This window comes from Medicago truncatula, chromosome 4 (genome assembly GCF_003473485.1).
Source record: "Medicago truncatula cultivar Jemalong A17 chromosome 4, MtrunA17r5.0-ANR, whole genome shotgun sequence".
NCBI lineage: Eukaryota > Viridiplantae > Streptophyta > Magnoliopsida > Fabales > Fabaceae > Medicago > Medicago truncatula.
Genome location: NC_053045.1, coordinates 29,201,854 through 29,326,169, shown reverse-complemented (window position 1 = coordinate 29,326,169; position 124,316 = coordinate 29,201,854). Strand labels below are relative to the sequence as shown.

Genomic DNA, 124,316 nt, shown 5'->3' with positions numbered 1-124,316 from the left:
GGCCTAAATAAATACTTACATATCACTCGTCAAATAAATACTCGTGTCGATAGCAACTGAAACAACTTACACTAACATAAATTATATTTTTCAAGCATATAATATTAGCCCAACAAATTATTAACTTTTCAAAGGATTTAGTATTAGTGAGAGAAACTTCATCTTCTCTCTAAGTTATTTTCTCTTTAACTTATTTAGAATGAAAGAAAGGGGAAAAAAGATGGAGAGATGTGATTTTAGATTAAAAAATGACTTAAAATCATCCATCTTCGATTAGTATTAGTGAGAGAAAATGGATGGGTCTCTCACTAATACTAATTGAAGATGGATGGTTTTAGGTCATTTTTTGATCTAAAATCACCTCTCTCCATCTTTTTTTCTCTTTCTTTCATTCTAAATAAGTGAAAGAGAAGATGAAGTTTCTCTCACTAATACTAAATCCTTTGAAAAGTTAATAATTTGTTGGGCTAATATTATATGCTTGAAAAATATTAATTTATGTTAATGTAAGTTGTTTCAGTTGCTATCGACACGAGTATTTATTTGATGAGTGATATGTAAGTATTTGTTTGGGCCTTGACCCTGACGGACCTCCAAAACTCAATTTACCTAAACCTTTTTATCATAGAAAATGAATAATTTATATAAGAAACATGCTAATTTGCACCCTTAAGTTACAAGATAAGACATCAAAAGTAAAAATAAAATCTTAAAAATTATGTATCCTTAATTTTAAAAGTTTTAAATATTATCTTTTTAACTTATGTATTTATTGATTAATTCATTTTTTAACTTCTTAACTTGTGTCTTCAGGGTACAAGTTAGCATGACTCTTTATATAATTTTCTATTACACTTAAAAAAAATTATATATTTTTATATAAAACTTGAAGCTACACTAATGCATTTAATGATATACTTTGAGCGGGAATTTGAAATTCAAATTTCGACGTTACATCTCTTTGAAACAAAATTTAGTCAAAACAAAACTCTTAAAATATTGCTTATATAAGTACCTTAAACAATATTCTCCTTCTCTTATTTGCAATTTTCTCACCCTCCCTTGTTTCTCTATGAAGTATCTCTCTTTGATTCCCCGCTTCTTAGATTTGATTCCTTCTTCTTCTTATTCTTCTTCTCCTTCTTATTTTTCATTTTCTTCTCGACACCAACACAACTTTTTGCAACTGTTTCAACAACGATTATTTCCAATTCATGATCATTGAGCTGCATAACAATATACATGCAAGACAAAATTACTTACTTTTATTTTTAAAATTAAGACTACATTTTTTTTAATTAAACAAAAAAAATTATTTTATTTTTCTTTAAAATTAACCATCTATATATAAATTACAAGAAAATTCCCTTTTCACTACAATTATAAGGAAGAAAAATGAAGGTCTCTACTAACATCTTTTACACCAACTGTGTGATGCAACAATATCTCGGACACTAAATGTTGATTATCCTCCTCTTGAAATATTTATTTGTTTTTACACTCTAACACTCAACAACAAGCTCAAGTTCATAAACCAATAGAAGAAAAAAAAAACATGAAATCAACGATTTAGAATACTAACTGGAAATATAGATAAAGAAATGATCTCATACTCAATTTCTTACAATCTCGCGCTCTTAGGGTTCTGGTGTTCATAAATTGCAAATTGTATAATTGTGTGATGCAGCAATATCTCGGACCTCAAAAGTTTAATTTCCTTCTCTTGTAATTTTTTTTTCATGATCTAGCACTCAACAATAATCTCAAGTTCATAAACCAATAGAAAAAAAAATATTAAATTGACGATTTAAAACACTGACTTGAAATATAGATAGACTTATCTCATACCTAATTTTGTGCCATTGCAGTGTTCCTAGGGTTTAAGTGTTAATAAATTACAAATTGTATGATGACGTGAGATCCTAGACCCCCAAAGGTTTATTTCCCTTCTCTTGGAATAATTCTTTGCTTTGACGCCCTAGCACACAACAACAACCTCAAGTTCATAAACCAATATAAAAAAAATGTAATCGGCAATTTAAAACATTGACTTGAAATATAGATGAAGAAATTATCTCATACCTAGTTTCTTTCCATCGCCGCCTCCTAGGGTATCAATGTTAAGAAATTGCAAATTGTATAATTGTATGATGCAACGAGATTTCGGACACCAAAGATTAATTTTCGTTCTCTTGAAGTATTTTGTAACTTTCACGCGCTAGAAATCGACAACAAGATAAAGTTAATATACCAGTGAAAAGAACAAGTAATCGGCGATTTAAAATGCTTACTTGTAATATAGATGAAGAAATTATCTCATACATAATTTCTACTGTCACCACGCTTCTAGAATTTTGGTGTTAATAAATTAAAAAATTTATAATTTAAATTCCTATAGGTTTCATAAAAATCGATGGACTCTAAGTTAATTTTCAATTTCAAGGACAAGAAGAATTATGTTTGTAAGAATATGCTAATAGAAAAATTAAAATGAAAATGAAGTTAAAGGATTTAGGAAATGATTCACCCCCTTTCTCTCATCCATATTGTTGGATTGGATGCTTATCTAACACTCTCTTCGGTCCTGTCTATAAGATAAAGATCATTTTTTAGATACATTGAATAATGTATGTATTTAGTCAAGAACCTAAACCAAATACATAAATTATTTAATGTATTTAAATGATAAATTGTTTCTTGTAAATAAGACTGGAGGGAGTATTTATTTTTCAAAAAAAAAAAAAAAAACTTAGAGTCTGTTTGAAACACTTCTCAAAAACTCTTTCAGTTTTTAAAAACTTGAAAATTAAAAACTTTTTTGCTAAACTATTTTTTAAAATTACAGTTTTGGAAACGTTGCAGAAGAACCGTTGCTATTGAAGGTTAGCCAATTGGGAGAGTTGTCACCCGGGAGTAAACCAGATCCAATGGGAGGAATTTTCTGTACAATCCACATATGTCAAGAAAAATATTATTTAACCATTATGTAATCTATAAACAAGGTCAAGATAGTATACTTTACAAAATATATAAAACTTCCCCTAAAAAAACTATATTTAAAACTTAATAGCACAATAATATTAACCACTGCATGGTTAAATAGCACAACAATATGACCCAGCTAATTGACTCTTGAGACAAACTTTTACATTACACCACTGAATAATATTTTGTAGAATGCAAAACTAAACAATCCATCCATCCATTTTGAAAGTTCTTATAAGGTGTTTCAAGTTTACAATATTCCATTCAAATCAATTACTATATAATACTTTATCAGATTACTTGATTTTAACTATAGATGTTTGATATATAAACAAACAAACATAGTGAGGTTTGTGTTTGGACAAGTAAGGGAAGGAGAAAAAGAGAACCTGCAAAATATTTTCTGTAAGAATGTTGGTGACATCGCAGCTCATTCCCATTTGAATCAAAAGGGATGTCAAGGAACTTTTTGAGCTTGAAATACAAACTTGACTGTGACAATCAATTGATGTCCAAGTCCCGATATTTGAGAATCCCTCACAAATACTTGCTACAGTTTGATTCAATTGAGCTTTCTGAATCACATTTTAACCAAATACATTGAAGATTCTAAAGGTCCTCTCTATTGATTGGATCTTAGACACTAGAGGAACTAACCATGTACGTCATTCTTTAAAACATTTTCATTCTTTCCATAACTGTTAAACTACCGTATGGCACATGCATTATTACTTGTTATTCTGGCACAATTATGCTTTCTACAACTTTTGTTCTTCAAGACGTCCTTTACATACCGCATTTTCATTTTAATTTGGTTTCAGTCTTTAAACTTGCTAATTCTTTACATTAAAAAATAATATTTGAACACGACTCCTGTGTTATGCATCAGGATCAATTGCAAAATTAAGGCTACTTGTTCAGACAATGGACTGATATTATCCACTAAAGAACTTGTGCGAAAACTCCTCAACAAAATGCCGTAGCCGGAAGAAAACATAAACACATCTTAAATGTGACTCGATGTCTAATGTTTCAAAGTAAAAGTCCATTCCAAACACAAACACAAACAATTTTGGTCTTATGCTGCCAGTCATGCCATATATATTATCAACAGGCTCCATTCCCTTGTCCTTCAAAATAAAAGTACTTTCCAAATGCCTTACTTTTGGATCATTTGAAAGTTTTTCGGCATCTTGCTTTTGCTTCTACTTTACAGCAATTCAGATAAAAAAAACTTGATGCAAAAGCCATAAAATGCATCTTTTTGGGATTCAAGCAAGGAACTAAGGGATACATTCTTATGAATATTCTTTAATCATGAGAAATTTTTCTGCCAAGAAATGTCCTTTTTTATGAGGATTCTTTTTCCATATATGGAACCTGCCAACCCCATCATGATACCTCTTTCTAACCTAGCACTTATGCACAAGATTCTAAATATGATCATTGGCTAGGCCATAGACACTGAACTACAAGCTCTTCAATTAAACACCATTTGAGTGCTTACTTAAGTCAATCTATGTCTGCTCTGCTGCACATTGAGTTCTTCGTTACATAAAAAATGCACCAGGACAAGGTTTATTCCTTCCTACTAAATGTATCAAAGGTAGTAGTACATATCAAATAATGGAGTTGTTTACAAATATACTTTTACGAAAATGGATCATGAACACCTATTCGTAAAAATAGAAATTCTAGACTGTCCGATTGCTTGCAAGAGTGAGCCTGAGATCTGATCTCCTCGTTCTATCCCATCGTCGTCTTTGAAAACATAAATCCCAGCATTTCGAAGAGAGGAATTGAGATGTGAAATGAATTTCACATGACTTTCTTCCCCTCTGAAACTCAAGAACACATCGTGCATCTTTATCTGAAATAAAAACCAAATTACCAAAGCTTATATATATATGATAACTATAAACTTTTTATGCGATTGATATCAACTATGAGTTGAGACCTGAACTTTGATACTAATTCTTGTCAAAAATTATGAAACCAAAATGTTATAAACTAACTCATTAATGTTCACTCGACTTCCTTCCTTTGGCATATTTAATTTATAAACAAAATATGTACATTAATGATAAATCGAGTAGAGCGCATATCATAGTGGACATACATCACTAACCTCGGCCTCGGCCTCAGCCTCAGCCATACCCATCATCGACTGTTGCCTTATGATCTCTCTTCCCATTTCTCATATCAAAGAATGCATTCCAATCTTGTTCTTGCTATCTACGGTTACAAGGCTTTTCTCTTCAAGGACTGTTATTCAATATTCCCGGAAATGCCTAAAATAATTGAGTGAATAGGCAAAAAAAACCCCTCAAATTGTAACTTTAGTCAAAAACCTCCTGACTTTTAAGAAATTTCAAAAACCCTCTGAAATTGTTAAACATTAGTCAATTACCCCCTCCGTTTGTTTTGGCTATTAAATGATTTTTTTTTTCTTTCTTCATCTTCTTCCTTCCACTTTTTTCATCATCTTAATCAATATTCATAAAAAATCCAGAAAAAAAAATTAAGAAACAACAACCATTAACAACATCATCATCTCATTACTACACCTCCACCACCATCAACAACAATAACACCACCTAAGTTAAAGCTATAAATTTAAAGTTGTTTTCTAATAGGAAGCTTGTTTTCTCAAAGGTATTAAAGCTGAATGCAAGGGACATGTTCACTCATAAGAAATTCAATTTTCATGGAAAGCCTATTATTTGAAGTTACCATATATCAAATTAGGAGTATTTTTAAATTAGAGTTGGAATATGACCCTAATCCAGTGTTGTTAGATATAGAAGCAGATTCAATTTTTTTTGCATAAATAGCATAATCAGTTCTTTAAATTAGCACATTTATAATTAGTTCTGGATATATAGTAATGAGTTGATGATGATGTTTTTAATGGTTGTTGTTTCTTAAAAAAAAATCTGGATTTTTTTTATGAATATTGTAAAGATGATGAAAAAAGTGGAAGGAAGAAGATGAAGAAAGCAAAAGAAAAAAATTAAAAAATAGTCATTTAACAGCCAAAACAAACGGAGAGGGTAATTGACTAAGGTTTGACAATTTCAAAGGTGTTTTTAAAGTTTCTTAAAAATCAAGAAGATTTTTGACGAAAGTTACAATTTCAGGTGGGTTTTGCCTATTCACTCAAAGTAATTTAATATTTGAATTCCATCATCTTTCTCCATCCCAATAAATAAAGTAGCTACATCAAGGAATGTGTTTTTCTCATAACCATCTAAATTATCAAATTATGTTCTGAGCTCTTTCATTATCACATCATGGGGAATGATTTTGAGTTTCTCCCGTACAAACTTCCACACCGCTACAAATTTATCAAACAAAAAAGATCCTATAACTTCAAGAGCTAGCGGCAATCTCCAGAGTACTGAACAATATCTCTACAAAGGTCAGCGTAACTTTCTATATAAATTATTCATTTTCTTTGATAAAAAAATTTAGGTCATTTTCTATATAAATTATTCATTTTCTATATAAATTATCTCTCACTGATACTAATCGAAGATTGATGGTTTTAGGTCATTTTTTGATCTAAAATCACCTCTCTCCATCTTTTTTCCCCTTTCTTTCATTCTAAATAAGTTAAAGAGAAAAGAACTTAGAGAGAATATGATGTTTCTCTCACTAATACTAAATCCTTTGAGAAATTAATAATTTGTTGGGCTAATATTATATGCTTGAAAGATATAATTTATGTTAGTGTAAGTTGTTTCAGTTGCTATCGACACGAGTATTTATTTGACGAGTGATATGTAAGTACTTGTTTGGACCTTGACCCTGACAGACCTTCAAAATTCAATTTACCTAAACCTTTTTATCTTCTTCCTTCCACTTTTTTCATCATTTTAATCAATAATCATAAAAAAAACCAGAAAAAAATTAAGAAACAACAACCATTAACAACATCATCATCTCGTTATTACACCTCCACCACCATCAATAACAATAACACCACCTAAGTTAAAGCTATAAATCTAAAGATGTTTTCTCATAGGAAGCTTGTTTTCTCAAAGGTATTAAAGCTTAATGCAAGGGACATGTTCACTCATAAGAACTTCAATTTTTATGGAAAGCCTATTTTTTGAAGTTATCATATACACCCTCCGGTCACTATTATAAACAAAAAAACTACATTTTAGATTCATTCATTAAATGATGTACGTGGTTTATAATAAAGATCACCTACATCATTTAATGAATGAATCTAAATTTTAGTTTTTGCTTATAATAGTGACCGGAGGATGTATCAAATTAGAAGTATTTTTAAATTAGAGTTGGAATGTGACCCTAATCCAGTGTTGTTAGATATAGAAGCAGATTCAATTTTTTTTTTTTTTTTGTTGCATAAATAGCACAATAAGTTCTTTAAATTAGCACATTTATATTTAGTTTTGGATGTATAGTAATGAGATGATGATGATGTTGTTAATGGTTGTTGTTTCTTAAATAAAAAATTCTAGATTTTTTTTATGAATATTGTTAAGATGATGAAAAAAGTGGAAGGAAGAATATGAAGAAAACAAAAGAAAAAATTAAAAAAATAGTCATTTAACAGCCAAAATAAACGGAGAGGGGAATTGACTAAGGTTTGACAATTTCATAGGTGTTTTTGAAATTTTTTAAAAATCAGAAAGATTTTTTACGAAAGTTACAATTTCAGGCGAGTTTTGCCTATTCACTCAAAGTAATTTAATATTTGAATTGCATCATCTTTGTCCATCCCAATAAATAAAGTAGCTACATCAAGGAATGTGTTTTTCTCATAACCATCTAAATCATCAAATTATGTTCTTAGCTCTTTCATTATCACATCATGGGGAATGATTTTGAGTTTCTCCGGTACAAACTTCCACACCGCTACAGATTTATCAAACAAAAAAATCCTATAACTTCAAGAGCTAGGGGCAATCCCCAGAGTACTAACAGTATCTCTACAAAGGTCAGCGTAACTTTCTATATAAATTATTCATTTTCTTTGATAATTTTTTTTGAGGTAAATTGAATTTTGGAGTCTCGTTAAGGTCAAGGCCTATCAAGGTACAAACAAGTATTTATATATCACTCGTTAAATAAATACTCGTGTAGATAGCAACTGAAACAACTTACATTAACATAAATTAATATTTTTCAAGCATATAATATTATCCAAACAAATTATTAACTTTGTAAAGGATTTAGTATTAGTGAGAGAAACTTCATCTTCTCTCTAAGTTCTTTTCTCTTTAACTTATTTAGAATGAAAGAAAGGGGAAAAAGATGGAGAGATGTGATTTTAGATCAAAAACTGACCTAAAATCATCCATCTTCGATTCCTTCAAAAAAAATAAAATCATCCATCTTCGATTAGTATTAATGAGAGAAAATGGATGGTTGATTTTCTCACTAATACTAATTGAAGATGGATGACTTTAGGTCATTTTTTAATCTAAAATCACATCTCTGCATCTTTTTTCCCCTTTCTTTCATTCTAAATAAGTGAAAGAGAAAAGAACTTAGAGAGAAGAAGAAGTTTCTCTCACTAATACTAAATCCTTTGAAAAGTTAATAATTTGTTGGGTTAATATTATATGCTTGAAAAATATTAATTTATGTTAATGTAAGTTGTTTCAGTTGCTATCGAAACGAGTATTTATTTGATGAGTAATGTGTAAGTACTTGTTTGGACCTTGACCCTGACAGACCTCCAAAATTCAATTTACCTAAACCTTTTTATCATAGAAAATGAATAATTTATTTATATAAGAAATATGCTAACTTCCGCCCTTAAGGTACAAGATAAGATATCAAAAGTAAAAATAAAATCTTAAAAATTATGTATCCTCGATTTTAAATGTTTTAAATATTATCTTTTTAACTTATGTATTTATTGATTAATTCATTTTTTAACTTCTTAACTTGTGTCCTCAGGGCACAAGTTAGCATGACTCTTTATATAATTTTCTATTACACTTAAAATTTTTTATATATTTTTATATAAAACTTGAAGCTACGCTAATGCATTTAATGATATACTTTGAGCGGGAATTTGAAATTCAAATTTCGATGTCATCCCTTTGAAACAAAATTTAGTCAAAACAAAACTCTTAAAATATTGCTTATATAAGTACCTTAAACAATATTCTCCTTCTCTTATTTGCAATTTTCTCACCCTCCCTTCTTTCTCTATGAAGTATCTCTCTTTGATTCCCCGCTTCTTAGATTTGATTCCTTCTTCTTCTTATTCTTCTTCTCCTTCTTATTTTTCATTTTCTTCTCGACACCAACACAACTTTTTGCAACTGTTTCAACAACAATTATTTCCAATTCATGATCATTGAGCTGCATAACAATATACATGCAAGAGAAAATTACTTACTTTTATTTTTAAAATTAAGACTACATTTTTTTTAATTAAACAACAAATTTTATTTTATTTTTCTTTAAAATTAACCATCTATATATAAATTACAAGAAAATTCCCTTTTCACTACAATTATAAAAGAAAAATGAAGGTCTCTACTAACATCTTTTAAACCAATTGTGTGATGCAACAATTTCTCGGACACTAAATGTTGATTATCCTCCTCTTGAAACATTTATTTGTTTTTACACTCTAACACTCAACAACAAGCTCAAGTTCATAAACCAATAGAAGAAAAAAAAAACATGAAATCAACGATTTAGAATACTAACTGGAAATATAGATAAAGAAATGATCTCATACCCAATTTCTTACAATCTCGCGCTCTTAGGGTTCTGGTGTTCATAAATTGCAAATTGTATAATTGTGTGATGCAGCAATATCTCGGACCTCAAAAGTTTAATTTCCTTCTCTTGTAATTTTTTTTTCATGATCTAGCACTCAACAATAATCTCAAGTTCATAAACAAATAGAAAAAAAAATGAAATTGACGATTTAAAACGCTGACTTGAAATATAGATAGACTTATCTCATACCTAATTTTGTACCATTGCAGTGTTCCTAGGGTTTAAGTGTTAATAAATTACAAATTGTATGATGACGTGAGATCCTAGACCCCCAAAGGTTGATTTCCCTTCTCTTGGAATAATTCTTTGCTTTGACGCCCTAGCACACAACAACAACCTCAAGTTCGTAAACCAATATAAAAAAAATGTAATCGGCAATTTAAAACATTGACTTGAAATATAGATGAAGAAATTATCTCATACCTAGTTTCTTTCCATCGCCGCATTCCTAGGGTATCAATGTTAAGAAATTGCAAATTGTATAATTGTATGATGCAACGAGATTTCGGACACCAAAGATTAATTTTCGCTCTCTTGAAGTATTTTGTAACTTTCACGCACTAGAAATCGACAACAAGATAAAGTTAATATACCAGTGAAAAGAACAAGTAATCGGCGATTTAAAATGCTTACTTGTAATATAGATGAAGAAATTATCGCATACATAATTTCTATTGTCACCACGCTTCTAGAATTTTCGTGTTAATAAATTGAAAATTTTATAATTTAAATTCCTATAGGTTTCATAAAAATCGATGGACTCTAATAGTTAATTTTCAATTTCAAGGAGAAGAAGAATTATGTTTGTAAGGATATGCTAATAGAAAAATTAAAATGAAAATGAAGTTAAAGGATTTAGGAAATGATTCACCCCCTTTCTCTCATCCATTGTTGGATTGGATGCTTATCTAATATTCCCTCGGGTCCTGTTTATAAGAGAAAGATCACTTTTTAGATACATTGAATAATATATGTATCTAGTCAATAACCTAAACCAAATACATAAATTATTTAATGTATCTAAAAAGTAAATTGTTTTTGTAAATAGGACAGGAGAGAGTATTTATTTTCAAAAAAAAAAAAAAAAAAAAACTTAGTCCCCTACCGACCTCTTTGGTGCTTTGTGTATCAATATTTTTATTTGTGAACAATCATTTTTTTAAAACCATCAGTTTTACTCTAATTTAGTTATTGGGCTATAAAAGTAAAAGAAGTAGTCTCTAAGTTATTTTTAATCCATCAAGATAGTCAATGAGTTATTACTCTTATTTGTAAAGGAATCGACGGACTAACTTGATGAATTAATAGTAAGGTTAAATAACTTTTTCGTCCAAAATATTATAGGAAATTTGATTTTAGTGCATAAATGATGGACTAACTTGATGGATTAATAGTAAGATTAAATAACCTTTTCGTCCAAAATATTATACGAATTTTGATTTTAGTCCATAAATAAACGGATAGTTTTCGTCCTTCCAATTTTTTTTATTTGGTTGTTGGTCCTTAACGGCCAAATTATGTTCTTTTTAATGTCAATATTACGACCTTACATGTTCAAGATGTGAAATATAGGGGAGCACTTATGTGCCTTTAAGGCGGGAAAGGCATGTGCCCTTTGTAACACCCACGACTAACGAGAGCATGGGAGTGGTCACTGGTGCACAAGGCACGACAATGAGCGGCTCCCGGCAGCTTCTAGAGGAACCGAATCACATCAGAATGAGAGGGATCATGAGGCCATGTAGGTATGAAACTATATGGTTGAAGGAATGCTTATAAGAATTGTTTGGTACTACCTATATCAACAAGATGCATCTTCTTTTTGGTAACTCATTCTATAAGAACTACACAGTTAAGCGTGTTTGACTTGGAGCAATTTTGGGACGGGTGACCTACTGGAAGTTTCCCTGTGATGCTGAAAAGACTTGTGCTGATTTCTGGGGTCAGTCGGCAATCTTGAAAGCAGTTTGAGGTGTTACACCTTTGCCCCAATCAGCAGCTGACACGTGACGGTGCCTTATTTAAAAAATAAAATTAATAAAAAATGGGAACAGGAACATGAAGAAAGAGAGAAAACGCAAGGCTTTGATGTAAAGGTTTCAATGGTTCCTTTTCAATCAATGGCTCAACAATTCTAATCAAATCTTTCTTATACCCAGCATAACAATTTCCATTCGAATTCGAATAATAATCACTATCAAATTTTTCATAATCAACACACTCATTCTTCAACACAGTTTCATGTATATAAGGCACTGAAGAATCAAACACTTCTTACACATGCAATTTCACTACTTTGAAACAACGAAACAAATCAAGAAATAAATTGAAACTATAATTGTGATTACACTACCAGAAAACAAATCAACAAAACAAATCAAGAAATGAATTTCACTACCAGAAAACACAAAATCAAACTTATGGTCACCAAACGGAATCCGTTCCCCACTTCCCTATTTCACCATCAGTAGCAGCGGATCCGGACATTATATTTTGGTGTGATAAAAATATGAAAGAATCTATAAATTAAATTATACTAAAAATAATAAATAACATTGTAATTGATTCAATATATTTACAATAAAAGTCGTCTATAGACAAAACAATAACTAGAATACAATACAATAAAAGAAACAATCATAATTAGTGAAACCCAAAATTCTGTAAAAATTGAACCTACAACAATTATGTAAAAATCTCCTTGTTCTTACCACTAGGTCACACGAGCAAAGTAATTTAATGTTGCACAATATAATATTTATTATATATCTTTAAACTATAATAGGGGTATATACTTATAAAAAAAAAGGGTAATAATCTGGTGTGACAGCTGTCACACCATGCCTAATGATGGATCCGCCCATGTGATTTCGACGTCGTTTTTGACTCCGGTATCTCTTAGAGCAAAAACATCTAGTCCTCGCATTTTTGTCGATAGATATAAGGTGAATTGCCGGCGATGGTGCAGCGGAGGACGACATCGGAGAGAGGCGACGGCGGTGCACCGGTTGATGGCTGGGTTATGTTTTGTTCCCGTTCCTTCTTGCATTTTCTCTCTTTGTTCATGTTCCTGTCCCCATTTTGTATTAATTTTATTTTTTAAATAAGGCACTACCACGTCAATTAATAAATATCAAAATTATTTTACACATGCATTTAATAGTGTGTTGTCACGTCAATTAATAAATATCAAAATACACGAGTTGATAGATCATACTAATTAAACTCTAAAGAGAAAGTTTGGCTAACAAAATTTGATTTAAGATCAAAACTTAGGAAAGAGTTTTAAATCGAGAGATCGTGATCTTTATCTTTATATATCTAAATGTTAAATTGTAAGCAACTCTAATTAACATTAATCCCGCACTTTTTGATTAGCTTAAAAAAGCTTTATGAATTTTTTTTGTCATAAAGCGAATCCCGCCCTTTTTTTATTAGCTTAAAAAAACTTTATGAAAAAAATTTCTTGGTGGGGAGTTGAACCAGGTTACAAATAGGCATCCTTCATAGTTTTTGGCAATAAGCCACACAAGTTTTTGTTGAATTAATTCCGCTTTCAAATGGTCATCTTTCATAGTTCTTTCCAATAAGCCACACAAGTTTTTGTTGAATTAATTTCGCTTTCAAATTCTAAAACCGTCTCCTACTTCTTATCCCACCTTTTCCGCTTTCCATAAACTGTTATTTTCTCTCCCTTCTATCACGCGCATCATTTTTTGTTCTCAAATAATTATTTTGGTGTATTAATTGTTGTTAGAACTCTGGTTACACCCCCCATTTCTTATCCCACCTTTTTCACTTCTCATTAATCATTTCTTATCCCACCTTTTCCACTTCTTATAAACTATCATTTTCTTACCCTTTAGTTACGCGTATCGTTTTTGGTTCTTAAATATTTTGTTCAAACTATTATTTTGATGAATTGAAATTAAATAGTTATTTTGGGGCTAAATTGCATTTTTGATCCCTTAACTATTTAGGTAGTATCGCTTTGGTCCCTTAATTAAAATTCGATTTATTTTGGTCCCTTAACTTCTCTCTGTTACACATTTTGGTCATTTCAGTTAGTTTTAATTCAAAAACGTTAGATATTTTTCATCTTCTTCTCCTCTTTTTCATCTTCATATCATCTCCATCAACCTTCAACCACAAGAATCCCAAAAAAATTCTAGAAGAAAATGAAGAAAACCTAACGCTTTTGAATTAAAACTAACGAAAAGAACCAAAATGTGTAACGGAAAGAAGTTAAGGGACCAAAATAAATCGAATTTTAATTAAGGGACCAAAGCGATACTACCTAAATAGTTAAGGGACCAAAAATGCAATTTAGCCTTATTTTGGTGTATTAATTGTTGTTAGAACTTTGGTTCGACGAGTTGAATGACTTATACTGAAATACAGAATTTGAAGTGATTTGAACATTCGTCATGATTTTTAGACTCTTTTCCTACTCCCTAAATTATGTGAATTGATCTTTTTTTTTTCTCCTTTTCTTTTATTGAATTAACAAAAAACCTAGTGCATCACACGAGTTAGAGTCTAGTTGATCAAAACTATTAGGTTAATCCGTCGTAAAACTAGGTTAACATTGAGAGAGAAGAAAATCAAATTATTCACAGTGCGCAATAGAGGATTTGAAGGATTGATTATCTGTTTTAATCTAATTTTCAAACCAATTTATTTACATTGTTATAAGTGTTATCGAACCAAACCAACTGCCTAGGGCAACTCCAATACATTCTTTAAGTTAACAAAATTATTGAGTAGAAATTAATAACGGTCCTCGTGAATACGAATTTTATTATTACTTTGATAGTTTTAGTACACTTATTAAAAATCTATTATAAAACTATTTTATTACAATTTTTTAAGCATCTCTCTCATAATTAATTTATATGGTTAGATACATATAGTAGCTACTTAGACTTAATGTACATGACAATGTGATTTCTCTTTGGTCTAGTAGCCGAGTGGCCTAGAGCTCATGTAATTTAACTGTGGAGAAGTGGAGTATTCGAGGTTCGAACATCCGCCTCTGCATATAAAATGGTAAAATCTAAGGGCGCAGATAAATGAGTAATGTGGGAAAAGACATTCTAATATTGAACTCCGTCCTTCTTCTCCACTCACTAGCGGTTTGGCACTCACCCTCACCTTCTTCAAAATCACAAGGTAACAATCTCTCTCTCTCATAAATAAGAATGATGTCTATAGCTACATCAAACTTCCTTTCTCGTTTCCGATTCATCGCCAAACACCAATCTCTCCCTATTCGATCACCAGTTTCAATCCCTTTCCATTTCTCCCTCAAGGTTCCAATTAATCGCTTTTCATCGATCATCTTCATGTTCTAAGCTTATTTTCTCATAATTCATTTTCATTTTGCAGAAACAACCGATTCGTAGATTTCGATTTTTCTCAATGGCTGCTTCGGAATCAAAGGAGTCACCGGCTAACAACCCTGGTCTCCATGCAACTGTGGATGAAGCTACTAAGGGTTACTTCATGCAACAAACTGTAAGCCTTTTTTTTTTCATTTGTATATTTATAATTCCACTTAGTGCATGTTTGGATTAATTAATTACAACTTAATTAACTGCTTATAGCGTAAATGTTTATCACATAACATAAGTGCTTTATGTATTAGCTATTTCTATAATAAAAAATAAATGACCCATTTGGATTGACTTATTTTTTAGCTTATGTTTTATGTATTATTCATAAGCTTGTATTTATATAATAAAAATATAAATGACCCGTTTGGATTGACTTATTTTTTAGCTTATGTTTTATGTATTATTCATAAGCTTGTCAAGGTAGTTTATGAAAAAGTAGGTTATGAAGCTACAATTTTCAGTATGCTTGTTACAGTTTTTTATGTGAAAAAAACAATTTTAATACAAACTAATCACTTTTAGAAGTTTCCATCCGTTTGTTATAGATTTTCAGAAAGACGACGGTCTGAAAATAATCTAAAAATTGCTTCAATTAAGAAGCTGTGTTGAGTACCTTCTCTAAAAAATCATTTTTTTATTACTGTTTTTTTAAGTGATTTTCATTATAGTAAACAAATACAAAACAACTTTTGCTTTTTTTATTTATTTTTAATAATCTCTAAATTATTAAATATAAAATTACTTTTTTAAAATTCGTAATATACACTCTCTTAAGTTGTTTCTATTAACTCGACCAAATAGTCAAACAAGTGGTTATGTTAGTAAATAAGTGCTTATATCAGTAAATAAACTAAGCTCTAATAAGCCCCTTATGATTGTTATTGTTTGCGTAGTGTTGAATTTCTAAAGCTTTGTTTCTATTGCAGATGTTCAGAATCAAAGACCCCAAAGTTAGCCTTGATTTTTATTCTCGTGTTTTGGGCATGTCGTAAGTATTATTTTTTTTCAGAACTAATATATTGTGTCTACTGTAACAATTATATTCCGTTGGGTAAATTAACCTGATTTTATACATTCATGAATGGTGTATGACTAGCTAGGAATGTGATTTAGTTTGAATTTTCTCTGTGTTGACACTTGACAATGCTACCACTTTGAGAAAGCTAACGACAGTTTTGTGGTTTGTTTAGTTTGCTTAAGAGATTGGATTTTCCTGAGATGAAGTTCAGCTTGTACTTTATGGGGTATGAGGTATGGCTTATATTGTTACTTGCTAGTGATTATTTAGTTTCTTTTGCTACATAGTGATAATTTAGTTTTATGAAGTGGATTACTTGATTTGAATTATGCATGTTGGCCATATCCGCTGTGTTGGCAATATTAAAGCAATGCTGAAATTTAAACCACGTTTTAATTTCATGGATATGCTCTTAAAACTTTTTGTTGCATCTTTTTCTTGTTCAGGATACATCTGAAGCTCCAAGTAACTCGGTTGATAGAACAGTTTGGACCTTTGCTCAAAAGGCTACGATTGAATTGACACAGTAAGGAATATGAATATAAATTTTTTAGATTTCTTTATCTTATTGTCTCTTGTCTGACAATAAAGTAATATACAGTAACTGGGGTACTGAAAGTGATCCAGAGTTTAAAGGGTACCACAATGGTAATTCCGATCCTCGTGGTTTTGGTAAGTGATATCTCATTTGGCTTGATATAAATTTTGTTAGTAAACATGACATCCATGGAAGGAATGAGAGAAAAGCTATGGAAGTGTTGTATTGATAGTAAAATATGATATTACAAAGTGATTGAATTAGCCCACGACTGGGGTGGTTACAACTATATATACTACTATAGGACTAGTACTACTTGAAGCTAAACTATATCTCTAATAAATTTCAGTCTCAAAGCCCTAGTTATTTTTATTTTTGTATTTAATAGAATGTAGAGACTCTGCTTAGGTGGTTTGGGCATGTAGAGAGAAGACTTGTTAATTCTGTAGTAAGGAGAGTATATTAAAGGATTGAGAGTAGTCAAACCACTTGAGGCATTAGAAAAACTATAAGAGAAACTATTAAGAAAGGTCTATAGAGTAATGAGTTGGAGAGAAATATGATGTATGATAGAGCATTATGACGTTGTTTGATTTATATAGCTGACCCCACTCAGCGGTACAAGACTTGATTATTGTTTTTGTTGCTGTAATGGCATTGTTAATTAGGATTTTTCGTATCATGATTCAGATCTCACGGTTTTATGCAAGTTAACAGGCCATTGATTTGTATCATATGATGAATCACAAATGACTTTTAAATAATCATGCAATTCGTGCACGAATCAATTTGATTTGTATCACCATATATGAATTGCACAATTCCGTGGTGTGTTCTGTCTTTTCTTTTACCAATCTCATCAAAGATATTTAAAAATAAAAGAAAATTACTATGGGAAATAAAGCTGTTGGGGCAGTATTGATTATTGAATACACCCTATTTCATTATATTTATATCACTGCTCTGTTTTCATTTAGTTGAAATATGTGCTTTATATAAACAATCAGTCATTTCCTCATATATGGGTTTCATACAATTGCCAACACTACACTTTATTTGGCTCTACCTTTACTTTGTTTTCATTTTTTTCATTTATGATATATAATCTCTTTAGGCTTATGGTTAAGTTTGGTTTATTCCTAAATTTAAAATTATTATATCAAGCATTACCTTCATTTCAAGCAATTTTTAATTTGTGCTTGAATCTCATAATTCGATAAAACTTGATTCACTATTCAGAAGTTAGTTTGGCGATTCATGATTTGCATTGTGAATTTGTGACTTAGTATGTTTGCCGGTTACACTTCGAGTTTGTTATTTTGAAAAAAAAAACTGCTGTTTATTATTCTTGCATTCATATGTAGTTGGAGTCTTGGTGCTTATCTGATGATTTGGAAGCTCACCGTTCATAAAATCTGTTTAGTTGTGAATACCTCATATTAACCTATTTTTCTCATACACCGTGACACAATGGTAGTGTGTGTTTGATTCCTTTAAACAGAAACCGTCAAATTGGTTTTGTAAGTGGTGAATTTAGCAGGCCATATATATCTTTTGAAATGTTTGTAGTAAAAAGTACCGTCAAAAGTGTAAATGGGAAACATTTCCTTAGTTGGTTTTGGTATGATATGCATTATTCTAAGTTCGGTTTCTAGGTGTTATTAAATTGCTGTTCAAATAGTGAATTGCCAATCTAATTTTTGAACCATGAATTGTAAATCATACTGAATTGTGTATAGTGCTCTCAATGTAATAGTTGTATACGAGGAATTGCAAATTATATACCATTAGTTATAAGTCATAACTGATCTGTTAAACTTGGTTACATTTAAACCATTACTTTAAAAAATGACCTGCTTGCTGTTTAATTTATTGTTCATATGAGATCCTCATCACTATAATTAATCAGTTATCATTCTTTTCAAGTTTCTTACACATTACCCCAAAAATGTTGATAGGCATAAATTATGATTTTTCAATTTTACTCCGGTGACCTAGTTTTCATTTCATAATGAACACGTCTGAAACTAAATTTTATTTATATTTACTTTCTACATTTCTACTATTAGTTTCATGTCCTTCACGTGGATGTAATTTTTTCTCTTTTCCAATGTTATTTATTGGATATATATGTGCTGTTCCTTACCTTATTGGGATAACTAGGAGACTGAATTCTAATAGGAAGTCATCCTTCTGTTTACAGGACACATTGGCATTACTGTTGATGACACCTACAAAGCATGTGAAAGATTTCAGAATCTAGGAGTTGAGTTTGTTAAGAAACCAGAGGATGGTAACTTTTTTTAACTTCATTCTAGAAATTCAAATTGACTATACTATGAATATATCATTTTTATTTATAAATGCTATGGATGCTTTGTGTGTGAGGTCTGTTATACTGCAGTAGATAACTATCTGAATTGTTTGCCTACTTGGCCATTCTGTTATGTTTTTTTTAGTGTTGTATCCCTCCTCCACATCATGAAATCCATTTTTATAGATATTTCAAGGGATAACTCGACTCTTAAAATATATATAATTTTTAAGTAGCATGAAACTGGAGGATGTAATCTAATTCTAGAAACATGGTTTAGAGTTAGGAGGTATGTTTTTTGGTAAACAACTTAAGCGAGCGCTTATGGGTCAGCTACTGTATATGATGAGTAAGTGCTCATCATATAAAGGCTTATGTATCAGCTACTGTTGGCCGATATGACGAGAGCAATGATAAGCTAGAGGGGGATGAATAGATTATCCCCTTTATATAAAACTTTTTCGAAATCGTGGTTTATAAAACTTCTTTTGAAATCAAATGACTTTATAGGATTATGCAATAGCTTCAATGATAATAGAATAAGCAATGGCACAATAGCAATTCAAATTGGAATGAGGAATTCACTCTTAAACTGTAATTTATCAATCAATTATTAATACACATTAACTTCCACAAAACCAATAACTATTTTAAACCAAACCTAATTTTAAACAAGAAATCACTATCGCAATAAACTAAACAACTTTAATATATGCGATGAGATTATCAACAAGTTAATCTCTAATATGAAAGGTGATTGAATTGATAGATCAACAGTGTTCTTGACGATTAGGTTTTAAAAATTATCCAATCACAAAGCATATGACAATTAACCTAATCCATCAACATCATATATCAAAGTAAATTTGCAGAAATTAAAGAGTAAGGAAAAGAGAACACTGGATTTATAGAGGTTCCCCTATCGTCCTCGCTGAGGGCCAATCCTCTCTTCGTAGAAGAAAATGCCTCCTCTACGGACCAACACTAGAATGTTGAAAATGTTTACAAGAGTTAATTAAGGTTCCTTCAATTTACGAATCACCACCATCCTAAACCTTCTACACTGTGTAACCACTCCAATGCCTCCAATCTTCAAGCTCCTTGAAATTGGATGAATCCCATGGTCTTCGGATCAAGCTAGCATACAATCCTTCAATCTTCTTGCCCAAGAAATCTTCTTTGCTATGCCCTCACTTCGATCCCCTTCAACCTCAATTGTTTGATAAACAATCCCCACAATTACCTTTGGAGGTGAAAAGTGCCTCCGTTTGCTCTGTTCTATTAGGGATGTCATTTTGGTTACATATAGAAATTGAATTTGATGGGATGTCTTTTGATTACTTTTAGAACTTCATTTTGATGGAAAATGACAAAGTTAATTATAATTATTGAGTATATCGTCCCTTAATTTTCTGTATTTTTCTATTTTTAGAATGCAGTATATAAGTTGTAAGTTTCCATAAGCAATCATGGGAAGCTTATTAAACTAAGTTGGAAACATCTAATAGATATGTCATAAGCTATTTTCATAAGCACTCGGAACTACTCACAATTGGGTACAGCTAGTGGTGCCACTGTTCAAAAACAAAGAAATTGAGCATAATACAATTGCACGACTTCTGGTGTACAAATGTTAAATGCTAATGGAAAATGTTAAAATTATGCTGATGCCATCAGGCCGCACCACCTGTGCTTCAAACTCAAGTCTTCAATTTATTTGTTTTTGCAGGGAAAATGAAAGGGATAGCATTTATTAAGGATCCTGATGGATACTGGATTGAAATTTTTGACCGGAAAACAATTGGAAATGTAACAGGAAGTGCTGCTTAAGATAAACCCCTTCAGGTAGAGACCGTAGTTTCCAATTCCCTTACCTTATTTACTTATCAATGTGTTTGTGCCCTGAGTGTAATGTTTTCCTTACATTATATTCTCTGACATAAAGACCCAGGTTACTTGCATGTTAAAATATGTTTCAGTGTGCCGAATTATGTAAAATCGCTCTTTCTCCAAATTAGTTTGTTATATGAATATATACTCCAAATTAGTTTATTATATGCATATCTAGCTCATAAACAAGTCACGTGTTTTTGTATGGTGACTTTTTCTGTGTGTACCTCCACGTAGTAAAACCAAAGATGCAAGTGGAGCAAGCTCCCTAAAGTAAGTTGTCTTTATTGAACAAGTTGTGTTATCCCTTGGATCATTAGTAAGTTGACATTATAATGTACTTTGTTAGATTAAGGATGGAAAAAAATGAGTACTTACGTTTAATTTAAACTTGGAAACCTCACGATTTTCTATTTTGATGGAAACCCAAAACTACTACAATATTTCTCTCAAAAAACAGTAAACTGATGCTATAGAATTTTCGCCATATCATGGGAAGGGTTGTATCCTTTTTTGGTCTATTGCAATCAACTTTATTAGAACTAGGTTTGAACCCACCTTAATCCTACAAAACCATCTTGAAAGGTGAGGACTTCCCCCACTTATATAAGCACATGTTTAGGCCCGTTCTCATCCAATGTGAGACCTCTTAACACACCCTCTCACAACCAGTTTTGAACATCTGGAGCGTGATCCGTTAATGGTAACCTAATAGGAGGTGGCCCACCAGATCTTGAATAGGCTTTGATACTAGATTAAAATTTGAGTTGGGCCTAACTCAAACCTACAAAACCAGCTTGTACGGTGAGGGTCTCCACTTATTAACACCTGTTGAGGTCTTATCTCATTCGATCCAATTTGAGACTCTTGACAAACCTTACCTTGTATGTGCAAGAGAATGTTTTCTGAACTACGAACCTGTGATGTATTTACAGGCCAGAATTCCAACCATTGTGCAAGTTTCTTATAAAATACTATCCTCAACAGAAAAAGTTCATTCTCTGGAAAATAAGATTATATAAACCTGTAGTGATTGTTTTATTGATTTGTGTAAAATATTTTCTGTAACCAAGTAGGAGTGAGTCCATTCTTTCTAGCTGGAATGTCTTTGCCATATGCTATATAATGAGTTAAATGTACTTTGAATCCATATAAAACACTGTTTTAGTTAATCTTCTATCAAAATTTTACTCAGTCGCAAACTTACCGAAATTACGGGTGAGGACTAAAATGAGAAAAAAAATTCTAGGGACTAAACTTCAAAGACCGCGATTTTATAATAACCAAAAACACATTTAACTTTAATACAAGTCACTTGGAGTAAGTTTATGTTACCAGCGTAAACATTTCCTTACATATGCCATGCGCATCATATCATAATGATTTAATTGCTATTTATTCCTTTTCCTCAAATCAATGGCATGTGAAATATGAAGTAAGAAATGTTTCAGAAAGAAATTTAGATTCAATAATCATATTTCCTTCTAGTTCTTTAATACACATTTGTTATAAAATCTTCATGGTTTTGTTTAGACAATTTCATCTCGTTGCAGATATAATCGGGTCACTGCTCCAATGTGCTTGCCTGCTTGCTTTGCAAGTCTTGGTACTTCTCCAACTCCCTCAAGGAAGAATGAATAATTTGTAGCCAACGCAGAATGTTAAGGATTGTGTTGTGAATCTTCGTTTTCATTTCAAAATGCCTTGTAATCAATCAGTATATAGTAGATTTTGACTGTGTCTGCAGTCAATTGGAAAAGATGTTACCTTTTTGTGTGAACTGTGTTTTTAACTTCGTTACGCTTTGATAACTCTTAATTGTGATACACAGTCCGTTTGTTTTGACAATGCATCTGGTTAGTGCATGTTTGGATGCATGGTAAGATTGACATAATCATAGTGAATCACTGTGATTTTGACAAAAGTTGTACTTCAAAGTTTATAGAATCGCGGCTCGCCGTAATTTTGTTAATCTCACTGACGATCCAAACATGCACTCCATATCTTGGTAAGCAAAGAATCGAGAATATTTGTAATAAAGATTGGCATACAGTCCATTTTATTGAGTGGGAACAAACCAAATAACACTAACTAAACATAATAGAACCAAATCAAGCAAACCGTTCCAGGCAATTTACCCAGAGCAATCGAACGCAATTCAACTCAAAAAACCTAAGTAGATGAGTACTTATAATCTAGCAAATGATTTTCTTATCATGCTTTGATCCTTTTAATATCATGTTAACAGTTTACAATTTTTTATTTGATATTAAAACACATTTGAAAGTAATTTCTTACGTACATCCTCCCTTCGGTCACTATTATAAGCAAAAAATTATTTTTTAGGTTCATTGAATAAGTGATGTATATAACCATTAATATAGACAAACCGGGGAGTATGAGATAACAAGATTTTCAATCTGAATAAATTTGATCTAATTTAATTTGACAATCTACTTTATTCATCATCATATCATATCAAAAGTTTCTTTAAACTCTAATGGTTAGGAAAATCTATATTTCTTTGGTGAATGGCAAATCTAAATATTTGATATTATTTTTATTGAATTATTAACATTATTACAATTAACTTATTTTGACGGAATTATTAAAATTAATTGGTAACATTTTTTTGATGAAATTAATTGGTAACATTAAAACTTAATTAATTTGATTTATATTATTCAAAGTAAAAGTATATATAATTTGTAATTCATTTTAAAACTTTTTAATGTTACCAATTAATTGCGTCAAAAAAAATGTTACCAATTATTTGTAATTCATTTTAAAACTAATACATTTCTATCATTATTTGTTCAATATTTTTAGAAAAAACGGTAACTGGTGTGAAAAAATTGAAGTGTGAAAAATTAGAAAATAATTCATATAAAATGAACCACAAGTTAATAATGAAAATAAAACAAAAAATGAACCACAAGTAAAAGTGATATCATAATAAGTGAGACATGTTTAACTTTATATACAAAATATCATAGCTTTAACTTAGCACCTTTTTGTTTATGGTGGCCCTGAATGCTATCCAATTAGTCTTTTTTTTTCCTTCAGATATCATTTCATTACGCTAATGAGATATTTTTGTAAGTTTAAAAAATACTTACGATATAACTTTTCAGAGAATTTTCAGAAGTATTACTCTTTTCTTTCTAAAGAAAAAACTAATTTTAACAGTTTTTATAGTTTTTCATTTCTCAGAGAAACTTGCATATTATTATTTTTCCGAATCTATAATCAGTGATTTTTGGTCACTTAACCTTGCACTATTAGTCAGAGGAGCAGAAATAACATATTTAACACTCTTTATAATAAGACAATTGATAGCGCGAGAAAGTGTCGTATGCTCTATCCAATTATGGATCATGTTAGTTATCGTAATAGTGTTTTTATGTGTTATTTATTATACATTATTTTTGAATTGGATTCTTAACGGTAATTTTATCTATATCAATTCATGACAGTAATATATTTTACATATATCTCGCCCGTACGACGCACAGGTGTGTGATCTAAGGACATAAAATATTGAATCGTTTTGTATTCGATGTAATAAATCATATTGCAATATATCAGCTTTTCCATTGTTAATGTCCCGGGCGGTAGCACGGGTAAAAGTACTAGTTTATTTAGTATGATTTCATATACTTTTACCAACCCTAAACTCCCACATATCTAGTTATTTAGTTACGCTGAAGGATAGCACTTATATTGATACAATCGCAATGATAACTTAGTAAAGAAAACAACTGCATGGAACGTATTAAAATCAAGTAATTCTATGAATAGGATGTTCACTACCAAGGTATGATCGCTCGTTATTCCACTCACTTACTAACTATATCGACTAGACCCTTTCATACATTGACATCCGAGTGTCTTTACAGATACACCCTCTTCGCTTAAAAAATGAGCATACAATTAGAGAAGTAGAATCCAATCAATAGGCGCGAAGATTACATCACCAACTCCAATGATCCACCTCGTGTGTTCATACACACAAACATGTGCATAGGCTAATCCATTTTAAATTGTAACTTCATATATATAGTCACTTGTTAATGTACGTGTATTTGCTTAGAGTGAAAGCAAAAAACATATGTTTCTTTGATGTTTACTTATTCCCATGATCAAACAATGACATTTTGGATATTCCCATGAAGTTTACTAACTAATGAAAGTAAATTAATTTCCAAGCTTGTTACGAAGTCTGACGTAAAAAAAAGCTAGTTCAGAATTCCATAACTAATGCCTTTGGTGCAGCACATGCAAAAGTGTCAAGGGGATGAAGAAAAAGCAAAACTCAGAATAAAGACTAGTAGGCCTTTTATAAAGAGATGAGTTTCATGTGGGATTTCTGGCATACAGCTCCCCATATTTTTTAATTTACTCAATTTTATTCTTATTTAGTTACGCCCAACTACACTCTTTGAGCTTGGTGCAGAATCGATAGGTGACCCTTGAATTCAACAGGCTCTGATACCATAATGAAATATAAAAAGAAAGAGATTGTATAATGTAATTGATAATTACAAATTTTGAATAATAGAAGTAATGCTAACTATAACAAAAACCCACTAACTATTGGTGTAATAAAATACTAATACACATGGCTTTTATTTATATGACCAAGCCTTTGTATATTTCTTCGTATTGTCACAAAGTACATGTTCAATTTTGTCTTTAATTTTAGTTTCAATTTTAAAAACTTTTTACAAGATATAAGTGTTTTGAGCACCACTATTTCTAGCATCATAGGATTCTCATTTAGCGGAAAAAAAATAGGTGGTGGGATGGAAAAAGCGAGACTTTAATACAGTAATACGATACATTTGCGGTTGAATTTTTCGCTATAACAAGCATTACCAAAAAATATTAATTTGGGCTGGATTGTAGATTCTGTTTTTTTAAACTGCAAAAAACCAGATACACTACTCTATAAAAATGGAAGTTTTGTTACAAAACTACCTCAATCTTTGGACACTTATTTTCTCTCTCATCTAAAAAGTTTTTTTTGATAAAAAAGACACAAATGAGTAAAAAACGATGAGGTGTCAAATGATTAAAATAAGATATAATTGTGTTTTTTGCGAATAATTAAGTTTCATAGTACATAGAACTTGAGGAAAAAATTATTATTAATTATGGTGGTATTAATGACCATTTTACAATTATTTCATGTAGACAGAGAACAAATGTTGTTGTTTGAGAGAAATCATAGAAGTAAAAACTATATAATTTCAAATCCAATTATATAGTTTTTACTAAGAAATTATTTTTGATTTTATTTGCTACACGTGCAGACAATCACAAATAAAATTTGTGCATACTAAAGTTAGAAGAGGGAAACACTTGTCTTGAGGACAATCTAGAATAGAACGGCATCGATCTCCTGTGATGTCAATAGAAAATAAATGTTAATAATAGAAATAAAACTTTGTGTATAAGATAAAAGAAAAAAAATTGAAAGAAAGAAAACAGAGAGTATTAACTTACCGCGATTTCTGTCAAAAACAAACTTACCGCCTTTGATTTCAGTGATGAAAAGAAAAATAATCATAATATAAACAAATTTGAGAATTTCAGCCATATTTTTCCTTATTCCCATATAACAATAGAAAATTGTACGATCATTTATAATGTCAAAATCCTCATTTTTAAAATTAGAATTATTGTTTAAAGTTTTGAAGTGTAACAAAGTGTTGTGTTTGTCTTTATAAACCATTGAATTGTTCACGCTACATTAATTAATATCACGCATAAAAATCTTATGGTCATTGGACCCCATTCTTTGTTTTACTAATTCTTTATTATTGTTGTTGTTTCTATTTTATGATTTTGTGATAGACATGAAAAAAATCCTTAAAAATTAATTATAAGGTTGAATGATGCATCAATAAGTTGTAAACACAAATATATTAGTTAAAAGTATCATATGTTCTTTGGTATACATTTGGAATTCTGGAAATAAATAAATAACAGGCTCTTTAAAAGCACTCAATGACTAATTTTCAGATGGTTGATAAAATTAAGTCAATCACTTTCATGTGGTTGAATGCGAAATTTTCTTCACTTCCCTTCAATTATCATGGTTGGTGGCTTAGTTCATTCACAATTTTGGACATAGGCTAATAGTTATTTGTTTTCTTTAGTTAATGCTTTTTGTTGTTACTGTAAATACTGTTGTGACTCTAGTGTTTCTCTCTGACATACCTTGTGCTAGGGAGGATTTTTTGATGTGGTAATATATTTCATTTTAGCATCTTAAAAAAAAAAAGTATCATATGATTAAAGTTGGACATAACAAATATAAAAATTTGCATAAGTTGAACAAATTGTGTTAGGGAATTAGTTATGTGAGATAGTATACTCCGTTGTTTTGACGCATAAAATGAAATTTGAGCTTCATCTCAATGTGATTTATTAAGTTAGGTCATATTCCTCAAAAAAAAAATTAAAGAATTCATATCATAAATCTGTAAGGAATTAAATTTAATTAGTTTATTCTAAATTTTTATACTAATTTTTTTAAGTCTTACTTATAATTTATTTTACCAGTTTAGATGTTATAATCTGAACCGTGTCAACTTATGAATTGTGATTAGTCTTTGAAACGGATCTTTGGAGAGTGAGGGGTGGGTTACCTTTTGGATTATATAATTCAAACTGATATTCGATTTATTTGGATTTTATTTTTCGAATCATGTTTAGCCAATATCTGGATGAACCAAGGCAACTTGCACTTGTTTTTATAAATTTATAGGGAATTCAAATTATATACTCCAAAAATTCTTAAAAATGGTTTAGCTTATAAAATTCGAACGGGTGTAATTTCGTCAAATTGAAGGGTGCATGAGAAGTGTGGAGGATGAAAAAGGAAATTCTTTCTTTGTTTTCCCGTTAAACCACTAAACCAACTTATAACTCAAATTTAACATCTTATTGATTTTGCGGGGAAACTATTTGCTTCGTTAAATCTTTATAGAAGCCACTCTCTTTTTAACTTTGACAATAATTTATGAGGGGTGCTAGCAAAATTTCTAACACACATTTTTTAACTCACTCTTTTTAATTTGTTAAAACTCACACAGTCCCCATCAAATTAAATAAATCTTTCATAAATTATGATCTATGTAAATTTTAATCAATTAAAGAGTGTGTTAAAAAATGCATGTTAAAAAGAAATCATTTTGATTTATGTTGAGACACATTCAAGTACACGACAACTACTCTTACCAAGAGATATTATTAAGTTGTAAAGTTGCATATAACCACAAACAAAAATAGTCTCCAAGACTATAAAACAATACACAATTTTGACAAACTTGTCTTGCATTCTCCGTCATTAATTGTTGGTGCTGTTTACTAATATGCTGTTTACATGTATGTGTTGCTTGGTACTGTAAAAAAGAACCTAGAATATTCCCCTGCTACTTTACTGGTATACAACAGTGTTAAGTTCATTATCAATAAGGAATAAGTTATTAACAGAAAAGCATAAAGATATAACCTAACTAGTATGGTGATTTATAATTTTTTTTCAATAATAGTTGCAATCCAAAATACCAATGTTAACCATTTATCAAGCCCTAAACATGATTCACAAAATATAAAGAGATATTTTTAGTAACTTTTTATTTTGAACTGTGTGCACAACCACCATTATTTTTGTTTTTTTATCCTTCTTTTGTTTGTTTGTAATTTTGGTACCACATATCATAAAGGCTAAAGTCTCTTCTACCAAGCAAAGTAACCTACAAAAATAGAAAACGAGTTGGCATTTACCTCAAACAAATGAACTCGATCAAAACTTGCAATGAAGCAACGAACAAGCAACACTGCACCCTTGAAATAGTGTTAACATTCAGAGAAAATGGAATAGCTGCATGCAATTTATCACTTTTTTCAAACCTATAAAAGTGTTATTCAATTGGGTGTACTGGTGTGTTTCTAGTTTTGAGGGCTCAAAATTGATCATAAATGTGTGATAAATTGATTTTGACAATTAAAAAGTTTTCATTTTCTTTTCCAGGGGCAAAAATCATATAAAACTCATATAACAATTATAATCAAGTTAATATCTCAAGGACAGGACAGAACAACTCTAGTTGTCCAGTGTTTGATTTGTAAAACTGTTTAAGGTACAGGACAAACTGGAGGCAAGAGACAGGACAAAAACTCATAATTTTGTCCCTCACCAAACCACAACACAACTTTTTGTCCCACGTACAAGTTGTCTAAAATATCAAAATAGCATTTTGTCCCCAAAAATCGTATAAAACAAAAAATTACTCATTGCCATAAAAAATTTGTCATGTGCTGTTCTGTTTTGTGTTGTGCTGTTCTGTCTTGTACTGTTTTGTCCAGTACTTACTATTTTGCAAACCAAACACACCCGTGTATAGAAAAAAAACTCGGATTTAAATTGAAAACTGGAATTTGCATGGAACAATCGAACTAAGGGTGACAAAACGGGTTTGATCTGTGAGATCGGTCCGTTTAACTCGTCATTTTGATCGGACTCAGCTGAGGTTTTGAGCCCACACACCAAAGTTGGTCTATCTTATATTGTACGTTGAAAAAGCGGTCAATGGCGGGCTGGCCCATGGACTCGTTAATTTTTTTTTTTTTTTTAAATTTTTATTGTACTAATAAATAATAAGTGACCTAATTTTAAAAAAAGTTTCCCTAAAAATAATTGGTCAATATTCTTTAAGGTATGAAACAATTGAAGAATTCTTTATTTAGACAAATTATTTTTCACTGTGGATGGGATTAGAATGGAAATAAAAATGACTATAAAAAGATAAAAATGACTTTTTATAATGGTAACATACCTTCATCTCTAGAGATTCAAATCATTCTTTTTCATCTCATACCTTCATCCATTTCATTTTCAAAGCATAGTAGTTAGAGTCTTAAAGTTTTAGAGTCATTAGAGTAATTTGTTAAGGGAGGTCTGCAAAGAATCCACCTTCATTTTCAAAGGATTGAATTTCTCTTTTGTAAACTCTAATCTTATCTAATGATTTATGCAATTGTGTTTTTATCTCTTATCTTCTCCATTTCAATTTTTGTGTATATGTTCATTGCACTAACCACTTTTGTGGTTAGGGAATGATTAGATAATAATTATGTTTGTTAGATAATTAATTATGTTTGCAAGTTTAGTTAGTTACAACCTTCAAAGCTTCTTTCAAACAAACCGTTTTAACTCAAAATCTTTGAAAGTAAAACTCGATCTCTTTTGCTTTCAATGTTAAAGTTCCATGAGACTGAGAGGGTATTAGAATGGAACATGTTTGTTTGATATGAGTTAGTCCCTATGCATCGAGAGGTGAAAGGAACAAGAGAGACTAATTTGCACGAGTGCAAGGTCTTAGAGGAGCCTTTTAAGCGCTGAGATCTAATTAAGATTCTTGTCATAGGCCAAAGGCTCGGCAGAATAAGACTTCGGTGGTAAATGTTTATGACCTAACCTAACAATGTTGCATGTTAGGATTATGTGATTGTACTCCGACCAGACATTTTCACGTGCTTAACGTGAAGGTTAAGTGCACAACACTCCTAGTGACCACCAGATTGCCATGAAACTATGTGAAACTATAGCTCTCTACAGGATTCCTCCAAAAGTTGTACGAAGCTATAGCTTCCATCTCAGAATCGTAGCTTTATAAATCTTGCAAACCTTTATCTTTGTGAAGTTAATTCCTTAACCACACTTTTTCATTTGAATCTCTAAAACCTTTTTACATGCTTTATTTACTTCCGCATTTTACGACTTTAGTATTTTATAACCTTGTCTTTGTTATTAGTCTTTTTGAATCCTAAACAACTCAACTTAACATTTGAAAATACATAGAACTTATCTACGGCAATCCTCATGGGATCGATACTCTACTTACTCTTTATTACTTGTTGCGACAATATATACTTGCACTCTGTATGTATTAAGAAATAGATAACTATTTTTCGAGCATCAATATATAGGTCAACTACAACTACTGGAAAACTTGGAAGCCTCTAGTAGTTATCAAAATGTTGTTGATTCCTAACTATTGACTATGTTAAAATGTGTTTCGGCAACCTTAATATCGGGGAACCTTAATGGCGGTGAAGAAATTTCCTTGAGTCACTTTAACCTTAATATCTTTTTTCATCAAGTGAGAGGATGATTACATCGATTAATGTCTTAATGTTTCACAATCTTATTTTGCTGACGAACCTTTAAATTAAGGAATGATATTTACAAATGATTTCTTCATTTTATTTTATTCTCATGTGTAAGAGCATACATCTGACATTCTCATAGGAATAAAAAAAAATTAACTAACTATTGTAACAAAAAAAAAAAAAAAAATTGGTAAGTAGTCTAACGGCTAGAGAAATTCACCTTAAAGTGAATAAGTGGGGTGACCGGAGTTCGAACCCCGACCCCTGCATATAAATTATGCATTATCCCTTCTAAAAAAAAAAAGAGCTAACCTCGCGGAGACAAAAAAAAAAAAAAAAAAATTAAAACGTTACATTCTCATGGGATTGTTACATGTTGTTAGCATTGAAAAAACCTTAAAAATATGGAATAAACTGCCTTCGTCAACTTTCGTTGCTTACCTCTCTTACCATCCAGCAATGAAAATATAAAACCGTTACAGTTCAATCATTTTTCAAAATAGAATCAAACTAATTATCATGCAAATTATACATATATATCCTCACAATTCAATCTAATTGAATGTGCATTTATCACAAAAATAATATGATAACCGATTCATTAAGTAGTTGTTATCTTTGTGTATCAACTCAAAAAAGCAGTTAACATTCTCATTTTTAAACCGCATGTACACTCTCATTCTTTCAAAGTTTCAAAAAAAGAAAAAACATTCCAAAAGACATTGTTAGCAATTTTCGAAGGTGGCTCCATTTGCCTGGTAAGTTCTTAGTCTGTGTACTTCTACCAAAATATTTGATAACTAACTCTCATTTTTCATCAAAATATTTGTTCTTAGTTTGTTTTTCAAATGCTAATGCTTCTAAAGTTTGTTTTTCTACAGTCACATAACACCTTCAAAATCAAGCAATATTGTTTCACTTTCGGTTACATGCGAAGCTTTGATTTTTAGTGGTATGAATTTTACTTTCTCCTCCTTATTATTAACTTTTGTCTATCCTCATTTTTTTCATTTTTGCATTATACATGCGAATACGATTATAACCCTCTTAACGCAAATATAGAGCATGAAATGTTGTCTATAATTGTAAAATCATTGTTTATGAAGTGATTTTAGAATGATAGAATCCTATAGTATATGATTAGGTCTTTTGCAGAACACACCATATATATCTTTGTATTTTCATTTATGCATTTGCTCTTGAAAGTTAGGAGAGAATTGATTGATTATGCTTTATATTCTCAACAAAATAACTCATCTTTTACTCCAGCACATATACGTAGAGATGTGAAAATAGGTTGATAAAATGGATTTGGTTTATTAAATCTAATATGTAAAATGTCGGAATGACATGTCAACAACCTCAATCCTTAACTCTATTATTTTCTATTTAAGAATTTTTTTCACATTCCTCACCTCTCACTATGTGAGTTTGAACTTACTTGTAGACTTTTATTAATATCAACCTATATTTCATATTGTTATCTTCAATTTCATATATTGGGAAGAACTTTACTCCATGAATAATCAGAAGTTATTTATTCTTTTAACGTTTTCACAAACTAAATATTCAAGATATTAGCGCAATGCGCAAGCTTATATCTACATGTCTGTCGCATTTCAATTGTGTATCTATTTAATCGCATTTGTTGTGCACATATTGCCATTACATATTGTTATAGAAATAGATGTCTATGATGATTTGACTTTGCACTTAGGCTTACACTTTGTGTTCACTCTTGTTTTTGTAGAGTAAGCCATGGCAAACCAAAATCACAATCAAAACCAAAGGAAGCAAAAGGAAGATTTTGATTTAAAGGAGACAACACCAAACATCAATGCTGGAAGAGTGATAAGTGGTGATAGGCTTCCAATAACATTTGATCTTGTTGAACAAATGAAGTTTCTTTTTGCAAGGGTAGTGAGAGCCAATGACTTACCAGAAACCGGTAAGTCTGATACTTGCAACCCTTTTGTGGAAGTGAAACTTGGAAGTTTCGTAGGGACAACAAGGGTCTTTGAGAAAACCTCAAACCCTGAGTGGAACCAAGTTTTTGCTTTTTCTAAAGAGAGGATTCAAGAACAAGTTTTGGAGATTGTTGTGAAGGAAAAAGATCCCGTTGCTGATGAACCTAATGTCATTGGTCGAGTAGCATTCACAATTTCTGATATTCCTATGAGGGTTCCTCCTGATAGTCCTTTAGCACCACAATGGTATAAGCTTGAGGGTCAAAATATGGTGAAGCTTGATCAAGGAGAGTTAATGGTGTCTGTTTGGATGGGAACTCAAGCTGATGAAAGTTTTCCCGATGCTTGGCATTCAGACGCAACAACTACTAGTGTTGAAAACATCACTTACACTCGTTCAAAAGTGTATATTTCTCCTAGACTTTGGTATCTTAGAGTTAATGTGATTCAAGCCCAAGATTTGTTGCTCAAAGGCAACAGCGAGATCTTTATCCAAGGTGTTCTAGGGAACTTAGCTTTGAGAAGCCGTCCGATGAAGATTAATCCAAACCCTGTATGGAATGAGGATTTGATGTTTGTTTCAGCAGAACCTTTTGACGAGTCCTTGCTTTTGAGCGTTGAACAGGGGCAAGGGAATTCCAACAAGCATGAAAATTTGGGAAGTTGTGTGATTCATCTTAAAGATGTAGAGAAAAGGATAGATGCTACTCCAACAGCTAGTGTTTGGTACAATCTTCAAAAGCCTAAAGAACTTGAAGGTAAAGAAGAGGTTAAATTTAGTACTAGGTTGCATTTGAGAATCTCTTTGGATGGAGGGTACCATGTTCTTGATGAGGCCACTCACTATAGTAGTGATCTAAGACCGTCATCTAAGTATTTGAACAAACCAAGTATTGGTGTTTTGGAATTGGGAATCTTGAATGCTGTGGGACTCTCCCCGATGAAGAAGGATCGAACCGACGCATATTGTGTAGCTAAGTATGGTTCTAAATGGGTGAGAACAAGGACTATTGTTGATAATCTTTCACCAAGGTGGAATGAGCAATATACTTGGGAAGTTTATGATCCTTGCACAGTTATCACAATTGTGGTGTTTGATAATGGACACTTACATGGAGGAGGTAAGAATAATGTTGGAGGGAAAAATGGTGATGGAGGAGTTGATAAGAGAATTGGCAAGGTAAGGATTAGGCTTTCAACACTCGAAAGTGATAGGATTTATACTCATTCTTATCCACTTATAAACTTGCATACTCAAGGAGCAAAGAAAATGGGAGAAATTCAATTGGCAGTGAGATTCTCTTGTCCTTCACTGTTGAATGTTTTGCAAACTTATGCTCAACCTCTGCTCCCAAAAATGCATTACATATGTCCATTGTCGATGTTTCAGATCGACAGTCTGCGAAACCAAGCCGCTGCAATCACCATATTGAGGTTCAGAAGGGCCGAACCACCTCTGAGTAAAGAGGTTGTTGAGTTCATGTTAGATATGAGGTCAAACGTGTGGAGCATGAGGAGAGGGAGAGCTCAGTTTTACAGGATCGCAAGTCTTCTCAGCGGTTTTGTTTCAATTGTTAAACTAATTGAGGAGATTCACAGTTGGAAGAATTCAGTTACAACGATAGGTGGTTATTCAATCTTTTGCTTTTTCAATTACAAGCCGGGAGCTATTTTGCCGCTAACATTTACCTTCTTACTCCTCAATGGGATTTGGCAATACCGAATAAGGCCAAGATATCCTTCTCATATGGATATTAAATTGTCTCATGCTGATACAGCTACTACTGAAGAACTTGAAGAAGAGTTTGATCCTTTTCCAACTAAATTTAGCGGTGGTAATCTGCAAAAAAGGTATGATAGATTGAGAGGCATTTCAGGGAGAGTGCTTGCTGTGATGGGTGATTTGGCAACTCAAGGAGAGAGGGTGCAGTCTCTTATCAGCTGGAGGGATCCAAGAGCAACGGCTTTGTTCCTAATTTTCTGTTCGATTGCTGCCATTTTGACTTATTTCATTCATTTTCGATATATACTCTTCATTTCGGTCACTTATGTGTTAAGACCTCCAAGGCTTCGCTTCGATATGCCTGCATTTCCACAAAATTTCCTCAGGAGGATGCCTGCAAAATCAGATGGCATGTTATGAGTTAATTTGTCTTCATTTTTTGCTACTGTTTGGTTGTTGTTAATTTTGCTTTGTGCATTTCAGAAATGACATTGTCTTTCAATTTTATTTGTTTTGTTTTATCTAGATTAATCAATGGAATGGAGCACTTTCAAGAGAACTATGATACCAATGTCTTTTTATTGTTTTATTTTTATATGAGTTTGCTAAGTTAGTATCTAGTTCAAATTATGTAACATGTGTAGGACTAAGTTCAGCAGGAAAAAATTAGATCATGCTGCTACATTCCTTCCATGGATCATCATCAATGAGGACAACTTCGAGTAAATGGCTATGAGTTTTGGTCTCTCCTTTTAATTGGGTTTATGCTGAGACATGATTAAGTACAAACTCATAGCAAAAGATTTTATTGAAGTCGTAAAGTGCATGTAATATAACCACAAACAAAACAAAAAATCAAAAATAGTCTCCAAGACTATAAAATATTACACATTTTTGACAAATTAGTCTTACAGAATAATATTCATCCTCCGTCAACACCATCATTAACTGCTAGTGCTGCTGTCTAACATAACATATATCATCATATTCACTACCAACATTTTTAGTAAGAGTAGCCTTTGACGAACAATTCCTTCTTGGCTTCATCGGATTCACCCTCACCAGTGTACTTTCCAAGTTGAGCAATTGAGTTGGACTTGGCGCGGAAAAGAAGCGCTTCTTGAGCTGCCTTCACGTTCTCTACGCGGCCTCCCCATGTCTTCAATGCGGTATTTTGGAGAGCTCTTGCGTATGAGAACGACACGTGCCATGGGTTTGGAGATTGGTTCATGGCATTCAAGTTGAGGGTTGCTTCAACCTCAGATTGTCCACCAGACAAAAACTATACATAGCAGAATACAGCTTTGGTAAGAACGTGAACAAACAAAGAGTGAAATTTGAAATACAAAGAAAGAATAATGTTATGTATTTGGTTAGTGTCACATACCATGATACCAGGGACAGCAGGGGGAATTCTCCTGTGAAGGAGCTTGAGGGTATAGTCAGCAACTGTTGCAGGAGAGGCCTTGTCCTTGGACTCAGCTCCTGGGGTAACCATGCTAGGCTTGAGGAGAATACCCTCAAATTGGACATTGTTCTCAGCAAGGTAGAAGAAAACCTCAGCCCAAACCTTTTGTGCTACTTCATAAGTTCTGTCAATACCATGTTCTCCATCCAGCAAGATCTCTGGTTCCACAATTGGGACCAATCCGTTGTCCTAATAAACCATTAAATGGACATATTTTAGCCAAGGTTTTAAATTACATTCATGTAGTGATTAATGTTACCAAAGAACATTCTAGTCAAATACAATTCGTACATAGGTAAATGCAGCTGCTAAGACAAAAAAAATCTTGATGTTGCATGATAATGAAATAATGATCGGGGTCATAGACCTTTTTCAAAAGTTATTGATGTAATAACTATGAATTAAAATAAATCAATTATATAATTTGAATGGTTTTTTCACCTGACTAATTGCAGCATAGCGGGCCAAACCCCAGGCTGCTTCCTTGACAGCCAGAGCAGAGGGACCGTTAGGGATGCTCACAACAGTACGCCTAATATGCAATTGAAATTTGCGTGGTTAAAAAAATGAGCATGATAAGTAGTATGCAGCTGAAATTATTATTTTGCTTCCACAGAGGGATACTGCAGGGGTACACTCACCATTTGGCGAAACGAGCACCTTGTTGGTAGTATGCAGCTGAACGAGAGGCAAGACCGTCCAGACCTTGGCACCATGATTCATCGTTGGAACCAGCTAGGGGCACCAAACCCTGTTGTTCATGGCACATAAACCATACGTTAAACATCATTTCTGACTGAATGTTCATTTGTGAATGATATAATCTTTCCATATTATTGTTTATGTCAGGCATACATGACACATCTTTCTGTATGGACACACTGACAAGTATATCCGAATGATATCACTCTATTAGAATTAAACATAACTAGACATCATAATCATAATAATATACATCGGCTAGCACTCCTGCTTATTCTTTCCATCAATTATGCAGTATAGCAAAAATTGAAATTTCATTTTAGTAACAACAGAAGGTAATTCCAAATGGCTTACCTTGTCAACTTTGATTCCAGGAACAATGTTTTGCTCGATAAGCACGTCAACAATCTTCCTTCCATCAACTGTAGATTGGTAGAGAGTTTCCTCAAAGAGAATGGCACCAGAGATATAGTCTCCAAGAGATGGAACTGTCACAAGAAGGGTACGCCATGCTTGGCGGTTAGCTTCAGTGTTTTCTAGCCCAATTGAAGCCAAACGCTTTCCACATGTAGCATTGGATTCATCCATGGCTAAAATGCCACGCCCTGGTGAAGCAATTGTTTTCTGCATCCACACACAAGCAACAAAAACAAGACACAAGAAATTAGAACAATGAAACATAAAATATTGAAACAATGATGTAAAAACAGAATTTTATTATTTTGAGCAGAGTTACTTGTCAAAATTTTAAAAACCATTATGTATCACATCACTTTTAAGAGTTTCAACAAATTTACAACTCAGAGTCCTTCTCCCTCTATCTTAGACCTTAGGACTCTTTGAATTCATTTATTTTAGTTTATCTGCTGATTTAAGCACTTATGATTATGAAAACAGTTTCTGACAATGACATGACTACAAGCTATTTTCACTTGTTTTTATAAGCTCTCCAAGATAGTTTATAAAAACGGATGATAGCTTATATGAAATCAGTTTTGACTTTATTTTATCTTTTACTATAAAAATAGCTTATACATAATCACATATAAGATATGCATCAAGCGCTTATCTATAAGTGCTCAACTAAGATATCTATCCAAAAGTATCTTATACTTTTACTACTAGCAACCATTTTTCATACAAGAAAGTGTTCTTACAATGTATCAATTTGATTGTCAAAGCTAGTTTGAAGAATTAAAACAAATTATAAGTGTGAATCAAAATTTCTAGCATGTTAGTTTGAAGAACTAAATTCAGTTATGAGATGCTTCTAGTATTAACTAGTGGTCTTGGTGGCTAAGAAGCGGAATAATAAGAAGTCGAAGGTTCGATATTCAGTTCTAACATAATACTACTAACAATACTAACATGGACAGTTTCAAAAGAGAAGAAAAAAAAGTACCGCGGTCTTGACGAGCTCGTCGGCATAGGAACCAGCTCTAATGGTAAGACCTGATGGAGCAGTAGGGTTGCATCTAACAACAGACATAGAAGAAGGTTGACGTAGGAGTGTTTGTCCCTTCACCCATTCAGACTTGTCAAGAACAAGGGATGACTTGAAACAAGATGCTGAAGCAGAAGCCATAGTTCTTACACTCACTCACTCACTCACTCACTCACTCACTCACTCAAACACTATAATCTTATCTCAAACAACAATCTCTTCACCACACAAAAACATTAACTGCTTTCACTGTATTTATAGTTGTCAAGTGATGTCTCATTTGCGGCTAGTGTGAGCTCACCTATCTTCACGACATGTGGATGATAATTCATGCTTGTTTGGCATTCTACAATATGCATCACCATTACGTGGTTGAAATCATTGGTTTTTTTCTAACCTAAGGAAAATAATATTAGGGAGATATTTTTCTGTACTTGTGTTACTGTTAATAAAAAGTGTACCAATTATAGTGTTTGTGTGAGGTTATAATATGCTTTACTGATTTGATTAATTGATTTGTCTCTTTCTCGATAATTTATATGGTCCTGATTTAATACCAGGATTTGGTGAGATTGGGGTAACCAAGTCATCAAAGCATGCCATGTCTTAACATATACTTTCAAATTCAATGCATCAATTCCCTCTGCTAAATGTTGAAGCAGAATATGCTGATTTGTAGTTCCTGAGACCAAAAAAATTCTACATCTTGTAGAAGAGAATGTGTTGCTTTTAGTGCAAAAGAGAACCTAGAATATCCCCATGTACTTTTTTTTTTGGCTTTCGCACCGGTTTTCGACTCACCAAATGTGGGCGATTAATCCGACTCGTGCGTAGAGGCATGCGCACTGGCCCAACGTTGTTCCTCGGAACTCGAACCCGGTATTTCCCAAATACGTCATTGGAAGGAGCTCAATCTAACAGTCTCGGATGTTGTGATGACATGAATGCGGCAACTATCTTTTATTATTCGAAAAGTAGAAATTGTGATACGATTATTAAACGCACCCTTACTACAAATTGCAAGGTAGCTATTTTATCTTATGAAACTAACAGTGCAATCTACCACATCATATTGAAATATGGTTTTATTCATTAGCAACCACATACACCACACCATATCAACCTAAATTAGATACCAAATTTTCTTCAAACGGCTACCTCTGGTCAAACTTTCTTGATGAAAAAAAAAATGTTGAACATGTTCATTATGATGCATCCATTGAATTTCTTACTCGTTTAAAATTAATCCTAAGCAGACTAAAGTAAGGAAAACAACTATTTGAAACGAGGTTGTGATTGCGTCAAAGGCACTTCATTTTGAATAGGGTAATTTTTCACATACACCCTTTTAATCCATCCACTGTGGCAATTTTTTTTGTCTTATTCAAACAAAATAATATTAAATATAACATAAATATCATTAAAAAAATTAAAAAGAAAAACTGGTTTATCTCTCTTCATCCTCCTCATCTCCCATTACTATCACTTCTTCTTCTTTATCCAGCCTACCTCCGCCTACCTCCGCCGCTGCCGGCGTTGGCCTTTTTGCCTTGCATCTCCGATCGTCCTCTCTTCATCCATATTAGATCTATCACATTTTCTTCTCTGTTTCAATCTATGTTTCTGATGAGGTTGCGCCGCCGTTTTTGGGCGCGATCTCTGAGTTTTCCGACGCGGTTGCCTCTCCATCTGCCGACCTCGATCTATGTGTTTCGACGCGTTTTTATTAGTCGGAGAAGCCGACAACGTCATAGCAGAGGACGTTTCCCGGCATCAGAGGGTGTTTTCCGGTGAAAAGAGGCATTTTTGAGAAAAGAGAGAGTGATTGGTGGTGGCTGTGTTTTGTTGGTGGGGGACTGGTTTTGTTGAAAAAATGAGGGAGGATAGAGAAGAGAGAGAGTGGAAGAGGGTGATGAGAGTTGTAATATTGTAGGACAAATTTATCCCTTATTTTTTGTTGATGGACAAAATTGTCCCTGCCACATGGGGTGTGTAGAATGATGGTATGCCACCTATGGTGGTTTACCTATCACTACTCTTTTGAATATAATCTAAAATAAATTTTTAAAGGACTAGTCCTTTTTACTTAGACAAAGACTTTGTTTGATAAAATACAGTGAATAAATAATACGCTAGTTTATAACAAATGAGATTATAGTGAATAATTTATTTATAAATTATTTTATAATTTGAAAGGAGATAAGTTAGTTGACTGAATTTATATTTTTTTTGATAAAAGATTGAATTTATATTGTTTGGTAAAATTAGAGGTTGAGCTAATTTATAAGTATGGAATAACATAAAAATTATATATTTAATTATTGTTTTTTCCAATTAAGATTGCACAAGTAAAATTAAGATAAACAAATAATAACTTATAAACCTGTTGAATTAGCTTGTCAAAATAATTTAAAAATTGTAAAAATTAGTTGAATTAACTTATAAAAAACTGCTATAAACTATAAAAATAAGTTGGGTCATGCTAACTTGCATCCTTTGGAGATACAAGTTAAGAAGGTAAAAATGAAATTAAAAGACAAACTTAATATTGAAAAGATAACTTTTGAAACTTTTAAGGTATTAGATGCATTAAAAAAAACTTTAATATTTGATTTTTTAACTTGTACGATACAAGATAGCATTTCCCAAAAAGTTATAACCTCGTGAAGAAGTGAATAGTGTAACACCCCGTTATCCCAACAACGTAAATAATAAATATGATCAGAGTTTAAAATCAACTAACGGAATGTCACACTGCTATTTAAAAATTCTTAAATAGAATAAAATGCTATTTATTTAACTTCATCAACATAGCAACTATTAAATTGCAACGGAAAATTCATAATTCATCATTAAACAACTTCCAACAACAAATCTTGGCACATGGCCTCAACAAAATATCTTCAAAGATTAAATTCAACATCAACAGGTTCATAAATGATACATAAAGGATGATAAAATACAACGACATGTTATTCTCATCCCATTACGTATCAGAGCTCTATGACACATGTGAGGAGTCCACTCATAACAGCAATAACTTCAACTACTCTGGATCACCTGCAAGTTACCCATACGAAGGGCAACATTTCCAAGCAGAAGGGTGAGATTCACAAACAATAATAATAGATATATAAATCATCAACTTAATTTAACAACTTAATTAAATAACATAATTAGCAACATATATTCAACAATAAAGTTCACACCTCTTCAACTTAAATAACACTTACTAAATTCAATCAACAACAACGACAACAACTCATCAACAACAATGACAACAACAACGACAACAACAACAACAACTACAATATGTGTGTGATACCAGTTTCAACGTGTTGAATGACCAAGCATTCTAGGGCATGAGCCCTCAACAATTTGAATGACAAGGCATTCCAGGGCATGAGCCCTCAACAGTTGAATGATAAACATTCCAGGGCATGAGCCCTCAATAGTTTGTAAGTATGTAATGGACTCGCGACTTTGTGTATATCAACATACAACTCAATTACAACAACAACATGGACAACGACAACTACTACTCTACAATGCATATTTAAATATGTCTTACACCTCCACATAGTCAACTTGCGACACGACTTTAACTCGACAATACAACTTAGACCAACTTCGGATCTTAATGACATTAATACTTTACAACAACAAGGCAACATTAGTTAATAATAAGCAGCAAGTCACCAACAATAATAATCATCATATACAACAAGTATAACTGATATCAACATCTTTCATAACATATAAATATTTCCACTTTTAATTCGTCAACTTAAATCAACATCATTAGTCATCATATTCATTCTCTCTGAACCTCTGTATAATCATTAATAACTTTACCCCTACCTCAAGGGTCAACTCATGTTGTCACGTGCGACAACAGATCGCAAGAAACCTAACTAGGTAGTCTGCCAAAAGGTTGCTCGCGAGGCGAGCCTCACTACTCGCTATGGCGAGTTCAGGAAATCACTCACTCGCTATGGCGAACTCACAACCCGCCATGGCGAACAGAAAATAGGTGCTCTCGGGAGTTTTGACATTTTTCTCATTAAATCCTCATATTTAAGCTCCCTGATCCTCTCTTTGATCTAAAAACTTGCCCAGTCCTCTCTATACATGTCCAGGCACTCAAAACCATCCAATATACGACCTAAAATAACATTTTAAAAATCAAAGTTTCTTCATCTGGTACTCGCTATGGCGAGCGACCTTGCTCGCGAGGCGAGCGATGAACATGGCTCACTCGCGAGGTGAGACAAGCTACTCGCGGAGGCGAGCGATGAATGTCAGTACGGGCAGATTGCAGTTTTTCTCAAAAATTCACTCAATCACATGGTTCTAACCTTAAAACTGATTCTAAACATCAACCTATGAATCTTCTAAGGCCTGTACACAGTTTCTACACCAATTCAACATGTTTCCATCATCTAACCCTCAATTCTCACTCTTAACCCTAATTTCCAATTCCCCAAAACTATGCAGAACCTTTGCTAAATCAGAATCAGAATTATATAAACTATAATCATTGAAAGTTAACCTCACCCTTACCTTAGATCGATGAACAAAGCTCTACAAAATCTGATTCTCCCCACTTGGCTCTTCTCTTGGTTTTTCTCCCAAAACTCTATTGTATGTGAAAACTGCTTCTGACTTCTATTTTCTAGTTTTCTCAATAAATATAACCTCCCAATATTTAATTAATTCCCACTAAATTCACTTAATTCTCATTTAACCCCAAAACTCCAATTAAATCCTAATTCTCTCTTATTCTATTAAATAATAAAAATAGTCATTTAATAAAATACACCACACCACAAAGTCAACACAAATAATTTAAAATCATATAAAAGACTTTAAATCAACTAAAAATAATTAAATAACAACTAGGGCGTTACAAATAGTATCAAATGAATCTTAAGAACTTCGGGATCAAAAACATTATTCCCAATCTGACCAACAAGCAAAAATTATCCCATTAAAAAACAAAACATAAAGAAAATGATTTCATTCCTTCTCTTTCATAACCCTAACTACCCGACGAAAAACTCTGTTGTGGCTGCCGTCCATCCCACGATAGTACCTTGTTGCGTCGGCGTTCCCTCACCTCTCCTCTTCCCGTTGCTATGGGTGGGCAATAAAGCAAAAAAACCGAACTGAACCGAACCAAACAAAAAAAAAATGAACCATTACTAACAGTTCTGGAATGGAACTGAAACATTTTGGTTCGGTTCAAATCAGTTTGGTTCAATTTTAAAATTTTCTAAAATTCGATTCCATTTGATTTTTTATATTTTTTTCAACGATATCAATAATAACATTTATGTTTGGTTTGGTTTGAAAGAATTTGATTTAGTTCAAAATACAAACAGTTTGATTCGGTTTAATAATTTTAAATTTATCAAACAGTTCCATTCGGTTCGGTTCGATTCAATTTTTATCCCAAACCGAACCATGACCATCCCTACCTTATAGTAGATCAATATATTTTCTTGTGAATATTTTTCTCTTTACAAACATGCGAGTCTAGAATGCGTCACCACGTGGTTACAAACAACAACTTAACGTGTGTTTGGTTACACGGCAGCGAGAATTGATTTTGGTTTGGCTACATCAAATCAAAAGTGATTTGTATGTAAGGTGGATATTTGTGTCAAAATTGATTCAAAGGTGGAAATTACCAATATGGGTTTTATGTAGATCAATTTTCAATTTTTCATTATTACCAAAAAAAAGTCCATTATTTTCCTCGTCCCTAAAACTTTAGATAAAAATCAGCGCAACATGAAAAGGGTTTGCAGCGAAAAACACACGTTTAAGGCATCTCAATTTTCAATTCTTCGTCTTCAATTTTCTACAATGGCTTCCTACAAAGTTGCATTGATGCTTGTGGCTACACTATTGGTTAGTTCTACCTTCGCTCAATCTCCACTCTCTTTCCATTGAAGGTAATAGCAGCTTGTTCATTTTTTTTTATTAGTTTTGTTTATGCCTCCGAATTTGTTCATAAATGTTAATGTTATGACTTCACTGAATAATGCTAGTGTATAAATTAAAATTGAAAGCTTTGAATTTCAGCAATTTTAGGGGACTAGACAACAATTATCAATCAAATTTCTGTGCCCATCTATCTTTTTCTTTTATTTGTTTCTCAACCCTGTATATCCAGGCCCAGAATAATACTGAAATCTAGAAATTTCCAGCAAAGGTTTTGCTCCTGCAATGGCTGATGTCGTTACATTTACTTGTCAAAGCTGTACCTATGAGGGTGAAGCTTTGGAATCGGATGGCTTCTACTACTGCTCTGCCTGTGGAGAAAAGAATCTCGATGTTGTCGACACTGGCGCCGAAGAGGAAGACGCTATCGGTGCCGGTATCTACTTGGCCAGTCACCAACGCAGGACAGCTGCTCCTACTGATGCAGTTTACGTCCAACCCATCTCTCAGTGTAACCCATCCCAATCCAATTTTCTTCGGAAACTTGGGCTAGAAGATGATTCCCAGGTTAAATTAAAAGCCGAGAATGTTGACCAATCCCAGTGTGATCCCTCGAATCCCGCAGATTTTGGAGGCTCGACAGTTGTAAGCATTGAACAGTACTACAAGGAGATACGGTTGCGGTACATAATGGGGTTGCAGATGATGATTGAGCTTCAATGTGAAGCACTGGTGAAGGAGTTTAAGGTTACCCCGTTAATATGTGGCTTGGTTGGACCAATTTGGTTGAGGTTTGTCTCAAAGACTGGTGTTTTCGATGATGACTGGGCTGATAAAGCAATTCATGACTCTGAGATGCAGAACGAAGGTAATAATGTCAAATTTAGTTTCCTCCTTAATATTTCTGCTACATTAGAATAAGTGTATCCCTATTTGTTTCTGTATGAAAAATTCAATTTCTCAACATGAATATTAATGCATATTATTGGTTTTGATTGGAACATAATGTACGAATTAATTATTATTTTTTATTTGCTTGCAACATATGTGGGGATATTACATAGTCTTGTTCATGAAAGGTTTGTATTGATTTGTTTCTTTTTAATTTTTAAGAAACCTGATATTTATCAGAGGAATGCTATTTTACGCGAAGAAAAATTTCACGAGAAATCCCGATAGTGTATTTTTGACACAATTTGCTCCCACTTTAATTCCTTCTTTTGCGGCATACATGCTGGTGCTGGCACATGTATAGGCTAAATACACTTCTCGGGATGATTCGGGACAAAAACTGTCGCTATACTTATCTTTTCCCTTAACTGAAAGTTTTACTCTCACTTGCATCTTTTTTTTTTTTTTGAGGAGAAATTCAAATATATTTGAAGTAATTGCCACAGTCATCATCTTCCCATAATTCTGATTTTTGAATATAGTTACTACAAACATTGATTACATGTCATGACAAGCTTCAAATCTAGTGATCCTCATACTTCAGATGAATTTCACTCATCACTGGTTGGAGTTTCCTGACCTTTACACCAGCTAACGAAAGTAACTTGTGAGAGGCAGTATATGTAACATCTGAATTTTCTAATTTCTTCTCCACAAAATAAATGACTTCAGAATCTCCTGACTGGATTATGATCTTGGCGCACTCATTGCAAGGAAACATGGTCACATACAGTACAGCCGCTGTCCAGCACAGATGCATGGTTTGTGTTAAGAATAGCATTTACTTCAGCATGACAGACATAAGGGTACTTAGTCTCCAAATGATTCCCAGTCCTAGATTTCTTGGCCCATGGTAACTTGTCATCAGAACAACCTCTTGGAAATTCATTATAACCAATGCCGAGAATTATATCATCTTGACTCACTAAGCAAGCACCCACCTGCCTATTAGGGTCTTTGGATCTTTCAGCAGACAAAAACGTAATAGCCATGAAATAATCATCCCAAGACAAGTATCCTTTGCGCTTGGTGGGGTCAAAAGGGTCCCCAGAACTTCTAACGCGAGAAGAAGATATGGTGCCGTTTTGCGAGGATTTGGTTTTGGATGAGTGAGTTTGAGAGCGGTAGAAGAAATGGAGAGCGATTGCAGAGGCCAATGCTCCGAACGCAGTTGCGGTGGCAACTAGAGTAACTTCTCGAGAGTTCATGGAGTTTTCAAATCACAATTATGAATGTTTGGGCAAAAACAGTTTCAATTGTGTTGTGGATTTGTGGAAGGTCACTCTCACTTGCATCTTGTATCTGATTTGGTGCAACTTACCTTAGAATTATTAAAGCTTCAATTTGTGCCCGTAACTATTGAATTTACGGGAAGAACAATATGATAAGAGGATGGACTTGAAATTTGCCTTAATGTTTCATGTTAATCAAGTGTCTATTATAGTTTTTTTCGGCACCCTGAAGATGGTTGACATATTTTCAAGTATATCTTGTAATTCATTATGTTTATTTCTTTTTTGTTTTCAGGAGAACCAGAAGATTATAACATACGTGGCAAATACAAATCAGAACCCCACAATATGTTTGGTCAGCGAGCTGCGTTTATATGGTTTAGGTCTTTAAGGAATAGGATTCCAGTAGTCTGTACTATTGTTGTTTCATATTTGGCATGTCATATTGCCAGGGAAGCCATCATGCCGTCAGACATGATTAAGTGGACATGTGAAGGGAAGCTTCCATATTTTTCTGCTTTTCTCGAACTTGAAAGCCGCATGGGACCACCAGTTGCCTGTCCTATCAGTTCAAGTTTAATGTTCAGGCCTCAGCGAGCTCTTTCGGTACATAAACTAGAGTCATGTGCTTCATCCATTTCTCAGTTTATAGGCTTGGAGTTACCTCCTGTGAACTTCTATGCATTAGCTTATCGTTATCTTGAAAAATTATCTCTTCCTGTTGAAAAGATTCTTCCATACGCATGCCGCATTTATGAATGGTCAATGTCTCCAGATTTGTGGTTATCCTTATCCAAGGATTATTTTAAGCTACCTACTCATGTTTGTGTTGTATCAGTTCTGGTGGTAGCAATAAGGATTTTGTATAACATCAATGGTTATGGAGAATGGGAGAAAAGTTTATCTCAGAATGATAGTGCCAAAGATTCAGCTAAAGATCCAGTTGAACAACAGAAACACGAATTGGATTGTACGGGGCTTCTCCAACACCTTCATGCAATATATAATGAGATTGCAGACACCCATGGTAAAGTTATTTACTTATCATCTTGTTCAACCTATGTTGTGTGAGCTTATATTCTCTTTCCTCCTATTTCTGACAACAGTTTAATGACTATCTAGCTAGCATAACATGCCGTGTTTTTGACAGAGTATTCCAAGGACTTACCTACATATCTCAAATACTGTAAGGATGTTGTGTTTGCTGGATTAGAACCATCTTTAGGGAGTTATGAAGAAACAAATATGATGGAAATCCTATGGAAACATTATCAGAATGAAGAGGTAATTGAAGACTTGAATGAATTATTACATAGGCATGCACAAACATTTGTAATTAGAATATCTTGAAATTACTTTCAACTTCTTTCCAGTCTTTCTTGGGGTGTTTCAATGAAGAAGTTGAATTGCCTTGCTGATCTAGATTTTTAATTCTTACCTTTGAAATTTAAAAAGCTATATTTGTTACAGCACCATTTCTTGAACGACGCCAAACTAGAACAAAAAAGTAATATGGAGAATGAAATATTGTCTATGGGCTAATTTTTTAAAAACATATGAATAAAGGAAGGAATTTTCTTCCTGCAAAAATGAGGAGGCTTCTAATATTTAACAACTTTTGTTTTGATGATGTTTATCAGGAAAACTTACACCACATGTTACCTTTCCTCCTCTGCTTATATAGTATTGGGAAAAACCCAAGTTCCACATGATAAAGGTAGGGCATGAAATAAGTTTATAAAGAGTGACACATCTCACCTTACAAGTCGGTTTTGTAAAGATGAGTTAGACCCATTATAAAAACCTAATATGGTATTGGAGCCTACCCTAGATCTGTTGGACCACCTGTTATCTTACCACTTGGGTCACGCTCCAGATGTCTAATTTTGGGCGTAAGGGTGTATGTCCAGTCTTTGATAATTATGTTGAGCATATTTTATCAAACTAAATTAAATTTTAACTCAAGTCTATCTGTATGTTATGTCTAGTTTATGAGAGTTCCTTTTTTTCGGTCGACTACATTATGAAGATTGCTTGGCATTTGGCAAAATAAATTCTCATTGATGATATCTTTTTTTCAGAATACTAAACCATCAGAATCTGAGAAGCAATACCATTCTTCTTTTAGCGGAACGGGGTCAAGAGATGAAGGATGTGTGGGAAAGACGTCTAAAAGGGAAAAGAAGAAAAGAAAATGTTTGAGTGATGATAATCCCTCAGGAAGTTTGCCAGAAGCTATTAGACAGTTGAAATTAGACATGGAGGAAAACAGATTTTGTTACATTCCACCTAGTGTCAAGCAGGAAAAGCTTGGTTATGTTCACTATGTCAGAAAGAAGGATAAAGGTGCCCTGTCCTATGTTGCTCATGCTGATTATTACATTTTGCTTCGGGCTTTTGCCAGAGCTGCGCATGTTGATGACATTCGGATTTTGCATATTGGTGTTTTGAACCTTGAAAGAAGACTTGCTTGGCTGGAGAAACGGATTGGTCAATGCTTGCATTTGAAGCCTCCCAATATTTCTTGCGAGTTTTGTAGTGTTAGGGCCACTGAAAATGGATCAGATCATATGATGGATGAAGATGAACTATCAAACTTGAATATTGAAAATTAATTTCTACTATTTTTGTAGTTTGATTTGATCACTGAAATAGAATTGTGTATTATATACTTCATTTCTTTTAATATCTAATAATTCACTAGAGTGACATTGGGATAACAACAGATGATGATTAAGCACTAAGAAAAGGAAAATAATTTAACAAGTATACTTCACCTTTGCTTGTTTTTGTAACACTTCCCTATTCTCAACAAATAAAACAGGAGTGCTATTATGCTATCTCACTAAATATGCAAGTCTCACTAAATGTTAGTAACAGATGTATATTTTAGTGAGATTTGCATAAAATTTAACAAATGAAAAGTGTGTATGTATTATAGACTTGGTTACTAACATCTTTCATTTAAAAAATGTCTTAGAAAAAAAGTCATGTAATTGAAATTGAGACTTCCATTTAAATAATAAAAGAAATAATATATTTTACTCAATGAAATCCATACTTTACTTCATAGTAGAGACCGGACATGTTCAATTTGTTATGCTTCGAGAGAGGCAAATTGTTGTGCTCATATGCTTGCCAACGTAGACACTCAGCTCCTATTTACGACCTATTGAAATGTGTGATGCTAGTGATTTTGATAAATACTATTCACAACATAATGATATTTATTAAGAGTCTAAAATGTTCCAACTTATTAAAATTTGAGACCCCAATTATATTATTTTTGGCTGAAAAATCATGAAACAGTCTATAAAACCAACTAGAAAATAAATCAAAGAGGACAATTGAGTCGATAACTAGGTACAGCAACAAGCTGAACAGCTCTAGGAACAGTGAGACCGAACACATCATTCATATCAAGCTCACTTGGTTTCATTCCATTAGGTAACTCCCACTTGAAGCAATGTAGCAAATTTGCCACAGTCATTTCCACAGCATAGAGTCCAAGTTGCATCCCTGGACATGACCTTCTTCCTGACCCAAAAGGAATGAACTCGAAGTTACTTCCTTTGAAATCCGGCATACCCTCGTTCAAGAACCTTGACGGGTTAAATTTCTCTGGCTCGTCCCAAGCGCTTTTGTCGCGTCCAATTGCCCACGCGTTTATCCAAACACGTGTTGATTTTGGGATAAAGTAACCTGATACGGTAGTATCTTCTGCTGTCTCATGGAGAAGCATTGGCGGAGCCATGTACGAGTGAGGGGATGCAGCTGCATCCCCTGGACTTTTAAATTTTGCACATGATGGCACTGTTTTCATGCTACTTGAACCTACTGATATTTTAACATTGCACCACCTGACCCAAAGATTTTGCACTAATAAGTAATAACCCAAGTTTCCCTCACTCTATAAATGTCACAAGTCTCACTTTTATGTTAGCACAATAGCTTTTGGCTCAACGAGAGATAATTGACTTGTTTTTCGATATACTCTATTTGGTTTTTCCTATAACATTTGTTTTCTTTGATTTTGTTATTCTTGGTAATATTTTCTTATTAGTAATTGTAATAATTGAATTCCTTTTAAAGTAATATATATTACTTAATATTTTATATTCTTTCATAGCTTAATACTCCCACCATCCTAATTTTTAACAAGAAAAAGTTCACTATCTTTGTCCCAAATTATAAATAAAAAAGACAAATTTTTATCCTATTTAATTATGTTGGTTTCAAAAGTCATCTTTTCCAAACAAAAAAATAATACTTACTTATTCTCATGAACTTAAATGCTAGGTGTACTCAATTTACTCTCCCTCCCATTTTCTCCTAACCAATAACCTATGCAAATTATGTTTACTTCTTCCCGTGAAACTTATTTCAAGAACACAAAAGTTATACACCAAATTATTATACTTTAGAATTATAAATTTATAATCTACACAAATTATATTCTAACTTTCATTTGATAGATTTTGAAATTTTTAATTTGTACAAAAATATGGAAAATATAAATAAAATTAAAACATTTATGCAAAAAGTTAGATATTTGATTGGAAAAAATGACGAAATTTATAAATTTAGTAGTATAAATAAATGATAATTAAAAGAGAAAATAATTGCACAAAATTTTGGTATCTCTAATGAAGTTGAAAGCTCGAACCCCCTACCCCAGGGTCCTGGCTCCGCCACTGTGGAGAAGTAAGGGAATTGGAGGGTGGAGTCGCAATGTTTCTTTGATAGTAATGTCGGACATGGGCTGTTTTGCTAGTAATGTCGGACATGGGTCTGTTCTTGAAGCGGGACTTTTGGGTTTGATTTTAGCTATGGAGTTTGCTGCTAGTAATCATTGGATTCGTTTGTGGATTGAATGTGATTCTTCTAGTGTTGTGCATGCCTTTAAGAATCCCTCTGTTATTCCTATTTCTCTTCGAAACCGTTGGCATAATTGTTTGCAACACGGTATGACTGTTCTTTGCTCTCATATATTTCGTGAGGGAAATTGTTGTGCTGATAAGCTTGCTTTTATTGGTCATTCTCTGACAAGCACTGTTTGGTTTGATTCCTTGCCTCCTACTTTGGCGGTTGATTTTGCTAGGGATAGAAGTGGTTTGCCCAATTTCCGTTTTCCTTAGGCATTTCTATCTTTGTTTTGTTTTCTTTCTTTTCTTCTTTTGAGGGTTTTGGTCTAGTCCCTCCTCTTTGTATATATTTTTTCCCCTTTTTTTTTATTAATATTACGTATCAGGGCGGCAGTAGAAGATGGGGGTCTCTGTAGGGTGCCAACCTAGTTGGGATGCTTCAGTTTCCCCCTGATGCCTAATCGTTCTCTTGACCTTATCCAAAAAAAAACTGTACGTACTTAACATGATAAGTGCTTTGATATTATCTCTAGTAAGCTTAAGCGCTGATTGTGAAATTTCTGTAGCAGCACCATCACCATTACTCTCATCAAGGAACGCCATTAGTTCATCAACCATGTCTACATCTGCTTCATTCTCAATATCTTTGTTCTCCATGTTGTTCTTCCTCTTTGTCACATGATCATCAATAATCTCATCAATAAACACATCAAGTGCTTTTCTTGCCCATTAAACCAACCCAACCAAGGAATAAATTCGGCAATGTTGATTGTGTTTTTCTTTGTGCAGTTGTAATCTTGCTTTCTCAATATTAAAATATTAACTCTAGCAATGAAGGTATGCAGGTAACAAATGAGAGAGTTTCTTGACTTTTTCTAATGGTAATTAAGTCGCCAGCTATGAAACTTTTGCACTAAGAAACAAATTAAACGTCCAATTAGTCAAATTTTGTTTGGTTTGCTTTTTTACCAATGCGTATGAAATGTAATTTATTTGATTAATCATTCAGTTGTTTTCAGTTTACACTACGCACTGAATGGCTTTTTATTATTTTACATTACTACTATTTCTCCATTCAACGCATTATATATGTGGAAATATTATATTGTATGTAACATTTTCAACTTGTAAAAAAAACGTCCAAAATATTGAAAATAATAAATAAAATATAACGTAGCTCACATGACGTGGTGATTGTTTTATAGGTCTCAGACAATGGTCAATCAGAGTCCCCCAGCTGGATATGGTTAAGACCTAAATTAGTTATTTTCATAGTCAACTTTGTTGACAACTAATAGATCTTAATAATATTTCTTAATTAAGTAAAGTGGAAATTGTTATTGTTAATTAATTAGTACATATCAGGAGTGAATCTATTGCTTACATAGAGAATTTGTGTTTTCTGGCCACAGTAGTTGTTGGCTGTGATCAAATTTAAAGGATATAGAGATCTAATTTAATTTTATATTAAAAAATATATAAGTATGTTGACTTAGGGAGGTAAAATAAAACGGGCAAGTTTGTCCGCTCCCACGTAAATTGTCGAAAATAACGCCAACATAACTTAAATTACGCTCGGCATGACCGTAAATTAAGTCACGTTGCCTCAACTTGAGTTAACTCATGTTCTATACTAGTATAACGTGAGTTTAGCCAGGTGATATACTAGTATATCTGCATAACAATATTTATTACATATAATCAAACTATTAATGACCTGTAATTAGTATACTCTAATAATTGATCCAAATTATACAATTTCAACAAAATAATATACTCATCATAACATAATCATATATAATCAATCCAAATTACACAAATTCGTTGTTAAATACACAATCCATAAATTCGACACAAATTCATTAAATTGCAAGATTACAGACACAAATTTGAACATATTACACGTTAATACATATTACACTTCAATGGAGCGGACACAAAGATTAAAATGTTATTTTTCAACCATTAACTTAAACATGTAATCTATGTCGTCATCATCGTGTATAACTTAAGAAAAATACACGGTCTTCTAACTGTCTTTATCTTTATCCGTCGCAAGCTTTTCACACTTACAAATACATGAGATGTTCTTTGATTTTCACCAAGATGGACAAAATATCTGTTAAGTTGTGCCTTTAACTCATCCAACTTGTCGATAGGGGTCAAAAAGACCTTAATCGTCTTCTTCACGGTGGAGTATCAAACATGAGTTTTAACTTCAACTTGTGTATCTTCAGACATCTTTCACTTGCATTTTTCATTTATTAAATCTAAAAATGATTATATGATTTTTTTAATTTTTTTTTAATTCATTAATTGCACACGTGGCGTGCCACATAGGCATTGACCAGTCAAAATTGGCAAAAATGATCAAAGTTGCAAAAGGGCTAAATTTTAGGGGGTCAAAATTGTAGTTTTTGTTCATAGGGGATCAAAATTGCAACTTTATGAAAGTTAGGGGGGGAAAGTACACTTTAGCCTAAAACCAAATGAAAGATAAAATAAATAGTTGAATAATTAGAGACATATTTTTATAAAATACGAGCAATAATTGCCGTTACATAACCAGCCACCAAAAAATATTTCACTTCATATATTTATATAATCTATATAATGTTAGTTACATATTGGTCACAAATATCGGTGTTACATAATCGGCCACGAAAAAATATGTAGGTGTAATATTGACAAAAAAGGATAAACATCGACAAAAAAATGGCATAGCCTATCTAACTAGCTATTGATAAGGCATCATCTTCATGCTCTTCAGTTACTTCAAATTATCCTTTTGGTTTTTCGGGAGTGTGAGTGTCGCAGTAAATTAGATTGAGATGATTTGTTGATTTTTTCGGCGGTTTCGGCTCCCTAGACATGAGGTTTTTTTTTAACAAAGCTTGTCTATCTATGAATGCAAACTCTCATTGTACAACCTCACCAATCTTGTGATTCTTCCACTCCGTACAAGGTGGTGGTAATGAACAACCGTCTTTCAAATAAACATGAAGAAAATGTCCGAGAATTAAGTCAAGACACCTGGTGTGGGCATGTAGGTTAAATGGTGGAGCACCTCGGATTGGGAAAAAAGTCTCACATAGTCATAGACCTCTTTTAGGCAAAAACCAATTGAACAACAACTCTATTATAACAAGTTGCAACAATGTGACTCATATCCGGTAATGTCAACCACTTATCTATGTATGCAATTCCACCACTATTTATTTATTAGTGTAAATCATTCATGGTATATTCAAAACGCTCCTCCAAACTAAATATGAGCAAATAGTCTCGATCTCGATATAAGATATAGTTTAACCGATACAGCAAAATTGTTATGTTAAATACATTCATTGTGTTTGAAACTAGAACCTCACTTTTATATGGAAATCTTATATAATGTTTGCCACTTTGTCTTGTTAAAAAAACAATTAATTGTGTATCATACTTAGATAAACTATATCGAGAATCTTCCCACGAATAAGCTCAACATGCCCTTAACCAGTTGAACCATATCCATCAGATATTAAATTCATGATTTAAGAGGATATTAGTCTGACTAGAAAGTAAGTATATGCATCAGATTTGAAAAATGAGCAAAATACAAATTCTGACAGAATTTCTGGTGATCATATTAATTTGCGGATTCTTGTAAGATTGGTTTCCCAATGGGGGATTCCACTACCAATTAATATTAAAAACACTTACATCATCTTCCTTCTTTTGTCGCTTTCACTAACTCATTTTCTTCCTGTTTTGTTTCGTTTCGTACACTGTACTCTTAAACAAACTAACCAAGATTGTTACGTTGTCAATCCTCAATAGAAAACATTTACATAATTTATTAATTTAATATGTCATGCTAACCAGTGATTCAAATTAAAAACAGTAAAATTTGTATTGAAAGAAATATATTTTAAACATTTCAAAATTTGTCTTTAAGATATTTTTAATTAATTAAAGGTCAATAAAATTTACGCTAACAAACACAATTTCTTCGTTGTTTTATTCAAAGCCGAGACATTTTTTTTAATTATTATACTCAAACCAACTATTAAAAACCATAGAAATTTAAGTAAAGTAGTTGGACCTTCTAACAAAACCACTTTTTACTTGTATTAGAAACATTCACGTTATCATATGCGATTGGTGTGTGTAAAAGTGAAGTATAGGAGTCTTAATTTGATTTTCTATTTTAAAAAAATAATACTTTTTTGACAAAAAAGGAGAGGTTATTCTAAGAAAATTCTAGAAATTATTAGGGTCTAGTATTTGTCAACAATAATGGCATCTCTTCTCTTTCGTATGAAAACATAAATTTCATGGCTTTTGCCGCCATCTAGTCGTCGCACTAATTTAAAGAGACTAGTTCAAATAAAATGACTAGCAATAGTAAAATTTACCAATTTGGTAATTTAAAAATTAATTTTACAGCTAATCTAGTCCCATACTTCCACACCAGACAACAAAATTTTCACTTGCATCGTAGTCTCTCCTTTGTTGGTCATATATATTAATTAATGTAAAGAAAATTGAGGTTTGTTGTCAACGAGTTTGTATTCTTATATTCACTCAATTTTTGCTACATTGGAAAAGATTCTTCTAAGGAGTGCTTAATTCAAACCCATTTGGAATTATCTGAGTGGTTGATTTTGGATCTTATAGAGATTGTTTCTCTTAAGGTTTTATGTTCGATTGTCTCTGGTGTAAATTTCGTTGAGTAAGTTCATACATAACTTTGTTCTGTTTTTAAATGAGCCCTTCGCAAGTAGGCGGTGGAATTGGTTCCCTTAGATTAAACGATCATTGGATCGGATACCGAGTTATTATTATTTTTTTAAAAAGAAATGCTTAATTAAATAATGTAGTTTCTGAAAAGTAAACAGATCACAAATTCTTATATTAGTTATGTAATTTAATGAGTTCATAGAAGACAAAGATCAATTGCTAACAAATGAGAACTTAATCAACAAACTATTAACTATAATGCATGTGATACCATTGTTTATCATCACTACCAAGTACCAAGAAGATATGCACAAAATATAAATAAAACTTACCATAAGAGAAACATTTCATTAATTAAATAAAAAACACATGAACCAAAAAATCTCTCAAAGTCAATCTCTTATGAATCTTTTTACACCAACATACCCTTTACCCCATTATATCATCAAATTTGATCCTCTACATTCAGCTTTATGGTGCACCTTCACTTTTCTCTGATTTAATAATCAAAGTAGTACATACCAATCTCTTCATTCTTATGAATATCATCAACATGAAAACCTTTGTTACCGCTGCTACTAATCAATTGCTTAATATCTTCAAGACCATAATCTAGTAATGGATTTAATGTTTGACTTTGACCATTATTATAACTATATCCAACTCCACTTGATTTTTCTTCATGTTGGTTAACACTTTCACCAACAAAACTTCCAATGTTACCATTTATCATAAAATTATTATTATTATTGTAGCCATCAAATCCACCACTATTCATGTTATGATGATAAACAATTTCTTCTTGCTTGATTTCTTTGCCATGACTAAGAGTGCAACTTCCATCAGAAGAACTACTTCCTTCACTTCCAAACATAAACATGTTATCTTTAATAGGGTAATTATATTGCATGGGAGGATTAACAACACTAATCATGGACTCTTGGTTTTGGTAAAAGGGGTTGAAACTTGTGTTTGGATAATTATTTGAAGGAAGTGAAATGGTTTGAAGATCTATGAGGGATGTTGGTGTGTGTGTAAAGTAGTCTAAGAATTGATGAGAAGAAGGAGAAGGTGGAAATGAAGGTTTTCTTTGATGATGTAATGTAGGAAACTGCATAGCCATGAGTTTTTTCTTCAACTTTGTGTTCCAATAGTTCTTGATATCATTGTCTGTCCTACCTGGTAATTGAGCTGCTATAATTGACCACCTACAAATCAATATCAAAAATAAAAAATATGATTATATTCATGGAAGGTGATTAGGTTTCCACTACCCAGACAAACAAATTTCATGTCTTAAATTAATTTTTTTATAAAAAAAATTGCTAGTGTATTAGTTGGTATGTTAATATTTTTGTTTTCATTCTAGTCTATTGTTCATGAGATGTCACTTTGGTGAAGGGATCATAGAGTTAGAGAAAAATGTAAAATAATATTTAGTGTCATTTTAATTAATAATAATTTTCATCTCACCCATTTTTCTAAAAAAATCTTATTTTTAACTATTCTTGGTTCAAATAAGTTGAAGCTATAATCTTGAAAAAGGTACAAGATTTTTATAAAATAAAAAGAAAATTGTTTTTTTTTCCCTTATAATTCTCATTTCTTTTCATTTGACTATTTTAGTTAGATAAATAGAGAAATCATTATTGCACCAAAAAAAATAGATACATTATTGGTATTTTAGTACTTGTAGCTTGAAGTTTATAATGATAATGATTAAAAGGGGAAAGAAGAGAAGAATAAAAATATAGATAATATCATATTGAGATTAGATTGGTGAGAAGAGAACAAAAAGGGTTGAAAAAAATTGTACTTTGCATTTTGCACTAAAAAGGTAGTAAAGTGTACCTGCTTCCAATATTAACATAGAGACTGCAAATTATTCTGTCTTCCTCATCTGAAAAATCACCATGCTTAATGTTTGGCCTAAGATAGTTTAGCCATCTCAATCTACAACTTTTTCCACATCTCTTGAGACCTAAACATATATAAAAAAAATAAAAAATAAAGAGTATATATTATAATGTTATAAATTATAATATTATCATATAACACAAATTTAAACATTTTTCATGGAAATAATCATAATCATAATCATCATGATTTATTTTTACCAGCTTTATGAGGAAGAGAAATCCAATTTCCACCAGTGCCATGTTTCTCTATGTAATCTTTAAGCTTTGAATCTTCTTCTGGTGACCATGGACCTCTCTTAACACTTGTTTTGTCACAACATGGAGCTCTTCCCATCTCTCTATATATCTCAAGCAAGAATAAAGTTTCAAGTTTTCTTTGATTTTCCAAACTCTAACTTTCTAGATCATGAAACTTAATTTGGTGGGTAGTGGTAGTGCCTTTATAAATAAGAGACCTTGATTTTGAAAATGTGAAACAATATTATTATTTTATAGTATAGTATAATATTAGTATTATTATTTTAGTGAGTGAGAGAGGGAGGAACATAATTGCATAAGTCAAATGAATGGAAAGATGGAACATTAGATGTACGTACAATTTTATTTTCAACGCAGGGTTAATAATTTATTAATATTATTATGCAAGATGGGTACTTAAGGTCAGAGAGAACTCTCATATCTTCAACGTTGGAGACTTAGCAAAAGCCATATTAGTATATGAAAGGATAAATATTGTTCACATTTCTTTAAGGTGTGTATATTTTAATTTTACTTTTACTTTACAATGTTTTTTTTTTTAGATAGACGAAAATGGAAAAACCATTATAAATTCACACACAAGTGAAGGTACTGGGGTTCGAACCCCGATCATAACTGAAGGTACCGGGGTTCGAACCCCAATCATAACATCCGGTTTAACAATTTCGGCATTTTACCAGTTGAGCCAGGACTTCTGGATCATAGCATCCGGCCTAACAATGTTTTAAAAATGGAATTGAATAAAGCATCATGAAACTTTTAACTCATGGTTTAATTAATTCAATCGACATAATTAAAGTAAAATAATATGTAAATAAACATAAAGTATTAAAAATTTAAAATAAAAAACAATTGAAATTGATTGAACTAAATGTAATTAAATCGAGATTCAACCCAACCATGTTATTTGATTTAACTAGTTTAACCAATTTGTTAAAACGTATCGTGAATGTGAAAAGTAGAAAAAGAATGAAACGAAGTAAAAAAAATACGAGAAATAAAATTTGATGATATCTTTTTATATGGATAAAGTATAAAGTGATGTATAAATAAAAATACATACTGTTCTTCCACGTTTTGAAAAAAAAGAAAAGAAGAAATAGCTACATCCAATGTTGAGTGTTATTTGAACAACTATTTAGTTGATAATTTATGGGATAATCATAATTTACAAAGAAAAAGTAGATATTGATACGAAAACCAAAACAATAAAGAGATAAAGTAAAAAATAACGTAAGTATAAGAGAGAAAATTGTAAAAAAAATTGTCACAAAATGGATATTTAAATATCATTTCTCTACCAAAAGAGAGACAACGCAGAGCAGGACTATGAATTGATGGGTACAGCTACCAGAATTGTGACACTTTCCAAACACTACGACCAAAATGACGATGGCCTAGTATTCTTCCCTTTACTTTATTATTATACTATAGTTATCAAATAACCGGTGGCTAAGTGGAAAATCTCAATTTTGAATGTATTCTTTAGTTATAAAATGATATAGCAATGTTGTTATAACTTATAAGTATCATTTGAGTTTCCTAAAAAAAAAAAAAAAACACTATCATTTGAGTTGTATTTGTGGAACATTTATAGTCTTGTTGAGGACTCCCTCCGTCCCTATATGTAACCACCTATTTGATTTTATTTATGTCTCTAAATGTAAACTTCTTTTCAAATTACTATATACATTTATTATTTTTTTCTAAACATACCCCTAATTAATACTACTAACTTATCTTGAAATATGTAAAGTCAAATTTAATACACATACAAATAAAAGATAATTTGATAATATTAACCCACAAAATAAATCCTGTGAAAAAGACAAAGGCTGTTTATTTGGACGGAGGGAGTATTTCGCTTGCCTCGGCCCAAAGGCTTATTGATCCCCATGAATTATTACTGCAGTGTTAGTGTCTCGATTCATGTCTTTTATGTTGATGATGTTATAATTTTTTGCACGGCTACTCATTTTAATATCTGTTGCTTGATAAAATTTTCTTGAATTGTGGTGAAGTTTCTAGACAGTTGATTAACGCCTCAAAGAGTAAATTATATCCCGGTGTGATGATGACTGCAAGGATGAGTTGTATCGGAAACTCTTGGCTTTGCCGTTGGTGCTATTCTTTTTGAAAATTGTTTTTTGACAATGAATACTTACACAAGTAAATGACGATGTTACCTCTAGCAACAGTTAGCAACCGTTAGGCTATGTACCGGCAGTAAACTGCCGTTGGCTTCCAGCGGTTGTTAATTGTCGTTGCTTTCTGTTATATGAATAGAATAATATAGGAGTTTCCAAAACTCCATTGTTACGGATTGAAGATCAAGAGGTGCCATTTTCCCAATTGTTGCGGATTCAACATCAATTACGCTTACAAAATCAAGTAAGTTGTTACCATCCTATTACATTGTTATTTTGTAATTGATTTATTAGTTTTTTTTTGGTTAAATTGCGATTATAGATGTTTATTGATTTTATGATAGTTTAGATTGTTTGAATTGTTAGGTTTGTTATGAAATTATGGTAGAATTTTTAGGATTAGATGAATTGTTGTATAATCGTTGCGATTAGTTTAGGTTTGTTATGAAATTTTGTTGTTATGAATTTGTGATAGAATTGTTACGATTAGTTACGTTATAATTAGTTTAGGTTTTGATGAATTATTGTTGAATTGTTACGACATGATGTAGGTTTTGATCGCCGATTTGTTTATGTAGATATGTCTCAGAATCAGGGAAACGTTGAGGTGAACAAAAAGAAGGGTGATGACAAGAAGAAAGAAAAATCGCCGATGACATGGCATAGAATCACATGTGATGGGTCCGTCGAAAAGAAGGATTCGAAGGTGCTGGTGTATAATCATTCGAGGTTGAGGAGGAGCGGAAGGACATGCTATTTTGGTCCTCAGCCAAAAGCAGGTGCCCCCGGGACTGTCGAGGACAACCCAATTGACTTGTGTGATGAGGAAGATGATTGAATGTAATGAGTTGTAATATCTAATTGTTTTGGATCTTTTTATATGTTTTTTTTTTATGGTACATTTTGCTTGACATATTGATACTTTGAATAAATTCGCGTTTTGAATAATTTCAATTAAAATCGCATTTGAAATAATTTCGATTAAAGTCGCGTTTTGAATAATTGCGTATTCGAATAAAAACTAATTAAATCTAACGTGAATTCAACTAATTAAAATTGCGTAATGAATAATTAAATTCGAAAAGTGAATAAATAAGATAATTATTGTTCCATTCAAAACAAAATATATTATGCATATTCAACTATATATGTTATCACATTACATTGTATTACATTACATTCCGGAATGTACCTTCCAACTGCAACAATTATCTTACCCTTGAATGGGGCAAATTCAAACTTGCTAAACAGCAGGACTCCAGCATGCGATGAGCATTTTAAATGATGGTATTCAACTGTCAAAAGAATGAGGTGCATTCCTTGACACTTGAATACCATCATTCAAAATGCTCATCGAATGCTGGATTCCTGCCGTTTAAGAAGTTTGAATTACCCATTCAAAGGAAAACAATTGTTGCAGTTGGACGTTTGTACCTTCCAACTACAACAATTGTGTTACCTTTGAATGAGGTAAATTTAAACTTTCCAAGCAGCAGGACTCCAATATACGACCGGCATTCCCAATGTTCCATTCAAAAGATTAAATTCTTGTTAGGCGGGGATTAAATGATGGTATTCAAATGTCAAAAGAATGAGGTTCATTCCTTGACACTTCAATACCTTCATTTAAACCGGCCTAACAAGAATTTAATCTTTTGACATGAACAATGGGAATGCCGGTCGAATATTGGAGTCCTGCCGTTTGGCAAGTTTGAATTACCCCATTCAAAGGAAGACAATTGTTGTAGTTGGAAGGTGCATTCATTCCGTACCTAATGACGATCTTCTGGCGGAATCAAAATTTTGATGATATCTTCAGTTGATCTCAGCAACGTCACCTGCATATCGATCCACTGGTACATGCTGTGCTCCCAAAACATGCTCGTCGCGTATTCATCGTCCGTTAATTCGACCCAAGTGAATGATACTCTCCCCTCGTCGAGCGTTGGATGTTTATATCGAACGTGTTCCACCCTCCTTGTGTCTCTGGGGTTGACTCCGTGGTTGAATTCAGTCAATTCATCCTTGAGACCTCTTAACATTACACCAAGGCACCGAACCTTCAACCTCTGAGGTTCTCCACCGTTGAATTGTGCATGAACGTCGATCCACCCGGCCATTGTTTCAAATCTACACAATTATAAATTAAAAATAATCAATAAAAAACTAATTCAAACACTTGTAGTGAAAATTTAACATAAACCTTAAAAATCCTAAACAAACCCTAAAAAATTTATAAAATTAGAGAAAAAAAAATTAAATTTAAGCAATATAACTTCACTATAACAGGTATTCATAATATATGTTAATAGCATTTCAGATCTACAACATAACTATATTAAAATTGACTCATTAATTGATTATACAAATTAGGGGTGATTTGATAGGATCCGATTTATGTACAAAAAGGAGAACTAGAGTCTAGAAAAAAACTCAAACGTGTACAAAAGAAAGAAAAGGTTATAACATATATATTTTTTATTTAAGTGTGGGGTGGGCATTAGATTTAATTTTTCGTTAGAGGCCCGTATCATTTGGAGATCCGGCCTGGTTGAGCACCTTGCATACCCTCAAGGCCGGGCCTGACCATAACTATACTAAAAACAAAAATTCAAAATTTAATAATTAAACAACAACTAAAATTATAAACATATAAACATATATACTAACTAAAATGTATGACAATATCATAAGTGATAACTTACTTGTGATTTAGTGGAAGAAATTTTGGATGATTTGGTAGAGTTTTTTTAGAGAGAGAGAGAGAGAGAGAGAGAGAGAGAGAGAGAGAGAGAATTTGAGAGAAAGATGGTGATGGTGATGATGGAGTGACAGTCTGGATTATGGCTACTGACTTGAATATATCACGAACACAACAGCAGTTAACAACCGCTGGAAGCCAGCGGCAGTTAACTGCCGACGCATAGCCTAACGGTTGTTAACTACTGTTGGGGGTAAAAGCGTCATTTACTTGTGTCAATAGGAAGTATTCTATGTCAGAAAAGCAATTTTCATTCCTTTTAATTATCATGATGAATAAAGAAATTAATTTAATCCAACAAATAAATAGAGGTTCATCTTAGAACCTTAATCTCAGAGGTTTAGTTACTCGTGGTAACCACCATAACAAAAAATAACTCTAGAGAACAAGTAGAGGAAGAAACCCTTCCTTGAAGCTCTGGATGTTTCACATTTGTTATGTACCACCAACTTTATGAAAGAATAAAAGAGTCTCCAATGGTCAATATTTATAGTGTATCATTACATGAGGGTTAAGAGAAGAAAATTTAGCTTTTTTCCACTAAGACAACTTGGAAAACAAGCAGACAACATTTTCTGCCCGTTACCATGCGCGGGGTGCATGGGTCAGTGTTTATTTTGTTAATTTTACATTTTTTGCCCCTTTTTCGAGCGTTATTCCGTTTTGAAATGCCTTGAAAAATGCCTTGAAACTTGGGATGAATTTTCCCCAACTTGTCTTGTATTTAAAAATATTCTAAGAAGCATTGATTTTCATTCTTCACATCCTCGCTACTTCACGTTATGTCTTGTTTTTTCCGATTTACATGATTTCTCACTAAAAAGTCTCAAAACACCTATGAAGTTACATATTTTAGGATAAAAGTAAATTACAACAACTCGAATGAAAACAATACAAAATGTTCCTTAAAACATGGACAACTCCTCTAAATGACGTCTTATTTTCCTTCAAATGCAAAACAAATAACTAAAAACATGACATAAACTATCATATGATGTTTTGTCATCAGTAGTCAATCCTACTCAGAGCTAGAGTTGGGTCTTAATCTCTCAAAGGTAATTGAAAACATAACGGAATTGAGATTCCTTAATTTTCATCTAAAGACTCCAACTTCATTTATGAAACTTAGATGTTCATCACATAATCTTACCTTAGTAGTTCTACAAACATGCATCGTTATATCGTCTACCTTACCAAGGGGAAAGAATAAAATTCAATATGAAACTTTCAGAAAAGAGTGTTTGCTCTATTTCTATGTTCAGACATCAGCCCTAGGTATGTCACAATCCATAGGCCTGATGAAAGCATTAAGACTTTAGCATAAGATAATTAAATATAAATTATAAAATAACTGAATAAAAGACTTAAATTAAAAAGATCCGACAAATAAATAGAGGTTCATCTTAGAATCGTACCCAATTAGAGTTTAGTTACTCATGAAAACTAATGACAAAATTAAAAAAGAATAAAACATACTCTAGAGACTGAGGTTGAGGAGAGACTCCCCCCGTGAAGCTCACGGGGCTTCCCATCCTCATGAACCGCTTCAACTCGTTCTGTATGAATAATTGTGAATGAGATGATTTGTATTTATAGGCTGATTTTCAAAAGGGTTTGCTCTGAAAAGTTGGGCTTTTCCTCAAACCTGTAGGATAAAAAACAACAAAAATTTGTTTTTTCTCGGAGGCGCACGTGCCTTGCGTTTGGGAAGGCGCATCTCACACGTCAATGCAAAAATAGTGCTTTTCAGTACTATTTTGCACACCAGAACGCACAACGACACACCTGGGGCGCACACTACTATTTTTCAGTGCGTTTTTGTCTCGATTTTTTGTTGTTGGTCTTTTTAAGTGTTTTCTTCCTTAAAACTTGTCTTGAGACTTGGGATAGAATTTCACTACTTTGTAATGTCTTCGGAGGCCTCTTGAATCTTCATCCATTGTCTTTCAAAATCCTCAAGAGATGATTTGCTTTGCCGATTTACACGATTTTGCATTGAATTACATCAAAAACACCTAAATCTGTTTGGTTTCAGAAAAACTAGAATTACATTACTCGAAATGAAAATATTACAAAATGTCATGTAAATCATATGCAATTTTTCTAAAACTCCTCTAATTTGGATTAGAACATAACTAAAATGATTGAAAAATATGTTGAAAATAATATAAGATGACATGTCATCAGGTGCTTTACAAGCTACGCTAAGGCACGGAAACAAAAACAATATGGATCAAACTATCAAGGTGCCATTTAATTTGAGAAAGGAGAGTTCTTTCCCATCATGGGAAAGTTGATCATGTCCATTAGATTAAATGAGGAACATATTCCTATCATACTCTCTCAACCACTAGATTATTTTTTTATACTATCTTTCACACTCTCTCTTTCATGTCCCCACACACCCATACCACCACTACTAAATCACAAATTCAACAACCACTTTGACCACCACTACACCGCCACACACCACCACTGCACCACCATGGTTGCTGCCGGAAAGAACTCTCCTTTCCCAAATTAAATGGCACCATCATTTTAATCAAAACTCAAGGGTACCTGCAAATTTTCCTATAAAGAATCTAAATTAACCTAACGATGCAATATTATATTTTTTTAGAGGGATGCAATATTATTTTGTTCATAGTTTATTTTAGAGGGATGCATAATTATCTTGTTGTTCGAATTTCAACCACCATCGCATAAACTATACCTATTTGTGATCATATATTTTTTTTATCCAATTAATCAGTTTCTCTCCAGGTAAAATGATTGTATTATATAATTTTAAATTATATTATTTTTCTTCTGTTTTTTTTATAAAAAAAACAAATGGGTTCCTGGAAGCATAAAAAAGAAAAGAAAAGAAAAGAAAAAATGTTAAAAAAGTAAGGTTTAAATGCATTTTTGGTCTTTCTATTTAAAAAGAAAATGATGTTTTGGTCTTTCTATTTTAAAAATCGTACGCTAACAAGTTTTCCGGCAGCAACCATGGTGGTGTGTGGTGGTGCAGTGGTGGTCAAAGTGGTTGTTGAATTTGTGATTTAGTGGTGGTGGTATGGGTGTGTGGGGACATGAAAGAGAGACTGTGAAAGATAGTATAAAAAATTAATCTAGTGGTTGAGAGAGTATGATAGAAATATGTTCCTCATTTAATCAAATGGACATGATCAACTTTCTCATGGTGGGAAAGAACTATTCTTTCCCAAATTAAATGGCACCAACTATCAAAACTAGACATCACCAAACATCATCAAACCAAACTATGACACTGATATGCAATTGAATTTCATCAAAATTGACGTCCAATGAACTTTTATCAAACATTTTAATTTTTATGTATCTTGTTAACATTTAAGATAATATCTGTATTAATGTAAAATTGTATAGACGTGATCTATATGATAATGGCTTTCGGTCCAACAGAGTATTTTGTAAAATGCTTATGTGATAAAATTATGGGAGGTGTTGTATTATTCAGTTTGACACCATAGTTCAATGGATTTTAACCCCACACACACACACACACACATATATATATATATATATATATATATATATATATATATATTCTTCGTTTATACTCAACTCCAAACCAAAGAGAGGCTTAGGGTTGAAATACGTTGGGAAGAGTCAAATAAGCAAATTATAGAACTAGAAGGCTGCCACGGAGGTAGGCCAAAGTTTTAGTTCACTACACTTGGTAGGTATTGGAATACGACAAGGGCATGATATTTTTTGGCTTAATTAATTCAAAAATTTTAACAACAAATTTTAATTAAATATTTATTTTTAATTTCTATTATGCTTTAATATGACCTAATTTTCAGTTCTTAGAGAGACTAAACGTATCGCTTTGTTTTTTTTTCAATGATATCACTTTGTTTTATAAATGATTGTTAGAATAGAGACTAGAACTATACTTATGAAATTTAATTATATAGAGACTAAATATAAAATGTCACTATTTTTCAGACACAAAAATAAAAAAAATCAACGTTTATTAAAGAAAACGTCATTGTTTCGTACCAAAAAAAGAAAATATCATTGTTTTATAAACGTTTCTTTTCTTTCCTTCCCTTGTTTCTGTTCTTAGATGCATGAACAACATAAAATATTCTAGTCAAATTTGGTGACACAAATTGAAGCTGTTTTCATGTCCGAAGCAAGGGAGATAGAAATTGAAGTTGTATGCAATAATATTACTACTTATTTCAAGATAAGACTTTGAATATAGCAATGTTAACGTATCTTTGGAAAGAATATAGCCTATAGTTTTGTGTTGTGATGATTATGGAAATGCTATTTTGAAAGGCACTGATTAATTTGCTTGACCTATATTATGATGATAGCAACAGAAAAGTTTGGAATTCAGAGTTGTATAGAGTGGATTTTATGAATGAAAAAAATCTATGAAGTTGACAGAATTGTGAAAGTGAAATTGGAAGAATTAGAAATAAGAGAAAAGTCAAAGAGGTTCTAACCAAATTGAGATTCGACCTACAGAGATGTCTTTGTCTTTCAGTTCAATGAATTATAGCCTATAATATAACATTTTTTTAAGAATTATATATATTTTTACGACTAATTTATTTTTTTTCATTTGTCAACAAAAGAAGAGAAAATTAATACGGAGTATTATTACATTTTTCATTGTTGATTTATTATTTTTGATAGTATTATTTTATTTTTATATGGTCCATAAAAAAAAAGAGCTAATAAACATATTTAAAAAATTAGACTAAACCAGCAAATATGGGCAGCTAGGAATGATGTTGTTTGGAACTCTAGTCGTGATACACCCTTGGGAATTAGGAGGTTGGCGTTGAGCAATAGGAAGCAATGGAAAGTTGCCCAAAAAATGAACAGTTTGGGGAGGAGTGCAACTCCTCCCTTCCCCGCGCAGATTCAATGAAAAAAGTTCAATTATGGATGGTTGAAGTGTAATGTTGATATTGCGTTCCACAACTCCAAAGGGTTTTCGACTACAGGTTGTTGCTTTAGGAATGCCATAGGGGTGTTTGTTGTTGGCCATTCGACCCGAAAATCTACTCATATCAGTCCTTGAGGGTGAGGCTATGGCGTTGCAGGAAGCAATTCAAGTTGCGATGCAAAAGGATGGGATAAGGTTGTATTTGAGACGGATTTTCGCACTCTAGTCGATCAGATTTCAGACCGGAACAGTGGTATATCAAAGTTTAATGTTATAGTCTCTTTTATTAAGTCTATGCTAGCTTTATTTTCCAACTTTGAGGTGAAGTTTGTCAGGCGTCAAGCGAACATGACTGCTCATACGATTGCTAAGGCGACATGTTCTTGACCTAGTCACCATGTTTTTTAGATTCGTCCTCCTTGTATTGATCTTTTTTAATTAATGATATCAGTTAAGTTTGCTTTGGTCAAAAAAAAAAAAGACTAAACCCTGTGACATTAGCTCAATTGCTAGGGACAATTCATAACATATACAAGGTTCAAGGTTCACACCCCGGCCACCACAAAAAAACTAAACGAGTCAATTCAACTGTTTGAATTGAAAACCCCTTCGTATTATAGATTGGCTTGATTATGATTGTAATAATCAGTCTCATTGAAGCTCATTGAAGCAGTTTTGAACCATATGAATTGTATTTTCTTTTTAAACGCTAACGAATATCTTAAAAAGTACTATTGTTTAAAGAATCTATAATAAAAAAAATTTATCTTTTAAAATATGACTCAAATACATGTAAAAATAATAATTATACAACTTTTTAGAAACTAGTTACAAATTTTGATTGGTTAAACAATTTCCTAAGAAATTTTTTTAACATTTTTGAAGTTAAAATGTTAATAGTTAGTTTGTTAAATTAATATTACTCATTCATGTGAGTTTGAATCCATAACCGCCTAACTCTTCCATCATATGAATTGTTAGTTTAAATGTTACATAAGCAAACCAAGAAAGCCTCCTAACATAGGCTCCATTTGAAACTAAATGTGCACTTCCAAACATAAATGAAGATTAAGCCACCACATATGATAATTAAAATGATGTGCCTTCAACTACCGGTAGAATTGGAGCTTAATTTTCTCTATAAGTTGGTGAATAGAGTCCCCTTTTTATAGAAATATTCTAGCATTTATATCACCAAACAATCTGAACATACATAAGAGAGTGAAATCACTTAGAAAGCATTATACTTTTTTTTAGAGAAGTCATCCAACGATTGGAATTGAAGTGAACAACCCTTAACATGTTAATTTATAGTGTTCTAAATATATTTACAAAATATCATTTAAAAATATATGTTAATTTAACAAAAGGGACTAAACTACTTGCATTGTAGACTATAAAAAGATGGTTTTTTTAATCTATGTGAGCTTAACTTAGTTGGTAGGAATATTACATATTATATGCAGGGGTCGGGGTTTGAACCCCTGATACCTCATTTCTCCACAATTAAATTGTAAGTTTTAGCACTCAGCTACTAGACCAAAAAAAGGTTTTTTTTTTTTAAAAGAAAAACAAAATTTCATAATTTGGTAGTGACCGAAAATATATTCAACCTTATATTTTACAATTAATTCACATATTACTTGATTTTTATAACAAATGAATTAGAGCCTTGATATTCTTACTCTATGCTACAAAATTTTGAAACATTCTGACTCTGAGTGTCCTAAACGTGTCCTATATTCTGAATTCTAAAAGAGGCCCCCCTACGACAGGGTTGGCTCAGACTAAGTAAATTCACTGTTAAAGGGAAACTAATGTTCAATCGGTCACTTCATGCATCAAGCTGAGAGTAACAAAAATTTAAAGGTTGTCTCTTATTACAGTAACTTTTAACAAAATTAAGGGTAAACAGATTTAATAGAATAATAAATTTATTTAAAATGCACGTGTCGGAGTCAAATAAAAAGGTTGGGTGGCTGCAAAAATAAATTTAATATATATGTATATAATTTATGTTTTAATAAACATTAAACACAATTTGTGTTAGATAATTAAACACAAAGCTAATCATCAAAATGTTAAATTACATACCATAAAAATCCAAAGTAATTATGTACGCACTTGGAGTGATTTAAAAGTACTCTGCAGGGGCGGATCTAGATATTTGATACATGTGAAGTTAAAATTTCAAAGAAACAATAATGCAAATTACTACATCCGTCCCTATATATAAGACCATTTTGTCGAAACTCTGATCGCTTGGCTAGTACCAGGAACTGGAGGAGAACCATTCGTGTGGACAAGTAGAGGCTTTGCTCTTTTGCTTTGCTGTGATCAAGACTCTTTTCTACACTTCGAGAGGTAACATTCTTTCACTGATCATGTCAAATTCGTAATAATCAAAAGAGTCTTATAATTAAGGACGGAGGTAGTACTTCACATTTCTTAACATTTTCTAATTTCTAACACACTGGTTAGTTACTACTACTAGATAACAAAATTTGATTTGTTTATTGTGGTTAGTAAATATTGGTTCGCAACTTTGAATTTATTGTAACTAGGCATCCAATAGTAGTGTTGTAACAATGACAACCTCTAGCTAAACAAATACTACATACACACACATAGTCATAGGATGGTCAAAGTAATGGTAATGATTTGTTGCTGTTGACACTTTTGAAAGCAATTTCTTGGTCCTTTTGCCTTGATTGACAAGTTACCATTTATATATATGTTGTCTGCTATCTCACGTTAATCTTTGTGATATGACATCCCTTCATATACTATTGCTAAAACACCCTGCAATTTCATGATCACATATCTGTCTTTTTGTGCCTTATTTCATTTCACAAAGAATCCTCTTTTCATTGATTTTGATTCTAGTTAATGTTCCTACCTATAGTCTGACTCGTATTCTTTCCCTATAATAATTTATTGAAAATCATATCTTTTTCACAATCTAAAAAATTTAACAACTCAACCAGATTTTGTTTTTACTTTTTGATAGGAAACCAGAGTTTAGTTTAAACAATATAAAAATTAAATAGAAATTATTTATGAGTTTGTTTGGAATGAATCTTTCAAGATTTAATTTGATTAGAGTGAATAAGTAAATTAGTTTTTAAAAGTGTAACCATTGATTAAAATAGCTCTTGATATGTTCCAAAAAAATAAACCTTTGATATGACCTCCCTTGATATGTTAGAACAACAACTAGTATAAAAGTATGAAGAAAAAAAACGAAAAGACCATGACGCACAATTTTTGTTCACGCAGTTTGGTTAACGATATCTACATCTGCGATTATAGAACAACTATAGTTCTCCTCTCTCATGCTCACTATTTTATATTTATTATTAAAACAGTTGGTCTTCATTAGAAAATAATACAAGCATTAGTTTTGAAACTAGGCTATTCTATGTAACCAAAAAAAAAAACTAGGTTATTCTATTCATAGAACAAAAATTATTGTTGAGCTACTTTAACTAATGCATGCTATCTCAGTTTCTATTTTATTGTGGTATCCTGTTGAAAGAGAAACTACTAGCTCTTAAAAAACTCCATAGGGTGTTATTTAATTAAATTTCTGTTCATGATTTTACACAAGCCAAAGTTCAAAATTTTCCAAGTGAAAATCCAAACACTATTGCTATGAATCCATGAAATCAAATAGCATAGGAACCTCATCCCTAACATAGGCCAAAAACAATATGGAAAGGACACTATTTCTCTGATTATGTTATGTATAAGCCAAATATTGTAATAGTAATAGTCATAACAAGTTTTGCATATGTTATTTCCTACAAAAGAAGAAATAATAGTATACTTGCTAGTATAGGGATCTATGGCTTTGTTGGGCTATTTTTAGATAAGCTGTGAAATAGAAACAAACCTAAGAAGTAACCCTAAATTCAAACTAGAAGTAGAAGCTCCCTGTATATTTACCCACATAAATTGCATCTACTTCTTGTGCCATCATATCTTTTTATGTGCCACACAAGCTACATCAATTTGTGAATTGTGATGGTTTTCTTACCGTGATTTTTCAAACTCTAGAGTACCTAAAATTAGACCCTTTAACTAATCTGTCAATAAAATTTAAGGCAGTCTCATATCATAGTAAAGTAATGTAAGTGAATGTCATCTAATACAGATGAATATGGATATCAGACCCTTCAACACTCATCAAAATTCAAATTTATTTTATCGGTATACCAAAGATGTGAGATGTCATCTAATGCAGATGAATATGACTGTACCAGGATGGACCTTGCGGCCTAGAGCCGATCTCGTTTTGACATACAATATGTTCAAACTCAAAAATGCAATTGATTTAAGCGTTCAGAACAACACAAAGGTGAAGCTATATAAGACGGAGGTAAGAATTGTGAAACAAGTCATCTTGTGTCCTTTAAAATAGGCCCAAAAGGCTACATGCAAGTCAGGCCCATGTAAAATTCTAGCCCAAAAGAAGAATTCAAATAAACGATAAGGATAAGAGAAATTCTGTATCTGCCTCCCATATTACTCAAAACTGGCGAAAAAACCAATCGAAAAGTAGAATCCGATAGGATTTAGAGTAGAAGTCGTACTATCGGATGCTATAGTCCGATATGTGTGAGGCTATTGCAGCAAAATCAGGGGAGCCAATAGAGCCTCACTTCAAGGATAAGACAATAACTCGATATTGATCCACATATTAAGGAAAGACACCCAATCCTTATTCGGCAAGGAGACATGATCATCAAGATGCTGATTACAACATAAACAGAGGATGATGATGTCACCTAAACCAATCAGAGAACACACTACACCTTAGACCACAAAATTGTTATAAATCGGTATGATCACTCGATCAATACCTTACAAAACCTGCTCACGGGAAGTAGTTAATCATCACTAAGTGATGATCTCTATGTTTCCGAGCAGCAGTGTATTTGCAGGCCTCCCTCCACATTGGAGCAGCCGAGCAACAGTTGGAGAAGCATGAGTAGCGGACGAGAAGAAATAGTACATTTGCAATGAAGGAGCTGGTCACTACTAGGTGACGATCTCTATGTTCCCTGGCAGGAACAGCTATGAAACCATTTAGATAAATTTCAAGTAAAATAACAAACTACTTTTAATTGATAAACTCTCGCACTAAAAATTAATCCAAACTAGTAACCATAACTATAAAAAGCAGAATTTAATACATGTTCTAAAGACCTCAATTTGTAGATGCAATACATTATCGTGCAGGATAATAATTACTGTGATATACACGGTGCAGTTACCAACCATTATGCAAATGCTTTCAAGTTCTGGCAAACTTAACAAGGTTACTGCTTCATCATTGATACACCTACACTTCAATGGACAGAAAGATTGGAATCCAGCTCGTGATCCTAACAAAATAGTAGTCATGTAAAGGTGAACAAGGCATTGAAGCCTCTGCGTCTGACCACTGATATTTCGTAAGCTAACGAAGTCTTCACAACCAACTTTAAAAATCATGATATTTTTACGTCTCGTAAAATCTTTGCAGCCACTGAGCCATACCTTCTGGCTTCCCACTCGCTAAGCTTTGCATTTCGGGGAATTGACTTACTATGATCCTCGCTATTTTCTTCAACAAGACCAGATCCTTCTAGTACAATATTTTCCTCAGTGTTTTTATCCTCCACATCAGGTTCCACATCAACTTTTTCAGCAGCAGCTTGACTTGAGTTTTCTGGGCCCTCTGCCAAAGGTTTAAATCCCATAATGAAGAGTTCAATGCTTGGATGTTGAAATGTTTCATCCATCTGCACAAGGGAAGAATTAAGGGTCTGGATGGATTTGCTTATTTGAGCTCATCTACTGACATAAGCACTTGTAAGACTGTTTGGAAGAGCTTACAGAAACAGCTTATGACATTTACAAAAGCTGTTTTTAGCTTATTTCCATAAGCTCTTCAGGATAGCATATGAAAACATCTTATAGCTTACATGAAAACAGTTTGACTTTAGTTTATACTTTGTTATCAAAATAGCTGATACATAAGCACTTATATGATAAACACTTCTGATACAAGTGCTTAATTAAGTTATTTATCAAAATGGACCCAAAGTGTTGTTTTAATTTGTAACCAAACTCACCTATTAATTAAGTAATATAGCAAAATAAATAGCATACCTTTGATTTCGAGACGGTCTTCATGTCAAAGTTTTTTTTCCACATCTGAAGCATCTTCTCATGGACACTGGTGGATCGGATCTCATAACCCAACTTCATGGATAAATTCAAAATAAACAAAAATATCAAATTAGTGAATCCAACGCCACTATTAAAAGTAGGTGCATAGTTTAATTATAAATAGTAGAGTAACATACCACTGTAGTTGTCCTAGGTCCAGATAAAGCAAGTATTGTCTGCAATAGAGGCTCCAATAGATGTTCTACATAAACCTTCAATGAAATAAAGTAAAACAAAAAGTAGGATTATGTTAAGATTAAAAAGACATTTAATATTTGGTTAATGAGTTTTTGCCAATAAAATAATAATTGGTCAATGAGTTAATTTATTCATTCTACTATGTATGAAGAAAGGTTTGTTTTAACACTTACAACGTCGGTGCCAATAATGTAGTCAAATGGAGGACCAACGGCCTTAATGTGACTCTCGTCTCCCCATTGAAGCTCGGAAACCTTGATTGAGCCAAATAACTCTGGAAGCAGACGATTTTTGGGTGAGATACTATCATCATTCAAATACACAACACAATCACAAAAGATTAAATACTATAGCAAGGTCCAAAAAGATAGTTCAAAAGTTTGAAACAAACCAGGATTCTTTTGCATAACCCTTGAAATATTACGATCGACGTTTCTTTGTAATAATGGCAAAACCTCCTTTTGGTCTGTAACTATAACATCACAACCCAGCATAGCCATGGCTGCAAAGGAAGCGCAGATCAGCCTAGGCAACAACAGCCAAAGAAAGTAATAAAATCGAGTATAGCTTAGATCAATTTTAACCAACTAGTGCATTTATGCACAGTTGACTAATTCAATAAACAAGTTTTTAATAATAATTTGAAAAAACTTACCAAACCCGGAAACACCACAGCCAGCTCCTAGTTCTATTACACGTTTTCCTTTAAGTTTAGCAGGGGAAAATCTTCCTTTTCTGCAATTCCGTTCCTAAAATTATATAAGATACATTATAAGGAATTACAATAATGTAAGGTTAAAAAATTACAAGGGAAGATAAAGTCAATGAAATATCTAAAGAACTTCATGACCTAGATAAATCTCAAAGGATCCAACCCAAAGAAGAGAGCAAATGTGTTTTCTTTTAAGTTTTAATTCATGTCATATAAGTTATCTCTTTTCTCGATGCTCTTTACTTCCTGGAAGCAAAAGAACTATGGGTGACAAAGGTGTATATACTTTCTAATTAATTTAATTCATGTACAATTTCCAAAATAAATCCAAGGAAAGTCACCTGGTTCGCAATTCGCTTTGGTACATGGTACAAGTTTCGGGAGGTGGACGGTATACATAGTCGGTACAGTATTTGGGTTCGTGGTAAGTTCTAATATTTTTATTGGTATGTTATCAATATTTTTTTATCTAGTCTAGTTAAAAACAATAAAGCACATGCTTTAAATATAAATTTCAATGTCCACAAGTCCTAGCTCAACTGGCAAAAATGCCGAAATTGCTAGGCTGGACGCCGTGACCGGGGTATTGCCATTTTGTCTATCTACCAAAAAACAAAATTCAATAAAATTAACTTGAAATCAATTACGCTGATTTGATTACACATTGAAGATATAACACTAAAAAGATTTGCTAAATTTGAAGTTTATTACACATTGCTAAAATCAATTACGCTGATTTTAAAGGAATTATTACTAATTTATCAACAATTTAACAATTAGTATAAAATATATAATAAACTAAACACAACAGCTAATAATAATGGGAATAAGAATAGTCCCACAGTGAAAATGTTGACATTACATAACATAAGTCCTTATAGTTTAATCTTTCAAACCAACAAGCTAGAATAATCTGATGCGAACCCAGATTACAGAAACGATAAATGAAAGAAAACAGAGCAATAATGGAAAATAGAGTGTGTATAATTTCCAGAAATCAAAGTAAAATACAATAGATGAAGACCATATTGTCCACAGAGCAAAGCTCATCCGAGAACCAATGCTCTCTTCCCTAACCAACTGAATGATTCTGATCCATACCTCCCTCTCTCTCTACTCAGCACGACAGCACCCCTATAACACAATCCCTCTACACTGTTAGCATATCTCTCACTCCCCGTGACGTGGATAATCCCACTCTCCCCGTTCCTATTCTTTCTAGCAATAACCCTCTAAATAATGGGCCTATGGGTTGCTGCTGTGCTAAGAGACCATCTGGCCTACATTTCTCATTTAAGGTCCTATCATACTGCCACATCAAAAGTTTGTGAACAATAGGGGGCAAGATTATCTATAAAGAGCAGTGTAAAACAGACAACAAATTATAGCGTGGCGTCCTTTACTCAATTAAGTGGTTTTGATACCGATTTCTTTCTGAGCTATTACCATGCTTTGCGAGTTGTGTACGAATTTGAACGAACCAATTCGCAAAAGTATGTCCGTAAACCAGTACCCGTGAACCCATCCGTGGCTGTCTGGCCACAGTAGCGAAATTTGGGACTATTATATGGACATCTAGCCTTTTAACCTTATCACTATACTTCATCTTCATGTACACCCCAAAAGTATAAGGCATGCATATATATGCTTTAATAATTGATAATCTAGAGTAAACCAATTAAATTATAACATCATCTAAAGAAAAACAACTTAAGATCTAACAATCTAATTCATGAAAAAATGACCAGAGCATTTAACGAAGATAGACAACTTACAAGAAACTTTGCAAATACAAGTGATGCATCCCATATTGTAGTTCCATGGTGCTTAGAGTTGGGGTCCTATTCAAAACAAAAGAGTCAGATTAGAGAGATATAAACACATAACTATCTGAATGCCTATAAGTTGAAGCAGAATAAGGCACATGTCTTAAAATTTGCATCCATTAAAATTGTACAACTCAAAAGGGGTAACTTTAATACCTGAGCAAATAGCAAATCATGGCCCAAAACTTCCAATGGCATCTCAAAAGTGGTTGGGGTATTTAATCTGGTAAAACATTATGAAAGAAACATTTACAATTATATATAGTTTTCAAAAAAGAAGAAAAAATCATTGAATTCTCTTAATTCTATATGTTCAACTCGTGCAAAGGTCGAATTCGGGTTATAAAGGATACCTATCAGCTTCCATGAGATCAAACTCTACCAAAAACTCAAATCTAGAAAGTTCGTTCTATCCCAAACGGTGGCGATTGATGAGGTGTTGAAGATTGAGGAGGAAGGTTTAAGGTTTGAGTTTGAGTTCATGAGGAACCAATGTTACTTAGGACACAACACCTGTGTCAGTGTGTGTACTTATGTTTTGTTTAAACTTTGGACTCGTGCGTGCGTGCGTTTCGATGTTTTTCTGTTCTTCTCTTCCTTAAACTAGCAAGAAAAACTGCTCCTTCAAAAAATATAAAACTAAAATAATACATAAGTGACAAAATTAAAGTAACTTATGCCTCCATATCTTTTTTTTTACATCAAAATTTATTAGATTAGATAGAATGAAAAATTCAAGGTGGCAATATTAAAGATAAGGTAAAAATTAATTCACCTCTCTTTAGAGATAAACCACTTTCAAGAGATAGCTTTGATATCTTCAAATATCTCTTCCATGTGTGGAATTTTTGAAGAGAAGATAATCTAACTCCAAGCCTTCTATATTTTTCAAATAATTGCACGCCGAATAAAAATTCACCATTTACGATATTTTTTGTTCAAAGATGATTAAACGCAATAAAAAAAAAAGTGCACCTTTCCTGACAATATCAAATACCAAATTTCGATTCACTTAAAAATCAAGTACTAAATTCCGATTCACTTAAAAATCAAGTATCAAATTCCTCAAACAAAACTACATCTACAAAATAAGTGGTCTTCCACTTCAAGGATCCTTCGACACCGCACACAATCCGAATTCACTTCATACAACACACACTATCCTTCTAAATAAGTTCCCACGAGTAGGTAAACTACTAAGAATTAGTTGACATGAGAAAATTTGCACCTTTTGTACTTACCCATGCTATCTCCTTTGTTATACTTTTTTTTTTTATTTCCAAATTAATAGTTCATGCAATATTAATATATTATCCTCATAAAATTAATGCAGTAACATTTTCTAGAAGAAAAACGATAAATCCCTTATGTGTGTTGAATCATACCCCAACCAAAATATATTTTCGACATGTCTAATGTAGTGCTAATATTTCATTACGAGGATTAGACATATAACTTTTATATCTAATGTAAAAAAAGTATAGGCTTGACTTCATTTCAATATCTTTGTGTGAGTGAGACCAATATATTGTTAATAGATTGACAACAAGTTGTAAATGAAAATATTTATAATTATCAAGACAGACTATTGCCTCCAAATTAAACTAAAATATACTACTTCATGATCAATTAGTTATTCATATTTTTTTTCAAGTTCTAAACATATCTTTGTTCCGGTCTAGCGACCGTAGAACTATTGGAGTGCACAACAAATGTGATTTGTTATGAAGCACGGACATAGACACAGACACAAACACGTCGATACGGATAAAATTTTTAAAAAATAATATAATTTAATGTAATCATAAATGTTGATGTTGTGTCGGTGTCGGACATCAGGATGTCGTGTCGGACATCAGGACACTCCTTCAATCAGAAGTGTCCTTGTAAGATATGTGATTTGTGCATATAAAACCCTATTAACACTTTTGCTATATAAGTTTCATGATTCATAAAAGATTACTCTTCAAATATTGAATTTGTAAGTTTGAGAGAAACGGTTTCATCTTAAACTATTGCTTCAATCAAACATATTTCAGAAGCTCTCAAGGACATCAACTATAACAACTTCAATTTAGAATGTTTTCTCAAAAGTTATCATAAAATTGTTGTACAAATATCATTAGTCTTTCTAAAAAATGGACAAAGGGTTTCATTCACATATCCCTCATTTTGTAATACTCACCAAGAATTTTATACAACCTACATATTGATTGTTGTTTGAGTACATTAAGAGACATTCATTTGGATTAGTTCATCTCCTCGGTAGTCCAAATTATACATCTCGCAAAAATTAAATTTTTTCTAGGAGTTTCATATAATCATCAATATTAAGTGAACCATACAAATGCACTGTAACAAATCTTTTTTATCCTTCAAAAAAACAAAACAAATCTTTTTTATAAATTGAATCTTTCAAGTACTACTAAACTTAATTAAATATGGAAAAGTTCTTGAATTCACATCACGTGAATATGTCTCTTCAAAATCAATAGTAAATTCTTACCAATACTCTTGAATAATATGTTAAACTTTATAGTTCTTGTATTTCATATTATAGTTTTGTGCGAAAACTCAATCATATCAAATTAGCTTCACATCTTCATATATGCAGACTACAAATCCAAAAACATTTTGCTTTAAATAGTGGGTTTAATTTCAAGAACTATGACCACTCTTAACCTGAAGGAACAATGATAATATGACTAATCTAAGCATCGAAGGGACACTTGTATTATGAGCACTCTAAACACCTAAGGAACAATTTCTCTAAATGGACAAAAATAAAATCGGAAGGGACAAAATTACGGTAAGGACAAAAAAGAAATGAGAGAAGTGACTCGAAAGTGCATTGACGTCGAGTAGGAGAAAGAAAACTTAGAAATGCGTGGAGTTTTGATGTGCTTTGGAATGAGACATGAACATCTTTATATAACATTGAAAACTAATCAATGTGTGTAAACTAAGCAATGTGTGACTTTAGTGTTTCTCAAATCAAACTTACCAATATACTCTACTATTCAATAGTATTTTACTCTATCTACCATTTCAATTCACACATTCTATCAACAAAAATCGATACTTGATCCCATACAAGTATACATAAAACCAGAATCTTGAAACATGAATATCACTATCTATATCAGAGGATGTTTAGATTTTAATCTTGACATGATTGTATCAATTAAGAGACAAATTACACACTTGTCTAGTTAAGTTTTCCTTGCATCCAGTTTACCAACATCTGTAATGCAGCTTTTGGTTGATCCATAGGGACCATATGTCCAGCATCATTCACCTATTGCACACAACACATAAATAAATGTAACCATAAATAGAATCAACAATGCCACAGTACTCTAGAAAAAAAAATGTATTTAATACTAACTTTAACTAACCTTTAGAAAAGAAAGAGGTCCATAACTATTCAACAATCCTGCTTTAGCACCATCAACCAAAAATGGAACTGTTTTGGCCGCCACAAACTGGTTTCGACCCGACCACTCCATGGCATGAACCCAATTCGAATTCCCTGCCCGATCAATATATTTAGCATATATTCGAATGAATTGCAAGACATTATAAATTTGGTTGACTAACTCACCAAGCCAATTGCAAAGAAGATCAAATTCTCCAACATATATAAGAACCTTGATTCCTTCTTCAAGAAGTGAAGGAATATCTACTTCATGGTTCTTCATCCAATCTTGCTGTAAAGCATCATACACTATTTTGCTGCATGAAACAAACTCTATGTCCCCAACACCTAAAGCATCCTTAACTGTCTTTTCATTCAAAAGTTTCATCACATTTGAAAAGTCATAACATAAGTCTCCATGACATGTCTTTCTGATGTCATAATGCTACAATTTACAAGATATAATTTAAATAAAATTTCTAGCTGAATTGTTATCTAAAATATAAATAAAACATGTTTTGTTTAGTCTTGATTACTAACATTAATGTTGCCAGCAATGGACAAGATATCATTTGTTACACCCTCACACTGTTTGAAAGCTAACAAGCAACTTTCTTTACCTCCAGCTTCTGACAGATCAAACATAAATCAAAATAGCGTGTATCAGAACATAATCGACTTCTTCAAATTCTACTACGCTATAGAGCTACAGACGTTATTTAACAATAGTAGTAAAAATGGTTGTGATAAAAATGTATAAGGTATCTTGTACCGCAAGTTTTTATTGCATCATGACATTTTGGCATCAACTTGTTGATATCGTCTTGATCTTCCTTTGCAATCAATTTCATATCAAGTGCATACTGCGGGTATGCTAGGTACTGAATTCTTGGGTTGGTCATTCCATTCCCAACAGCAAAACCCTGTTATTATATTATAATCAAATTAATCAAAACATACAAGGCACTACAATTAATAATCCTTTCAGAATCATAAACAAAGATTTAAACTGTTAATAAGAAATAGTGTAAGACCTTGAGGTTTATAATAATTCCTTCTTTATCTTTATTTCCTCGGCGAATTCGTGATGCAAGAGCTGGAGCAAAGTGTCCAGCGTATGATTCTCCAGTAATATAAAAGTCGTTCTTAACGAATTCAGGGTGCTGCTTAAAAAACTCCTGTGATTAAAAAAAAACATAGTTAATCTCATATATAATTTATGCACAACATATGCTTCATATGTCCTCAATTCTTCTAAATTTCTAATAGGAAAAATGTTACTATATATACCTGCAAGAAGTCGTACAAGTCGTTGCTAATACTAGTTTGATCATGTCGAATATCACTATCATCAGAAGTGTAGCTGAAACCTGTCCCAATGGGTTGGTCAATGTAAATAATATTGGATGCCTGCAAATTGAGAAACACGTTATCGATGATGTCAATAAGAAACCATATTTTGGTGTAACGACTTGGTTCTCTTTGTTAACCAATGTCTTTGGTATGAGTCTATATACGAATGTGTCTTGTATAGGTTCATCATCATCATCATTATCAGCAGCAGCAGCACCACCACAACTGTAATTGTGGCCGTATCGGTCACATTTGCCCATATTTTATCGCAATATAGGGTCTTGCAGTATAACAGCAACTGTGACAGCAATCTCAATCTAGAACCATTGTAAACTCGTGACACGTGCTTAATGAAAATGAAGGCATTTCGTAGGAATTGACTGTCATTACCTTATCCCAGCCATAGTCATTCCATACAAGAGACAAGTTATTGGCAATTTTAAAAGGACCGTTCTCATAAAACAAAGGTATTGCACCGCTGCAACCAGGACCTCCAGCCAACCATATCACAACCGGGTCATCATTAGTATTGTTTCTTGATTTAAAGAAATAGTAGAACATCCTGTAATTCAATAAAGATTTTTTTTTTAATTCATGACCACGTAATTAACACAAACTTGTAAACAATGGTAATGATATTGATTTAGTTACCTAGCAGCTTTGGAATGAGGAAGTGAATAGTATCCGGCATGGTGACCAAGATTATCAATAGAAAGCCCATCAGAATGACCAAAAAACGAGAACTTTTTCTCCACGATCTTTCCAGGGACAAAATCATCAAGGACAGAATGACCATGTATCATCTTAACCGGATTCTTTGGGAATAAGTTAAGGCTTCTAATGAGCTTTTCTGCTCGTTGATTTGGTGAAAAACTTGTTGGATTATGTCGATGATGTGTGATGCGTGAAGTTGCATACAAGGAAGAAAATAAAATGAACAATAGCAAAACAGACAGGGAGGTTTCTGAGAATCCCATGTTGCTGTCTTTTAAGAGGAAAGAGTGATGCAATGGCAAAGTTTGTAAAGCATTGGCTATGCAAAGTAACCCATAGGAAGTATTGAAAGGTTTAAGGAATAATATAATTTGGTTTTATAATTGTAAACTTTCAATAATCTAGCTAGAATCACTTCTACAGCTGCATTAATGTGTATGTCCTTCTCAATAATCTATTTTAAATTCCCAAGTAAATCCTTCTCATGATACCTAGAAGCCAATTCAGCTCCTTCTCACGTATATCACTTATTTATGTAAACTTATATTCCCTTTAATAACCTCCTTATGAGTCTAGCAATCAGTGATTAAATCTTCAAACCCCTCAACTCAAAAGCTAAAAAACAAATTCAGTAAAAATCCAAGAATCAAATTATAATGAAAATAAGGTATACAAAGCAACATTCCTCACATGGGGATCAATCCTTGAGGATTGACAAACCTTGAGAGTCCAACATTCGCAATGCACTACAATCCGTAGTTTCAAATTGCGGACCACATAACACGATCGGCCACAATAGTGTGGGTTTGACAATGTCCGCACCCGCATCAGGCCGCAATTGCGATTTGATAGTAAATCACCTTAAAAAGTGCATTGCAACACCGCAACTTGATCATTTTGGGTTCCTCCAAGTTTTCATCCTACTGAAGACCTAAGAAATACAAAAAAATATTAAATAAGCACAATTCAAAACACTCATTCAAATGGCATAGTTCGGTAAAGAAATTTTATCAGAATGAGTATAAAACGGATATATTAGACAAACTAAATAGAGACAAAATGAAGCAAAGAGAGCAGAAAAAAATAATCAGAACAAGTAGCACCCTCAATGACACGAATCCGTAAATAAAAAGGTCGTAAAATTAGCATATGAAGATAAGCAATGCCATACTCCATATGAAAGGAGAAAAAGTAAATAAAAGAACAATTTGAATGCTATGAACAAGTAAATAAAAGACTTAACGACACTTTTGACGCCAAATATCACAACTGTGTAAATTTGGCCTCCCGTTTTGACTCTATCTTTTCCCGCTATGTAATTTGGTAACCCTCCAAAATTTATGACATCGTTCATTGGAGTGGCACCGAACTCTCATTAAAAGTGGAGTAAAAGCACACAACCGCGATACATACAGCGCAATGCTTTGCAGTTAAGTATGAATAAAATCTAAGGATAATACTGCACCTTAAGAGGAATTCCAGGACGCCTAGCGTGAATCTGCAAGAAAATCTACAGCGAAATAAGAAAAATGAATCCGCAGGCGATATTGAAGTAGAAAATCATCATATCATATAATGTTGAATCCATTACACGCATTTGTCAACAAAAAAAAAATCCATAAGATGCAAAACATGCAACCAAAACTATTCACTTGCATGGTTATACTTTTGCTCATGTGTACTGGTTTTGAAGATCAATAGAGAGAGGAAGAGTGCATTTTCAATTGTCAATGAAACGGAAAGTGAAAGGAGAGGAAACTTTGCTAACAATTGAGACAGAATTTTTGAGGTATCATATAATTATGTTGCCTAGCAATTTTAGCTTTTTTACCCGTTGATATAGAACTTATGGACTGTCGCATTTTTTTTTTTGAAACATAAAAAGTCAAATATTTGTTGACTGCACAATTAATATTTTCATTTTCTATGAAACGAATGATATGCCAAATCTAAACTGATCTGTTTGGTTAAATTTTATTTTCAGATTCTTTATCACCAAAGATTCTTTTGTGATGATCGAATTGGACCACACATTGGTTTCTAGTTGAACCGGCCAGCCCGATCTGATCTTAATATCATTGATTTCATCCTTAAATTTTTTTGTTTTTTTAATGGCCTGGGGCAAAATGCCCCTTCAATTTTTGTTTGTTTGTTGAGAGTAGGATAAAAGTAAACTGAGAATTTGAAAATAGGAACATAAATTTCACCCTCCAAACATTATACATAAAAGTCATGTACACAACAAAGTTGTGATCCTTATCTCAATGTTAGAGGATGTTTTGATTTTAATCTAGACATGATTGACAGATAAATTAAATACTTGTCCTATTCAAGTTCCCATGCATCCAGTTTGCCAACATCTGAAGTGCAGCTTTTGGTTGATCCATAGGGACCATATGTCCTGCCCCATTCACCTGTTACACATCACATAAATAAAATTAACCAAAAATTAAATCAACAATGTCACGCTCAAGAAAAATATTTATAGTTAGTTATCAAATACTAACTATAATAACTAACTATCTCATAAACAAAAACTATAATAACTAACCTTTAGAAAAGAGAGAGGTCCATAACTATTCAACAATCCTGCTTGTGTACCATCAACAACAAATTGAACTGTTTTCGATGCCGCGAACTGTTTTTGACCTGACCACCCCATTGCATGAACCCATTTTGAATTTCCTGCCCAAGTGAGAATAAAATAGCAAATTTATTATTGTCACATTAAATAATAATAGTTTCTTTGAGGTTGGCAGGGACAATGCACTCTTATTTGCAGGGGCTGGGATTCGAACCACAGACTACTTGACCCAGAAAAAAAAATCAAGACGGTCACTTACCAAGCCAATTGCAAATAAAGTCAAATTCCCCAGCATATATAAGAACCTTAATTCCATCCTCAAGAAGTTCAGGAATATCCACTTCAAAGTTTCTCATCCAATCTTGCAACATTGCATTATACACCACTCTGCTGCATGACACAAAGTCTATGTCCCCAACACCTAAAGCATCCCTAACTGTCTTTTTGTTTAGAAGTTTCTCTAAATTTGAGAAGTCATAACACAGTGGTCCTTGACATTTCTTTCTTATGTCATAGTACTGCAATTTACAATTTTTCAATTTAATTTAATTAAACTATAGCTGAAAAATTATTTAAGATCAAATAATTTTTTTAGACATGATTACTTGGTACTTACGTTAACGTTACCAGAAATGGACAAAATATTATTGATTATCTGTTCGCATTGGTATAAGGCTGACGAGCAACTTTCTCCACCTTTACTCTCTGCCAATTCAAATAAAATAAGTTTGTTATTCACAAAACGCGAAAAATTGTAGTTTGTTCAAATTTTGTCACACTACATTATCATAGACAACACTTTGTACCAAATAGTGTATTGCAGAACAATAGCTTCAAATTCTATCACGCTATAGCCGTGCTATTTGACAATACTAGTAAAAATGGGTGTGATAAGAGTGTAAAAGGTATCTTGTACCGCAAGTTTTTATGGCAACCTCGCAATCAGGGATCAACTTGTTGATATCAGCTTGATCTTGCTTTGTAATCATTTTGTTATCAAATGCAAACTGAGAGTATTCTTGGTACTGAATTGCTGGATTGGTCAACCCATTACCTATGGCAAAACCCTGTAATTGTATTCGAATCAATTTTAATCAAAACATGCAAGAAAAAACAAATAATAATCCTATCTTAATCATAGACAATTGTTTAAGTTGCCGCAAGATTGAAAGTTGCGTTATGATCGTCATTTGTCGAGATCAAAATGCAGTATTAATAAAGTCCGCAATAGAGACATCAAATCTTATGTATCGTCGATCACGGATTGTATAAAATTAATAGGATGTTGTATGACCTTGAGGTTTATGGTAATCCCTTTTTTGCCTTTATTTCCATGGTGAACCCTAGATGCAAGAGCAGGAACATAGTGTCCAGCATATGATTCTCCAGTAATATAGAAGTCATTCTTGATGAACTTAGGGTGCTGCTTGAAAAACTCCTATGATTATTAATAATAAAAATTTTGTTAATCTCATCATATATAATATATACACAACATGTGGTATATAAGGATTAATGGTTCTAAGATATTAATTAGGAAAATGATATATATACCTGCAAGAAATCGTACAAATCATTGCTAACACCAGTTTCATCATGTGGAATATCATCTTCATTAGAAGTGTAACTAAATCCTGTCCCAATGGGTTGGTCAACAAATAGAATATTTGATGCCTACAAAATGAAAAAAACACCTTTAGTCATAATGTCAATAAGAAAACAAATTTGGTGTAACAACTTGATTCTCATTGTCAATCAATGTCTTTGGTATGCTATATTTATCAACTTGATTCTCAAGTTTATATGATTGATCATAGTTGTGATGTTGGACTAAATATATCTAAAATTTACGGTTGTCGACCGTGATTTATAAGATTTTAGACTTATTTATAACAACATCACAACTGTGATCGTGTCTGGATCAACTAAATTTGTTGATACGTTAGTATTAGGCCGTTTCTGATATTTTAGTGGTCCAGGACAAACCTACAATTTGAATTTTAACTAATAAATATATATAAACATCAAACTTGATATAAAATGCTTTGAAACAAAGCCCGTTACTATCGAGCACACCTCCCTTTAACAACTAAGCAAATTATTTTAGGGCTTAATAGACCCCAAAAAAAAATTAGGACCCATATTTCGTACTTATTTTTGAGCCTAGAACTATCGCCCTACCTCAGATACGGCTCGAGTTAGTATCAAGGTTTGCAATATAACCACATGATACAAAATCATAACAAATATATTTCATAAGAATTGAATGTTATTACCTTGTCCCAACCATAATCATTCCACACAAGAGACAAGTTATTGGCTATTTTAAAAGGACCATTCTCATAAAACAAAGCTAGTTCACTACTGCAACCTGGACCTCCAGTCAACCATATCACAACTGGGGCATCCTTATTATTTTTTCTTGATTCAAAGAAAAAATAGAACATCCTGAAATTCAATAAAGAAAAAAAAAAAAGTTCAATTCATGACCACAAAATTAAGTCAAATTTTAAATATATAATTTCAAACCACTATTAATATTTGTGTAAACATATTAGATTGATGAATGATGATATAATGATTATATGATTATATGTGCATGACGTGTAATATGTTACTTGTAGTACAATGTTATGGTTCCTTAAGATCTATATAGTCACATTGAAAATATCACTACCGACTAATAAAATTATATAACAGCAAAGTATATTATTCATAACAAATCGGTACAACAACCTTTTGACCTGGATCTCATCGAACATAAGCATTGCTTTCGGATTCAAACTACTTTTAACTCATCACCACATGACATATATTTTTTTTTGATACATCACCACATGACATTTTATTCTAACTATTTAGTTAAATATGGTTTAATAAAAAAAAAATAAAAAAAAAAGTCACTGTTTACATCGTCACTATGGTCCTAACTTCATTTCACAAATTCAGATTCATTGCTGTCACACCTTTGACTACACATATTAACATATTGTGAATCATCATTCAATCAAAATTGAAAGAATCGGATTTTGAGTTTTGAAAATACAAATTTTAAATTGCGGAGTGCATTACGTTATATATTCATAATATTGCGGACTGAATCAGTCCGCAATTGTACGTAAAAATCCATATCTTACAATAAAAAGGATGCAAATTTAATTACCTTGCGGATTTGGAACGAGGAAGCGAGTAGTATCCGGCATGATGACCAAGATCTTCAATAGAAGGACCATTAGAATCACTAAAAAACGAGAACTTCTTCTCGACGAGTTTTCCAGGGACAAAATGATCAATAGAGTGATCACCATGAATTATATTAACTGGATCCTTTGGCAATAAGTTAAAGCTTTTTATAAGCTTTTCAGCTCGTTGGTTTGGTGAAAATTTTGGTGTTGATGAAAAACTATGATGATGTGTGATGCGAGAAGTTGCGTATGAAGAAGAAAACAAAACGAACAATAACAAAAGAGATAGAGAGGTTTTAGAGAATCCCATGTTGTTTGTGAAAAATATGAAGCAATGCCAATGTTTTTATAGCATTGGTAATACAACGTAGAATTTAAAGAGTTTTGAATGGGTTAAGGTTATGGTCTTCACCACTTTTCAGCTTTTAATATTTGGAATAATTTATTTAATATGGTGTATAATTGAAAGCGGTCAACTTCAATCAATATTTAATTATATTAAAAATATTCATCATTAGTTTTTTTAGAAGATATTAATCATTAGTTGACTCCTATAATCCTATTTCCATATTATAATTTTTTTAACACTTTATTTTTTTATTGTAAAAAAACTACTTAATTTTTTTTATTGAAAAATTATTTTTTTTCAAATTGAGAATGATTATCTGTAAAATCCTATTTTTTTAGGTATTAGTTTTCATCTGCAAAATCCGGTATTGATAGTGAATATTGCCGTGACGTGCTAATAAATTCAAAAAATACTTGGAGTTTTTTTTTATTGAAAAATTATATATATATTTTCATATAAAAAATTATTATCTGCAAAATCCTATTTTTTTGGTATTAGTATTTTTTCTGACAAATCCTATTTTTTGGGTTACTAGACAAATCCTATTTTGGAGTATTGTTTTTCTTTTTGTTACAAGACAAATCCTATTTTCATCTGCGATATAAGGTTATTGATAATGAATTTTTGCCGTGACGTGCTAAAAGCATTCAATTGGATTGTGAAATTGATGGTTTTACTGACCCCGTAATTGGAAAGTTATTTGGTAGTATATCAAAGAATGGCAATTGATTGATTACTAGGAATGTCATTGTCAATACAGAATTTCAATAGGGAGTAGTAATAATTAATTTAGCAATGCGTGTTGAATTTTGTTGAAAGAATTAAAGTGATAAACAAACGATTTCCTGAATTTGAGTACCGGATTCATATGCATGTATAAAACATAAAAAGGAAATGCAAACGAGTGTCATTAGGACACTCTTTAAAGAGTTTAGATAATACATCATCATATCATTATTATAAGCAAAAGTTTATATTTTAGATTCATTTAATTAATGATGTATATGGTCTTTATTATAAACTAAATACATCATTTAATGCATGAATCTAAAATGTTGATTTTTGTTTATAATAGTGACTGGATGGTGTAAGTATTTATGTAAACTTGTGCATTTAATGCATCGGAAATAAAGCATTAGACTTTTTCAATGAATAGTTTTTTTTTTTTTTTGAACAAATCAAAATAGAATATATTGCTCAAACCAGGAGTGATTCACCCCGCACAAGGCATGTTAAAAGTGGTGAATCACACAATAATTGTTACAATGTAAATGACGCCTAACAAGAGGTCGTCGACAACCGGAAAAAATAAAAGATTACATAACACCCATACAAAGGAGAGGGTGTCGCCACCAATCATGATAACAAAAAGCAAGTGGAGCTTTATTCGATGATAACCATAAGAAGGAATTTAGCTTAACTTTTTCAATGATGTTGTGAGGATCGGTTACCACATTTTTCAAGACGCGGTTGTTCTTTTCCTTCCATATTGCCCAAACACAATCAAGCCAAATAACCTTTAAAGATGAATGTGAAGATCGCGACATACCCGCCAAGTGAATAAACTGAAAAAAGTGGTCACATAACCTTCCTGGAAAGACAAATGAGATGTTAAGCTAATGACAGACTATGTACAAAATACTACCAAATAAACCGCAGCCGATGAAAAAATGATCCGCCGTCTCAATTTTACTGCACCCTCCAACGCACAAGTTGTCGTTTGGTTGAAGGATACGACGTCTTACCAAATTCATTTTTGTTGGAATTCGATATTGAAACAGCCGTTAAGCAAACACTGAAACCTTTGAAGGAACTAGCTTATGCCATATATTGTGAATGGCGCCTCTATTCACAGGTTCATCAGAAGACGTAAGGAATTGATAAGTCCCACGAACCGAATAACCTTGAATAGGGTCTAACAGCCACCTCCAAGTATCATGAATATGGTCCTGCAAAATAATGTTATTTAACAAAATAGAGCACACCCTCAGACTCTCCTCCTCCCACGGCAAAAGACGCCTCTTCCACACCCACGCATTCCCTCCATCCTCCCACCCCAACATCGTCATTTCCTGCACCGAACACTCTTGATGCATGGCCAAATCAAAAAGGCGGCGGAATTTAATCCGAAGAGGAACTCCATCTACCCAATTTTCGGTCCAAAAGAAAGTATTTCTGCCATTACATACCACCCGCCTAGTGTTATCATCAAACCAATTCCCCACTCCCGACCCAACCCATTCACGGATGTTACACATCATCCTCAACCACCCTGATGCGCGTCTCCCTCCCTCTTGAATCCAACCACCCACCTCACCGTACTGAGCCTTTAACACTCAATACCATAACCCTTCCTTATCAACCAACACCACTTCCCTAACAACGATAAATTAAATTCCCCTAACCTCCGAACCCCTAAACCACCTTCTTCCTTTGATAAACACACATAATCCCATCTAATCCAAGCAATTTTTTTAGAAACCTCGCCAAAAGAAAGAAACTTATTATTCCACGACCACAATCTAGCAATAATACGATCAATCACGGGTTTCTAAAAACTGATTTTTCTAGCATCCCCTCCTATAGCCACCCCCAAGTAAACGAAAGGAATAGTACCGTTTCTACAATTCATTACTGATGCAGGCTATGATAACCAAGTTTGAGACATTTTAACACCTGTCAGCATGCTTTTATGAAAATTAACCTTTATCCCGGATACCTCCTCAAACAACATCAACACTTCCCGTATAGAGCGCACATTTAACCGACACTTTTCCCCAATGATTAGAGTATCATCCACAAATTGAAGGTGAGACAACTGCACCGCACCCTGACCGCCAACACTGTACGGACGAAATAAATTATTGCTCACCAAAGATTTCATCAAAATGTTAAACCCTTCAGCCGCCAACAAAAATAAAAAAGGTGAGAAAGGGTCTCCTTGTCGGAGCCCCCTCTCAATAGAAAATTCCTCCGTAGGGCACCCATTCACAAGGACAGATGTTGTAGCCGTTCCAACAAATTCAAGAATCCACTTTTGCCAAAGGGTCAATTCATGTCAACCATCACCGCGTGTAGATAACTAAGGTCCACCGAGTCATAAGCCTTTTTGAAATCCACTTTATACAGAAGCAATTCTTTATGCATGCGCCTAGCTTCATCAACCACCTCATTAGCAATAAGAATGCCATCAAGAATTTGTTTTCCACGAACAAAAGCTAACTGTGAATCAGAAACAACACTACCAACGATTGTGCGTAACCTGTTAGCATGCACTTTTTCCAACACCTTATACATGCAACCCACCAAGAAAATGGGGTGATAGTCAGCAAGCGTTTGAGGACTATCCACCTTTGAAATCAAAGCAATAAACGTTGAATTTACTCCTTTTGTCAACTTCCCATTACAATGAAATTCCGTCAAAAACCTCAAAAAATCATCTTTCAATTCATTCCAAAGTTCTTTAATGAAATCAAAACTGATCTCATACGGCCCAGAACTCTTAAAACTATCACAATCCCAAACTGTCTGTCTTATTTGATCTAGTGAAAAAGGGCGCACAAAGTTACCAGATTGAGCATCAGTTAGTTTTCTAAAATTTAGATCCTCCACCCCCAGCCTATCAACGTCAACGGATCTAAAATGAGAATAAAAGTGGTTAAAAACCGATGATGTAACATTTTGCGCCCCTTCAACTAGAACTCTGTCAGCATGAACTAGATGATAGTTTCTTAATTTATTAATGAATAGTTATTAATTTATAAGAGAAATGTTAACAAGTGCCCCCAGACACTTGTTAATAAATTATAAAAGAAAACATTATCTTGAAAATTATGTATTCTACTTTTTGAAAGTTGAAAAAGTGTTCATCTTAATACAAAACTTAACTTTTCTTTCTATTTTTAGTTTGTTAACTAGTGTACCGATGACACCGATTAACAAGACCCAATTTATAATCCTTAAAGAGTATTTTTAGGGCACTCGTTAGCAAGATAAAAAAAAAATCTGATGAGATTCATGTATTTACTTTTTACTTAACAGAACATGTATTTCCTATATTGTTTTTTTGGTAGTGACATGTATTTACTATTTATTCGTTATCTATATATTTATACTATTTTTTTAAGGAAACAAAAATTGGAAATAGAATGAATGTTTTATATGGAAAAGATTAATTTTTGGTTACAAAGCCAACAAGGAAAAACCACAAAAAAGAAAATTACAATATACGGAACCAAGTTAGTGCAAGTATGCTACTAGAAAGTCTGTTATGTCTGGTAGATGAGAGGTGGGTATCATGAGATCCGAAAAGGAAGAAGCTCCAAGCTTTGCTAAGAAATCAGCATAACTATTACCTTCATGGTGGGTGTAAGCAATGATTGTGATCCAATCAAGATTGATAATATCCTTGATGTCTTGAATGAAAGTAGCATATTTGTGGTATCAAAGAGTTAGCTCCATGAGAATGTTAACACAATGGAGAGAATCTGAATACAAAATAACTTCTTGAAAGTTCATCTCACTAGCCAACGAAAGTCCCCAATAAATAGCATGAAGCTCAGTCAGAAGGATGTTAGCGGTTCCTGCAATGTAGCTTGAGAAACCTGAAGCCCATGTCCTGGAATGACGACGTAGTAAACCTCCATAGCCCACTCTAATGGGGTTACCAAGACAACTTCCATCAACATTGATGATCGTGGAGAGATGATTAGGTGAGTTTCACTGGACTCATATATCTTGAAGGCTAGTAGTTCGAGCATGATGAAAGCAAGAAATCAGTGTGGTAGACAAAATTCTAGCTTCCACGGCAAGTTGCTAAGTTGGGATCAAAGCATTTGAGAAACAATTAAAGTTCTTATTTCTCCATGACCACCACACTCTAGCAGCCTAGATGTTGGAACTGGTTAAGGTAAGGACAAGCTTGAGCTAATTGCGATGGTCCATATTATTGAAGAACTCAGTAGATACGAAACCTAGATGATGCCAAATATTCATAGAGGCCGCATAGTCTCTTATGCAATAAAGGAAATTCTCATCAAAATATGAACAACAAGGATAAATGTCATTTGGAGCAAGGTTCCGATGAATAAGAATAGATAACGTAGGTACAAAGTCGTGACAAGCCATCTAAACAAGGGTTTTTTTTTCCGATAGTTGGAGGTGTCAAATCCAAGACCATGAGATGAGTGTTGCATTAGCACTACATTGTTTCAAAAGTAAGAAAAATTGGCCTTCGTAGTGTAAACTCCATTGGAGTTATCAAACTAGATGAAGGCATCTCTAGTGTTGGGGTTGAAATGAAGTATGAGGTTTTTTATTTCACCAATGAAGGCTTGGGGCAAGTGAATGTATAGGATAGAAAGATTGGGAGATGTTGAGTTGCAAACTTCATCGATTTTTAAAGGCAAGATCGTTAATATGCACAAAGGGTATCTTGGTACAAAGTGGGCCAAAGGAGCTCCAATTGTTATACCAAAATGAGGAGTCTCCAAAACGAACACCAGTAAAAGCCATTTTTAAGAACAGTTTTAGCTTTAATGATGAAATTCTAGGTAGGTGAATCAGAGGTGGTGCCGCAATAAAAGAGGATGTGAGGGTTCTAGGTATAATTATGGGAAAAATGTCGACTCAAAGCTTGTTTATCTCTTGAAGAAAATCGAAACCAAGCTTGCCAAGGAGAGGTGTATTGTCATCTCTTGCCATACATATATCAAGGCCGATGATTCTACTAAGTTTTTTCGAACTTACCAAATTGAGGCTAATTTTATCATAACTCTTCCAAATGAACTTCCTTGTTGTTCTATCAATAAGGTCACAAATGTTTTTCGTAAGTCAGGTAACCTACATGTAATAGTAGGGGATAAAAGACAAAACCAAGGTTGCAAGGGCCAACCTTCTGGGATTGTTCAAAAGGCGATGCTTCCAAAAGACCAACCTAGTTTGCCTTTTTTCAATGATAAAATTAAAGTCACTTGTTTTTCTCTTTCTTTGAGGATGGGAAAACCAAGGAACTTATCTAGAGATTGTGCGCTCTAAATGGTGGATATAGAGGTGAGACCGTTGTTCTTTGCACGAGGGACACTGCTGAATAGAATGACCTAGACTTGGAAAGTTTAATCATTAATATTGAACGAAGAAAAGTATAAAAAATATTAGTAATGAATCTTAGTTGAGAATTTTTTGTCTTTGGTGAAGAGGATGAGATTGTCGGCAAAGAAGAAATGAGAAATATGGGGTCCATTTCTTGCAATTCAATCGGGTGCTAGCTACCGTTACTAACTACTTCACATATAGATATGGGAAGCTTTTCCATGAATAAGATTAGAAGATAAGGTGACATCGGGTCTCCATTGGAAATTGTCAAAGGCTTTCTCCAAATCAAGTTTGAAAGAAACATCACACATCTTCTTCTTGAACTTTCGCATTTTTTGAATAGTTTCCTACAAAGTAATAGCTTTGTCCGCAGTACACTTACTCGGCAGAAAACTGCTTTGGTAAGGGAGAATAATCGTCTCAAGGAGGAGTCGAAGTTGGTTAACAAGGACTTCGGTTATGAAATTTTATACTATATTGCAGTGGCTAATGGATCTCAGGTTCCTAAAAGTAACCTAAAGCAAAGGCGTTTTTAACAAGTTCAAATATGTCATCTTTAACAATGTGCCAATATTGGAAGTCATCAAGACCTAAAGGTTTCATTGAGTTTAAGGCTAAGGTAACTTTTTCTTTGCTAAGTGTGTTGGCGTGGAATGAGACGCCATCTAAGTCAATGCGAGGTTGGGTGGTGTAAGAGAAGTGGTTTATTTGGTGATGGATGGGTGAGGGGGTTGCAGTAGAGTTTCTTAACGTAGTTTTGTGTTTTTTATTAAATAACTGAGCTGCTAGAAGTCCAAAGACCATAAAGAAACATAATTATGAGGACTCCAAATTGTAAATCTGCAAATTGGCGCCTAATAATGGTTTTAATGTGGAAATCAGAAGTTGTTTTTGTCTCCAAATTGTACCTATTGCTCATGATGTTTTTGGTACCAGTGATTTCCTATTGAAAAAGAATGTGGTTTTATTCTTTTTCAAGATGATTTTCAATCCTAACTTAAGAAAGGGAATCAGCTTTCTTGACATGGTGATACATGATATCATGTATCAAGTTTCCAAATAACTTGCTATTATTGTGAAACCAAGGTCCAAAATAAGAATTATAAGAAGGTCGTGCGAGCAAATTCTGGTGACAATTTAGTCACCAATTTTCCATAAGGAGTACAAGAAATCCAATATTAGAGAGACATTGTTAAAAATATCGATCGGACCTCATTAATTTTGATTGATTCCTATAAAGTTAACGTTTACTACACCTTAGTTCTAGCCTAGTATTTTTTTTGCATGACCAACCCTAAAATGGGGAGCCAGTGTTGAATGATGCTTATAACAAGGCTAACCTTCAAGTAGGTCACATACATATGAAGTGGAGGCCACCTAAGGCTTTATGACACATTGTCATGGTGCAAGTTCATCTTCTTAGCCGTTTTAAGCAAGTGGGCAATTTCTATTATGTCAGAGGATTCGTCTGCGACCCAACATCGGAAATTCAACATCCAAATTAGGACTACCGATGCAACAGTCATATACAAGTTTTCCACATGCATCAACTAGTCATGTAACATACCTGGCACAACCTAATGTATCTGTACCAACCTCGAGTGGGTTTGAAGACTCCTCTGGTATCAATAAGTTATGCTAGAAAATAGTCATGGATTATGAATCCATTTCACCAATATAACCCTTTGTTAGTTCAAGTGACTCAATGGAAAATCAACGGTGAGCAAAACATAGAGCAACCATAGGAATCTGCCCCACCTCAATTCCAGACTCAATTAGGTTTACAAAACTCGCAGAAAATATGCAGCTCCATCTAGTTGCAACTGAGGTGAGACCTCTAGGACAACAATTGTTGGATCCCATTCTAAAATCTGATACAATCAATAGACACTTTGGGATATAACTGAAACTCATGGATATATATGTGTATTGTATAATAGTAACAACAATACTGTGTTGGTTTTGAATTGATATTTTCTTATGAACATCTGTTACATCTATATATATACACAATACTGATACTATAAACTAGGAATGAATATCAATTGCATAATGACTAAGAATTGCAATTGATTCATGTGAGTCAACTATACTGTAATGACTAAGAATGACAATTGATTGTCATGAGTCAACTATATGATTTGTTGCTATCTAAACAATAACTACAAGAGATATTCTCTACATGATAATTATCCTCTAATATGCCCCCTCAAGATAAAGTTACCATTAGTAACTCTTATCTTGGAAGAAAGATCGTTAAACTTGGTAGTTGGAAGAGGTTTGGTGAGGATGTCAGCAAGTTGGTCTTTGGTTGAAACATGTGAGACATGGAGTTGATTTGCTTGCACTTGTTCACGCACAAAATGATAGTCCATGGAGATGTGTTTCATCCGAGAGTGTAGGACGGGGTTTGCACACAAGTATGTAGCTCCAACATTATCACAAAGAATTTTTGGGGGATTCCTCTGGTGCACCCGTATTTCGCTGAGAAGATTACGAATCCACATAACTTCTGATGCTGCCGTAGCAACAGCCCTATATTCTGCCTCGGTTGATGAGCGAGCTACTGTACGTTGCTTCTTTGAAAGCCAAGAGATGGGATTGGAGCCTAGGAAAATAATGTAAGCTGAAGTAGATGTACGATCATCAGTATTTCCGCCCCAGTCAGCATCCGAATAGGCAGTGAGATTGTGTGTGGATGTAGGCTGTAGAAGGATGCCATGGTTGATTGTGTTTTTGAGATATCGTAGAATTCTTTTGAGATGTTGGAGACGAAGAGTGGTGGGTTTGTGCATGAATTGTGCAAGTTTGTTGATGGAGAATGATATGTCAGGTCTGGTAAGGTTTAGATATTGAAGAGCCCCAAGAATGCTTATGTATTCGGTAGCATTTGTAGCTGGAGTTCCATCATGGAGCTGAAGAGTGGCTGTAGCTGAAAGTGGTGTGGGTGACGGCTTGGCACCCTCCATATCAAACCTTTCGAGAATGTCTCTTATGTGTTTGTGTTGAGACAAAAGTATGCCTGAAGTTGTGGGGATGATCTCTATGCCAAGGAAATAGTGGGGAGCTCCCATATTTTTTAATGAGAATTGTTGAGCTAGACTTGAGATGAATTCTTGCATGAAGCTGTTGTTATTTCCTGTGAGGAGTAAGTCATCAACATATACAAGGAAGTAAGCGAGTGTACCTTCATTTGCATAAATAAAGAGAGATGGATCACTCTTGCTACATGAAAACCCGTAGGACACCGTGAAACTCTTCAAAGCATCATGCCATGCTCGTGGAGCTTGGCGAAGGCCATAGATGGCTTTGTGCAGTTTACATACATAGTGTGGATGTTGGGAATCCTTGAGTCCAGGTGGCTGAGCCATATAAACTTGTTCTCGAAGGGAACCTTGAAGGAAGGCATTGTTAACATCAAGTTGATGCATTTGCCATTTGTGTCCTAGAGCAAGACTCAGAATTATTTTGATTGTTTGGGGCCTAACCACCGGTGCAAAGGTTTCATGGAAGTCTACTCCATGACGTTGAGTAAAGCCTTTTGCAACAAGGCGAGCTTTGTAGCGAGCAAGAGAGCCATCAGCTTGTCTTTTGATGCGAAACAACCTTTTGCATCCCACAATATTGGTGTCTTTTGGAGGAGGGACAAGTGACCATGTTCCATTTCTTATTAAAGCTTCAAATTCTTCATAAATGGCCTTCCTCCAATGCTCATATTTCATGGCTTCTTTGACATTTGAGGGTTCAACATTCTCTAGCAAGGGATACTTTGTAACTTGAAAAAGTTTTTTAGGCTTGAAAATATTGTTTTGTGATCGAGTCACTACCCGACTCGGTGGTACAGGCACTGCAGGAGGGTTAGTTTGCAAGGGTATTTGAACAAGAGGTGAAATATTTTGATTATTACCTGATGGAGAACTCGAAGTGGAGGGAACCTCATCATTAGTCACCGGGGAAGGATTTGTTTGATTATTTATGGTTTGAGAGGGTATAGAGAACGTAGGTGTAATTGAGAGTTCAGTGGAAGATGTGGTCTTGGTAGAAGGGGAGGTTGTGTTTTGGATAATGTTTGGTGGCTGACCTTGGTTTGGTATGGAGATGATAGAGTGCAGGGGTTGTTGCATTGTGACAGGTGGATTTGATGAAAGGTTATTGGGTTTATGGTATGTATTATAAGGAAATATGTGGTCGTAGAATTTGACATGTCTGGAGGTATATATTTTATTGGTGGTTGGGTCAAGGCAATGGTAGGCGTATTGTGTATCGGCATAACCAATAAAAATACAAGGTTGAGACCGAGGTTGGAGTTTATTGGAGGTATAGGGTTTTAGCCATGGGAAGCATAGACATCCGAAGGAATGAAGATGTTGAGGATTGTATTGGGTTTTGTGAAGAACTTCAAATGGTGATTTCATGTGGAGAATCGGTGTTGGGAGTCGATTTATAAGGTAGACAGCAGTGCGGAATGCATAGCTCCAAAATGATGAGGGAAGGTTGGCTGTGTGTAAAAGGGCCTTGCCGGTTTCGACGATGTGTCGATGCCGACGTTCAGCTGTGGAATTAAGTTCAGGTGTATGAGGTGGAGTTGTTTGATGAGATATGCCATGGGTAGTGAGAAATTTTTTGAGTTTAATAAATTCACCCCCATTGTCTGAGTATAAGGTTATGATTGGTAGATTAAAATATTTTTCAACCAGATTTTTGAAGGCTGGAAAGATGATAGACACGTCTGATTCGTTTTTCATGGGATAAAACCATATGTATTTTGTAAAATGATCAACAATAATCAAATAATAAACATAATTATTTATTGATTTTGTGGGGGAAGGTCCCCATACATCAGTGTACAATAGTTCAAGTGGTTTAGTGCTAGATATACTAGATGTAGTAAAAGGTAGCTTATGACTCTTGACTATATTGCACGAGATACATGGTTGTTGATCCTTCTGTTTTATTTGCTTGATAAAGGGAAATTGATGCAAAATACGATCAGACAGGTGGCCAAGGATGTGGTGCCATGGGAGATTGGTTGAGGTGGCATGAAGTGCTGAAGGGATGGTTGATGGTTGTGGTAGTATGTAGAGACCATGCTTATGGTGACCTTTGATGAGAGGGACCCTTGTCTTCAAATCCTTCACCAAAAAAAAATCAGAAAAAAATTCCACAGAAATAGGGTTAGTTTGACAGAGAGATGAAATTGATAAAAGATTTTTTGATATTTTGGGAACATGTAAAACATGTGATAGTTGGAGTGAGTTATAAGAAGTGCAGATAGATGTTTTACCAGTATGTGTGATGGGCAGGCCAGTGCCATCACCAACGAATAACTCGTCACTGCCATTATAGGGACGGTTAACATGAAGGTTGTCCAAAGCATTGGTGATGTGGTGTGTAGCGCCTGAGTCCATGATCCAATCTTGATTGGCAGCGTGAGGGGTTGCACGAGCATGGTGAGCCACCGGACCATTGGGACGCTTCGGGTAACCATGTAGTTTGTAGCAGGTCTTTGCTGTGTGATTTGGTTTGTCACAGTATTGACAAGTGACACGACGAGGTTGGCTGGAGGATGTGGATCCACCATTGTTAGGGTAAGATCCACCATGATAATTGCCACGTTTCTGTTGAGGCTGTTTTCCTTTGAAGGCAGCATTGGCAGTGGCCATGATTGGAGAAGAGGTGTTGTTTTCCTCTCTGTTGAGGTAGTTTTCAAAGTCTGATAAGAGATCATGAAGATCATCGAAGCTGATTGGGTTTTCACGTGTACGAATAGCAGTAGCTATCTCACGGTATTTTGATCCTAGTCCATTCAGGGTGTGAATGACAAGATCCACATCATCCAATGGTGAATTGATGATGGCTAATTCATCAGCAGTTGCTTTAATGCTATGAAGATATTCAGCAATCGGACTCACTCCTTTGGTAATTCGAGTAGGGATGGCAATTGGACCCAGATCCAATGGGTACCCGCAAAAAATACCCATAATGGGTAGGGTAAAACCCCGCTTTTATGGGTCTGGGCACGGGTACGGGTAATACCCATAAAATTAAATGGATATGGGCACGGGTAAGGGTACTATACTGCCCAGACCCGCAACCCCGCATATACATATTTATATAATATCATAAATTATTTATTTATTTTTTATGTATAATTAATTAATTTATTTAGCTATTTAAGCCTAAACCTAAACTTAAACCAAACAACTGCTTAATACAATAACAACTCCATCATGCCGGTGTATAATTTTTTAGGGATATTTTGGATGTTCTCTATTTGACTAAATACCACGATTCATATGAGTTAATTTTAAAAACCACGATTTATTTGGCTATTTTATGAGTTAATTTTAAAAAATTGGGATCATAGTTTTATTTCATCTGTGATGTTTTTTTTTGTTTTTTCATAGTTAAAGTGCGGGTAATGTGTGCGGGTATGGGCACTTAGGTACCCACAGGGTATGGGGAAGGGGACTAAAGTTGTTGCCCTCAAGGGTACGGGCACGGGTACGGGTATTTCTTATAAATGCGGGTATGGGGACGGGCACTATAGTACCCTATCCATTGGGTACCCATTGCCATCCCTAAATTCGAGTGAGTCGCTCTTTAAGATGCATGATACGAGCACGTGTTTTACCCGCAAACATCTTCTTGAGAGTATCCCAAGCTTGTTGGGAGGATTTGACATTGCCTAATGTCGTGATGATGCTATGATCGACAGATGTGATAATAGCATGTAGTATGAGTTGGTCCTGTCTTGTCCAGTAGTTGTAATCTGGATCTGTTTTGGCAGGGCACAGTTTTGTACCATTGATAAAACCTGTGAGGTCATATCCAATGAATAGTGCATTCATTTGAATATGCCAGGCTGGATAGTTGTTGTTCTTGAGTTTGATTGAGTTTTGAGTGTTGAGAACAATGACAGTATGAGTGCCAACCTGAAATGAGTTGGAATTGTTGGGGGAGTTTGTGGAAGTTGCGGAAGTCATGATAGGTAAAAAAAATTGGATCGTGAAGCTGTTAAGCTAGGGAGAGGCTAATACCATATAATAGTAACAACAATACTGTGTTGGTTTTGAATTGATATTTTCTTATGAACATCTGTTACATCTATATATATACACAATACTGATACTATAAACTAGGAATGAATATCAATTGCATAATGACTAAGAATTGCAATTGATTCATGTGAGTCAACTATACTGTAATGACTAAGAATGACAATTGATTGTCATGAGTCAACTATATGATTTGTTGCTATCTAAACAATAACTACAGGAGATATTCTCTACATGATAATTATCCTCTAATATATTGGAAGTCATATCTAGAGCTGATTGATAGATTGGTGCCTTTTCCTAGAGGTTATAAGACTCCTGACTTTGCTATCTTCTAAGTAGAAAATGGAAGGTTGACTTTAGAGCGTATCGGTAGATTCACTGTGTGACGGTTACCGCTTCGACGAATGAGAAGAAGTCAGAATATCTAGCGGGGTTGTGCACGAGAGGACCGTTTAAACACCCTATGCCAATGAGACGAGACTGAAGCCTAACATGGGACACCACAATCCCATTAACAACGGAGTTATCACACAATACCCGTGAAAATTAGTCTAACAGAGGTTAAGCAATATAGGCCATGTTGTTTGGCTATTATCCAACATGCATACTATAAATACTTTGTTCTTACATTGTAATCGACACATCCAATCAATCAATCAAACAAGCTTATTTATGCAATTTTTATCATTTTACCTTCCTACTTTTATTTATACATTTCATAGTGTAATATAAACCCAAAACAATTGTACCTAACGCTCTAGTGAAGAAATTAGAGAACCCATAATTGAAGGACATAGTTCCTCCCTCAAAGTTAATCGCTTGAAGTAAGGGAATCACAATTGAGGAAACTCAGTGTACCTTGACTAATTTCAGCTTCCATCAAGAATTAGATAAAAAAAAAAAAAAAAAAATCTTCAAAATGGATATATTTTGAATATTTTTATAAATATACTTCTATGGGAAATTGTTGTATCTGTTTGAATATTTTTATAAATATACTCTTATTGGAAAATGTGAAACATATAACATACTCACTAATATAAAAAAGATAAACATAAAATGAGGGTTGGAAAAGTCTTTTAAAAAATAAATATACATTAAAAGTTATGACATTTTCTTATAAATATGATAAAAAAAATCCGTTTTTTATATTAAGAATTGTGGATAGTATTATTATTGTAATAACAATAATTATAAAAACACTCTCTAACGCACACATCTTAAAAAAAAAATATTAGTTGAAATTCATGTATGTCTCACCAAATTATATCGGAGAGAATTTCAACTCTCTAATAAGGGAATATGTTCTCTCCTTTTAGAATCGTCAATATTTTATTCAATTGCAACATTTCAACCATCAATAGTTTCATCATCTTTGTTCCACCTCAAGTTTATTAAATGGAACTTAGGATATTAGTATGATAAACTGTAAGCAGTTAACAAAATATTTAGATTAGATTATTAGACACAATGCCTAAAACCATAGAGTAAATTGAATGATATTTCATTGAAGTAAGAAGGATTTTTTTTTTGAAGGATTTGACAAGACCTTAGACATAATGAAATCTTAAGAAATTTTTATCTTATCAAAAGGAAATCTTTTATCTTAAAGTAGCTGAAAAGTACGTTGCATTTTTATTCTACACTCAAATGTTGCAAGCTTGTAGCACTTAGCACTCTTAACTTATTTAAATAAATTACAACAAACACACATCCTAACTATTTTCAGTGATAAGTCATAGAACCCTATTTACGGTGATTATTTGTTAAAATTGTTTTCCTAAACCAATAATTGTTTTTATCTCTTATATTTCACTAATTAACCAGTTGGTAAAGTAAGCAATGTTAGAGTTTAGCTAAATCAATTTTTGATATTTTAATCTTGCTTTATTTTTTTCATCTTAAAATATCCCATATGTGTGAACTGCGCATTACAGAGTTTGTTTTTCTATGAACCGAATGATTTGCCAGCCAAAACCTATGTCGAGTCGTTTTGTTTTATCGGTTTGTAAGCAGTTTATACTATTTATCTTTAAGAATTATGTTAGCGACACAAATTCTAACACAATTGCTATTTTGTGTTGATCGAGCGGTTACCAATTGAACCAGCCGGCTATCCGGTCTGATTTTAATATCATTAGTTTCATCTTAAATATGATTTTTTTTTCTTCCAGTTGAATGGTTTGTAACATAGAGCGAGAATTTGAGAATAGGAATATTATTTTCACCCTCCAAATATCATACAAAAAGTAAATTACATAATGTTGGGATCACATATGTTAGAGGATGTTTTGATTTTCATCTTGATATGATTGAAACAATTGAAAGAAAAATTTAAATGCTTGTCCCGTTAAAGGTTCCCATGCATCCAGTTTGCCAACATCTGAAGTGCAGCTTTTGGTTGATCCATAGGGACCAAATGTCCTGCCCCATTCACCTGGACATCACATAAATAAAATTAACCAAAAATTGAATCAACAATGTCACACTCAAGAAAAATATTTATAGTTAGTTATCAATACTAACTATAATAACTAACTATCTCATAAACAAAAACTATAATAACTAACCTTTAGAAAAGAGAGAGGTCCATAACTATTCAACAATCCTGCTTGTTTACCATCAACAACAAATTGAACTGTTTTCGATGCCGCGAACTGTTTTTGACCTGACCACCCCATTGCATGAACCCAATTTGAATTCCCTGCCCAAGAACAAAATAACAACACGTGTACAAATTTTCGAATGAGTAAACCATCAATTTAGTTCATAAAACTTTAATGCAATGTAAACATGTTCAATAAAAATAACAAAATTTTAAAAGATATACGTATTTTAAAACTCTCAACTACATCAATTGCTGACAAAAAATTAAATAAAAATGGATCTAAAACAATTAATATTTTTGTAGATCTTGAATTTCATCAAAGGAGAACGTTCAATTTCCATCACGGACCATGTCGGGCATTTTAGCCGTGCCCGATTGTATTCAAATTTCAAAACATAAATTGACAATGTCCTATAACTTTTAGGGCTAAATTGGTGATTCACTTTTTTCCATTGCGAAAAGAATTTGGTTTCAAAAGAATTAAGTAGACCTAGGTCTAGAATCACTCACCTAGCCAATTGCAAATAAGATCAAATTCCCCAGCATATATAAGAACTTTGATTCCATCTTCAAGAAGTGCAGGAATATCCACTTCAAAGTTTTGCATAAAATCTTTTGCCATAGCATTATGCACATCTAGACTGCATGAAACAAACTCTATATCCCCAACACCTAAAGCATCCTTAACTGTCTTCTGGTTCATAAGTCTCTCCACATTCGAGAAGTCATAACACAATGGTCCTTCACATTTCTTTCTTATGTCATAGTACTGCAATTTACAATATTTCTAGTTAATTTAATTAAACTATAGGTGAAAAATTATTTAAAATCAAATAATTTTAGTTCAGTCATGATAGCTTACATTAATATTGTCGTCAGCATAGGACAAGATATCAGTGAATATCTCTTGACATTGGCTTAAGGCTGATAAGCAACTTTCTCCACCTTTACTTTCTGATAATCAAACACAAATTAAAAAATATCACATAAACAAACAATATAGAGATGTCAATCACAATTAACGAAAAATAGCGGTTTGTTCAAATTCTGCTACATTATATTATCATACCATCGTTTTTGCCTCTAATTGACGATACTTGGTACTAAATAACTTATTGCATAACGAAAGCGATTTTTTCAAATTCTTTTATGATATAGTCGCGCTTTTAACAATACTAGTAAAAAGAAAAAACGATACTAGTAAAATGGAATGTGATTATTTAAAGAGTGTTTTAAGGGATTTTGTACCGCAAGATTTTGTGGTTTCTACACACTGTGGGATCAACTTGTTGATAACAGCTTGTTCTTCCTTTGTGATCAATTTGTTATCTAATGCAAACTGTGTGTATGCTGGGTACTGAATTTCAGGGTTGGTCAATCCATTTCCAATAGCAAAACCCTATCATTGAATTGTATTAGAAAATAATTTATCAAAACGCGCATGAAAAAAACAACTAATAATTCTTTTATGATTTGTTGAAATTTCGCTATGCTATAATCGATATTTAATCAAACCTTGAGATTTATTTTAATTCCTTGGTTGGCTTTGTTTCCTTGGTGAACCCTAGATGCAAGAGCAGGAACATAGTGCCCAGCATATGATTCTCCAGTAATATAGAACTCATTCTTAACGAACTCAGAATGTTGCTTGAAAAACTCCTGTGATAATTATATGTATATAAAAGCTTAAGTTAATCTCAAATATAATTTATACACATATGTTTTTAGATTTCTAATTAGGAAAATAATTGTTTATGTACCTGCAAGAAGTCGTATAAGTCATTGCTAACACCAGTTTCATCATGTGGAATATCATTTTCATTAGAAGTGTAACTAAAACCTGTCCCAATGGGTTGGTCAACAAAAAGAATATTTGATGCCTACAAAATGAAAAATTAAACACCTTAGTCATGAATGTCAATAAGATAAAAAATTTGGTGTAACAAACAAAACAAGGAAATTTCTTAGGAATTGCATGTTAAATAATTAATTACCTGGTCCCAACCAAAGTCATTCCATGCAAGAGATAAATCATTGGCAATTTTAAAAGGACCATTCTCATAAAACAAAGCTAGTTCACTACTGCAACCTGGACCTCCAGTCAACCATATCACAACTGGGGCATCCTTATTATTTTTTCTTGATTCAAAGAAAAAATAGAACAACCTGCAATTTAATAATAATAAAAAAATCAATTCATCACCACATGGTATATTGAGGAAAATTTTATATTCATATTAAATAGAAAATGACCACCTCTATCACTAAGTAACAAAATATAAGTCAAAGTGATTCAAAAAAAATTGTTTGAATTTTGGACCAAATACATTTGTCTTTTTATATTTCACCCGATCCTATATATAAGAAACATTTGAGTCAGCAAAGATTGATGCATCTGGTCCAATTTTTTTAACCAAATACATCAACTTTTGACCTAAATATATTCAGATTCTACCAAAAAAAAAACCTAAGTATATTCATATTCAGATAAAAGCAGTACAACAACCTTTTGACCTGGATCTCATCAACAAAAACAATGTTTTTGGTTGCAAACTACTTTCACCCACCACCACATAACATTTGTAAATCGTATTATCAAAATATTCACACAATTTATATCATCGCCAACTCCTAACTTCATTTCAATAAGAAGAATATTTTTTTTTGAAGAAGATAAATTAATCCCCCCAAATTATAATAAGAATATTAATTTACCTTGAAGAGTTGGAACGAGGAAGCGAATAGTATCCAGCATGGTGACCAAGATCCTCAATAGAAGGACCACCAGAATCACCGAAAAACGAGAACTTCTTCTCGACGATCTTTCCGGGTAGAAAATGATCAAGAGAATGATCACCATGAATTACATTAACTGATTGCTTTGGGAATAAGTTGAAGCTTCTTATAAGCTTTTCAGCTTGTTGATTTGGTGAAAATGTTGTTGATGGAAAGCGTGCATGATTTATGATACGAGAAGTTGCATATGAGACAGAAAATAAAATGAAGAACAAAAAAAGAGGCAAAGAGGTTTTGGAGAATCCCATGTTGTTTGTTCTTGTTTGTGAAAAAAGTGAAGCAATGGGAATGTTTTTATAGCATTCAGAGAACATTCAAACGGTCTTCACCACTTTTCAACTTTTGGTATACTTTTCTATCATAATTAACTTGCAGAATATTCATCATTATTTTACTCCTAATTTCAGATTATTACTTCTTCACTCCCACAGATATTTTCCTTCAAAAAAAAAATCAATTATCTATATTTACTATATTGGTAAATTTCTATAATCATAAATGTAACGTGGTACACATAACGATTGAAAAATAAAATTGACATTTTTTTGTGACGATATTTTTTTTATGAGACAAATTATGGAACATAGAGTTTATTTTTTTATTGACAAATCCTATTTTCAGAGAGTGTATTGATAGTGAATTTTGCTGTGACGTGCTCGAGCATTCAATTTGGATACTGAAATTGATGTTTTTAGCGACTCCGTAATTTGAAAGACATTGGTATATATGGTGCAATAAATATCAATTAAAGAGTATTATAGGGAATAGTGGTATAACAAATCCTTCTTGAATTTAAAAGTCTCTTAAATTCGAGATTTCCTGAATTAGAGTATTGGATTTGGATTCATTGACTCCATCCGTATTATTAATCACATACTACATCATTAAATGAATGAATGAACCTAACAAATCAATTTTATTTATAATTAGAAATGGAGGGAGTATGTCAAAAAAGAATTCAATTTATTTTGGTTTTTGAATTTTTGTGGAAAACTCTTAATGTTATTTATTGGAATAAATTTTTAAGCAAAACATTTATAATTACTAGCGAAAAAACAGACACTCATGTATCTGTCTTTCCGCTCTTTTTATTACGTCAACGTTTGAAAATTATGAACGGTGTTTTCTTTTATAAAATTTTGATTTTGATTAAAACAAAAAATATAAATGTTTGTTGTTTTCAAGTTATAACAAACCAAACTAACCATGATTATCTATTTCAATGACACCAACAACAATATTTATTATAGAAAAGGTTGTTTAAGGGTATAATTGAGATAATAAAAAGGTAAGTATAAATATACCCGTTTAGCTGGTTACAATTTTTAAATGATAAAAGAAGAAAAAAAAACATATATGTATATATATATATATATATCGTGTTTGTTAAAAAAATTGTAATATTATTTTTTACATTTGTATTCAAAATTAAGGGCATTTTTGAAAAGAAATATTCAGCCCAAAAGAGCTGAAAGGTGGTGTTTTCTTTTTCTGTTTTTTTAAGCCAAAGAGAAAATATAATAAATAAAAACAAACAGGTACAAAGACGGGGGGGCATTGGACCTGACCTAGGAAAACTCAAACGGGAATACATCGTGAAAAAACTATCCAAGTGGTACAGCTCTAATCTATCCTAACAAAATAAACTAATCACTAGCGCAACCCAGCGAACCCGCATACGGGTGCGAGACCAAGTTACAAAAAAAAAACATGAAAAGTGGGCATCTGCATAGAACAGTTAGAGTTTAAACTAGGCGAATGGATTGACTGTCAACACGGAAACTAATCCAAGTGTCAACAACCCCTTGAATCAACAGCAGACATAAAATGCTCTTTCGAGCAAACAACGTGTAAAAACTCAAATTGAGGGATGAGTTCAATACGCCAGAAACCAGACCCTTTCGAGTTAAACGAACCAGACCCTTTCGGGTTTTATGAACCTCAACCACTGCAAAAAAGGACCAAATCCGCAACCCTCCCCAACCTCTGTTGTACAAGCACAAGGAAAACACAAACCAAACGAAGCTTCGCGGCCACCGGCGCCCAACATAGCCACCTTCAAGAACAAACACAACCACCACGATCCAAATGACGACGAACGATCCGGGAGCACGACGAGGGAGGATTAATCGCATAAATCAAACCCAAGTAAATAAATAAGGAACCCAAAATACTCTATATGTCCCTATATTCAACGTAAATTTTTCTTTTACACTACAAACAAAGCTAAGAAACACCATAAAATAAAATTTAACCCCAATTTCTATCGACAGTTAACTACTGTCGGTTTAAAATTCATCGGTAGTTAACTACTGATGAGGTTATTTTGGTATTTTCGTCGTATTTTTTTAAGCACATTTGATGTGGGAACACCATTTTTTATATTTAAGCACCTTTTTGATTAAACTAGATGCTTTTTTTTTCTTCCTAAACGTACCCCTAATTAATACTACTAACTTGTCTTAAAATATAAAAAGTTAAATTTAATACGCATACAAACAAAAGACAGTTTGATAATATTAAGAGACATGTTAATTGCATTAACAAATTTGTTTAAGAAGTACATAAGAAATGCAAAAGGTGCTTATATATACTAACTTCAATATTTTACTAACTTGGATAAAAGTCCATAAAAGTATATTTGGTTCCTTAACAACCAAATACATATTTTTCAATTTTTATTTTAGACTTGGACACAAGTACAAACTTCAATAAAACCTTGTTCATCACTCCAAAAAACTACCAAACACACATGTAAGGTTTGACATTCAAATTTAGATATTTTTTTTAAGTAGTCTAGTGGCTAGCTCACACATTTTAAATGTGGAGAACTGGGACGTTCGGGGTTCGAACTCTAACCCTTGTATATAATATGCAATATCCTCACCAACTAAGTTAAGATCATAGAGATTAACTATTGGTATATTTCTATGATAAAAAATGTAACATGTTACCCCCTCTAACCACATTTATAAGAAAAAAACAACTTTTTTAAGTTCATTGAAATACATTCACATTTAGATTTAAACAATCGGATTTTAATGATATCACTTGTCTTATTCCGTAATTACATCACACTAAAAGTCAACAATACATGTATCATAAAGTTCATTTACTTGTTGTCCCTCTCTCGATATCCTCTCATCTTTGTTGACTAGATAATTCATAGTGTAAGCTTTTTCTTTATAGTGGATTGAAAAATTATTTACTCCCTCCGTGCCTTTATTCCAAAGTACATGTATTAAGAAAAGTTCTTGAAGTTATAAAGTTGTCTCAAATGTGTATGATTATTACTAGAATACCCTTAATTAAATACATATTTTAATATTAACTTTTGATATATCAAGACAAATTATTAGTATTAATAAGGGGTATATTTGGAAAAAGAGTAATCAATACATCTAGAAATTTGTATATGATCTTATATTAAACTACTCCTACGAAAAGGGATGGAGGGAGTAATTTTTATTCAAGTATAAATGTATATAATGTTTTGCTTTACTGACAAAAAAAATAACAATTCATACTATGTAAAAACTGAAGGCATCCATAGAACTATGTTGATGTTTGAGCAGAGCTTGTAAAAATGATGTTTGGAATGTAGAATCTGAATCTTTTATATAAACATCGACATATATGATATGTTTCAAACCCCTTAGAAGGCCATGTTAGAGGCAAAATATTGTGTAAAAATACACACATTTCAGATTCTAAAAGCAGAACGTTTAATACAATTTCGATTTTAAAATCTGAATTGCGTAAGAAGTGAAGGTTGATATCTTTGTTTTCACAAAACGAAAAATTTGGGTTGATTTAAATATGCATATACACAATCAAATTATATGCAAATACTTCAAGGTAAACAATATGAAAAAACACAAATTAAACATAGGTTGTACAAAGTAGCACCAATATCCATAGGTTACATCCACATATTCAAACACAAACTAAACACATCAATTGTACAAACTTTACATTCACAACATAAAACTACTGGATAGCCCTAGCACCCCTGACACATCTACGACGATAAATCTGTCCTCCCTGAACCTCTTGCAAAATTGCTTCCAAACTCTCCCAAGCTGCACCACACCACCACATTGATCCTAAGACATGGTCTATGATGTGCCCTAACTGTTCGTTCATGTTTAGCCATTGATTGTCTCCCTACTCGACAACAATCTCATTAAAGGCCTCCAACTCAGGTGGCCTCGGGATGTGAACATTCTCTGACAAAGGTATGAATGACGTGATGTGCAATTGCCAAAAACCACCTCATGTATTCAGCATCAGTCTCTACACCAGTAGGAGCAAGCTCGCCCAAATCATGCGTTGTCAACAAATAGTCAAGATAATGCACATAGTGCTGACTGATTTGTTGTAGTGTCTTCTGTGGATTTGCATAGTCATGTGGATGCCTTTGGATGGTTTGGACATAACCAAACTGGAGCAGCAACCGCTCCGGCATATATCAAATCCTTTGAGGTTCGTATCTGAGTAATTCATAGTAAATATTGATTCGCTCCAACGGACTTATCTGATGGTGGTGCTCCTACGGGGTCATGGAAACATATCTAATATCTATCTGATCAAGATGCGATTTTGCAGGATCTACGACAACATGACTCTTCAAGCTAACATACATCATAACATGTGGGTGATGATCCTCCCTGTATCGATCCTAATAATATCACACCCCGACTCCATGAAAGTGATGATATACCAAAGCAAGAAAAGTCAACAACATATAAGTATTCATATAACAACGTCATGTCACAATCATGTAAATAAATAAGCAAATCATTATTATGTATACTTGTAACAAGGTCAAGTATCTGGCCATGTGTTTAATCTTATAATAGACTGCATTTTTAAGCTCTCTATATAAGTGAACAAGGGCAGCCGACCCCCAACGTCATGTCACAATCATGTTAGTGAAGAGAGTGACACCCACCAGGTAGATCAGATAGAAGCTGACTACCTTATCCAAATTCAGTAACATCTCTGCAACATCACCATCTTCCTCAGCTTCAACTGCCTATTGGATATGTTTCTTGAAATTTTCCCTCAACCAGCCAAAAAGTGAACGAGCATCACTCGTTGTTCTCACCTAGTACTCAATTTGTACCACATCAGCCCTCCAACAGCTCCACCGTCAAATCAACTTCATCAAACTTGGAAAGAGGAACATTGTGGTCCATGAGCGTGCAATCGATGGGGAGATGCAGCAAACATGACACATCATCAAGTGTCATTGTTATCTCCTTAATCGAAAAATGGAAGCTAGACGTCTCCTCGTTCCATCTTTCAACAAAAGCAAACAACAGGACATGATCAAGATCAAAATAACTAACATTCTTTAGCCGTTGAAGACCAGTGGCTTGTATGGCAGCTTTGAATCATCGCTCTTGAATCTTAGCCAGATTTTCCGTTGTTTATGCACTTTAAATGGTATGCCACTGCAAAAATTAAAAACAAAACATTAACGTCATTTTACATTAATTAAAAAAACATAGCATTCAGTTCGCATAAAAAACATTCCACAAAAAGATTAAAGTTATAGAATCTTAATAATCCATCTGACATTATCCTGCCTACGTGAACATGGTACACAGTGAGAACAAACAAGATATATGGGCCACCAGGATAGCCATCCAATGGTTGTGGCTCCACCTCTACCACCTCCTGCAGTTGCTCATCATCATTTGCGCTCTCAACATCCACCTCCTCCTCCCCTCCATATGGTGCTGCTCGAGATGGGGTTCAAGCTCATTTACCTGAGATGATCCAGAGCCATCAGTACGGCGACCCCTCCCCCTGCCCGTACACACTCTCCCTTCTGCTACATTCCTCTCTAACCACTTTTGTTTTATAGGCGGTCCAAGTGGTCCATATCTGAAACATACAGAATAATTCAATTTTATTCTCTTTGAAATTTGAAAGAATTCAAAAGTGGCCCATCCTTTAATTCTCTATGAATGCCGAAAAAATTTAAAAGTTTCAATTTTATTGTTTAAATCTTTTTTATAGTTCCTTAAGAATTTAAGAACTCGATTTTTATTCTCCATGAATTTCTAAATTATTGAATGGTGATACATCTCTGAATGATTACGCAAATAATTGATTTGATTGTGTATAATCTCTGAAAAACTTAAACTCAATTTTTATTCTTGGTGAATTCCTAAAACACTAAAACAAAGAATGAACATTGTAGATTTCACTCTAGAGAGCTTAGCGAAATCAGAATTTCTTTCCGGTGAGATAAACTCATAATTTTATATGATACCAACTCAAAAATTTCTAATGATAATTTGATTTTTTATTATCTTACTTTGGATTTCAAATTTCTTAAACTGAAAATTACAATTGTAATAATTGGCTTCTTAACTTCAAATTATGATCATATCCATGTCGTGGGATATTTTGATTTTGGTCTTGACATGATTTTATAAATTATAGTTGCCCTTTCATCCAGGCTGTAAGCATCTGAAGTGCAACATCAGGTTGATCCATAGGAACCATATGTCCAGCACCATACACCTATTGCACAACACATGAATATAAGTAACAAAAAATGGAATCAACTATATATGTCACACTCAAGAAAAACACACTTCTAATTTTGTTTTTTTTTTGTCTAGTAGTCTAGTGGCTAAACTCGCACAATTAAATGTGGAGAAGTGGGGTATCCGGGGTTCGAACCTCGGCCCCTGCATGCATATAATATGCAATATTCTTAACAACTGAGTTAAGCTCACGGGGATAATACACTTCTAATTTAGTTATATATACTACTAACTATTGATAATTAACCTTTAGAAAATAGAGAGGTCCAAAGGTATACAACATTCCTCCTTCACTAATATCAGTACCATCAACCAAAAATGGAACTCCTTTGAATTCTTTAAACTGCTTTTGGCCTGACCACTGTAGGAAACTAACCCAATTATAATTCCCTGCCCAAACAAGAACAAAATAACAAACACATTAATTGGTGACATGTGACAAATTCAAAAAGAAAATTGATTGATTTCAAAATACTAGTAATTTTTACCGTAGATAATTTAGGGTTTGAATCTACGCATCAACATATCATATATAATCAGTCTATTATAAGTGGGACAATAGATTTTCAATTCTAAATACTATCTTAAAATTATAATAATTTTTTTTAACTAAATTGACAATGTTAAAATAATTTGGTTTTGAAAGAAGACTCGCCGTGATAAAATTTAGACCCGCCAAAAAAGACAAGGTTAGGGTTAAGTCACGACTATTTAACATTTAGTATAAAAAAAGAAAGATTATTATGGTAGAGAATTTAGGGTTTGAATCCTCGCACCAACATATAATGTTTGGTCAGTCTATTATAAGTGGGACAATAGATTTCAATTTTCAAGACTAGCTTAGGATAATTAGGGTTTTTAAACTAGATTGACAATTTTAAAATAATTTGGTTTTGAAAGAAGACTCACCAAGCCAATTGCAAATAAAATCAAATTCCCCAGCATATATAAGAACTTTGATTCCATCCTCAAGAAGTTCAGGAATACCCAAATGAAAGCTTTTCATCAAATCTGCCCTCATAGCATCATACACTACTCTACTGCATGAAACAAACTCGTTTGCAACACCTATAATACCCCTAACTTCATGGTTATTTAGAAATTTCTCCAACTTTGAAAAGTCATAACACATTTCTCCAATACATTTCTTTCTAATGTCATACACCTGCATTTTACAGTATACTTATTTATTAAACTCTATAAACATGGTTATTATATATAAATAATGGGTCAAAATAAATTTTTTTGTTGAGTTATGATTACTAACATTAATATCGCCAGCAATGGACATGATCTTATTTACTATGGCTTCACATTTATCTCTAGCTAACAAGCAATTTTGATCTCCACCTTGAGTGTCTGATGAATCAAATTCACAAAAAATTATCACAAATTCACAAGAAACAATAAATAGAGATGTAAATAAATTAGTAAGATAGGGATGTGATCTTGGTACCACAATTATACGTGGCTTCCGTACACCCTTCGTACAATTCATCGTCGATATCCTTTCTTTCTCCTGGTGTAATCAAATGATTATCCTCTGCAAATTGTGTGTAAAATAGGTACTGAATTCTAGGGTTTGTAATTCCATTACCAATAGCAATACCCTGTCATAGTATTGGGAACAAATCCATCAAAACATGCAAGACAAAACTTAGGTTAATACTATGGTTAGGAAATAATGCAAGACCTTGAGGTTTATATGTATTTTTGGATTGCCTTTATTTTCTTGATGAATTCGTGATGCAAGAGCTGGAATATAGTGTCCTGCATATGATTCTCCGGTGATATAAAAGTCATTTTTAACGAACTCAGGGTGCTCCTCGAAAAAAGACTGTGATTAGAAAGAAAAAACTATGGTTATAATCTCATGTATAATATGATTTGTATATGATTTATACACAAGATGTATTTTTGGTTGCAATTCTTCTGAATTTCTAATGTACCTGCAAGAAGACGTACAAATCATCGCTAACAACAGTTTCGTTATGTGGAATATCATTTACATCATTAACGACGCTGAAACCTGTCCCAATGGGTTGATCAACAAAAAGAATATTTGATGCCTACAAAATGAAAAAAAAAATTACAAAATTTAATTTGCTAAAGAATATTAAAGAGATTGATCAGAGATGGATCCACTTTCGACCTTACGTAAATATATTCAATTGTCTCTAAATAGAGACGAGTGAATATATTTAGGTAGGGTTGGATAGTTTTTAATCACCTTGTCCCAGCCATATTGATTCCAAACAAGAGACAAGTCATCCGCAATATGAAAAGGACCGTTTTCATAAAACAAAGCTAGTTCACTGCCGCAACCTGGACCTCCAGTCAACCATATCACAACTGGGTCATCCTTAGGAGTGTCTCGTGATTCAAAGAAAAAATAGAACATCCTATAATTCAATCAAGAAAAAAATGTAAAGTTCAATTCATAACACATAGGGCAAAAATATTTTTTTCGGTCCTTAAGGAAAACTTAATTTATACTGGTACATAATATTGAAGAAAAAATGATTGTTTGTATTGTTTTTTGGCGTAAACCCTTCAGTTTGTAGATTTTGGTCAATGATACTTCGACTTAAGATTAGAATTCGAGTGTCCTCGTGAGCTTAGCGTTGGTATGGACAATGCATGATATATGCAAGGTCCGGGGTTCAAACCCCGACCACCACAAAAAAAAAAAAAATATAGAATTCGAGTTCCTAAATATGATTTTAGCAAACGTATTAAAATTGAGGTTCCGATAAAAAAAGAATAGAGTTTTGTCTATAACTAAAATTGCGGTTGAAAACTACTTTAACTAATCACAACTTAACATATGATTTTGACAACTCTTTAAAAATGGTTTTATAAAAATATTCACACTCTTTTACATTGACATTAATTGCAAACATTTTTGTACGAAATCATATTCTGACATTCAAACATTCGACTGCATGCATTCATGCACTTAGAACAGTTTGATCAAGATTGACAAATCAAATTTTAAGTTTGGAAATTTGGTTATAAAAAAACTCGAAGTTTCAATTTTAGTTTATGGAACTAAATCAACAGAATTGCAGTGTAGTTGCGAATCACGCGAGAAAAACACACATACACATTGCAACGATAATAAATATTTTAGGTTACCTTGCACCTAGGGCACGAGGAATCGAATAGTATCCGAAATGGTGATTGAGATTTTCAGTTTCATTAGTATTACTTAAAAAGGAGAACTTCTTCTCTACAATCTTTCCAGGGAAATAATCAAAGGACTGATTGCCATGTATTAGATTAACTGGATCCTTTGGGGATAAGTTAAAGCTTCTTACAAGCTTTTCAAATGCTGATGTTTTTTGAATCTGTTGATTATTATGTGTGGTGCGAGAAGTTGCATATGAGGAAGAAAATAAAATGAACAACAACAAAAGAGACATAGAGGTTTTGGAGACTACCATATTGTTGTTTGGTTTTGTTTGTGTTAGGGTTACTTCATCATTTTTGAGCTTTTTTATATTGGGAGTAATTTAAATTCGTTTTATTATAATTAATTTTAATTTAACTATGTCATGATATGTCCACGAGCATTCAATTTGGATTATGAAATTGATGATTTTGTCAACCTCTATAATTGGAAGGATATATTTTGTTTTAACAGGAATAATTTAAAAAATATCGGGTGTATTATACTATTGGGATAGGTGTAGTAATATAAATTAAAAGTGATAACTAGTCTTTTTGGATGTTTATTAAGAACAAATAAATTATATTAAAAAAACATTTTGAAGAATATCTTTTACATTTTTAAGAGGAGGTCGACTTTAAGATATTTTTATTATATTTTGTTTCTTACATTCTCTAGTCGTATTATAAACAAAAATCTACATTTTATATTCGTTTAATTAATGATGTATATTATTTTTATTATATACCACATATATTATTTAATAAATGAATTTGAAAAATTACGTACATTATTTAATAAATGAATCTAAAATATATTTTTTACTTACAATAGTGATTGAAAGGTATATTTCTATAATAACATTTGTTAGCGTTTTTTTTATAAATTAATTAATCGATGTTGACTTTTGTAGAAAGAGGTTAAGTCTCTTGCTCTCAAATTTTTGATTTCCTCGATATGAGTAATTATTGGATTTGTGTATGTCAATTAGGAAAACATATCGGAGGAGATTTTTGTATTCAGAACTAAATATTCTAAGAATGACTTTGCAAGGTGTGCAAATAACATGTACCCTTTGTTTTGTATTTAAAATTAAAATATATGGAGAATGTTGATGAGTGCCGCATATCACATTGGTTAAAATAGTAAAAGAAGTAAATTTGCATGGGTTGCTTGCATTCTCTTATAACAATTGAATCAATTATATCAAATTAAAATATTTCCTCCCCTCTTTTTCAAAATGTTTCAACTGAACTGATCCTATGACACTCGTTAACAAAACCTTTAAAAACCGTTAAAAAAAAAAAAAAAAAAACAAGACCCTTGAAATATCTATTTATTTCATTTTTTTTTTTGACAAATTTATTTATTGCATAAAAATGGGTAAACGATCACTTACTTTCTTGAAATTATAACTTCGTGCAAAAACCCTCCTGAAATTTTTGAAACATCAAAAACCTCTTGTTTTGTCAAACGTCGATCAAATACTCTCCTCTCCATTAGTTTTCTTTGTTAGTCAGGATGATCTGACAGTTATATGCCTATGTGGCACTGCCAACGTCATATGAGTTTTTGCTTCTTTTATTATTATTTTTTTAAATCAGGGATATTTTTTTAACTCACCCTATAATCCTATTTGCAAATACTCTCCTAAAATTTTACACCTGTGTTCAAATTACCTCCCTAAAATTGACAATAAATATGCACATTGGTCATAACAATGAGACAAAAATAAGTTGAAGGTTACTTTTAACCACCCTACATTTTTGTTATGGAAATGAGAACACGTTTGTTATGGTAACATAACAATGATAGTTGATTCAAAAAAAAAAAAAAAAAAAAGATAGTTGCAACAAAAGCCGCAGTTGAAGCAAGTCCAAGATTTTTATAAAAAAGAAAGGCTAATAAGTGCCCTTGAGATATTGTTTATCCAACTAAAAATAGTAACTTTTGTATAGAAATTTGTCTAATTTCTTTTTCTACATGTGTTTGACTTATATTTTCAAGATAAAATTTCTTATAATGAACCTTAAACAATGTCTTTAGGGCATTTGTTAGCATAATCCTCAATGAAAAATAAACAATACTCTTTGTAACTTGGAAAACTATACACTAACCACATATCATGCATGTACCAAAGGGACTGACACTGTTAACCCTTTACTACTGATGGTTAGGTCTTCTCACTTTCACTTGGGTGGGACCACTTATAGCATTTGGCAATAAGAAAGCCTTAGACATTGAGGATGTCCCTTAGCTAGATACTGGAGATAGTGTGGTTTGAGTTTTTCCAACTTTTTCAGAAAAACTTGAAGCTGATTGTGGTGCAGTCAATGACCACACTTAAGTTGGTTAAGTCATTGATAATCTCAGGAAGGAAAGATATTCTTTTCACTGTTTTTCTTGCATTGTTAAACAATTTTGCTTCTTATGGTGGTCCTTAACTTATTGACTCTTTTGTTCATTATCTTGATGGAAAAGGCTATATGAGAATCAAAGCTATGTGTTGGTTTCTGCATTTTTCTTTGCCATTGTAGAGTGCTTAACACAGAGGCATTAGTTCCTTAGGTTGCAGCCACTCGGACTTCGAACCCAAGCACTGCTTGTGACTATGATATATAATAAAGCCTCAACACTTTCAGGTAATTAAGACAGTGCCATACTTATGGAGAAATAATCAATTTCATGACTGTTGATGCCAACGAGTTGGTATAAATTTTGGATTGCAACTATCATTGTCATGTTAGCATAACAAAAATGTTCTCATTTCTCATTTCCACCTCACAAATTGGATGACATTATTCTCAATTAGACATAGACATATTTAAGCATTATTCTCAAACTTAGTACACTAGACTTAACTTTCGATATTTTAATCTAAAAAAATAGTGACTTTTAAACACCTGAGACGGTTAAGAGGTGAGTTGCAATCTCTAGCACAGGTCTGGAGTTCATTAAAATTGATCCTCAATCATGGATAAAGTTAGTATTGCCCTTAATCTTATAAACTTGAAAACTCTATAGCATGATATACTTTGAAGAATTTCGTGTAATTTACATATTAGCTATGTTGCGATTGGTAATATAAGTCACCTTTTCCAATACTAATATTACAAATGGGATACAAAGATGTCAACAACTCTTATAATATATATCAGGGCACAATGTAGAGGCTGCATTGCAAGACCAGAAAGTATAACTTTTTATGACAGTGCGAAATTTAAATTTAAATCTACGTCTCGCTGTCATATGTTTTTAAAGTGACCTTTTTAGAAACTCGTTTATGACCTGACTTTAGCGAGTCTGGCCCTAATTTCTTCCATTTCCTCTTCGTCATCAACACCCTCGGCTATAGCATCTTCCTACAAATAATAATCCATTCCATAATTAGTGAGACTCGAGAGACGCAAAAAGAGCCTTGTTACCAGGAAATTGAACAGCACGTACCTCCTCTGCAGCACTTTGAGCAGGTTGCTTCACCTTTTGTTTCCTCACAGCTTCAGGAAGTTGTGCGGCTGTCTCACCGGCTAATTCAGTTAAGACTTTATCAACTTCTTCATCTATTTCATCTTCTATGTCCTCAGAATCTAATGCTGAGTCAACAGCATCGTTTACTATCTCCTCAATTACTCCTGCCTGAAACAGAAGACATTACCAATAATTATCATGCAATTGACTTCTATGACTACGGGGCGAGGAGAGAGCAGGAGAAATGAAGTATGAAGGCGTACCTTGGTCATTTCTTTGCTGAACTCTTGCATAGCAACAGCCATTTCAGGAGCCTTCATGAGGTTATTGACAAGCTTCATAACCTCGGCACTCTTTGATAGATGTCCCACAGTACGAGCAATTGCTGCAAAGGCAACCAAAATCAGGAATTTCCAATGAACAGTTAAATTATCAAGTGATCAATAACTCAAATATCTCATGATGACTAATTGCAAGAGATTCTACAGATAAAATAATATATAATTGATTAATTTAAATATTACACTAACTTATCAATAAAACATGCACAACAGCAATATATTTACACGTGTATGATTCGTCATAATATAGTCATTGTATAAGGCCAAATAAATACTTGAGATAAGACAGCTGAACCAGACAATGCATGACTTAGCCAGTTACCCCCAAGCACCCTTTCACCTCTCATCCTGTTTTAATTTGGCCCTCACTTGACTTGTAAACCGGTTAGTAAAATTTTATCCCCAAAGTAAAACCCAAAAATGCACCACAAAGGAGGTGTCAATTAAAATGAAGTTTTATCTTTCATCATTTAACTATGATTTTCATACAAAGGATTAGGAAAGTCGTTAAACAACTGATATCAAGAAAGGAAAAGGAAAGAAATATTCTTCTATTAGACACAATGAACCTTGCTAGTAATTTCAAGATCCCTAGTATCTTCATGACCACACACTTCCCTTTTCCTCTCTATCCTCTCTTACATATATTCTGTGGCCTCTGCTACCCACAACTATTACCTCCTGTTAAGTTTGTTATTTGGCTCCAACTTCCCTGCCCCTTTGCTGACTTATTCTCTTCTTGACTGTGGAAGCTTATCAAAGGGTTCTTACCTACTTGTCAAGTTCAGTTAGGCCTGTAAAGTAGCCTGATAATTGTAAAACACCATACACCATATAGCTTATAAAAATTAGCTATTAAAGCTTATGTTTTTGGCTCATAAGCTTTAATAGCTATTAAGCTCCCCCATAAACATGCATATGCACCAACACTAATAGATACGCCTGTATAAGCTACTTATGGACCAACCCAAATGAAACCCAGAATGCCTCATGAATACAATTCAGACTTGCAAGTTGCAAGCAACCTTTGAAATCTTTCCTAATCCGCTCTCTTTTTCTTATGTCCGGGAGCCCGGTCTTTAGAAGCAGCTGCTCGTCCATGGTTAAGGAATGAATGCCTGGTTATATAAAACTATCCCCATTCCTTTTCCCCTATATGAGTTGGAGATAAGTACACGCGTAATAAATGAAAGCATCGACAGATCCATTGATCACGTTAAGTGCACACAGCCCCTCTCGGTTGGTCACTTTTTGCTCTACCTCCTTTGCTAAGACCCTTTTCCTGTTCCTAGCTACAACATGTTAAGATACCTGCCCTAGAGATTGTGTACCAAGAGTGGAACAGTTATGTTGCATGCCATACGGACATCACAATCAGTTCTTCCTTCAACCCCAAAAAACTATAGATAAAATCCGTAGACAGTTGCAGAAGACCCTCTTGTTTGGTCTCTTTTAGCCCTACCTCTTTCGCTAAGACCCTTTTCCTGTCCCTAGGTATAGCACATTTAGAAACCTATCCTAGAGATTGTGTGCAAAGAGTGGGACATTTATGTTGCAAGCCATACAAACATCACAGTCGGCTCTTCCCTTAACCTCAAAAACCTATAGATAAAATCCGTAGACAGTCGCAGTTGAGTTTTCCCCATAACAAAACATTTTATCATCAACAAATTCACTAATATTGACAAATTTACCTATTCAACTTAGTTAACAAGAGGGAGTAAAGAAAAATTAAAGATCTTCAATTAAGCAACAATTATCACACAACTTGTATGAATCACAAGAGCTAACTTGGACTGTTTTTAATGAAGAGTATGTTTGGTATCATAATGGATTTGCCAGACTCACGGTGAGCCACTGTGATACCAAACATGCACAAAGTGTAGTTTTTGCAAAATCACAATGGTAAGCCGTGATTCTAGTAAATCCACCGTGACATCAAACATGCACTAAGAGGACAAATTAAGGCAAACAAAAAAATGCCAAAACCTACCAACACTTTCTCCAAGGTGCATTGATATTGAGTTCAGTTGTGCCTTATTTTCATACAGACGGTTCACTGTTTTCCTAGATCTCACAAGTTCTGTAGCGAGTGCCTGTATATTGAACAAATACCATAATAAGATTAGATTTCTATTTTAATGTTTCAAGATACCTACTTTATTCTATTCAACCTTGAAATCTAAAAAAAGAAGACCGCCTAAAAGGTGATACAGCAGTACAAGCCAAAAATAGCATTGGTTATGAAGCTCTGACACACAAAAACAGGACACGACACTAACATGTCAACACCGATAATAATTTGATAAGTGAAATATTTGAATATATCCACTTGTGTCGGTGCCAGTGTAGTGTCGGACACCAAACATGCTTTCAATTTGGTATGATTGTGATTGGTCCTAACAAGTACGGCATAATCCATAAAAACTTGTATCTACACCAACATCCAATTCCACCTTACATTCAGCATAAAGAATACAATGGAATGAAGACACGCTGAAACCAACACCTGTTGTTTCAAGAGGCTAGAAGCTTGATCTCTCTTAACTCCTAAGTAAAATGTCAGGTTCAAGTCATTAATAAATACACTATGGCGTGAAACAACCCAACATAATTTTTTTAATAGCACTAGCAAGCTCTATAGCACCAACAATTCTAATCGAAGGCGTGCCTGGTGTCCAATAGGTGTGCGTGTACGACACCGACACATGAGATTACATACAATTATGACGACAACAACCAAACCTTATGTCACCAGCTACATAGATCAAACTAAGCCATAAAGTTCTATCATAAACCATATTTGGATCCAACTAATTAATCACTAAAACTTTCCTAATAGTTTCTCTTATAGTTTTTCTAGGTCTTCCGCTGCATCCAGTGATCTGACTACCCTCCATCTTGATCCACTCTCCTTACTACATAATCTACAAGTCGTCTTCTCTCTAGATGCCCAAACTACCTAAGCCTATTTTCAACTATCCTTTCTACTATAGATACTACCTCAACTCTCTCTATATATAATGTTGTCATTTCTAATTCTATCACGTCTAGTCTTACCACACATCGAACCCAACATCCTCATCACCACTACACTCTTATTTTATTGTCATGTTGGTTCTTAACCGCCCAACACTCTGTTTCATATTCTTAAATTACTACTGATGTCCACGTATCCAGTGTCCGTGTCCATGTTTAATAGCTAACAAGGGTAGATCAACATCAAAGAAACATAACCACGGATCTCAAAAATAAAAATAAAAAATTACCTTTGCAGAGCCAATGTCATTCCTCTTAGCAGCTTCTTTAATAGCTTTCTGCACATTTTTTTCTTCTCTCTGAATATCTAAATCAAACACAAAAACCAATCATAACCACAAATAATCAGAAGAATCAAGTATCAATTAGGGTTTTAAGAGAGATAAAAATGGTAATTACCACGAATTTGTCGTTCAATGTTTCGACACTCTTGTCGAAGCTTACGTTGCCAATCTCTTAATAACTGT

At 33.1% G+C, this 124,316-nt stretch overlaps 13 protein-coding genes, 1 long non-coding RNA gene and 1 pseudogene across 21 annotated transcripts in view; 4 read left to right on the top strand and 11 right to left on the bottom strand.

Moving 5' to 3' along the window:
- The first annotated feature begins 14,790 nt into the window (after positions 1–14,790).
- On the top strand, positions 14,791–22,769 carry LOC25492393 (lactoylglutathione lyase). 4 transcript variants are annotated; one of them, XM_013600495.3, is made up of 9 exons: positions 14,791–14,937; positions 15,154–15,282; positions 16,088–16,149; positions 16,352–16,412; positions 16,626–16,705; positions 16,781–16,851; positions 18,921–19,010; positions 20,761–20,876; positions 22,475–22,701. In XM_013600495.3, exons 2-8 carry the CDS (start codon positions 15,187–15,189, stop codon positions 20,859–20,861), a joined length of 561 nt encoding a protein of 186 aa, XP_013455949.1. In that variant the 5' UTR covers positions 14,791–14,937; positions 15,154–15,186; the 3' UTR covers positions 20,862–20,876; positions 22,475–22,701. The 4 variants fall into 4 exon arrangements, with proteins under 4 accessions (XP_013455949.1, XP_013455950.1, XP_024636106.1 ...); XM_013600496.3 differs by having other exon boundaries at positions 14,883–15,077; positions 22,475–22,769; XM_024780338.2 differs by having other exon boundaries at positions 14,883–15,077; positions 22,455–22,769.
- Positions 22,770–26,214: 3,445 nt separating this feature from the next.
- Positions 26,215–26,597, bottom strand: LOC25492392 (uncharacterized). The gene is made up of 2 exons (XR_003010803.2): positions 26,430–26,597; positions 26,215–26,325 (listed from the first exon to the last, which is right to left on the bottom strand). It is a non-coding gene; the product is annotated as an uncharacterized lncRNA (long non-coding RNA).
- Positions 26,598–32,817: 6,220 nt separating this feature from the next.
- On the top strand, positions 32,818–35,216 carry LOC25492391 (FT-interacting protein 4). Its single transcript, XM_013600493.3, has one exon. The coding sequence runs from the start codon at positions 32,865–32,867 to the stop codon at positions 35,214–35,216; it is 2,352 nt and encodes a 783-aa protein (XP_013455947.2). The 5' UTR covers positions 32,818–32,864.
- A 430-nt stretch (positions 35,217–35,646) lies between these two features.
- Positions 35,647–38,640, bottom strand: LOC25492390 (fructose-bisphosphate aldolase 1, chloroplastic). The gene is made up of 6 exons (XM_013600492.3): positions 38,369–38,640; positions 37,321–37,590; positions 36,906–37,015; positions 36,706–36,796; positions 36,184–36,453; positions 35,647–36,078 (listed from the first exon to the last, which is right to left on the bottom strand). The coding sequence occupies exons 1-6, from the start codon at positions 38,549–38,551 to the stop codon at positions 35,800–35,802; spliced, it is 1,203 nt and encodes a 400-aa protein (XP_013455946.2). The 5' UTR covers positions 38,552–38,640; the 3' UTR covers positions 35,647–35,799.
- Positions 38,641–44,185: 5,545 nt separating this feature from the next.
- On the top strand, positions 44,186–49,262 carry LOC25492388 (TATA box-binding protein-associated factor RNA polymerase I subunit B). 3 transcript variants are annotated; one of them, XM_013600489.3, is made up of 5 exons: positions 44,186–44,370; positions 44,626–45,227; positions 46,838–47,569; positions 47,693–47,826; positions 48,624–49,262. In XM_013600489.3, exons 2-5 carry the CDS (start codon positions 44,645–44,647, stop codon positions 49,155–49,157), a joined length of 1,983 nt encoding a protein of 660 aa, XP_013455943.2. In that variant the 5' UTR covers positions 44,186–44,370; positions 44,626–44,644; the 3' UTR covers positions 49,158–49,262. The 3 variants fall into 3 exon arrangements, with proteins under 3 accessions (XP_013455943.2, XP_024638479.2, XP_039689399.1); XM_024782711.2 differs by having other exon boundaries at positions 44,592–45,227; XM_039833465.1 differs by having other exon boundaries at positions 44,204–44,326; positions 44,631–45,227.
- LOC112421331 (deoxycytidylate deaminase-like) lies at positions 45,828–46,518 on the bottom strand (annotated as a pseudogene).
- A 535-nt stretch (positions 49,263–49,797) lies between the features above and the next one.
- Positions 49,798–50,296, bottom strand: LOC25492387 (cytochrome P450 84A1). The gene has a single exon (XM_013600487.3). It carries the CDS (start codon positions 50,294–50,296, stop codon positions 49,877–49,879), a length of 420 nt encoding a protein of 139 aa, XP_013455941.2. The 3' UTR covers positions 49,798–49,876.
- Positions 50,297–51,290: 994 nt separating this feature from the next.
- LOC112420855 (uncharacterized) lies at positions 51,291–51,680 on the top strand. Its single transcript, XM_024780599.1, has one exon. The coding sequence runs from the start codon at positions 51,291–51,293 to the stop codon at positions 51,678–51,680; it is 390 nt and encodes a 129-aa protein (XP_024636367.1).
- A 4,743-nt stretch (positions 51,681–56,423) lies between these two features.
- LOC25492386 (transcription factor RAX2) lies at positions 56,424–58,481 on the bottom strand. Its single transcript, XM_013600486.3, has 3 exons — positions 58,247–58,481; positions 57,981–58,110; positions 56,424–57,337 (listed from the first exon to the last, which is right to left on the bottom strand). Exons 1-3 carry the CDS (start codon positions 58,380–58,382, stop codon positions 56,629–56,631), a joined length of 975 nt encoding a protein of 324 aa, XP_013455940.1. The 5' UTR covers positions 58,383–58,481; the 3' UTR covers positions 56,424–56,628.
- Positions 58,482–73,254: 14,773 nt separating this feature from the next.
- On the bottom strand, positions 73,255–77,711 carry LOC25492385 (protein N-lysine methyltransferase METTL21A). Its single transcript, XM_024781009.2, has 9 exons — positions 77,456–77,711; positions 77,259–77,325; positions 77,052–77,117; positions 75,220–75,313; positions 74,956–75,066; positions 74,738–74,838; positions 74,504–74,578; positions 74,307–74,399; positions 73,255–73,936 (listed from the first exon to the last, which is right to left on the bottom strand). The coding sequence occupies exons 1-9, from the start codon at positions 77,467–77,469 to the stop codon at positions 73,643–73,645; spliced, it is 915 nt and encodes a 304-aa protein (XP_024636777.1). The 5' UTR covers positions 77,470–77,711; the 3' UTR covers positions 73,255–73,642.
- Positions 77,712–80,013: 2,302 nt separating this feature from the next.
- Positions 80,014–84,085, bottom strand: LOC25492384 (putative carboxypeptidase C). Of its 2 annotated transcripts, none has more exons than XM_013600484.3 (10): positions 84,053–84,085; positions 82,525–83,518; positions 82,264–82,435; positions 81,811–81,930; positions 81,555–81,698; positions 81,293–81,443; positions 81,061–81,149; positions 80,707–80,965; positions 80,501–80,634; positions 80,014–80,400 (listed from the first exon to the last, which is right to left on the bottom strand). In XM_013600484.3, the coding sequence occupies exons 2-10, from the start codon at positions 82,848–82,850 to the stop codon at positions 80,311–80,313; spliced, it is 1,485 nt and encodes a 494-aa protein (XP_013455938.1). In that variant the 5' UTR covers positions 82,851–83,518; positions 84,053–84,085; the 3' UTR covers positions 80,014–80,310. The 2 variants fall into 2 exon arrangements, with proteins under 2 accessions (XP_013455938.1, XP_024636650.1); XM_024780882.2 differs by having other exon boundaries at positions 80,707–80,887.
- Positions 84,086–84,907: 822 nt separating this feature from the next.
- LOC25492383 (putative carboxypeptidase C) lies at positions 84,908–88,767 on the bottom strand. The gene is given in 10 exon segments (XM_013600483.3): positions 84,908–85,001; positions 85,139–85,272; positions 85,431–85,452; positions 85,455–85,689; positions 85,788–85,876; positions 86,088–86,238; positions 86,466–86,609; positions 86,726–86,845; positions 87,448–87,619; positions 88,335–88,767. Coding segments are annotated over 9 exon segments (1,347 nt in total). The 5' UTR covers positions 88,667–88,767; the 3' UTR covers positions 84,908–85,001; positions 85,139–85,190.
- Positions 88,768–104,061: 15,294 nt separating this feature from the next.
- Positions 104,062–107,676, bottom strand: LOC25492382 (putative carboxypeptidase C). Its single transcript, XM_039833680.1, has 9 exons — positions 107,183–107,676; positions 106,462–106,633; positions 106,228–106,347; positions 105,983–106,126; positions 105,716–105,866; positions 105,330–105,421; positions 104,978–105,236; positions 104,430–104,563; positions 104,062–104,296 (listed from the first exon to the last, which is right to left on the bottom strand). Exons 1-9 carry the CDS (start codon positions 107,575–107,577, stop codon positions 104,210–104,212), a joined length of 1,554 nt encoding a protein of 517 aa, XP_039689614.1. The 5' UTR covers positions 107,578–107,676; the 3' UTR covers positions 104,062–104,209.
- A 6,040-nt stretch (positions 107,677–113,716) lies between these two features.
- LOC25492379 (putative carboxypeptidase C) lies at positions 113,717–116,230 on the bottom strand. The gene is made up of 8 exons (XM_024780953.1): positions 116,060–116,230; positions 115,779–115,898; positions 115,523–115,666; positions 115,278–115,439; positions 115,097–115,177; positions 114,739–114,994; positions 114,077–114,219; positions 113,717–113,803 (listed from the first exon to the last, which is right to left on the bottom strand). The coding sequence occupies exons 1-8, from the start codon at positions 116,228–116,230 to the stop codon at positions 113,717–113,719; spliced, it is 1,164 nt and encodes a 387-aa protein (XP_024636721.1).
- A 3,772-nt stretch (positions 116,231–120,002) lies between these two features.
- The window catches only part of LOC25492378 (vacuolar protein sorting-associated protein 24 homolog 1), a 4,549-nt gene continuing 235 nt past the window's right edge, over positions 120,003–124,316 (bottom strand). For both annotated transcript variants that reach the window (XM_039833769.1, XM_013600478.3), the window contains 6 exons: positions 124,249–124,316; positions 124,080–124,156; positions 122,804–122,906; positions 120,733–120,854; positions 120,449–120,637; positions 120,003–120,363 (listed from right to left, as the gene is read on the bottom strand). The exon at positions 124,249–124,316 is cut by the window's right edge. In XM_039833769.1, the coding sequence (XP_039689703.1) occupies positions 120,283–120,363; positions 120,449–120,637; positions 120,733–120,854; positions 122,804–122,906; positions 124,080–124,156; positions 124,249–124,316 (640 nt within the window). In that variant the 3' untranslated portion in view covers positions 120,003–120,282. The remainder of the gene's footprint in view (positions 120,364–120,448; positions 120,638–120,732; positions 120,855–122,803; positions 122,907–124,079; positions 124,157–124,248) is intronic.

Coding starts and splice junctions, on each gene's coding strand:
- LOC25492393 (XM_013600496.3), top strand. CDS start 14,967: ATGATGTCTATAGCTACATCAAACTTCCTTTCTCGTTTCCGATTCATC. Junction 15,078..15,153: donor CTTTCCATTTCTCCCTCAAG/GTTCCAATTAAT, acceptor TTCATTTTGCAG/AAACAACCGATTCGTAGATT. Junction 15,283..16,087: donor GTTACTTCATGCAACAAACT/GTAAGCCTTTTT, acceptor TTTCTATTGCAG/ATGTTCAGAATCAAAGACCC.
- LOC25492391 (XM_013600493.3), top strand. CDS start 32,865: ATGGCAAACCAAAATCACAATCAAAACCAAAGGAAGCAAAAGGAAGAT.
- LOC25492390 (XM_013600492.3), bottom strand. CDS start 38,551: ATGGCTTCTGCTTCAGCATCTTGTTTCAAGTCATCCCTTGTTCTTGAC. Junction 36,454..36,705: donor GCTATGCTGCAATTAGTCAG/GTGAAAAAACCA, acceptor ATGGTTTATTAG/GACAACGGATTGGTCCCAAT. Junction 36,079..36,183: donor CTGCTGTCCCTGGTATCATG/GTATGTGACACT, acceptor TGCTATGTATAG/TTTTTGTCTGGTGGACAATC.
- LOC25492388 (XM_013600489.3), top strand. CDS start 44,645: ATGGCTGATGTCGTTACATTTACTTGTCAAAGCTGTACCTATGAGGGT. Junction 47,570..47,692: donor TGAGATTGCAGACACCCATG/GTAAAGTTATTT, acceptor TGTTTTTGACAG/AGTATTCCAAGGACTTACCT. Junction 47,827..48,623: donor AACATTATCAGAATGAAGAG/GTAATTGAAGAC, acceptor TCTTTTTTTCAG/AATACTAAACCATCAGAATC.
- LOC25492387 (XM_013600487.3), bottom strand. CDS start 50,296: ATGGCTCCGCCAATGCTTCTCCATGAGACAGCAGAAGATACTACCGTA.
- LOC112420855 (XM_024780599.1), top strand. CDS start 51,291: ATGTCGGACATGGGCTGTTTTGCTAGTAATGTCGGACATGGGTCTGTT.
- LOC25492386 (XM_013600486.3), bottom strand. CDS start 58,382: ATGGGAAGAGCTCCATGTTGTGACAAAACAAGTGTTAAGAGAGGTCCA. Junction 58,111..58,246: donor TTCTCTTCCTCATAAAGCTG/GTAAAAATAAAT, acceptor ATATATGTTTAG/GTCTCAAGAGATGTGGAAAA. Junction 57,338..57,980: donor TATGTTAATATTGGAAGCAG/GTACACTTTACT, acceptor ATTGATTTGTAG/GTGGTCAATTATAGCAGCTC.
- LOC25492385 (XM_024781009.2), bottom strand. Junction 77,118..77,258: donor ATGATTTGCTATTTGCTCAG/GTATTAAAGTTA, acceptor TGTTTTGAATAG/GACCCCAACTCTAAGCACCA. Junction 74,579..74,737: donor ACATTATTGGCACCGACGTT/GTAAGTGTTAAA, acceptor ATTTCATTGAAG/GTTTATGTAGAACATCTATT.
- LOC25492384 (XM_013600484.3), bottom strand. CDS start 82,850: ATGGGATTCTCAGAAACCTCCCTGTCTGTTTTGCTATTGTTCATTTTA. Junction 81,699..81,810: donor ACTTGTACGACTTCTTGCAG/GTATATATAGTA, acceptor TTTTAATCACAG/GAGTTTTTTAAGCAGCACCC. Junction 80,966..81,060: donor CCATTGCTGGCAACATTAAT/GTTAGTAATCAA, acceptor TGTAAATTGTAG/CATTATGACATCAGAAAGAC.
- LOC25492382 (XM_039833680.1), bottom strand. CDS start 107,577: ATGTTCTCTGAATGCTATAAAAACATTCCCATTGCTTCACTTTTTTCA. Junction 105,237..105,329: donor ATGCTGACGACAATATTAAT/GTAAGCTATCAT, acceptor TGTAAATTGCAG/TACTATGACATAAGAAAGAA. Junction 104,564..104,977: donor TCTTATTTGCAATTGGCTAG/GTGAGTGATTCT, acceptor GTTCTTGGGCAG/GGAATTCAAATTGGGTTCAT.
- LOC25492379 (XM_024780953.1), bottom strand. CDS start 116,230: ATGTTCTATTTTTTCTTTGAATCACGAGACACTCCTAAGGATGACCCA. Junction 115,667..115,778: donor ATTTGTACGTCTTCTTGCAG/GTACATTAGAAA, acceptor TTCTAATCACAG/TCTTTTTTCGAGGAGCACCC. Junction 115,178..115,277: donor CGTATAATTGTGGTACCAAG/ATCACATCCCTA, acceptor GACACTCAAGGT/GGAGATCAAAATTGCTTGTT.